General features: G+C 42.2%; 3 protein-coding genes across 4 annotated transcripts; 2 read left to right on the top strand and 1 right to left on the bottom strand.

The window, feature by feature from the left end:
• The first annotated feature begins 21563 nt into the window (after positions 1 to 21563).
• On the top strand, positions 21564 to 72140 carry pde5ab (phosphodiesterase 5A, cGMP-specific, b). 2 transcript variants are annotated; one of them, XM_070854891.1, is made up of 22 exons: positions 21564 to 21768; positions 25085 to 25610; positions 26900 to 27073; positions 32823 to 32912; positions 33765 to 33836; positions 34007 to 34096; positions 34220 to 34357; positions 43358 to 43425; positions 48853 to 48961; positions 49040 to 49124; positions 50596 to 50771; positions 53135 to 53194; positions 55622 to 55768; positions 59384 to 59509; positions 60582 to 60676; positions 60790 to 60877; positions 64044 to 64144; positions 65367 to 65444; positions 65962 to 66025; positions 69382 to 69456; positions 69998 to 70081; positions 70296 to 72140. In XM_070854891.1, exons 1-22 carry the CDS (start codon positions 21671 to 21673, stop codon positions 70413 to 70415), a joined length of 2664 nt encoding a protein of 887 aa, XP_070710992.1. In that variant the 5' UTR covers positions 21564 to 21670; the 3' UTR covers positions 70416 to 72140. The 2 variants fall into 2 exon arrangements, with proteins under 2 accessions (XP_070710992.1, XP_070710993.1); XM_070854892.1 differs by having other exon boundaries at positions 53135 to 53185.
• A 1294-nt stretch (positions 72141 to 73434) lies between these two features.
• On the bottom strand, positions 73435 to 76561 carry mad2l1 (MAD2 mitotic arrest deficient-like 1 (yeast)). Its single transcript, XM_070854813.1, has 5 exons — positions 76419 to 76561; positions 75422 to 75568; positions 74911 to 75031; positions 74095 to 74198; positions 73435 to 73989 (listed from the first exon to the last, which is right to left on the bottom strand). Exons 1-5 carry the CDS (start codon positions 76480 to 76482, stop codon positions 73817 to 73819), a joined length of 609 nt encoding a protein of 202 aa, XP_070710914.1. The 5' UTR covers positions 76483 to 76561; the 3' UTR covers positions 73435 to 73816.
• Positions 76562 to 104331: 27770 nt separating this feature from the next.
• On the top strand, positions 104332 to 118089 carry arsj (arylsulfatase family, member J). The gene is made up of 2 exons (XM_070854763.1): positions 104332 to 104642; positions 116190 to 118089. The coding sequence occupies exons 1-2, from the start codon at positions 104332 to 104334 to the stop codon at positions 117586 to 117588; spliced, it is 1710 nt and encodes a 569-aa protein (XP_070710864.1). The 3' UTR covers positions 117589 to 118089.
• The last annotated feature ends 459 nt before the right edge of the window (positions 118090 to 118548 follow it).

Genomic DNA, 118548 nt, shown 5'->3' on the forward strand with positions numbered 1-118548 from the left:
TAAACCAAGAGAGGGAGGGTGGGGGTAAAAAACACAGAGGGGAGAAACCAGAGAGGGAAAACCCCTTGATAGACTCCATCAGTGCATGTGCATGAGTGTGTGTGTTGGAGCCACAGTGGTTGCCCAGCAGAGCCAGAGGGACTTCTTTCCACCGTCATGGGGTGAGTACGACGCTCGAGCGAGGACAAGGGCTGCCGATTAGACAGACCACAACCACAACTATCTGTGATAGATTTTCCCATGTGAGTGTGTGTGTGTGTGTGTGTTTAAGTTGTAGAGTCTTGTGCTTTTTTCGTGGATGAGGAAAAGTTTGTGTGTGATACTAGCCTGTAATGCGGTGCCCAGACTGTGTGTGTGTTATTTGAGCAGACCTGTTACTATAATTGACTACATAATGGAACAATCTGAGTGTAATTCCTTCTGAATGAGACTTTTACACTGCACTAAAAGAAAAGTGGTGCTGGCATATAAAAAGACAACTTAAGAGGACTGCATCTCAGCGCTGCTATTGGAAATTGAAGTCCTGGCAAGAAAGTCCATATCAGCCTTGTTTTCCCTCCATTTGTGCCTGAGCTATTTATCCTCCAGTGACACGGCTTCATTAGTGCCAGACAGAGCGTGTCAACTCTCACACTTTGACAGCGCCTCCTCTCAGATGACTTTTCACAAGTCACTGTTGCCGCCCACAGAGGCTAACATAAATAAACACATGCCGTCACTTGAAAAAAAAAAAAAAAAAAGTCGGCGTAGATCCCACAGTCCAGCATCGTGCAGCACCAGTCCCAACGAGGTCATGGGACTTGTGGCTTGAATCTGAACTGGTTCCAGGAACTGGAGGATGGAGCTTGAAAGCTAGAAAGCAAAAGACAGCCGCCTTTGACCTCCTTTTTTGAGAGTGGACAATTGTGATTGGCCGGATCAGCTAAGGAGAGTGGAGGATTTAGCTCGTTGACTGGTCAGTGTGTGTGTGTTTGTATCTATTCTGTCTTCTGTCCCCTGTGCTTTTGTTTTTCCCTCTCTCTCTCTCTTACATAAGTTTGCACATTTAAACACCAGGATGCTTCAGTTTTTCCATGTGTTTTTCTCCACTGAGCTCCTGAGAGGTTTTATCTTCTGAAACAGCTCATAAGTACTGGTGGCTTATCGCTGAGCTTTAGAGAGGTCAGCATCCTGAGGCCATTGGCTACCTGAGCCTGAGGATGAGTTTGTTCTGACTATATAAGGCCTCTGAATTCTCTCCTCTGGTCTCGCTCCTTACTCTGCAATCTGGCCCGCTTAACGGTGGAAATATCTCAAGGGGCCTTTTTGCTTTGTTTTCACCACATAGGATCACAGATGTTTATTTGCAGAGTTCTTTTTTAAATGATGTGGGAAATGGATGGGATGTAGCACGTGGGGCTGGTTTAGCTCTGAGTCTTGAAGCGTGCATGGTGGGGGAATTATAGGTTTGGTGGGAAATGAAGCAAAGTGGAGACTGTCTTTGCTGCTAAAGCTCTGGAACGTATTATTATTAGTATATCCTCATTAGGACATCAAAAGATCAGACAGCTCAGTTCGAATTTTTGCTTCATTCTAGGTGGACTGAAAGCTCTGCAATTACCAGCTTAGAGTGACAAAAGCAACTTGAGCTCCCTGCTTATGGTTTAAAGCTGCACTAATCAATATTTTACATGTTATCAATGGATGAAATCACAATGGATAATGTGATTTGTTGTTCTCTACACTGCTGGAATAAAACTCTAGCAGAGAAATACTGAATCCTTCATGTAGTTATTTTGCTATTTATGTCTTTACTTAGTTAGCCAGTTAGTTAGTTAGTAAGTTTTGTTGGCTTTAAAGTGTATATAACTATATACTGGAATCTGCCCATGAAATACCAACCATGTATACGTTTTAATTGTACAACGTGAACCCCCCCTAGGTTCCTGCACTCACCAAAATCCTGTAAAAAAAACCAAAAAAAATACTGAGGAACTGTTGTCAGTGTTGGCACTTTCTGAATGTGTAGATAGGTAACTGTTTGCTAACATGACGGCTTGTTGAATGAATATTTTCAAGATGTTTTACTGCCCCCTTGTGGCTAAAAATAAGACAATACAGCTTTAAACTGGCTGCAAGTTTTTTGGTTACTGATAAAAACGTCATTTCAAACATCCGTTTCTCGCACCGATCTGCTGATCTGCTCCTGCTGCTACACTTCTAACCCCTGATTGGATATAAACACTGCAGACAGTCACGTCTGTTTATACAGAGATATATTTGCTCTTTCTCCAGCGGGAGAGAAAACCCTTTTGGGTGTAACGGTTTGATTAATGGCCCCGCTCTTCGGCTAGATTTGGATTAGGCCCGCGAGTACTGCTTGGAAGTTATTACTTTATAATGGGAACATGTAAGCAAAGGCCATGTGCTTTTCATCACTCTGGAACGTCAATTGCATAATGAAAAATGAAAAAAAAGAGGGTAAGATCAAAGATGTACATACGCTGTGTGACTGTGTGATGTTTGGAGATGGGCAAGTGTCGGTATAAATCTGCGTTGTAGTTGTTTGGTTTTTATTTCCTCTGTTCTCTTTCTCTCACCCACCCTCCTCCTTCACTCCCTCTTCTTTTGGTGTGGCTGCAGTCATTTCTGTTGAGGATACATGAGTCACTTATTCCCTCTGGGGGTGACAGTGATGGAGCCAAGTTCCCATTGTGTTCATCCCAAATTTCCATTTCAGGATGCGAGCTATTCCAAGCCATACTTGGTTAAAAATAAACCTCACAAAATGAGATGAGATGTAGAAGAAAATTTGTGATCGGGACGGGGGTGGGGGTGGGGGGGGGTGAACACATGTGGAAAAGCTGTTCTATGCTTCGTTTAGCTCATCTAGATGTCTGCCAGATGTAGCAGACTGAGCTTCAAACTACGAGAGAGAGTTGGTCGTCATCTGCGTTGTGAGATTAAGTCTCGGGAGGGTTTTCACGCCCCTGTTACACACCTTAACACCTCCAGAGAGCTTATGTCTAAAATGTGATTTACACTGAACAGACTGTGTTCTCCTATCAGAGGATACAATAGCAGGACAGAAGCTGACCAGCTGGCTAATGTGTAAATTCTAGGACACGTTTCCGCTACGGAGGTGAAGTGTAAGACCAGTCAGCGCCTCAGCATTTATGTGAGCTAGGAAATTGATTCAATAAATCGGTGAATGGGAGAGAATAAACAGAATCGGGCCTGCGGGAGGAAGGTGACTGATTTGACTGCTAATTATGGCCACGGTCCCCTGAGTGTTGGAGACTAAGATTTACAGTCACACCTGCTGTGTATCACTGATGATAAGAGTGCTGCAGATGTGTTCTCAGAAGTCCAAAAACATAATTATTTTAAGTTATTCCATCTCTCGGTATGTCCTCAGACATCGTCAGGTTTCTGCCCGTCAGATATTCAGCAATGAAAAGTTTGAAATATAGATTAAAACAAGCAAATCTGCCTTTACCTGCCTGGCTGAGACAAATCTTAATAAGTTCATGGTACACATCATAGTGGTGTCACAATAGTTGCAGTTACATGACAATATTGAACAAAAAACACCTTTGTCACGTTGTTTTGTTCTGACAGGGCACATAAGCCGACACCCCTCCATGCCATGAGAGGACGCTTATCTTTGCACCTCCTCAGCAATGCTCTCCTCTCAGACTTACAAACAATAATTAAAACACATTTTCTCCAGTAATGAAACATCCCATCACCTGCTGCAGGGCAGAAACATCACCAGTAGTCAATATGGACTTGTGCGCTGTGCCTGGCGCTGTTGAAAGCGGAGAATAATAATGAAATGGAGGGAGAACAAAACGTCTCGCCTTAAAGCTGCTTCGTCTCCCCGTACCAGAGAATAGCCCTAACCCTTGCCAACCCTGAAACCACCCACACAACAAATCCCAAATCAACCCCTGATTGTAGCATAAAAGAAGAATTCCATTCTTTGGTTTGATTGACTTACTATTTGTTATTTGATGGTTCCCCAAAGTTCAAATTAAAACAAAAATCCAGCCTGATGTCAGACAGCATTGTGAACTCTCTTACACTGTCTTACACTGTCTCCATGCTAACCCATTTCCATGGGGGCAGGGGATTAGATTTTCCCTAACTAATGAGTCTAGTATCCACCCTAGTCTAATGTCATTGTAAGTCAACACTGATGCGTATCCATGCCAACGTACATGGTTCAGTCAGAGCTTTAAGAGCAGAGAAGGGAAGTAAAATTAAACTATGATGTCGGCACACAGCTGCTTGACAGGCGTTAGTCTCTCCTATGGCACTGATCGGCCGATCTTTAGGTCCCCTACGATGCTCACTGGACATTAGACAGCTTATTGCACAGCTGCCTTTCAACAGGGACACCGCTGTGTCGTGTCATGATGCCAGACCAGAAGTCAGAGTCGACTCTGTGGACTAGCCAGACTCGAAGGTCTGGACAGAGGCAGCCTACACATCCACCTCTAGGTGTGTGTAAGTTTGGCAGTAGAGCTGCTAGGAGGCCCTTCATCAATCTTTTAATCTGCTTGTGCCTCAGCAACAAACTGCAGGACAGCTTTTCAAATCTTTGACGTTTGAATGAAAAACTGCACAGCCACGTTCTTCCTGTTCTTCGACCCAATCATCTACATGGGACAAACTCTACGCAAATTGCTGTGTGTATATTTGTGTTTGTGGAGCTCGAGGCAGCATGTGATGAAGCTGCCATGCGTATTCTGCTCCGTGCTCTTCATAATGGATACACAGCCCAGTATCCTGTGAAATGACATCCACAGTGGACGATTACACACCTCATTATTTACGTCCAGTGGTAATGTTCAGTGGCAGTGCAGAAAGTAATGTGTCCTTTATGCAGCCGAGTGAAAAAGTTCAAGCATGGGGAGCAATTATGTCCGCAACAATTAAGTGTACATAGCCGTGCCAGTCGATAAACGCCACTCTCGATACGGTCAATTCAAACGGGGAATCATTTGAATTCTTTTTTTTTTATCAGTGCATATGAATAATAGAACACATGGTCACAGGGGTAGTTTCTGCCAGGCCGCCCCCCCCACAGCAGAGTGCCACCCGGCTCAGCGTCAGCATCCAGAGCAGACCTCCCCGGGTGCTGATGATTATGATGGATGCCCAGCACCCGCTCTCCCCCAGCACGTTACCTAACACCTACTGCTGGCTATTCATCAGCAGGCTGCCGCACCGGGGCTAATCCAGTTAGCAGGGCAGACGTGGAGAACAGAAGCCCACTGAGGGAATAGAGTGCATGGGTGTTTATTTTCATCTAATAAAACGCCACAGAAATGTGGCTGCACTGATAAACTATCTTTGTTAAACATCCCCAACAAAGCAACACGTGTCTTATTCTCGTAAAGAGGGAACAATAGAACTGGTGACAAACGATTGAATTAAATATGCAGTTTCATTTCAAAATGAATCCATTAATCCATCATATAAAGGCAGAATGAGGAAGTTTAACACTTGTTGCCCAAATAGAGCAGTACCGTAATTCCTTAACTGTTGTTTTGATCTGTCCTCTAATCTTCTCCCCCACTGTTCTTCAGTGGAGGATGATGACTAAATAAATGTAGGTGGGATCTATTGTTCTTTTAATATCGACACTACACAAGTAAGAACGTAACTAGAACATCTTCTGTATCTGTAATAAGAAAACAGTCCAGTCCTGATTAGTAATCAGTGGCCATGTCAAAGGTCCGTTCTTGCTCTTTGACTGAAGTTCAGTTCTCAGACTGAACCGACAGATTATCTGCTTGTTTCAGTAGATAAAATTCATTTTAGACCTTCCCTTGATATCCAGACTATCATTAGGAACTGGACGTGCAAGCAAAGAGTTTACACACATCGTGAGGGATCAATATGAGTTCATGTTTAATGTGCTTTATGACGTGGAGATATTCCAGGTATGTGTGTGGAGAGGACTGATTTACTGTCATCTGCGCTGTGGTACTGTGACTTCACACTGATTCCACTTTTCCTGTTTCAACTAACTTTGATCTAGCAGCATCTTAGACACTTTTCGGAGTGTTTTTGATATGAAGTCACTCTGATGAAGACGGGCCCTGCTCACTCCTTCCCCTGTTTCCAAGCAACTAATGATCCTCTGATGGTTTTTTAGTCCACCTTGCACAGAGTAAATGAATTTCTGCGTATCAGTGTAGATCATTAAAAGCTGATTGGAGGACTGACACACTTGACACACAGGAATATGTCAGTACAGATGACTGCCATGCAGCAGGCCTAAAATGATGATGATTATTATTATTATTATGACAACTGGTTAATGAGTGGAAGGGTAATGATGTTGTTTGTACAATTTTTCCACCAGCGAACACGGCACTCTGACAGATCATTTGCTCGACCTGAAACTCTGAACTGACTCAAAACGTGATGAGCAGGAATTCATGAATGTTAAAGCCTGATGTTAAAGTTTATATATCTCCTCTACATACAGTGATTTAGCTGTTGGACTAATCAGTGGAGCAGTATCTTGAATTATTACTATCCAGGGCCGTGAAGATGTAGCTGGTGTTAATGTTTCTCTCTGGAAGAGGATTGTGTAGGCGGTAACTTCCCCCAGATGTTCACAATTACTGTGTGTGCTAATGTGGAGCATATTCAAAAACAAATGTTGATGATTTCATGAGGGGTGTTTGTCGGGTTATGGGTTTGAGATTTCCATTTTTTTAACACAAAGTGTGTGTTAAAGCTTGGGGCAGGAAGTTTGAGAGATACGGGCAGGGGAGACAGTATTGAGTTGCATTGTGGGAAGGGAAAGTTTTCTAAGATGCACGATCCATTCTGCTTTGATTTTGACCATTCCCTTTTTAATTTGTCTTTTTGTGAGTGCGCCGACTTAAAAGCTCAATGCTATATCGCAGGAGTGTCCCTTTAGGTTGTGCCTGGTGTTACGACTTGAAGCGGTCGCCATTAGAAACAGATGAAAGTCCCCATAAATCTAACGCCTTTAAAACCCTGGGCCTCGGTTCTGAACATTACCCTCTGGGTGTTACTGTTGCTGTTTACGTGACGCAGTAAATGTATCAACCGTGAGCTTCAGGTACCTGAAGTGTTTACACATTCCTGCAGGAAGAAAAGGAAGATTGAATTAGTGACTGCAGAGACACGCAGCTGATGAAAATACAAAAGAAAAACTTTAGAAGAAGAAAGAAGTAAGTAAGGACAAAATGTATTTTCAAATAAGGCAGCAACAGCCTTGAAACGGGGAAATGTGTTCTTCATTTCACCAGCAGCATTAAGGCGACACCATCAGAGGGCACAACAATACTAATGAAATTCTTCAAGGTTAAGGCGGGGACGAGGCAGGTTTCAGTGCAGGTTAAGATGACACCTAGCAGTGAAAGGGTTCTCATTAAATGGTAGACAACAAGCTGAGTAGAGAGAAATAACAGGTTTTAAAGTCCCAGGCTGTACATTTCTCAGAAACCTGAGCACTCGCAGCAAGTTTAAAGTCACTCACGTCACTCCACCTCCAAAAAAGCATCCAGTACAAGAGTAACTGGATCCCCTGATTTCTGCATGTCCCTCCCCAATGCAAGCTGCATTAGTGATTAGAGACACTGACCCATATGTAAGATATCAGATGTTTTATTGCTGCGGCGTGTCGTGTTTTTCACTCATTCTCTACATACTTGACCTTAAGAATCAACTAAATTCTTGTCGATGATGAGGACAGCTGTATATCCCCGTGTACATGGTCTCTGTTCAGACCCATCACAGCCTGGACACAACCTGTTCCAACTCCTCCTCCCCCCCGCACACCAAAACAACCCGACACAAAAACAGCTTTCATCCACAGGCCATCGCTCTACTCAACACTTAAATCTGCTAAACTGAATTCACCCATATCCTATAGAATGGACACCAGTACATAGTCATTCCATATTTATTCCAACATCTTTGCACTCTGCATTTTTTGCTTAAGTTAAATGTGTGTTTACTTTACTCTTGTCTCCCTTTTGTCTGGTTATGTGTAAGTACACGAGAGCAGAGAGTGGAAAACCCAAAGTCATATTCCTTGTGTGTTCACATACTTGGCCAATAAAGCTGATTCTGATTCTGATACTGATTTGACATATGCCACGTGTTGCTGCCGAGCCTCTGTTATTACTGCTGAGGAGGGGGGCAGACTGCCGCAGGCTGATGTGGACTGATAGAATAGAGAAGAGAAAATCTTGCTGTTACATATTGAGTAATGTAGTGGTTGTACTTAACATAAAAAGAGATGTGACACGAAATCAATGGATTACATTCTGTGACTATTTCACGAACTTCTATTGGTTGTTGTTGTTCACACATAGCAAAGAAACTCTGACCCACCATATTCTTATCGGTTTCTCTGTGACATTTGCACGTAGGATGACTCGTGTCACTGTGTCGACACAAATGTGTTGTGATAATACACAAAATGAGTTAAAGGGTGGCATGTTGTTCACACACCATCTGGTCTGTCAGACTCCACAAAGCTGACGTAGGCTGTAGAGTGTGTTTGTCATGAACGACACCTTTCATATCATTTGATATAAAACTGTCCGTTACTTCACATCTGAGCATGTATATGTGTATTAAAGTGAACAAATCAATTCTTATATATAATTACAGTATATACTACGGTGGCCGGGAGGTGCAAAACAATTTTACAATACGAGAAACACTTTTACAAAGCTGGAGACAAATTTACATTTAGAAAACATTTTTACAAATCAGAAAACAAAATGACATTGCCATAACACATTTACAAGTCTTGAGACAAATTTACATTTGAGAAAACTAATTTACAAGACGTGAAACACTTTTACAAACGCCGAGACAAATTTACAAGTAACTTTTTCAACCAGAAAGGGAATGTACCAACTGTCGAGTAGAACTGGAAGTGATAAGGAGTTCATGGCGACCCACGATAGACGGCAGTCAAGCGGTCTTTTGCCCGTTTTGTGGCGAACATATAAGCCGATTAACGCGGTACATTCCCTTTCCGGTTGAAAAAGTTACTTGTAAAAGTGTTTCGTCACTTGTAAATTTGTCTCGGCGTTTGTAAAAGTGTTTCACGTCTTGTAAATTTGTTTTCTCAAATGTAAATTTGTCTCAGGACTTGTAAATGTGTTATGGCAATGTCATTTTGTTTTCTGATTTGTAAAAATGTTTTCTAAAATGTAAATTTGTCTCCAGCTTTGTAAAAATGTTTCTCGTATTGTAAAATTGTTTTGCACCTCCCGGCCACCGTAATATACAGTGCAACTACAGTACACTACTCACCATGTGCACAATCTTAAGATTAGATGCAATTTTTGGATTGTTAAAAAATAAGACTTGCCCAGTAAAATGTCCTTTTAAAAAAAACCATCTTTCTTGATGGTTCTACTGGGGGGTGCCATATTAAATTCCCCACATAGTGGTCTTACATGTAGCTTTTCACCATTCAGGATCACCAGAAGGTCATCTATCAAAATAACTACTCTGGAATCACACTGTTTCTTGTCCTGACTTAAACCAGGTAACTGCTACCTGCACTGTTTACCAGGACTCATGCACTGTAATTATTGACCAGGAAGCATGTGGATGCAGGTTGTAATTATCAGGCCTGCGTGGACATAAGTGCATCATGGGACAGACACTGTATGTGTGTGTGTGTGCAGAGTACGTGTGTGTAGGTTAGTAACCAAACACCATCTGAGCTTAACCCTGGGGCATCACTCAAACATGTTCACACACACACAGATACACACACACACACACACACACAGCTTTAATGAGTGCGTTTCCACTCAACACTGATTTTTTTCCCCACAGTGTTTCCACAGGGTGATTTTTCCATAAACACACACACAAACACACCTGAAATAGGTGGACAGGTAAAAAGAAAAATGCCAAACAAATCTTTTCTTTTTTATATATCATTAAAACTATTGTTTAAATCCTCATTTGTTTTAACTATGGAACTCTTCCTTAGCGAGTTTGTTATTCAGAAACACACACATAGGTTTGTTGAGAGATGGTTCTGCCAGCATCTGTATCCCCATAAGCCTTTTAAGTGTCTTTTGTTGCTCTGCATGAGTGTTTTTTGGGTGACTCAGGTTCGGTGTCACACTCCGGTTAGAATGAATCAGCACTTGTTTTAGGTCAGTATACTAGGACAAATCTTTCCATTGCTTATTCTGATGGTTTCTGCTTCCGATTGCTGTGCACACTTCTTTTCAACAAGTCCTCAAAGCTTGGAATTACACTTCCATGCCAACTGAGCGAGTGCCATCTGCTGATGAAGACTGTATGTAATCACTGTGTGAATTCTAATGATTCTAATGATCCGCTGGCTTTTCTTCCAGCACCACCAGCGGGTTGACATTTTTGGTTTTTAGTGAAATGTCTGTTGGATGACGTTCATGCCCCCTCAGGTCGAATTGTAATAACGTCGGTAACTTTTCATGTGGCTACATAATCAAGCCAAATTTTTAATTTGTCATTAGTTTGGTTTATAACCAAATACCTTCATAATTAATACTTTCTGAGTTATAGAGGCCAGTATGACAGTCACGGACATAAAGCAAAAAAGCACCACCACCACTACATACAGCCTCGCAGTGCCACTAACACAGAAACTCCAAGTTAAAGTGTTGGCACATTTCCAAGATGAAGCTTTCATCATCCATGCCGTTAAAAATCAGTCTGACTGGTTGACACCTGGCCTGCTGCTACTGGCTGCGACCGATGGGTGTGCATGGGACGTTTTATTTTGAAAAACTGACCGGATTCCTGATGCTGATTCTGTGTCTGACTTCCTTCCCAGCTAGACGTTGCTGTCAAAGTAGACTACAAACTGATTTTTTTGCTTCTGGGACGCCTCTGAAGCACGCCGGGTCACTGTAGAATAACAAGCAGGCCACCATCAGGTTTGGCAGCTGCGGTGCAGTCAGTATGTGACACAGCCCTGCCACAACATGGCTGTTTTTTTTTTTTTATTATGCCAAGAAACATCATTAAAGTGGAATTTTGCCACGTTTTAAGTGAACATTTCTGTGTTGACAGAGACAAAGTGAGCTTTGGCAACAACTGCAGGCATTTTTCACACGAACTTTGGACAAATAGAGATAAGGTTGAAAAGCAGCAAAAAAAAGTTCCCTTCAACAAGCACAAAAGTGGAAAAGAACAAATCTTCAAGAAGATTTATTCGCTGTGTGTTTCCAAGGACTACAGCCATAGAATACCTCAACCTCTTAGTGCTCATGCTAACCCTAATAACCGCAGCTGCCAAGATGAATCATGGGTCCTGGTTCATACCCTCGTTTTTCTTCCAGGACGTTACATCGCTGCATTATCCCCAGAAAACAGCACTATCATGCGATTATCCTCCAGCCAGATTAGGGCAGCAATCAGTGTGACAGCTCCTCTTGACAACTACCGAACAAAATACAAAGTCAGAGTGAGGCCACCGACAAACAATGCAGTGAAATAGGTGAAATCTATACGAGTTACCGTACAACCTGACAGATGCATTCCAGATGGGAACATCTACTGTAGGGCTTTCTGTCTAGGGCTATTTTCTGAGTTATAGAGGCCAGTATGACAGTGGAAACTGCCATAAATCTGAACGTAACTGAGAGCAGGACAAGTATCCATCATAATGACATAGATTAACAGGGAACTGAAAGCCGTCACAGACATAAAGCAAAAATCCAAAGTCCTCTGGGAGACAAATGATAGAAAGCAGGCCATTGTTACTCCACATATTTGTGGTACAAATTCAAATATGTATCATTTGTGGCTCAAAGTGTATAATACGCTTATAGCCCAGGAATCCAAAAGGAAAATAATGGCTCGCATCAACTTAGAATTGAATGGTTCAAGCCAAGATGTGTCTAAAGAGACAGAAGTGCACATTTGCCTAAAAAGCATTAAGGTTTGAGGCTAAAAAGGTTTTGAAAATGGAATAATGCTGGTCATAAAAATAGAATCAGCTGCCTCAGCAAGGCTGACCTCTCCAAGCTTCCACCCGTGATGACCAAAACGTTTGTTCTCCCTTTCACTTGGCGAACACGTAGACCTTTTTACCTGATTTCAAAGGAATGAAAAGTGCCGTGTGTTCCCGAGCCGGGATCTCACGCCATTACCAAGGTGACGCAAACTTTCTTTCCAGCTGGAGTGTAGAATTCGTTTTTTTCATTGCCTTGTCTGACTTTCCAGAAAGGACATTGGCAATGTGGTGTTTCTTAAACAATGTGCCAGGCTGTGGGTTTTTTCCTCACATGGTCTTGCTTTACTTTTCGGTTACTGAGAGTCTGAATGCGAGACGATGCCTACAACGAAGGTGATCGACATTTTGGATCAATCTGATGATAAATCAGCAGTGTCTTAGCTGTCTTAACACTCACTGCTCACTTCTCAGTTCACTCCTTAAAGCTCCAAGAGGGTTGTACTGGTATAGATTTATCTTTGGTAACATATTCCGCCGCTGAGACGTGTGTGAAACTTACAATATGAGCAGGGAGATGGCAAATCCTAAGACGCCATGCAAATGGGTAATGTTCCATATAGCTTGTGCATCAGTTTGTACACCTCCTAATATCCGGTTTATTTATACATATTTGTTATCTTTGGAAATTTTGGAGTTTGTTTGGGTCTGGACAAGGTTAGAAAATCTAAATACTGTGACCATGACAGCTGTGATATAGAAATGATGTGAGCATAGGCTCCTTTCATATGTCTGAATCTGAATAAGGAGGCAATGTCTTATTTCGGGATATTTGGGATTTGAAAATTTTGCATTTTCCATGTTTTAATTCCAGTAACACTCTGTCTTGGCTTGCTGTCTTACAAGCACTTGGATGAGCTGCGTTAAATACAGAAGATCTGACATGTGGGTGAGACGGTTTTGCACAGTAACCAAACAAAACTATTGTAATGAGAAATGTAACAAATGATTTTTGCTTTGAGTTCATTCGTGAGGTAATTTCTCCTGCCCACTCGCGTCACTAGGTGGCTGGAGCCTATCCCAGCATGCACTGGACAAAAGGCGGAAAAGTTTCACAAGAGTTACGAAAAGTTTCCTTTCTCCCTTTTCACTGGTCCTTATTTCCCAATGTTACCAGTATGTCTGTTTAATTATCAGTTTCAGTCCAATGTGTGTGGGCGACCCCTGCTAGTAACTAGAAATCTTACACCAATGCGTTGGTTAATTATCGTGTTTGCTGTTAATGTTTGTACTCAGTTGATCTTACCCTGTACCTGACAGGTGGTGGGTTCCAGCTAGGTAACGCCAAGATGGTGAGAGACCCCTCACTGGAGCTGAGGGCAGGACAGAGTTGCTGTTCTTTCTTTGTCCTTTTTGAGTCAATATAATTAGTTGATTTTCCTGAGTTGCATTTCATCCTTGTTTCAGTAAGCTTTTTGTTAATGAATGTTACTTGTTTTGCACGTATTCCTTGCTTTCAACCTGCTTCATGAACATCCTAGATTTAAGTTTGAGGTGCCAAACATCATTAATTGCCCTGTATACACAGTGTAAGTCCAAAATTTCTTCCAAAGGTTATTGTTTGTACTGTAATAGATAGGTACGGTAGGACATACTGACCTCTGTTATTAATTACTACATCAATTTGTGCACAAAAACCAGCTGGAGCATATTTATAAGGGCAAGCAACTGAGGGTCACCCTCTTTCTCTATGACTATGACTTCCATCTATTTTCACTCCACATGCACGGCAGTGGGAAGAGGAAGGATTTATATTTCTACACAAACACATTTATTTTTACCTGCCTTCTTACAGCTGGGTGAGAAATTGTATTGTTGTTGCAGAACTCCTTCTTTCATCTTCCATGTTCACACTATCTCAGGCTGCTCTGTGTGTGTGTGTGTGTGTGTGTGTGTGTGTGTGTAAAAGAAGCCAAGACAGTGTTGTTTACCGGCACAGTAAGTTATTGTAGTTCAAATCAATAGCTTGGAGCAAATTCCTCTTCTGCCACACTATAAAGGCTTTAGGACAGATTATGTCAGTTTTTTCAGCTACTGTCACTTTCCTTATATGCTATCAAAGGCACTCCAGTTCTCTCAGAAAACATATTTCCATTTGAGCTGGAAGAGAACGTCTCTCTCGCTCTCCTGTTGTGAGATTTATTCCTGTTGTCCCCGCTCTGCGCTGACACTGTGCAGACACACGTCTGTGTTTTGTCAAACATTTGCTGGATGGAGCGAAGCCATTAAACATAGCTCCGCTCACAAACAGAACTGTTTTCAGGATCTGAGGTGATGCTGAAAAGAAGGCTTTTATCTACTCAACTGAAGATTTTTTTGAGGCATAATGACTCTGTGCTGTGTTGTGCTGCAGATTAGTCAGACTTTTAGCTCTCTGACTGCAGCTTGAATCTAAAAGGAAGGAAAGACACGTGCAGGTTTTCTAAAGGTTTCATCAGCAAGAGTGGTAGTTTTTTTTTGTCAACCCAGAGAGGACTCTTTCAGCCATGAGTTTAAAATCTAGAAATGCTTTTCTAAGACAACATCAGTATCCCAACACTGAGCAGAGTCTTGTTCAGGTATGGCTGACGGTCTTGTCCTTCCTTCCTTCCTTCCTCCGTGTTTCAGACTTGTTTAGTGAGCAGCTCCAGCTGGAGAAGCCTGAGGGCAAAGTCCACTGACACAGCAAAGAATGAGCAAAAAATATGCCCAATCTTTGTGTGTGTGTGTGTGTGTGTGTGTGTGTGTGTGTACTTGTGACTGTACTCCTGGTTCATATGTGTGTGCATGCCTGTTTGCATTAGATACAGTACCTTAGGCACATTATTATGTTACATAATGCATGAATGTGTGTGATATAGATGTGTATTTGCATTTGATTCTGTATTTTGTGACTGCACATGTGCGTGTTTCCTAACCTGTGTGTGTGTGTATTTGGTATATACTAAAATCATTTTGTGGATTTGAATAATGTAGAATATAATATATAAATGTATATATAATATATACATACAGAACCAGTCCGAATTTTGGACACACCCTCTCGTTTGACGGTATTTCTTTATTTTCGTTATTTTCTACATTGTAGATTAATATTGAAGACATTAAAACTATGTAGGAACACATATGGAATTATGCAGAAAACCAAAAAGTCCAGAATATGTTTTATATTTTACATTCTTCAAAGTAGCCACCTTCCATCTCGAATGGGTTTCCAGCAGCCTTGACGGAGCTCCCAGAGGTGCTGAGCACTCGTTGGCCGGTTTTCCTTCACTCTGCAGCTCAACTAATCCCAAACCATCCCAGTTGGGTTTAGGGTCAGGTGATTGTGGAGGCCAGGTCATTTGACGCAGCACTCCATCACTGTCCTCCTTGATCAAACCTTGGTACCATATGTATATAATGCAGTGATGTGGATGCTTATGTCATATAGTTTTGTCACAAGTGGGTGTGTGACAAAGGCACACAGTAAAATTATTACCCAAACTGGCATTATCGATCACAACTTGCACGCCCACATCCTGCTTCAACTTTTACCTCCCCTACTGGTCTGTTTTGAGGGATTATTACAGACAGTTTGGGTGCCTCATTTTTGAATTTTCTACAAAATAAGGTGATTTAGATAATCTGGCTAAATGTTTTACTTGTTGGTTCATCTACTTCTGTTTCATCTGATCTTGTAGTTGGAATGTCCTCTGGATGATGTCCAAAATTAAGCAGATAAGATCCAGTTGTAATAAGCTGGAATTGTCTTTTAAATGACAAGACTGAAGTTCTAAAGCCTTGATCGCAGTCCTTTACAAACAACATTGTTAAATTCAGCTGTTAGAGTGTTATCAGTACAAACTGTAAAACACGCAGCATCCTAAGTATGGGGCGGGAGAAAAACATGCTCATCAAATTTTATGGCAACCTGTCTCCAAGTATAAAGCTGACATTTTAGAAATTGCATAAGAAGAAAGTTCATCATCTGGGGAGTATGATCATCAGACCTCGAGATTTCATGAGTTGTTGTGTACAAGTGGTGTGACTACAGGAAAGGTCGAGAAAAACCTTAGGGACCATCCTCTGGGGACCATGGATGTCCACAGCATATGTTGTGGTAATCCAGCCATGAGTTGTCCAGATATCTTACCAAAGTGATAGTAAAGAGGGTTCTCAGACCCAGTGATGGTGCTACATGAACTGAACCAAACTGTTGAAGCCCAGATGAAGAAACCAACTGACTCACACTCTTTTAACCTGAACTAATATTAATTTTTGCATTAGATTTCAAAAAGAGATTTTTGATGCCCAGCGACACCAAAATTTGTTGGGCCTTTCAAATTTGGAGGTAGCCATTGATTGTAGCTAGTTTCTTTCAGTAAAACATACTGAAAGGAAGGCTATGTTGGTGTTGCTTCTCACATGGCAGAGCAGCACTGTATAAATACTTCTGCAGTATCCTCATTTTTCACTGTCAAGACAGTTTGCAATTAGTCACTGGCAGCAATTTTTGTGTCAATGTATAAAGTAGAACAGACTTTTTTCCATCGGGGACAACAAAAAAGTCAAACTGGCAAAAATGGCTGTTTGCTTCCTGGAGCTCTCAGGGTCCGACGTTCCTCAGTTCAACATCCTCTTAATATGACACATGGCTCGAACCTCCTCACCCTACTTTTTAGAACGTAGACTTTGCAGAGAGCAATGATAAGGAAAACATTTGGAAAGTCAGAGCAGTAAATGTGTCCAAAGAAAGTGTCCAACACTAACCACAGATGAAATGCAGAGAAAAGAACACCACAGGCTACTTGCAGACAAAAATAGATTGACATTGAAAACAGACAGAAGAAGAAGATTTTTTAATCAGTAATCGCAGATGTAGTTTGTCTTATGTGTTGTATTAAGAGATTATAGAGCCGTGAACCCTGTTTCCTACCAACAATCTGTGCTGCAGGTTTAACCACGAGCACGATCATTCCATTACCCAAGTTGTTGTTTCAACTCAAACCACAATCCTTCCCTAACCCTAGCCAAGCAATTGTTATGCCTAAACCTAACCAAACCTTAGCAGAGACTTGTCCATCAAAAGATCGCACACACTTCCATCACCACTGCTGATCCCAGTGGTTTTTCTGAAATTGAATTTATTTCAGTTCAGAATTTCTATGACTGACCCCTCAGTGTCCCATCGTGTTTTACGTCTTTCGTGGGCCTTCAACCCCCCAAAAAGGCCAACATTGTGAGGAAAATATTAACTGCCGGTGAAACTTAACTGCCGTTGACAAATTAACTCCACTTTCAATTCCAGAGATATCATTGCACCCTAGAGCACCTTCACACCAGTGCTCAAATATAAATCTAGACAACACCTCTCTCTACTGGGCTCCCTCTCTGTCTCATACACACACACTGCACCCCCCCCCCCCTCCCCCTGACCAGTCAGTCTGATGCGTCTGTTAGAGAAAGCCTTGTGGTTATGTCAGCCCCAATCTGACCACAGGGGATAGACAAACAGAAGTGGAGGGAAGTGTGGGATACGAGAGTCCGACATTTAACGAGTTTCCTTTTACATGCTGCATTCTGCTTTTTTGCAGCACCTGCAGGCACAACGTCTGATCCAATTCCAGTTCAGTATATTCACCACTTTTACTGGTCTACTGTCGTACTATAGATGTTTTCATCCTCTGAGCGTGTAGTTTCGACAGGGGTGGAGGTGCACAGTTATTAAGGGAAAAGCTGAGTGGTACAGACAAGTTGGGACCAGCTGGGCTCAGAAACACATTAGCAGGAGTCAACGAGCCTGAGGGACTTTCTTTGTGTATGTGGGGAGTACAGATACCTGACGTGACCTTTATCCACCTTTTTATTTGTAGGAAAGAGTTTTTGTGTCACATTCTAAAGCTGACGTAAATTCAGAATGAGCATCAGTCTTGCTCAGTCTAAGCTGATGATATGTAGGTAATTGGACATTACTGTCAAATACATTTTCTTATTATTAGACTTTTAGTTAAAAGGCTACTTCCACATTTTTTAACCTGGGCCACGTTAACATTCAGAACTCAGAATGAACATCCTGCTGCTCCTGTTTTACATTTGCATAGTCAAATCGCATGGAGACTTTTATCACGAAGGAACAGAAATGCATTGTGCACAACACTGCCATTATTCACGGCCAATATACAGTTCATGATATGTATTCCAGGTCCACAACTGTGGGTTCTAACCTGCTGGCAGGTGTAGAGTGTGGAGTTTGCATCTTCTTCCCTTGCTTGCGTGGGTTCTCTCGGACTCTCCAGCGTCCTCCCACAGTCCAAAGACGTGCAAGTTAGTTTTATCTGTGACTCTAAATTGCATATAGGTGTGAATGTGAGTGTGACAATTGTCTGTCTCTTTAGTGTGTATCAATCCTGTGGTTGACTGGCATGCAGTTCAGGGTGTAACCTGTTTCTTGCCCAATGTCAGCTGGGATTGGACCAGGCCTGCTCACTACCCTGTGAGGAATAGGTATAGGATGATGGAATAGGTATAGGATGATGGAATAGGTATAGGATGATGGAATAGGTTGGCAAACAGTGTATTAGATGGATCTTAATCCTTAATTATCTTTGGCACAGACATTTGTGGTTCCCAGAAGATGAATCCTGATGACTTTAGCAGTTGACTTGAATACTATGGATACCCTCAACTGTACTTTGTGTTTAGTGCTACTTAGCACTTAGCTGTGTTAATATTTTCAGTGTAGGAAGGTTAGCATTTCACTCAAAGCAACACTGTAATGTATTGTTTGGTCATTTAAACAACTGGAGGTTGGCTTTGGAAAGTTGAGAGAGCTTGCTAAACCTAAATTATGCATATCTTGTTGGCTGCACTGGCCACATTTTCTACTTCCTTTAGAACATACTTTGCATCTGTTTTCCATGAGCAGTTTCAAGAGTTGAAGGAGGTTATTTAGAGTGGACAGCATACATACTGGAAGGTACAACAGAAAAGAAATATTCACGACACATGGATGTCTTTAGCCGTTTGTAGAGGGTGCGTGGTGCAATTAAAAAGCTGCACAGTACACAAACAACCGGACGGCGTGTCCTCCCCAATGTCAAAGGAATACTGGGAACAAGTTTTATGTGGGAAGAGATAATGTGAAATGAAGAAACCACAGAGAAACCCCAAGACCATAAAAGAGAGCTGCTTGTGTGATGTGCCCGCTTGTGTGCCCCCCCCCCCCCCCTTCTTCTTCATCTCACCATTAGATTGACTGGAGGCTCTGTTGTCTCTGACTGGCTGTGCTGTATTGTTGCTAGGAGGCTCTGAGGGGGTAGGGATACTGATGGTGGGTTCCCCCCGGGAAGCCCAGCCACCATCTGCTGGTAAGGTAACACCGCTGGCGGGGGCCAAGCGTCCAGCTGAGGTGGGGGGGGGGGCGGTGGGGGGGGGTGGGGGGGGGACACTGGAGACCAGCGCAGCAAGGAGACTGAAAGCCATTAGACTTCATCAATAAAAGCCTGAGCTCCTCCAGCTATGCGATTCACAGGATAATTGAAAAGTTGATTACCGCTAGGGTTTCTTATGAATGGTTTATTTTGAATTACAGTGCACAGGCTAAATAAGGTCAACAGAGTTAAATGAAAAATGATTTGGGGTGGATTTGTCAAGAATTTGCCCTTGCTAAGAAACTCCTTCAATCTACTCTATTCACCCTGCCTCTCAATTTCAATTTTTGAACCAATTGTTTCCCCAAATACTCACACTTCATATCTGCTCAGTGTGTGTCTTTTCCTAATTGGACTGTGAGAAAATAGAGCCTTCTGCACCATTCTGGGGAATTCATTACAGCAGATGGGGCTAAAAGGTCGACTTTTCAGCTGCTGTTTTGTATAAACCAATATATCTATAAACAGAAAATGAATGGAAAAAACCTCTGTGTTGTTGTGTATTATCTGGAGATGAGAAATGTGCTCTGTGGTGTAAAAGCCAAGATTAATCACCATGCAAAAGCTGCGTCCGTGGTGCTCAGCAACGAGTGTGGCATGCATTAGAGCTGGCATGTCGATTCCTGATTAAAAGGCTTTTTGTTACATAGGATATGTGCATTATGTCCTTCAATGCTCTTGTTGTGACTGTAGTTTCCTGTAACGCCACACCATGGTCCAGGTGTCTCTGGTGGCTCAGTAGTGAGATCATACTCAATCTTTTTTTAAATCCCTTCATACGCATTCCCTTTTTCATCTCCACGTCGTGGTTAAACATGTAAAGAGGAGAGATGAGAAGACTGAATGTCAGTGTGTTAAATACATAGGAGGAGTCAGGCAGCCGAGCTTTAAGACTGGAAGCAGCTACCCTTAATGAACAGGTTGTACATCATAGGATTACTGAAGAGTAGAACACTTTAACCAATAATCTGCAATATTCCTATGGCAAATGTCTATTGTTGTTACTTGAAATCCAGTCTGCACATAATTTTACCGTAAGGATTCCCCAACGTCACCCCAAGCTAAGTCCTGGTTGTAGTTTCAGTTTTAGGTCAGTTTAAAAAAAAAAATCTACCCCAAGCTTTAAATGTGATGCTGTTCCAGAAATGTCCAACTTTCATTGGTCCCTAGAACATTCCCTGAAGGTCTGTACATAACCTTCAGTCATGGTTATGTAAACATTGTCAGGGAACTAATGTTTCCCTAAAATACCTCGGCAGAAGTTCAGAAAAGGTTCCTGTAACCCAACATTCTATTAAAAGAACAGAGGAGCTGTTGACAATTAATCTTTCCTCAGCTAATGTGTAAGAATGTAACTTTTTAAAAACTTTTTTAAAGACCTTCCTCCAAACCTTCCCAGAGCATTTCTCCAACATGTTTAATGGCTGTTTTATGGACACCATCCTAATGATGGCGTTAGATTAGAAACACTGCATTAGAAACTCAAGGAGTGGGGTTTAAAATACAGTGGCGCTGAGGATGGCGGGATGAAGATGCGCTAAGCTGCATGGTGGGAAAATAAAGGACTTTTGCGTTTTTGGAGCTTGACACAGACGAAAAAGTCAGGATTTTAACCATGTTATGTTTTTAATCTGCTTCCTTTGAGTTGTCCAGCTTTATGGAGGTGCAACACACAATGATGACTTTAATCATCATCGCTTCTCTCCTCTGTTTCACTGTTTTCCTTTATATGCTTTGGCAACACAAATGTATTTATAGGTCATTCCCATAAATTACATGAAATAACAAACAGGACCTATTCATCAGTATATTCCCATGAGGCCCAGGCCATGCGTCTTTTTTTTAGTTTTTAGTTTTAGAGTCCAAATATTTCAGTGACAAACCTGGTTTATTCTCTGTGGTGTTTCTTTATTTGTAGCGTCCATTATTGTAAGGGTGAGCCAGAGGAGGTAGTCTATTGCTGCTCTCTCTCTCTCCCTCTCTCTCTCTCTCTCTCTCTCTCTCCCTCTCTCCAATCCTCCAATAGACGCTTCACCAACTAGGAAGCGCACAGTCACCGCTTTATGATCCGCACGCACCGACTGTCCGACTGACCCCGGAGCAGCTCTCTCGTCGAGCCGCTCTCTCTCTCTCTCCCCCTCTCTTTCTTTCTTTCTTTCTCTCTCTCCCTATTTGTCCGTGCACATTACCGGCCGGGTCTTCCGCGTATAGATGTAGCCGGTAACCAGATCTCACAGTGGGAGACTGTTGTCGCTTGTGCGCCATGGAGGACTGCTGCTCCCCGGAAAGCCAGAGGATGGAAGCGTGGCTGGACGACCACTTGGAGTTCACCCACTCCTACTTTATCAGGAAGGCGTCAAGGTAAAAGGCACGGAGCATGCAGCGAGGGGGGGTGGGGGGGGTGTGCCACTCAGTGTGGACCTTAAACCTGATTGACTTTCCTTACATGCAGGCAGCTGAATCTCTGCAGATAAACTCAGTTTGCTGTTTGCCTGCAGCCTCCCGGCCAGCAGTGTGACCTCCTCTGTTAGTGTCCATTCTTTTTTTATTATAGGGATCACTTTACCTCTGTGGCTGTGTAACCCTGCACTGATCCACACAGTCCTCCCCCCAGTTGTCTGTCCATTCTGACCCCCCCCCCTCCTCTCAGGTGGTCTACCTGCCGAGCTGCCTGTGCCTCATGCAGTCAGTTCCTCTCACAGCTCGGCTCTATTTCATTACACCATCCTTCACAATCAGTAACAACTGAGAATTGCACAGAGGCCTCTAATCATTAACTTTTACTGCTGCCAGCGGTTCGGTTTAATTCTCAGCCTGTACTTGTAAATAGGTCCACGGTGATAATTATACAAGCTTCCACATACTAGGCGCCTGTGCCTTACATGAAATTACTTTTTCTCTTGACAGCGTGGTTTGGGGCAAATTAGCCGTTTAATTTCTTGCGCAAACACGTATTCTAAATCAGTCTTTCTCAGCCTGTGGCGGCTATATAAGGCGTTTTCTGGGTATTTCTGCAGCCACTTCATCAGGACACTCTAGGTCTGTCTTTGTTTTCGCGACGAACCCCTTTAGGCCCATTTATCCACTTAAACCACCTCGGCAACTTTACTCGGGCTCCCTTTTCATCCAGTAACTGAGACACTCACTATCTCAACCCCATCTCCAAAAATACTTTCCATAAACAGCATTGTCAGAGGACTTTTTTTCTTTTCTCTCTCTCTGTCTCTCCTGCTGTTTTCGACCGCATTACCAAAGCAGAAAAAAAGTTGATTGGCTCGGTGCAAGAGGTTTGCACACATCACCCATTCCGCCGTTCTGGTTGAGAGGCATTTCTTAGAGAGGTATTGATTCAGCCACACCTCCCCTGGATACATTATGGTTGGCTCTGTGGGGACGCAGGCAGGCAGCTCAATGGGAGCTGGAGTAAAGAGAGCTCAACCTGGCCGGTGATACTTGATATTTGGTGACCCGTCAGATTCTGTGACCTGCAGTGTTGGTTTGATTGGTTTCTCTGCGGCCCAGAGCCCAACATACCGTGGTTAACTTCATGGCCAGCGCCTTCTTGGGCCTGGAACAGTCTTCCCTTAGGTTTTGGCCTTCTGCTCAGGTGAACAGAAGCTTTCACTTCAAAACCAGAACTGAAGCTCATAAGAAAATGTGTGTGTGTGTGTGTGTGTGTGTGTGTGTGTGCTGTAGGAGCTGATTAGACAATGTGTTGGCTGACAGACCTTCTCTATTATCACATCCAATTTACTGCTCACACGCAAACATAGGTGTTGTCTCACGCGCACACACACACACACACACACACACACACACACACACACACACAGCTCACATAAAATGTGTTCTTGCAACTATCCACATGAGACACTTAAGGGGGCTCAGCACACACAGGCTAAATGAAAGCATTCATCATATGATATCCACTTTTATTATTTACTCATGATCATTCATATTGTATCTTCAAAAATAAAATGAGTTTCATCTTTACTTTTCATCGCCGTATTCTTGCTGATATCATATTGTTCTTTGCTGGATTAGAGCTCCCAGCGGACTGTTCTGTCGTCGGTAAAATCAGATGCATGCACTGAGCAGAAAAAGTGAACCGATAGGGAAATCTGTCCCTCCAGCCGGAACGGATCAGTTAGAGGAGGCATAACTAGCAAGTCCACCGTCCAGGGCTCATTTTCCAATTCAAGCTTGCAAATGTTTTAGCTGTGGCAACTTTTGAAACCATGAATAACACAATCTTTGTTGGATTCATAAGAAACAAATCGCACCTTTGATCATTTCGCTATGCTGCGTGGTTTTGTTGCTTCAGACTACAGGCAGTACAAGACTGACTGACTGACTGACTGACTGACTGCTGCTGCTGTTACGTAACAAGAAGTAAACACTCCATTGACCAGGAGACACGTATGTTGTTTTTTGTTTGATGCTTTTGACCACTTGGGGGCAGTACAATTAGCACTAATACAGTATAAACTCTCCTTTTAGCTCTGCTTCAGGCTCCACCAACTCCGAAGAAGAATTAGCTGCTAAACGCCGCTCTATATTCACCAGCTAGTTGCCAACGGTGTCCGTCTGCTGTTTTGTGCTGTACATTGGGCTTTTTAGCTGAAAACAGCTGCTGATGAGCTATGAAATGGAAATAATGAGCTGAAAGAGGTTATAAAGCTCGATAGAGCTCAGGAGAACTGCACAGGTGGGTGATCTGTGAGTTTGATACCTTTCGCATTCCACATAGTTCATTGTGAAAATATTAATTAATGCAGCTTTAAAGCAACATACTCAATAGATTTTTGGGGAAATGAAGGGAAATTCATGAGGCCGCAGTGACCGCTGGTCTGTAAATGACAGTTTTGCATTAAAACCTAAATCTGACCTCATTTAAACTAGTTTCAAACTCAAATCACATCAAAACCACTGGACAAGAAGAACTTTGGACATCTGAAGACAACCATTAGAGGTTTGAGACACAAACCATGCTACTCTCACATGATCCTTTTCATATCACACCAAGGCTGGGATACGCACTAGGATTGATGGGCTAATTGTAGTTAATAGTTGTTATAATGACTGCTTGGGCCAAGGCTATATTGTTTAAGGAGCCTTTTTAATATTAACTAAATTGTTATTAAAAGCATGTGACTTTTTTAAAAAAAATCAAATAGTAACAGCAGTTATTTTATAATCCAGTTGATCAGGTTTCAGTGCAGCGTCAGAGCTCTCTTAAGGTGATTCATCTCCATCTCATCCAAATGTGGCTTTTTTCCTGTGTCTTGTCTTTTTCCATTCAAACTGCAGAATGCATTAGCCAGACATGCTGGCTTTCATGGATGTCTGTTCATGTTTTGGTTCAGGAGCAGATGACAATTTGTGTTTTGCCGGTTGATTAGTGATGCAACTGATCACTCATAGTCTGCCTGTCAAGCAGTATTGTGCATTTACTCATTCCTTCAGTATGTGCTCTTTTGTAACTGCAAGGAATTAATCTGTGTATGTTATCATGTAAGGGGTGTCTGTCAGTCATGAACTACCTGCAATCTGTGTTTCAGGTGGTATTGTCATTCCTGGCCCTTTAACTTACTGTATATCTGTGGCAGTTACTGTAACAGCTGCACAGATGCACTCCTACAAAGCATCTGACGCGGCTTCCTCTCTGTTTCGACAGGGAGATGGTGAATGCCTGGTTTGCTGAGCGTGTCCACTCCATTCAGCCATCTGCCTCCAAAGAAAACCCTCCACTGCAGCGGGCCCACCAGTCCTCCACAGAACCCGGACCCCCCCCTGCCTCCACCATCCTCCCGCCCACCCTCAGCTTCCTGGACAACCGCTGCCCGTCCCCGGCCACAGTCTCCAGCCCCGCCCCTGGCACCCCAACTCGCAAAATCTCAGCGTCGGAGTTCGACCGCCCACTCAGACCCATTGTGGTTAAAGACTCTGAGGGCTCTCTGACGTTTCTGAGTGACGCCGACCGCGAGACTGTGCCTCTCCGGGGTTCAGTGATGGGTGAGGGTGGTGTCGGTGGGGGAGGCAATGGCGGTGGGGCAGGCGGTGGCAGTGGGGGTGACCGTTGCGCCAGGCTGCTGGAGCTGGTGAAGGACGTGTCGAGTCATCTGGATGTGACAGCACTCTGCCACAAGATCTTCCTCCACATCAACGAGCTGATTGCTGCAGACCGCTACTCACTGTTCCTGGTAGGGATGGAAAGGGCTGTGGGTCAAAGTGTGTCAGTGGTTTAACTGGTGCACTGGGGTCAGTCAGAGCAAGAGGAAGTGAGACAGGCCTCGACCGTCACTCTATCCAGGTGTTGGCGTAACATCTTTACAAACTCTTTAAATACAGCCATGTCATGTTAGTGCCAGTGGAGCATATATGAAGTGAGCTGTCAGTTATCTAGCAGACTCCTGTCATTTCCAGTAAATGATCTAATGATACTATAGTAATATTAATATGAAACGATTTGTCAAGACTATTAAAATTGCTTGAATTACAGAGGAATATTAACCTCTACTGGGGCTTAAAGTTATTCAAGTAACCCAACCTCATCAATGAGGAACGGATTGACCCATGCACTACGGCATTTACATTTTTTTTTTTACCTTTAGCCACATTGAGTATTTTTTTTAACCACTGCTTGCAAATGAATGAGCTAAAAATACAATCATGACAATTCAAACCTACTTTACGTGGCAGCAAACAGCTGCATAATCACACATCCAGCAGAAACAGAACACCATCAGCCTTCAGGTAGAGCTGTTTCTGTCCACCAGATGATTGTGAGACAAACACAGGTTTCGTCCTTAATAGTAGGCGACACTCAGATGTTACCAATATTAGCAACGGCTCTGTTCTGTTCTGTTCAAGTGTCCCAGAGAGCCAGCACGCACAGTATCAGGGCCCGGAAACTAAAGTAGCAAAATGGATTTCTGCCTCCGTTAATTTCATTTTAATTACTTACATCATGGCTTTTTCTACTGTTGTGTGCCAAAATACCTTCCATTATAGAGGCTAATATCCACTTCACCAGCTCTTGAGAAATATATGTGGTGCTTTAGCTGCTAAATGTTCCACTATGTTCACCAGCTAATTGATTATTGCAGCTTTAAAGTACATCCTCTGAAAACATTGTACAGTAAAGTAAAGTAAATTGTATATTTTATAACACACTGTGGGTTCTTTCTCGTACGAGTGATGCTAATTCTCTCCAGGGCTCTGTGGTTCTATGAATGACACCGTTCACATTACACATGGAAATTTGATCTACTGTTAATCAAAAGGTTATTGATAAGTTCAGCTTCAATAAACTGTTACTGTCACCTTTTTTACAGTCCAGTATCTGTCTCGCTTAAGAGAAAAACAATTTTTATTATGAGCATAATCATATAGTGCCTCACATTTCCAAGCTGTTGACTTTCCTGTTTTGAATCAGTCACGTCACCACATCCTACCGTGTGTGTGTGTGTGTGTGTGTGTGTGGTTGCAGGTGGGTGAGGACAGCTCCAACAGGAAGTTCTTGGTCAGCCGTCTGTTCGATGTGGCCGAGGGATCCACACTGGAGGAGTCCTCCAGTAACTCTATCCGACTGGAGTGGAACAAGGGCATTGTGGGACATGTAGCCGCCACGGGACAGCCGCTCAATATCAAGAATGCTTACCAGGTGAGGATTTCACACGCTTTTGTCTGCTTTTAGAAACACCAAAGGGAGCAGCGTGCATGCTGGTGGACCTGTGATGAGGTGGTTTGTTGTTTGTGTGGGGTACATTTGATGGGGGGGGGGGTCCTCTTTGACTTCCCCCTTTGATCAAACCAACCTGACATCAAAATCTGTCACCACTGATCTATACTCCTGTTTTGCGTGACACTATGTGCTGCAACTGTTTCATGGTGAACAGCTGGAAGTGTTCATCCAAAAACAGCTCCCCTGAAGCTATTTTGTCTTTTAACATTTCTATTTATGTAGATTTTAAACAAATGAGCTACCACATGTGAATCAACGGCATTGTTAGGTGTATTTTTGAACTTTGAACAGACATTAATATCTGACCACTGCTTCCAGTCTTTGTGCTAAGCTAGGCTAACGGCATCCAGATCCCACCTCCCATCAGAGACATAGTGAGACTGCTGAGGTAGGCAGCGCGTCCCCGGCCTGATGCGTGGCTGCAGATTGGATTTCAGCAGTGTGACCTCTGCAGATTGAGGAGCTGGCCTTTAACCCCTCCAGCTGCTCTCAACTTTCATTTGTGTTAGTTTTCGCCTTATTTGTCTCAGAAACAGTGTTCCCTGCTGAACTGATGAATATTTGATCGTCCGAAAGTGAAACACGTGTATTTGTAAGGACGGAATGGAAGTGACAGGAATAGGTGTGTATGCGTGTGTGCGTTTTTGGCTGCGTGCTGAGCGCGACCGGCCTTCGGAAGAGTTACAAATGTCTTCAAAAAGGAGCAGATGTTTGGGTATGTGGGTGGTTTTGCTAATATGTAAAGCACTTTGAGTTGCCTTGTTGCGGAAATGGGCTATACAAATAAACTTGCCTTGCCTTGGAAGAGAGAGAGAGAGGGAAGTAGAGAGAAAGCAATAAAATACATTATAGAGAGGGAGAAAGTACGTGGCTGTAATTAAGTGCATATGTTTTGTGTGTGGTCATATCTGCCCCCAGTGTGTGTGTGTGTGTGTGTGTGTGTGTGCTTGCATAATTAATATTTCCCTACAATGTCATTCAATGTGAAGGTCACATGTTGATTCTGCAGAGAATGCTGCTGAGAGTATAGACTCAGTCTACAACCTGTTAGATATAGACAGTTAAAATCCATCCATCCATCGTCTACACCGTTCATCCTTCAGGGTTGGACTGGTCGCCAGCCAACCACAGGGCCAACACATAGGGTTAAAATTGCAATCTGTATTATGTTATTTCAAACTAATTGTCAAGACTTTGGACCTCTTCCATTGTAAATCAACTCAGTGAAAGACATTTGAAGGCTTGTCTTTCATCAAGTGTCCTGTTCTTGTTTGAGGTTGTTGGCAGCTGCATTGAAGTTATGATTGGAAACAAGTGGAATTACCTCACTGCTACAGATTGATGATTTTTTTTATGTTTTTTATTGTTTCCTAAACTGGTAGCAGGTTATTAACTGGCTATGAACTTTACTGTGCAGAAGGGAATCAGTAACAGTTAAGAGTTTACAATGCAAGCTTGATGTTCAGAAGCGTCAGGACGTTGATAGTTAGATGAACATATTAAAGGGTACCTGGGCCATATTTGTACGCATTTTGGGTTTGAAATGACTCTTGGTTTTGCATGTTATTGTGTCTGAGAGCATGATGGAAAGCATCCCCACAGAGACAGACCATATTCATTAACCAGAAACAGTCGTTATATATCGCTCTCTTCAAAAACGCTGTGCTAAAAAACGATCACTCGCCATCACGATCACAACCGATGTGTTGCTACGTTACTTTTGGGTTCCTCCGTTTCCAGGAAGCGAGCTAAGTTAGATTCATGTAGCATTCTTGGCTAACAGGAGATATTAGATTGGCTTTGGTGGTTCACTTTGGTTGTCAAATGTGCATTATAAAAATCGAAAATGATTGATTTGAATCAGATTTTGCCGTTGGACAACTGTTTTTTCTCATAGCATTTTTTTCTTGTTAAATTAACAAAAAAATCGTGAAATGTCCCTTGTTATAACATGAAACTTCCATATATGGTTCTAATGAGATTGAGATCCCATCAGTGGCTAATCGTTGTTGGTGTTTGATGAAGGATTATTTCACAGTTTGGATGAGAGACGGTATAAATAACTGTGCCAGTGTCTGTGCTCCATGTCCATGTCAAGGTCACAAAAACACACCATTTATTGGAAACAAAATAATGTCATCAACATGACAATATGGCATGAAATAGTTAAACTGTCAAAATCGTTGGACAAATTGTATTTTGCTTTTTACTGATATTTTTTTGATGCTCTGGCAGCATTGTTTCTCAAACTGTCATGCCAGTGCAGCTTTGATTTGAACTGAGCTGACACTTAGGGGGACAGGGATACTGCGCTCCCAGTGCAACAAGAGAGAGTGTATGAACTATACTTCCTCACCTCATGCTCCAAATACCAGGCTTCAAGAAATGAACATTTCCTCAATATGATAGAATTACAACCTGGATTAGAAAACATAACAGACACAGAGGAACTCCCATATTTACTTGGGGAAATACCTAATTATGAGAGGATTTCAGGGAAATGAAGCACTTTCTGTTATAACCTGAGGACAGCTAGTGGAACCTGAGAAATACAATTCAGTAGTGACCTCTTTAACTGTTTCATTTTAAATCATTTAATTATTTCCTTTAATTTATCACTGGTACCTTTTTACACTAATCTCAATGAATTGAGAGAGAGAGAGAGAGACTGGATGAGAAAATGACAAATAAAAGGAAAAGAGTGGCAGATGGGAGTGTCCACCTATGTCCAATTAGCTCGCTGTGTGTTTCTGTGTGTGTGTGTGTGTGTGAGTGCCCTTAAGCGTTCAAGTGCTTTTGAGCGTGCATGTGTACAGTATGTCTTTGAATGCATGAATGCATGGAATTAATGCTGGCAATCACATTTGAATATACATAATGAAATAAAAAGTGTGTGTGTGTGTTTGCTTCCAGGTGAGTGCACGTTTTGGTTTTTGCGTGTGTGTGTGTGTGTCGTCTTTGTCATGACTCACCATGATGTGCGCGTGCACAATTTTAAGTTTGTGAGCACATAGTGTGTAAATCAATATCAGTGTGTGCTTGTCATGCTGTGCACTAACTGGCTCAGTTAATGCACAGTGTTACTCTAGATTATGTGTGTTTATATGCTTCAGGCTGTATTCGTGCAAGTGTATATTTGTGTGTGTGTGTGTGTGTGACTGTAGAACCCGATACTGCTTCCAGGAAGTCCATCTGCGTCATCTGAGGGACTCCCCGGCGCTCTGATTGGATCTTTACCTTCCCATTAGTGTGCTAAGGATTACATTGATTTCAGCAGCGCAATGAGAAATAACCCCCCCGCCCGCCTGTTTACTTTAGTTCAGCCCTCCATGGGCTGAACAGACTAAGTGTCTGGCAACACAGCGGGCCAAACCAATCTACAGAAAGGCTGGGGGTGATGTCCTTATCAATGCACGCACTGTGCTACATCCAAAATGAAATCTGTGGGGGAAAAAAACCTTCAGGATTTATCTGTCATTCACTTGGCTTTTGTTTTGATTTCAGTTGATCCCGTCGTGCATTTCTTGGATTTTGAAAGATAATCATGTCTAAACTTTGTGGCCAGATAGTTTTCATGCTCTGGAGTGAGGTTTGCTGTGGCTTGTGTCAGAGTCATGACGGTGAAGCAGGAAGTGCTTTTGTTTCCAGGTGTACCCTAGGTTGGCGTGCTGGTGGGGCTTTTTAGCTAGTAAAAGTTCCAAATAGATTTTTTTTATAGAATATTTTTCCTATTTTATGGCATACAGTAGAGCATGCAACGATAATCTGTGCATATCTGTTTACAAGTGGTCCTAGTTTTATGCAAATGAAACTCAATACTTGAGAAAAGTTAAGGATTATGTGTTTCACTGTGAGCAGCTTTGCAGCAATCAAAAATAGAAACAAATCATATTAGTATTTACTCAGTATTTGTGTCGGAAAGGGAAACTCAGTGTGACAGCGACTCTGGTGATGCACTGACTTCAAGTGTAAAAATTGATTTATACTGAATTTATCAAGGCAAACGGTCAACATGAAGAAAGTGTTGAGGTTTTTATTTTTCAATACAAACAAGAAGTGTGAAACACAATACATCTGTCCAAACGTTTTGGAGAGGTGGCACTTAATCGTTCCATCGTTTTGTCAGAGGCTTGTAACCCCTCAGTACAGCGTCTGGGGATTAGTCCACTCGCTGTCAAATGGTGAGTTTAAAGGAGAACTGGGCCCTTTTTATATGTATTTTTTTAGTTTGGAAGAGAGCTGCTATATTGCTCTTGTAACGACTGGGAAACCACAAGCGGGTGGACTCAATAGCACGACTAGAGACAACTGGCAGATAGTCTTTACTAGCAGATTTGGTACACAGGTAGGCAGTCAGAGTGAAGGCAAACAAATCCAGGAGGGGCAAGGGAAAAGCAGAGTCGAAAGCAAGAACAGGAATCAAAAACCAGGAATGTAACACACAAGAAAAACAGCTGGAACGCTTGTCACAGGGAACAAAGACAAACTGGCACAGAGGAGAGGGGAGACTCAGACTAAATAGACTGAGGCAGGCAGGTAACGAGGCACAGGTGGAAGGGATGGAGACACAATCAGTGGTGGCGGGAAAACACACAATGGGAGGAAGTGAATGTACCTGAAACGAGGGGGAAAGGGTAAGAAACGGAAATAAAACAGTAAATAATGAAGCATGAAGGACAAACAGCTAAAACCCAAAGACGGATCATGACTGCTCTCTTCAAAGAGATGCAACTCCATTGACAAAAACAGTTGCTGAACCAGGGACTTCCTGTGACTTTGGTGTTTTTAAATGGTCAGTTTGGATCTGATCTAACACTTTAAGCAGCAGTAGACCAGCAACTCCCTCATTCCAAGGTTGAATGACTGTTTTTGTCAATGGAGTCTTTAAGAAAATGTAGGAATGAAGGCCTGTGTCTAATATAAGCACGTCTGTTAGCTGCTGGGGTAAATATGGTAGTCCTGGAGTATGGACAAAAATGATACAAACATAAAGAGACATTTTTATCCCCCCATACCAAACCAGTTTAGCATAGAGTTTAATTGTCATGGTTTTATACACACACACACACAGTCCTCTTGAGTTTAGAGGATAATGGTCACGGACAGAGAGAGGCAGAGTGTTTAAAGGTCAGCCGGTCCATTAGGAGAACAGTCCTCTAAACAAAACATCTCTCCACCCACTGGCCCTTAACATGCCTTCAGAAGCCACTTCTCTCTCTCTTTGCCTCCTTGTGATTGATACCGCGCGCTCACAAAACTATTTGAGGCTTTTGTTTTGGAGAAGAGTGGAATTTAGAGTTGCATAATGCCGACAGCTGCATGATGGAGCTAGAGGAGAATATCGGTTTCTCTGTGCAAATGTTGCCTGCGTTTATCATCAGTGCATGTGGGGGAACTGTCGGTTAGAACTCACGAGGCTTTGAATACAGATGAGGTGTGGACTGAAGCTGCTGATTTAGAATCTAGAATCTAGAATGCCATTGATTCACATGTGGTAGCTCATTTCTTTAAAATCTACATAAATAGAAATGTTAAAAGACAAAAAATAGCTTCAGGGGAGCTGTTTTTGGATGAACACTTCCAGCTGTTCACCACGAATCTAGAATTAGAATCTAATAATATAATACTATATATACTATATAATAGTATGTATGTTTTGCTTCCCCAGGACTCCAGGTTCAATGCTGAGGTGGACCTGATCACTGGTTACAAAACCCACAGTATCCTTTGCCTTCCCATCAAGAACCACAGAGACGAGGTGAGATAATACACACAGGGGTAGAACACACTCCGTACAGCACAACTGGTGTTTAACTACGTACAGCAGATCGGACGTCCTGCAAGTTAACCAGAAACCAGATAGACAGTTAATTGGCAACCCTAACCCTAACCCACCTACTAGGGTTAGGGTTATCTTTCATCTACACCCCATAGTCTTCATGCGTTCTTGAGTTTGCTCGGTTGTGATAGAAGGTGGCTCTGTTTGTTGTCATCGTGCACGTACAAACTGTACGTGCACGGAATGGAATTTTGTGCGATGACAACTGCGCCATCTCCATGAGGAAGACCATAAGATGCAACAGAAAGCTCTGAGGGAAAAGGCCTTGAAGAGGTTTTTTTTTCTGAATTATATTTTTTTATATTAGGCTTTGCAGTTTGTGTGGAGCCAGTAATAGCCAGTTATTCATTCTGTACCCAGTGTTTGTACTCAAGATAAAAAACTAGAAAGAAGCATTCTGGCATTTTCCAGAGATAAAAAGATCAAACTAGAAATAAGTTGTACTGTTAGTTTGGCCAAATTAAGTCTTCAGATTCATTTAAACAAATGATTTGCATCCTTTTCAAACACACAGTCCTGTTAACAGCCATGTTCCATATCACGTTCGACAGGGTTTCTGGTCTTGTGCATCATGTCAAAGTGTTCAGCTCCATTTTCAAAGCACAAAGAATCGGACTTGACCTTCAATGTAGTTTCTGCAACGCTGATTTTCAAAACACAAGTCATCACAAGTTATGCTCCAAGTCGTTATTTTTACTAGATCTATGTACCCGGGAGCGAATCCTCCTTTTGATCATCCTCTCTGTGCTTTTTCCATCCTATCCGTCACAGGTAGTCGGTGTGGCTCAGGCCATCAATAAAAAATGTGGGGAGGATGGTACCTTCACTGACCAGGATGAAAAGGTTGGTGAAGTCCTAATAATACAGACATATAAAACTGTCTTCCTTTACCTCAGTCCATCTTTCTCCACCTGTATGTGTCCTTCCTCACGTCATCTGTCATCTTCCTTTCTCTTTCTGTTCCTTCTTCATTGATTTAACTTCCTTCACTGTTCTTCGTTCCTCTCCAACAGGACTTCTCGGCCTATTTGGCCTTTTCAGGCATCGTCCTGCACAACGCTCAGCTCTACGAGACGTCGCAGCTGGAAAACAGACGGAATCAGGTGGGTCCAAAAGTGTGTTCCTGCAGGTGTATGCGCCTTGACGCAAACGTCTGAACATGATATATTCCTCTGTGCGTGAATCTGTGTGTGTGTGTGTGTGTGTGTGTGTGTGTGTGGGTGCAGGTGCTGCTGGACCTGGCCAGTCTGATCTTTGAGGAACAGCAGTGTCTGGAGGTTTTACTGAGGAAGATCGCAGGAACTATCCTGTCCTTTATGCAGGCCCAGGCTTGTACCGTCTTCATCGCTGATGAGGACTCCATGGTCAGCACACACACACACACACACACACACACACACAAATACACATGCTGAAGTTCTTGAAATGTTAAAAAACAGAAGATATGCATCATTCCATCAAAACTGGAAACACATGATACTGAAAGAGAGGAATTTTGGCCAGTAAATGTGATAAACGAGGGGTTGTGGTTCACCGTCGGCCCAGTGCAGGTAGATCGCTCATCTTTCTGTATCAGCAAGCTACTCAGAATGTGATCCATGCAAACTCTACACAGAAAGGTTCATGGTTCAAACCTGCCGGCCAGCAGATCCGAACCCAGAACCGTCTTGCTGTGAGGCAGCAGTGCACCACCGTGCAGCCCCTAGAATGTGATCTGAAACATAGATTTCATGAAGTAAAAGGCTTGTGGCTCAAGATTAGAACTTTTATTCTAATTTGATTCCATTTGATGGCTGTATTTTCAACATATAACAGATTCTACAAGATCTACTGGACAGATCTCTTGGTCAAAGCGCTTAACAAGTGAAATCCTTGACATACATCACAGTGTTACACAAGGGATTACAAGTGAGGTGACATTGCTGTAATGGCGGTAATTAACTAACTTAATTGATTAATTAATTACCTTGGTTACTAATTAGTATCATCGTGTACTTACTGACTGCGTACTTGTAATTAGATCTTTTCCAAAAACATCTGAAGACATTACCGTTTAACTGTTTTCATATTGTGATCGATGAAACAGTTTTTAACAGTGTCTTAACTTTGCTCAGTTTGGAGGGTGCGACAGGTTAAAAGTCAGAATGAAAGACGAACAACAACAAAAGATTAAAGAGCTCTATCTGTTGCACCTACACATTGTCGAAGAAGACACACCACACTAAGTATTCTTCTGTATTCTGTGGCCAAAGGAATTTGTTCTAATTTCATTTGTCAAACCTGAACATCCAAGGGACATGTGTTTTCACGCTTTTTCCTCCTTTAGCAACAGACAAATGACACATTTAGGAAAGTCCATGTATTTAATGGCGAATAGAGAAAACATGAGCTGATGATGTAGCCTGTCTGTATGATAAGCCGTCAATAACGAGCGATGCAGTAGCACAAGGACAAAGCGTGAGGGGTGAACATCTCCCTGAGTCGCTGTGTGCATACATTATGTTACACAGAGCCAAAAAGAGAATAAGCTGTCAAGACAGAAATGAAAAAAGTGACAAATGCATCGAGCAGGAGAGGGAAGGAAAGTGAAAGGAGTGAGTGATAATGATGTGTAGGAGCTGAAGTTGAGTGACAGCGGATTGAGGTAAACAAAAGCTCGGGCTTTACTGCCGAGCAACAAACGCAGTGTGTGTTTCTCCTCCAGTTCGCTTGCTATCTCGTTTCATGAAGCTGTGGGAGTTGACATATCATCAAACATCAACATGGCGGCGGAGGAACTTTGTGTGAGCGCGTCAGTGACTCTAGAGGAGTTTAAGCTGGTGATTTACAGTTGGTGAAGCTTTAGTTTGTTGTTAATGAATTACAGTTATGATGGAGTGTCTGTGTACCATCTGTACTGCCTGTTACCGGCTGGTTTTATCAGGCAGCAGCCGCTCCAATCAGGTGTGGAAAAAGATATATTGAGGATTTACTGCTTTTTAAAAAAAAAATCTCACCTGCTTCAGTTGCAGTAGTTTATCACAACACTTGTGCACATGTGGACTGTTAATCTGCAGTCAGTGTTTTCCCAGTCTATTCCCCTCTTAGATGCGATCACTAGATTCACTGAAAAGATCCCTTTTTCTGCACATTGTAACAACTCGACTTTCGAAAAATATTGAATTTTTAAATATTGTGCAAAATCAAAAGTTCAGACATATCTAATTAGATTTCTATCAGCCTCACATGTACTGTTGGAAGTCCACTTTCCGCTGTGAAGATCGTTTAGGGAGAACAACCTGGCAACCAAAATAATATCGCCTTTAAAAAGCTTAGTTTCAATGTAATGGGCCAAAATTGCACATGAAAATGGCTAAAAAAACAAATATATCATGTTTTCTTAGCTTGTTCTATGCTTTCTAGTAAAGCATTTGGCCTGAAACAGTTAGCTTATGTCAAATTATGCAACTGCTCAGAGTGCTTAATATCAAACGGGCACAACAATGGGATAGTTGAAGTGAAATAAAATGCGGTTATCAGGAGGAAATGAAGGGCAGCTTTCAGCAGCGTAATGAGTTCTGTCAGTGGAAAGGCTGAGTTTCTGTTCTGCAGATCAAGAAGTTTTATATCCAGAGCAGACAGAACAGTAGCTGGCCATGTTTTAATGTAAATACAGTTTACACACACACACACACACACACACACACTGTGTCCTCTGTGGGCATTAACATTTGTTTTGGCTTGTCCTCCTCAGGGACGTCCAGTGCCTGAGAAACACTGACACACTTCTTACTCGCACACAGAAAACAAGCACACGGGAAAAGGAAGCTAATTAAATGTCACTCACAGAGGGAGATTGATAGAAGAGCTTGGTTACAGCGTTTCCACGACTGGATTCTGAAAATCCACTCCTGGCTGCACAAAAACTCCAATCTGCAATTTGTATTTAACCATAATTTTGATCCAAACATTAGGGGGTGGCTCCTGTCTTAATACATAGAATATACACAGAAAACAAATACCATGTTTTTATTGTTTTCAAAATCAGAATAGTGGCTTTGAGTGGGCTGGGATGTGTCTCACTGAATAGATGGTGATTTTAGGTCATGACTGCAGGCTCTTTCAACATCTGATGACTGTAAGCAGCAAATTATGACAACTGAACCGTTTCCAATGTTGGTTCAGTTGTTGGTGGAGTCGGATTAGTGCCCTCGCTCGCTGAAGAAGTCCTAGAGATGCGGTCAAAAGCTCTGGGAAAAAAATCTTAATTCAAGTTCACCTCTCCCAAACTCCACAGTTAATTCGCACAGTTTTCTTGTTTTTTCCTCGCTGATAAAGACTGTTAGAAGAGGTTTAAAGCTCAGAAACTGGGAGGAAGGGATTATTGGAGCATTCTTAGGGTTTTCACACTTGTTTTAACTTCAGAATTATGACGTTTTAATGTATTTTTAACGTAAAATGAAGATTTAAAAAATCTGCTTTTCCTCAACCAAAGGGAAGTGCCACTTTACAATCAAAGTCACAAAAGAGAAAACCTCCCCCGTCTCTCTCTCTCTCTCTCTCTCCGTGTGCTTGCTGTATTTACGGAGTAAGTGGAGTGGGAGTGTGCGGCGGTCAAGATGACGACAGCAAGTTAAGAGCTCTGCCATAGCTTTGGACCACAAACAGCAGTGCTTTGGAAGGAAGGTGGTGATTCAGGGTAATTTCGTGAGGAGAAAATGACAGAGCTAATATATGTGGGATGAGACCGTCCACCCAGTAAATGGTGGACTCTGTGCTTAGGGCAGAGCCAGGTAATCAAAGAACCCTCTGATTTTGTAGTAGAGAAAGAATCTCTTGGGGTTTAGCTGCTTTGGCTAAAGGTAGTGCTTGATACCAAAGAACAACCCTTTTCACTTCTCTCAAACCTTTCTTGGTCACGCTGCCATTGGTGGGTCCTTGGGACAAACACTCATCCAATTGAATTTCAATCGGTGATCATTATCTTATGCTTTGTGATGTGTGAGTCAGAAATTGTTGACCTTTATATCAGGAAAATTAACTGTACAAAGCCAGTTTAGCTGCTCTGGACAGCTGGTTAATTGAGTAAAAAAAAAAAAAACCCCGCAGAGGTTTCATCATGTCACTCACAGCCATAGGTGTATGATTATCTAAGCAGGTGGCTTTTACAGGCAGCTTAGTTATTTGTTGGTTTAATGAAATGATCAAAGCCTGTTATACTCAAATGGTGACGGGGAACTCCAATGGGCGTCTTTTTTTTTTTGCATTCGTATATTATCCTGATTTAGCCTGATATCCAGATTTGTATGGAACCAATTTAAAAGTGAAATTCATCAGTGAAATATAATCTAATCTAAAACAGAAGGAGTCTCTGTCTATATATCTATACGTCTCTGCGTATTTGTCTCTCTGTCCTTTGATTTTCGTCACAACCGTTCATCCAATCGACTCCACACTTGGCAGGTGTTTGCGTTACTACAACCAGAAGTACACACTGCGCGGTGTATTTAGAGGGGACCCCTATTAACTGCAACATCACCGAACAGCATGCTGGGTACCACTCGCTGTCGTCTGCTCACTAGAGTACGCTCAAGAACGGACGAAGAAAGAGAGACGGGAGACGTTACATTGTAGCACACGCAAACATTTCAAGCTTCAGTAATGTAACTCTCTATCATTTAGTGCTGTCTGTGAAATAGTAATATCGCAAATAAATTGTCATTGATGCAGAAAACTGGTTGCTGCTGCATGTGGTGAGAACACGCATGAAGTTCCCTACAAAAGCAACAGGAAAGGCACGTTTTAAGGACCTCGATGGGTTCAGTATTCCAAAGTCTTATTATATTATTATTATTCAAAGTCATTTTCAAAGTCTAATTGTTTTAGAATATGAATTATGTCATAATGAAGTGAAAGAATCAGACAGAAAGTCAAATAACCACTTCTCTACTCAAAGAACCTTCGAAGAACCTTCGAAGAACCTTTGTGAACTGCTTACTTCAGGCCTGACGTGTGTGTACATGTTCGTCTGCACACAGCACATGCTTCAACCTAGCAACAAGCTCTTCTTAATGATGGATTGACTAACACTTCAGTACATTTCTTGCCCACAACAATGAGCCTTTCAACAAGAAATGATGCATCTGACAGGTCTGGTATTTGGACTGTCAACATATTGTAAATACTTTTAGAGAATGGTGCGTTATTATAAGCACCGATGCCACAAAATGTCAACTTCAATGCACGTTTATTGCCCATCTTTTACTCAGAACGGTCCAAACATGCAGGTTCTTTTATTTCTCTGCCGTGAGTGATATTTTCCAATTTACAAGATTGAGTTGCAAGTTTACCTACACTTACCTACATCACTGCAGTTGGCTCACAGCGCTGATCTGAGTCATTTCCGACCTCACCACCGACCCCAACAATGAGATCTCAGCTTCCTAATTCATTCCTCTGGGCTGATGGCTGACTGTACTTAGCGTCAAGTTATTCTAAATATTGGCTTCACAACGTATCAACGCATCAGCTACATCGGAAATTCACCGTTCAGTATTCAGCACAGTGTTTAGGTCTGTGTTGACTTGAAGGGGAATTCAATGCTGTTGGAGTGGTTTGTATTAGGTTACAAAGCATTGGTGTTTAGCTTTGCCTGGTATTTATTATAACCAGGTTAGACCCATTGAGATGATGGCTCTTATTTTAAACACTGGCCCGACTATGAAAACAGCTTTCAGAAAAGTTCCAGAACAGCTTTTATTAACTTTAACTTAACCCCTACATCATACTGCTTTCACTCGTATCCAGACCTGCAGAGAGCTTTTGTTTAATGCGCCCAGGTTTTGAGGTATCTGTCTCTGAGTTTTCTGCCTCCGTCCCATGGTCCCCAGAGGGTGAATCATACAGAATTTGGTAAATTGCTGACAATTCCTCCAGTGCCATCATGAGTTTGGCATCTGAGATTGTAAATTAAGTATTGTCATGTCTTGTAAATGATGTCAAGGTGATTTATTTAGTTAGTCTTGTCTCGTGTCTATGTTGTCTTGTGACTTCCTGTTTTACTCTGTAGTTTGTTTCCCTCTCATGCGTTGGCTTCACTTCCTGCCTTCACTTCGTTAAGTTAAGTTAAATTAAGTTAAGTTAAGTTCCTGTGCTTTTCCTTTGTTCCATGTGCTTTTTAGATTCTTGTGTTTTAGTTAAATATTCCTCTTTAAGAGATTTTTTTGTAATTCGTGTTGTCTCCTCGCAAGAGAGTTTTTGTCCAATTAAGTGTTTGGATTCATGCCTCAGAGTCCGGTTGGGACAAATATATCGTCACCTAATGCATGATTGCCATGAAATTCAGTACAGACTCTCATGTTTCCTTCGGGATTAATTCAAATAACTCTTGTGATCCACTGACTTCACCTGGCATCATCACTGGCACAGCATTTCCAAAGTGTCCAACGCTTTGGTGTATGATCAAACACTCAAACTACTGAGATCTCCTTCATCAAATGAGTAACTTAAGCGGGTAAGCATTATACCTGCTGAGCATCAGTATGCTGTCATTAGTATTTAGGTACAGCCTCACATAACACAGACAGCAAACACAGACATCTCAAAACCTGGACAAATAAAACCAAAGCTATCTGCATGACTATACCACTAGAGGAAAATGTTTGTTTCAACCCACTTTATTATACTGTGTGTGTGTGTGTGTGTGTGTGTGTGCGTGCGTGCATGTGTGTGTGTGTGTGTGTCCCTCTCATGACCTCAGAGTTGCCAGACCAGCTGTCTCCCTCCCTCTTTGTCTCTCTTTTCTCCATTTCCTTACTAAACATTTACTCTGAGATTAAGGACTTTTACTGGCCTTATCTGGCGAACGGCACTCTGTATACAGGTGTCAACGTTAAACGTCTGTAGTTTCTCAAGCGGGACCCACAGGTTTGTGCATTTGAACTTAACCGTTCCTCTAGGAAAGGAGCTTTCCTGTAGGAAGTCTAGTAAATGACAGTGCTGGTCTTTACCACTCGACTGTACCAACAATAACACAGGGTTTTTTCAAGATCTTGGCCTGTGTTGGCTCAGTTCATTTTACTGCAGTACATGGCATCTGTTTAGAGACGTTGATGTGTGTGAGCTTGCATGTGTGTATGGGCTACTTGTCTACAATGTGAGTAATATAGACAGTATACTGTGTGTATGTGATATACATACATGTACACTGTACATGTATGAGCATAGCTGTACATGACATCATTTGGTTGTGTTTTGCTTGTATGCAAATGTGCGAACAATAATGTACCATGTCAGAGTTTGCTGGCGTTTGGATGGTGTACTGTACATGCACGAGTGCGTGTGTGCTGTTGGGTTTGCTTGTGTGAATGTTATGTGATGGGGTTTGACATCTGGCTCACCACTGGGAGTGTTTAGTTCTTCTGAGTTGTTTAACTCTCCCTGGTAGAAATAATTCAGGAAATGGCTACAGGTGTCCTATGTTTGAGTGTGTGTACATGCTGTACCGACCTCTAACGTCGCTAAACCACCTGCTGTTTTCTATTTTCAGTCTTCACGTGTTTCCAAACCCCACTCGGTCTGTCTTCCTTTCCTGTCAAACAATAGACATTTTTTTCATTGCCTTCCGAATTCACCCATATGATGACCCATTTTTTGTATTGAGGTTAATATTTCTTTAAGTTTAGTTAACTGGAAGTACTTGGTCATGATTAAAGCTAGAGTAAGGGGGGGTTAGGGGCTGTAGTTAGGCATAGTGGTGCTTTTACCTAAATGCTGATATCAGCATGGCAACATGCTCACAATGAAAACATTCAGATGTTTTAAATAAAAATAAAAAATGGCAGAAATATCCACTCTTCTTGTACTTTATGATGAGAGGCATTCACTGTGGAAGAACAGTAACACATCAATAGGACCTTGGTGAGGGCCACTAGCTAACTAACGTGTTGGTCTCATGATGAAGTTTGAACATTACCTTGTTAGAAACGTAACATTTGTTAAATTTAATGGGACTGATTCTACTGCAATTCATAAAAAATCATAAAAATAAAGTATTGGACAAATTAAAATTTTGAGCTTATCATAAAGCAGGGTTATCATAACTCACACACAAATGCCACCCATATCAGGGGACCACCAGAATGTGACTCATGAATGTCCGTACCAAATTTCTTCCAATTGATCTACAAGATGATATGTCACTGGAGGAGTAAAGACTTTGACCTGCTGGTAATGCAACATGAAAAGTCAGGGAATCGCAAAAGTCCCCCCCTGGGAACTGTGGTACTGCCTGTACCACAGTTCACTTAAAAGTTTCGGAGATATTTAGAAATAGTTGGACTGACCAACCAACCCACCAACACTGGTCTACAGTAATTCATGGTGTAGCAATGCTACTTCTACCTTAGTGAGGACCACACTACTGCAAGAGGTCACTTAGAACAATCAGTGCCAGTTTGCCAGTCAGATTTCTTTCTTTTTGTTTTTTAAATCTCGTAGTGTGTTGTATATCTTACAGATAGAGAAATGGCTGATGTATCTGCCAATCACGTTGATAGCTGCATGTGACACCCCTCACGAACATGACCAACGAGCCATTCCTTTGTCCTTGACATGTGAAACCTTGAGTGATGTTTCAGAAGAATATGAGAAGACGAGGCAGATTTATTTCAGTATTCCTACACAGGAAAAAAAAAATCCATTATCCCATGTCATCCTGTTATAAACCTTCCCGCTTGCCAGAGACCCCAATAAATGTCATAACATTGCCAGGTCCTTTTTCTGTTTAAAACAGCTTTATTGCCTCCACCTAGATGGATCAGGGTGAACTTATGCCACAGAGTAAAGGTGTGTGTATGTGCATGCGGGGGTAGGGGGCAAATCTTTCCAAAACGAAGAAGCTTCGTCCATCTTTAACATCCTGTCCCCACCTCTTAAAAATGGAAAAAGGATCCTTTGCAAGGGGTTGGGAGTGCAGGTTGAGAGAAAACAAGTCCCTATAAGGGGGGGAAAGGCGAAAAGGAGCACTGGAATGTCGAAATAAACTCTCCTTCTGGCAAGGCTTGATGGGTAATAGATCAACGTTCCTTTTTTTCATGCTTGGAGACGTGTTGTAGGCAGTACGGTACCACTGCTTAACTTACGATATTTGGATGTTGGGTGTAGCTGTAATGGCTTAATTGGAGGGAATGAGGAAGTTGATATGGCTTAAACATATACAAGGTGGACCTGCAGCAAACCACAGAAGAGCTTTTTTAACGTTAGAATCTAGACCAAACCAAGACCCTGTATGTATTCATATGTTGTCACCTCATCCTAATGCTGAGCACACATCACCCAGTCTGCAATATCTCAGACAAATAAACCTATTTCTATTCTCTTTGCAGAACTCATTCTCCAGTGTCTTTCACATGGAATACGAGGAGCTGGGTGAAGTCTTAGACGCCCCCAAAAGGTAAGGCGATTACCCTCAAATGAAACCTGTTATTACATTAAAGGTCCTGCAAATGGGCCTTGAGGCATAATCCGGTTGTTTCCACAAGTTATTAGGACTAATGTTTCCTTCAGTTTGCAAACTACCCTTTTCCTCAGAGGCAGATGACGTTTGCACTTGCACAAGAAATCATTGTTATCATATACGATAACAGAAGGAGAAGCAGGAAAAGAGGACTGTCAATGTTTGGCACAAGCGGTAGTGTTATAGTGCCCATTCAGTCACTTTGAATTGCAAGAGAAAAGACAAGGCAGCTAAGTCCAGTACTCATATGTTTGCAGAGCTGATTTGCAGCCTTGTGGGATCTTTTTGAGGTAATGCGCCTGCTTCACCTGCCAAATTCCTCGACATTTGATCGCTGGCTTTCAGCTCAAAGCTCACATTCTCATTAGCCAAGCTCTTTTGGCTCAACACGCAGTCTTTGGGGTCTATTTGACAGCTCCTCAATCACAACCATGTTTATCACAATGAAGTGGACCCTTTCACTGAGGCGGTCTGAGATCCAAGAGGGCCTAGCAATCGTCCGTCACGCACAGACACAGTTGTTTTGAGGTCAACACGTGTTCTTATTGCATGTGACAGTTATATTAGTTGCACATGTGGAGCAGCAGTTCTACTGCAGTGGATGGAACTTAGAAAATGTGCTTTCATGTTCCCTGTATGTATGTGTGTAATGTACACACATGTCGTCTAATCTGACAGTCCTGCAATAAGTCTTACTTTCATCAAGGTTATCATTTTTGATTCAGTTTGATGTTGAACTGTGTTATAGAGAGAGGTGTTTCTGTTATTTAGCTTACCCTCATTGATATAAATGGGTTGTATGTATATAATTGTCATTTAATATAATGGTCATCCATCATTTGGCTCCATCCATTTGGTTCCATCCCCGGCTCCTCTAAGTCTGCATGTCGAAGTGTCCTTGGGCAAGACACTGAACCCCAGCGAGCTCCTGAAGCTTACCTTCATTGTGTGAATGTGTATAAAGGAATAGTCTCCCACAACTTAGATTCCTCCTCTATGAATGTTGTGTGACTGAGTGAATGTGGATGTGATGTAAAATGCTTTGAGTAGTTGAGTTGACAAGAGAGGCACTATATAAATATAGACCATTTCCTATTTATCTGAAATCATCTTACAAAGCCAGTTAAGTTGTCATGTAAAGAATCGGTGAGCAGGATTTGTTCTCTTTGAGGTTTTCCTTTTCTGTCCTTTATACAACAGTGCAACCCCATTACTTCCTCTAAAGGAGACACTGCCTGAAAATGTCCCTGAAAATGTTTTATTTCATTTGAATGACTTTTTAGACTTTTTAGTCATGATCACGTTTTAATTGTAAGAAAGGATTTGTACCTAAAAACAAACATAAGAACAATAACATACATGTAATAACAATTTCAAACTGAGTAGCGTTCACGTTTTTTACTTTGCCTAAGTGTCTTAGCTGTGTGACGAACAGAACCGAACTCAGTATCTTCTATTTTCAAGGACAAGAATCAACTTTCCTGCAAAGTTCAAATTAGTTTTACAGGAACACAGTTCTGTAGGACACAGGGATGGCTGTCTGTCTTCACCAAACTGCATGTGTTGTGAGAAGGGAAAAAAAAGTAACTGCATTTCATAAATAGCACAATTACCACTTGTCACGCCCCACCCTTCGTTGGCCCCCCGGGGCAGCGTGGGGAGCTGCACTAGGGAGCACATGCAGCCGTAACACCGCTCCTTTTTCCTGTTTCTCCCCTAGAAATGATGACGGCTCAAACTAAATCATGTGTAAATGGGGAAAAAGGAAAAAGATTTTGTAAAGAGAGGGAGTCAAAAAATAGAAGAGGAGTGAAAATAGAGAACCAAATGATTGAAAAATGCACAAGCAGGATGAGTAGAGGGTCCGGATGAGAAGGGAAGGACTGGGGGAGGCTCCTACAGCTGCAGGCCTCCCAGACAATAACTTGTGCTCCAGCCCAGGAGGAGTGAATAAGCGCTAATCTGATTTAAGATGCAATGAGATAGAAATCCCTCACCCCTCCTCCCCTGCCCCCCTCGTCTCCAGGGTGGCCTGGCCTCCCCAGTTGCTACGCAGCATCTAAAACTCAATCTTAATCTCAGCCTAAGCAACAGAGCTAGGCTGTGTGTGTGTGCATCTGCTTCATTTGTTTGCTGTATACTGTATATGTGTTTTTACCACCCTACTGATAGAAGGGGCCTGTACTGGTCTCTCATCAGGTACTGACTAGCAACATGATTACATAGTTCTGGTAGAACTGATTGATGATACACCAGGTGTCTGAGCACCCTTCAACCAGATCTGACCAAGACTGAATAAGACGCTTGTCTTCTAAATGATATTTGACAGAAATAAATTCTCAAAAGTCAAATACTGGGACAAGATTTCGTTTTTTTAGTGCTGGTCTTCATAAAACCGATGTTGGTCAAAGCCAAAACTACATGTCAGACCACGAGCGCAAATTCCCACTTTACAGCTATGATTTCAATCCACTAAATTTTACTGCAACAAAACTAAAATACAAGGCAACAACTTTATTCTAGCAAAAATCTTCTAAAGTAATGTAGCATTTTGGTCTCGCTACCATGCTTCTTGGGTTTAAATAGCTTGCTAATGGGACTGTCACATTGAAAATTGCTACGGTACATCGGCTACTCCCCAACACTGCCATAAATACTTTATATATATATATACGTCTCTTTATTTATCTGCAACTGAAAGTAGTCAACAACAAATGCACAATTTTCCCCAGTCAATGTGAACTGACCAGCCGTTTTGGGAAATTGCTGATAATTTATGTTTATTCAAGACTTTTTTGGAATTTGGTATTTTGATGGGGTTTGTTGACAATAATGAAATATGATGAATATGGAATAATGCCAGGCTTAATCTTTAAATACAGTACGATAGGGCTGATACATACATACACATCTTTGTGTGATACCTTCTGCTGAGGAAAGGATCACCAGCAATGCTTTCTATCAGGTTCCATGGGTTCCGTTTTCACACCAACACCTGATCCCGGCTGAGATAAAGCAACGAGACATAAAATCAATAAAACTTGGGAGACAGCACAGTTTTGGTGAAGCAGATGGACATGTCAGATCTCATGAGTCTCCTGTTTTGACATGGATTGAACACGTTTTTCCAGCGTCTGAACTGACATTAAACCCACTGATGGATCTTTTCTAAATTAAAGCTGATTATATCTGTGTGTCCGAACAGATCTCAGCATGTAAGTGACCAAGCAAAATAAAGAAGGGGAAGACAGGCGGTTGCGACGGTCCCAGCACTGTCGGGGTTGACACAAGCCAGATGTCTTATCTTGTCTCGCCCTCCATAATGTCTCGTGTTTTTTACAGCCTGCGCTCATGGCTGCTTCTCCCCCTGTTTGGATGTAATAACTGTCTTTAAATACTGCTGTGTCTCTGTGCTGGATTTCCTCTGGGAGGGCTGCGATATGGCAAACGGGCCAGCTCCAACTGGGCCAATGCGGGAGGGGAGGGGCCCTGCAGGATGTTAGCTTTGACCGGCTGGAACCACAGGAGGCTTTTTATAGAGACATTAACCCTGGGTTGGGGCGTCCAAAACGACAAGGCGTCTGGTTTGCCGAAGCAGGAAGTTCAGTCGAGCTGAACCGAGGCAGATCTGGCTCGCGAGAGCGGCGGGAGGGGCGTTTCAAGTTGACAAAGTGGGGCAATTAACTTTTTTCTGGATCTGGAGTTTAATTGTGAATGTGAATTGAAAGCCAACACAGTGCTGTCATGGTTTTTAGTGATGCCGGTAGCTATTCTGTGGCCTCATTTAAGTCAATCACAGAGACGGGGAAAGGAAATGTGGATTTGTTTGGGTAATTACAAATGCATGTGCTGCAATCTGAAGTGTGTGTGTGTGTGTGTGTGTGTGTGTGTGTGTGTGTGTGTGTGTATGTGTGTGTCGAGGCCAGTCTGGACAGAGCAAATATAATTATCTATCTATCTATCTATCTATCTATCTATCTATCTATCTATCTATCTATCTATCTATCTATCTATCTATCTATCTATCTATCTATCTTAAATGTAGAAAAAATAAGTGTTTGTTCAAATGTGATGTGGTAAAAAGTACAATACTCTCTATATATTTCTACTTCATTAGAAATATATAGTATATAGTATAAAATGAAAATACTCAAATACTCCCCACTGCTTTTTGTCTCCCCCCTTCCTCCACACTAACACACTCTCCCACAAACACACACATTTTCTATTTGTCGTTCTGTCTGTCATCCACTGACACACTCTTTATTCCCTCCTTCTCGCTCACACACTCTCACATACCGTCCTGCCCGAGCACTACAGCCAAAATCCACTGGCTTTTGCCTTAACCTCATGTTATGTTTACATATCCATTTTCCATCATTTATCATGCAGTATTATAGCAGACTCCGTGGTCAGACTCGGAGCGACTAAAAATAATAAACACGCTTATTAAGCGCTGACAGATGTGAGTGACGGCTTCAGCCCTCAGACCTGAGCCAGGCTGCGGGTGGACTCAGGTGCAGCTTCCCGGCTGCAGTTCACTCATTAACCAGCAGTTTTCTGTTAGGCTGGAGTTTAAGGAAGCAGGTTATAGTTATAATGGTTGCTAGATTTAATCCAAGAAGCAGCTGAGCAAAGCTGTGTGAAGAAATGCTTCAAATATGTCTCTATGAAAGTTACTTAAGAAAAATGATGATGATAATTCCATTCATATTCAGCTCATTCTATTTTCAGTTTAAAACACCTGGTGTGTGGTTGTGTCCTCTATGTATCTCTTCTGTTTCACTCCAACAATATAACTTATTGAACTTGTTATATAAGCAATGGATAGAATTACTACTAAGAAATAAGTACATAAAAATAGAATAAAAGATTTAATGAAAAGGCCAAGAAACAGAAGTAGTAAAAATGGTTGTATAGAGATAAAAATGTACTAAACTAACAGAAACTAAATGTAACAAGATAGGCAGTCTTGGTGTGAAGCGGCTAAAAGCAGTTTTGTGGGCTACTTGAGGAACACTGAAATGTCAGAACGTGCTGTAATATTTCAACTTTTGTAAGTTTTACCTTAAAATCAATTCTAAAACAGATTTGGAGCGAGTGCTCTGTCCTCCTAGTCTTCGTTAATAGTCTGGCAGCAGAGGTTTGAACTGCCTGATGTCTCCTATCAACTCTTTTAGAAGGCCAGTGGAGAGGGATTCACTATAGTCCAGTAATGGAAGCATGAATCAGTTTCTCATCATACTTACTTGACCACTTGTCCAAAATGATGCCAATGCTTTTAGCTTTTGATTCGGACTGTTGAGCCAAGGCTCCGGAGCCCATTGTGTGATGAAGCTGTTGTCTTTCTGTGTGTCTCCTCAGGGACTGTGACGTCAGTCAGATTAACTACATGTACGCCCAGTATGTTAAAAACACCATGCAGCCACTCAACATCGGAGACGTCACCAAGGACCAGCGCTTCCCCTGGACAGTCAGTGCACGTTTGCTTCTCTTTTTCCTCTCTACTTTCTCTATACTGTGTAATGATATCCCTCCTGTCCTCTGACAGAGTGAAAACCCAGATCATACCAGCAACCAGATAAAGAGTTTGCTCTGCACTCCCATCAGGAATGGCAAGAAGGACAAAGTCATAGGTAGGATCTCTCTGCCCCCCCACCCCCCCCGTCTCTCTCTGTCTCCAGTGAAACACCCTTTTAAGTGCTCCGTCTGGGGTTAAACCACCTCAGATGCACATTGGGTGTGGATCACGAGTACAGACAGACAAGAGGTCTTCTACTACTGATGAAATGTTCTTTTTAAAATGTATTTTTCTTCTTGTGTTTGTCTCTTCATCACTTTAACAGTGGTAACAGTGGTCTCTGTGGTTTTCTAGTTACTTTTTGGAGACAGTGATCTGACATTAGCAGCAGGGCTCGGAGCCTTTAACAGTCAGTAACAGGCCTAAGAAGACATTGAACCTCTTAAGACCCGAGCTCTTGTTTGATATGTATTTTTTATTTCTCCTTGCTATTGATGATAAGTATAAAACCTCTTTTTCTTTTTACATGGTGTACTTTTAGAGAAACATTATGTCCACATATGTGGACAATCGGTCTTAATTTCCAGAAAACACAATAAAGTCACCTTTGTGCAAAACTCTGTATTTCCACCCTGAACATAGCAGTTTTTTTTCCTGACTGCTTCTGCATGTATTTATAACACAAACAAAACATATTTTGAACATGTTTTGAAAATCACGGTGCAAAAAACAATATGAAATATCAACAATTTTGCCCACATACATGTCCATACGGCCCCAGCTAAGCAGAATTAACTACTATGGTAATATAACCCAAAATGTGATGTCCACGCATGTGTAAGCCAGGTCTTTAGAGGTTAACCAGCATTGCATTACCACTTTTGTTATCAGCCCATGAATAGTCCTACCACTCCATCCATCACAGTGGTCATCATCAGCATAATTAGCCGATAGCAGCTCCATTAGTCGGCCGTGAGGATGACAAATGACCGTGGGTGTTCTTCAGTGATCAAACAAAGCAGGTCCTCTTGGCCTCTCCTCCAGCCTTTAAGCGTCTTGGTGATGAGCGAGATCAAAACAGCTGAGTCTATTTCAAAGAAACGTTCTGCATCCTTCTACTCGAACAGATGGATTCAAACTGGCTCAGTTTTTGCTTCATGAATGCATTATTAGCATTAGAGATGCAATATTATGCTTTGTGTCCTCATAAGGCAGGTCCAGGTGTAAGCAACAACCAATGTAAGGGCTTCTTATTAGGATAGTGCAACCATTCACTTACAGGAAAACTGCCAAGCGTAGGCACGTAGCAGTTAAGACAGCTTATCATTCAACTGTAGATGACCTTCTAGTTCTCACCTTTAACCTCTTAAAGTAGAGTTAGTGTTCCCATAAGGTGAGCCCTTGAGATCTGGAGTCTTATATATAAATGGTTGACGAGATGTAGAAGGTACGTGGTGATTTTAATAGTTCTTAATATGTTCTAGTGACGTCTGAACGAAGGAGGATGCAAAAAGTCCAACAGAGGATGGGTGTTAGTCCAGAATACAACCCATACAGTATGCCTGTCCCCGTGTGTGTCTGTGTAGGTGTGTGTCAGTTGGTGAACAAGATGGATGAAGCGTCAGGGGGTGTGAAGGCCTTCAACAGGAACGACGAGCAGTTCCTGGAGGCGTTTGCCATCTTCTGCGGCCTCGGCATCCAGAACACACAGATGTACGAGACGGTGGAGAGAGCCATGGCCAAGCAAGAGGTCACTCTGGAGGTCAGCCTGACACACACACACACACACACACACACACACACACACACACACACGCACACATTCATACTTAAATCAATCTTGAAACTTTGATTTGAGTACATCCTGTGACCAAAACTCAACTAATGAATGAAACCAAATGAATCATTCATGCTAAAAACAAGTTTGTCTACATTGTGATTAAAGTAAAAAGGTGTAAAAGGAGTGGATTGTGCAACATTTTACACAAAATGTTAACATCTCACTGAGTTAGCAGTTGAAAGCAGACGTGTATAATCTCATAGCATCCAATACAACACTCTTCTTGTTTCTTCACTTTTTATCTTTTCCTTCCTGTCTTGCACCCTCGATTCCTCCTTTCCTTTGCTCCTCTGCTCTTCACTCACCTCAATATGCCTGTTGCTCCTTCTTTGACATTTTATCGAGTAATAATGTGTGGCTTTGAGAGATCACGCGTATTTTATTCAGCAATCGTCGCAACCATTTGTTTTCTAATTATTATTATTTTATTTTACCCAGCAGGTTGTAATAAAACAGATTAAAGGCTTAGGCTGTGCTTAGGTGTGGCACTCTGCACTCTACTGAGTGCACAATTTATTTTACCATTTATTTGTTGAAGATATCATCTGTTAGACCTGTCTGTAGGCTAAGTACTTATCATGCTAGCCTATCTTTTGTGCTAGCCAGGGTAAAGCTGGCGGAAACATTCAGCTCTTTTTGTGCGTGTACTTGTAAAAAAATCTATTTCACAGGCTCTTATTACAGCTTTGTATTTCTCTGTAATGTAGCACAGTGTCCCCCATCAGCCCTGGAACCGTTTTTTGCTGCTCATATCCTCAAAAACCTGGTTTAAGATTTAGAATTAGGCACTTGGTTGTGATGTTGAAGCCTACTTACTCACCAGTTTAAACATATAGGAAGCACAGTGTGTGTAAGAGAGCATCTCTGATCGAGCTATATGTGGGTGTGTTAGTGACAGTGATGAGGCAATGCTTCTTGACACTTTCCTGCCTTCAGCCTCTTTGCACGACGGCCAGAAAAGCACAAAGTCGCTGTAACCAAGCCCACACACACACACACACACACACACACACACACACACACACACACACACACACACACACACACACAAATGACTATTACACCTTCTATTTGGTCTCATCTACTTCTCTCTCCAATTTTCAGCAGCACACACATACACACCACACACACTCGCTGTCCTCGGTGTGTCAGTGTCGTGGCGCTGTCAGCTTCAGGGTGTCAGAGGTCACGTCTCCTCTCGGCTGCAGCTGACGCCCACCTCCTCTGCCACCCAGCAGTGTCCACTTTACCCGGTTCAGCCAGGTTTCACGCCAACTGGTCTGGACTGATTTACCCCACTGCGTCTGAGTTCAGCTGCATGTTGCTGCTGTACCACCAAGAGATTGACTAATGAAAATGTTTCAAACTGAATAGCTGTTAAAGAGCGGTACAGGGTGATGAAAGTATATTAAAGCCAGTGAAGTCAACCAAGTGAGTCATTGAAGACCCCAATGATTGTGTTACCAGTCACTAGACATCAGTGTAGCTATGAAGAAACTGGGCTAGAAATATGTCTTTTTGACTAAAATGAAAAGAAAGCAGAGCTCATTGCCACTTTGGGGAGTCTTTGTTCACACACCTGTTACATGTGGAAATGTCCCGTGAAAAACACCTATTGATTCACAAATCATATAAAAACATTCCTAGCAATAATCTAATCCATCTAGGGATATCAAAGGGATAGATATGTTTTTGTGAGTAGGCTCGGTGCTAACCATCGCCACAAATTTGATTGGTAGCAAGCCGCACGCTTGTCTATATAATCACACGCTGCCGCTGCCTCCGATCCTGCTTGCACAAAAGACACAAAGCTCTCTTTGCAGATCGACAGTGAGCTCCAGAGCGTGATGGCCTCTTCGTACTTTAGATTTGACTGACATGTTCGGTTGATGAGCACCACCATGTTTCCTTTTCTTCTCTGTCAAAAGCCTGTTTTTGATTGTTTTGATGACTCGTCTTTTCCAAATGATCAGGTCCATGTGGTGTTTTTCAACAGACATTTTGACTTGTCGTAGCAGGAGATGTGTCAAAATATGTGCTCTGAGAAATTCTACTCTGCTTTAATTTAAGATTTACACATTTTGCAGATGAAAACATACTCATGTTGAGTCAAATGATCACAAACCAATGGTCACCAAAAGTCAAAAAAAGACCTAAAGAATTAGAAATGCATGTCAGAGAGCAGTTGTTTAGGCCCTCTATATGTGTGTGTTTTCGTGAGAAAACCTGATCTGACCCAAAGTCTGCATAGCTCATCTTCTCTTGTGTGTGTGTGTGTGTTCCAGGTTTTGTCATATCATGCAACCGCTGCAGAGGAAGAATTACGGGAACTCCAGGTAACCGTGGTAAATTCAAATTTCTTCATTTAATAATAATACACACTTACACGCCCACATGAACATTATTCCTGCCAAAGGATGGGTTGTTTAATAGACACACACACACACACACACACACACACACACACACACACAGGCAGATGTTGTCCTTGAAGGTCAGAGGAAGCAGAGTTTGTGGAGATGAGAAGCACTAATGTAACACAACACCACCCTGCTGAATCAACAAGACAGCGCCAGTATAGCAGTTCTGTATGGCTGCTCTCCTGGCTAACATGCACACACACACTTGTAGTAGAAATCAGTGGCCAGTATAATAATTAGAATTTAATTTAATAACTTAGAATGTGGATGCCTCATGTCAGCCAAAGTCCATTGTCAGTGTTCAGCCATGTATACACTGTTATTATTTCATGCCAAATATGGTACGTCTGAACCTTCAGGAAAATCTGTGTTATAGTTTGGACTCAGATGTCGATGTGAACAGAATTAGCAAGTAGAAAACTGGTCAGTAATGGCAGAACAAAGCATTAACATTGTGCATCTAAAGATCCAATTTGCAATATGCTGTAAAGTAAGAGTGCTTTCAAAAATATAAAATTTAAGCAGTTATTTTTTTTATCAATTTACAAAATGCAAAGTGAGCAAACAGAAGAAAAATCTAAATCAAATCATTATTTTGGTGTGACCACGCTTTACTTTCAAACAGCACCAGTTCTTCCAGGCACACTAACCCTAACCCTAACCAAGTCAGGGGGGTTGTAGGGTCATAGTCACGTGTGTGATAAACCAGTTATACCAAACAGGTGCTAATGATCATCAATTCATATCTGTGACAGTGTGACAGGAGCATAGTTTGCTGCTGTTACTTGTAGTTTAACAATCTCAGAGGCAGTTTGTATTGCAGTGGCAGAATGTAGATAAAATGACGCACGTCGCATATTTCACTGACGTATGCAAAGTTTAGTGGAGAGTCCGGTGTTGTGTTCAGAGTCCACTTGTTGTTTTTGGTTTCACTTTCGGCGCAAAAGCGAGGCGTTTCAAACACTTTAACGTGTAGTTATTTAAAAGATATACAACCGGCATGACCGCAGAATGAAACACTGAAGAGTTTGTAATATGTGTGTAACTTGGTGGCCGCGGCCCGTGGTGTTGCTGACGAGCAGACAGCCTCGTAGAGAAGTGGTTAATTGGCTATTTTAGGATTTATCCGAGCCGAGCCGCGTCTCAGTGAAAGCTTAATGATTTATTTATCATCTCAGTGTCCTTCGGTGTTGTCCTCATGACATTTCAGACCTCGTAGCAGCTTTGTTCTATGACTCCACTGAGGCTGTGTGATTGCTTTCCTTGCATACTCTCCTGTTCCGTCTGTCTCTTCTCAAAAACCGGATTGTCACACACGTACCTACAGTTCTATGAATTCAGCATAATGGCTGGATATTGTATGATGTTGTATGATGATTATACAGCATTAATAATGATGCAATGAATAGCAAAACATAGTCACAATCGTAGTCTCTTACATTGCAGCCCTATTTGGCTTATTACATTATTTACGCAATTACATTTTTTTTTTTATTGCATTTCTTTCAAATAAGGTAGACTAACCTATTAGTTTATAACCGCCTGTGTTCCTTGTCTCACTGGACCTATTTTTAGTGATTGGTACCCAACATGCACTAGACTGCAAGTGAAAATTATCATTACACTGTATTATCAAACTACAGACAGAAAATTGAGGGGAAGCCACAGACTCTCAGCAGAGCGTCTCTCATATAATTGGCACTCTTGACTTTGTACACAAATGACACAGAAACGAAAGGACTTCCCTGCAAGCAGACTGTCTTCTGATTAGGTTAATTAGCTCACTTGTAAGTGTCTAATTGGTTTTCTGACAGCACTCCGAGGCAGCTCTCTCCAAATACGTACTTATCAGTGCAGCCCAATCTTCTCGCCAGGAACAGCCTTCACAATGGAACCGCACAAAAGTCTCAAAAGGTCCTGTTATGTACTCGGCTCGTGGCGAAGTGGCTGAACTAACAGCATAACCTGATTAAGTGGCCCCCCTTGGGTGCTAGAGAGGATGTGTTGCTCTGTATCTAGGACACAGGCTTGATTTTTTTTTTGGGTACAATTTGCCCAAGAGACCGCTGCATACTGTATGTGTGATACATAGGAGGAAAAGCTTTCATAATTGTGTAGTCAAAGCTGCTACTGTCACTGCAGCGACATGTTTGTGTCACTTGCATCATGTAAAACAAATGAGAATTGAGATTATGAATGTGGAGAATGATTACCAGCAGTGACTGATCCAACAACACAAGGCAGACCATACACTTTTTTTATTCATGTGGGTTTGTCATTGAAATCACAGCCTTCTGAATTCACTAATGTTTGCCTGCTTGTGTGTGTGTGTGTGTGTGTGTGTGTTTGAAGTTAGGCACAGTACCATCAGCCCAGTCTCTGCGTCTCCTGGACTTCAGCTTCAGTGACTTTGACTTGTCAGACACTGAAACCACGCTGGCTACTATTCGCATGTTTGTTGACCTCAACTTGGTCCAGAACTTCCAGATGAAGTACACGGTAAGAACTGACCCGGGATGTTTGGAATTTAAAATGCATTTTTAGATTGCTCTGTCCATTACTGGAGTGGCTTTTATGACATTTACTCTGCATATTCTTGGTCCCCAGAGAATGATTCTAGTGATTTTGGGTTACTTCATGACTTCCAATTTCCACTTGAACACAAGAGACATTTAAATAGTAAACAAGACCACTGAAGATATACAAGATACTTAATAATTAACACATGATGAGCAGGCTCCTTAGTGAATAATTCAATATAGCATGTACCAAGACAAGAAGTATCATTCATTTGGAATCCATCCATCCAATGATAAGCATAAGTTTTCATTTCAGTCCCTCTTGCAATTTTGAGGAAAATCTTCGTCTCCCTGAGTCGCATGTGTTCGATGTGACCACTGGGGGTGCCAGATTGAACAAATGGGGGGGCCTTAAAGGCACCCTGCACAAAGCAATGTGTCAGCACAAGGCAGGGGTGAGGAAGACTGGTCACTGGCGAACATGGTGGTCAGTTATGGGTTAAAAGTATTTTCAAAAAGTGGCTTCTCAAAAGTAATGTCATGATTACATATTTTGTCTATCCATGCAACACTTTTTTAAAAATAATATTTGAAATTCAGCTGTTTCCCAGCTCGTGTCCTTCTTTTCTGGGTTCTTACAGTACAAATTCATAAGAACAGTATGATGGTAGTGTCGGTCAAAACTCCTTTTACATTTACGTAACAGATACCTGTTAAGGGAGAACTCTGGTATTGAAAGTGAAGCTATGGCTATAAATATACGCTGGAATTATTCTACACTTAGTTGCCAGTTTATTAGGCACACCTAGCTGTACTAATATAGCATGGTAATACAGTCCCCCCTTTGTGAAGGTTATAATGTCCCCATTTGTGTTGGAACTGTTGTAGAGAGGTGTTGATCCAACTGTAGGATGGTGTTGGAGGATGGAGTCTGTGCTGCTGTTGAACTGCTGTTGCATCATACAGAGAAACATTTTAGCTTGCACTCACTGATATAAATGGATTGAATGAATGAATTGAACTGAATTATAGCGATCAACTTTGTGATCCTAGAAAACTTTAAGAGTTAAGAACAAAGACAACTTTGCAACCCGCTATTCTCATTTTGTACAGCAGGTCCATGGACTGTGCACGCTCTCTAAAGAAAAATAAGAGCTTAAAGGTGCAGTGTGCACAATTCAGTGGCATCTAGTGGTGAGGCTGCAGATTTCAACCAACTTAACACCCCTCTGAGCATGTAGGAGAAGCTACGGTGGCTGACGAGGATTCACACTCACCTGCTTTTAGTTGTGGTAAATAGTGAGCTGTTTCCTCACTGATCAAAAAGCCCTTGTTTGTCCATTCTGGGATGCTGTAGAAACATCAATGGACTCCATGGAAGAACACTCTCTCTCCATGGAGATATGAAGGGCTCATAGTAATTCATTGAAAGCACAGGTGACTATACACTGCTGACAACATAATTATGAATATTATATTCCATTTCCCCCCTAAGTCCTACACCCTGCACCCTAAACTACATATAGGAATTGTATTAAAATGTTGCACACTGAAACGTGAGCACAGGTAATATTTCCAAAGACACATGCAAACAAAGTATTTATGGTTTTTCGAGACAAAGCCTGCGCTACAGCATTCACAAGGCTTCATTATCATGTTGAGTGTCGTGGGAACACAGGAACCACAAAAGTTAGAACAACAAATAACACACATTATCCTGACATGACTTTTTTTGGACTTGTTTTTCTCAGTGCATCTCAACCAGAGCAGCTTCCTGTTTTATTAATAGCAGAAAACAATCTGCTTCTCATTGTCAGCAGCATTAGACCATTAGAACGTGAGTGTGTGTGTGTGTGTGTGTGTGTGTGTGTTCGTCGGATGATGAGTGAATGCATTTACAAGTAAGTTAATATTTGTGTATTTGCCTGCATCCTTAACTCAGAGACCACACACACAGAGAGAGAGAGAGAGAGCACCATCATACATCTAAAATACTTCCTCTTCAAAAAAAAAATCCCTCACACACTCTGCCTCCATTACCACCGTGTGTCAGAGCCAGCACTCTCCCGGTCCGGCTCCCCCATCCGGGCGCCGGCACCGCCCGGTTGTTGGTGCAGTTTGGCTCCCGTCCTCAGTGCGCTCTCCACGTGAAGAGGTCCTTGTATGTTAGTGGCTGACCTCCGGAGTGCCTGCGGAGAGAGGCCTCATAAAGAGAGCCTTTGATTGGAGGAGATTAGGACTCTCCAGCAGTGCGGGCTGTCAGTGTGATGCTGACACACTGACCACCCCAGAGCATCCCAGCCTGGGGGTTAAACTGTACAACATGTTGTTTTTTAACTGCTTTTCTAACATGTTTAATGCTGCAGAATGTAATATGAGTGTAATTACTCCTGTAGAGAAAATGAGCCCATTGCTTTTCTCTTTCTACCATTGTGATTTTACACTCCACTCAGAATGTATGTTTTAGTTTTTAGGTGTCTCCTGTCTTTTGTCATGCAGCCAAAAAAAGGATGTATTCATCCATTGTCACTTCCTTCATGGAAGCCAAGTAATGTACCGCTGTGAATGCTGGGGACATCAGCAAAATGTATTTTAGCCTCCTAAAAAAAGGCCCACTTAGAACCATCAGTGTAAGCCTAAGAGTAGGCTATGTTTAGAATCCTCTCTGATAGCTCTTCTGCGCAATCTTCTAATACACCAGACTCTATTGTTGTTTTTCCCCGAGGAACACAGGAGTCGCCGACTTATCGCCCCCTTGGTCGGTTAGGCTGGGATAGTTTGAATCCTAATTAATGTATTAAAACACCAAAATCGAGCAGCTTCACAGACAGCTCCTGTGTTCTGCAAAGTAAAGATACTGTTTTTGTCAGTGGAGTCTGATGGCTTTGAAGAGAGTGATTTGGTGTAATGCCAGTAAAGGGCCGTCTGATGGAAAAGTGGAGCGGTGAACATATTGGAAACACACAGCACATCTAAACTGATAAAGATTTTTTTTTAGGTGGTTAAAATATGCTTGCAACTGCCACCTACTGTAGTTAACACACTGACGATGGATAAGTATCTCTTACAAATCCACTCCAAAAAATCGATCCTTTTAGGTTCAACACTTCCTGCACAGATGTTTCACATTAAAAGCCATCGTGCTCCTGGTACGCTTTTAGCCTAAAACATCTGCATAAATTGTTCAGTTCGTATTGACGGTGAAGTCAAAGCAACTGGAAATAAGTGAAATAAGCAGAGTGGTGAATTAGATGTGATGAATTGCTCAAAGCTGTGGAAGTGATTACATTATTGCTGTTGCAGTAGAGGTTATTCAACCCCTTCTCAATGTTTTTACCTTCAGTGACAAGCCTTTATTTGCTCATGCTAGCCATTATGTTAGATTGCCTTTATCTGAATGCAATAGACGGGCCCTGAAGGCAACACCTGCATTGTTAGCTAATCTCAAGGCTTCATCTTGTACATCAGGTGCATCGAGTTCAAGTGGAGTTACAAGGCCTTTATTATATCAGTGTATTTTGTTCCCACGTGGTGCACTTCCGCTCCAGGAAACGCAATAATGAATACATCTTTTGCTGCTCCTTCTGTCGTGCAGAGTTTATGCCAGTGGATTCTGAGTGTGAAGAAGAACTACAGGAAGAACGTGGCTTATCACAACTGGAGACACGCCTTCAACACGGCCCAGAGCATGTTCGCCCTCCTCAAGTCGGGACGCTTACAGGTCAGAGCGGCCAATCGCTGGTTAAATCCAGGCTTCCCTGAACGAAATCCATACAAGCATGCAATGGTTACATTTATTATCTACACATCTAACATGCTTTACTGCAACTCATTTCAAAGCACATCATTGATTTCCTGCCTTGCAGACAGTCAGCTTTCAGTTCATCTCATGACACTTACGACAAAAAATACATGGCAGTAAAACCATTTATCGCCTTTTTGTCAAAGTCTCCTTGATGGTGCGTTCAAGCTCACTCCGACATCTGAGAATTAATAGTCTGCTGTTGTGAAAAGCATTGAATTATTGTTGAATCCTGTTGGACAATCAAACCCTGGAGAGCACCAAGAAAAACAGAACTTGGCTGTGGTGAAGATGACTGTCAATGTATGAATTTCTTTGATTTATTTTTCTGAAATTAGTGTTCGGTGACGTTAGTGTTAAACACCAACACGCTGACGATCGTAAGACTTAGACTTTTTCTTTATTAAGCTGTTTCTCAAATTCCAAATGGCTTTTAGCACAGTTCCTAAATGCTCACATCTGCATTACCATGAAACAATAACACACCTTTAAACAAAAAATAAAAGTTAGTGCATAAAGTCATGTTTACTCAGCGTGGTGACTTTCATAGTGGAGTAAAATGAATTGGATCAAGCTACGTTCTACCGTTAATGGATGGTTTCAAAGGATCTCCTGCACCACCAAAAATAAAAGTAAACACTGGATCCTCATCCTCATTTGAAATGAAAACATTTGATTTCTGCAAAACATACTGGATACGAGCAGCTGCAGTGTGGAATGATCAGTATCTGCTTTTGGCTGTTGTGTAAAAGCTGTTGTGCCGTATGCAGAAACAGCCTTGCTGTCCACTTCAGGCTGCTTCCTGAACGCCCACGCTGCCAACGATGTGTGGAGGGTTACGGCAGCACCGTGTGTACACAGCTATTAGGCTCTTGTTTGGTTTGATTGTAGTAACAGATTGTCATCGGTGAGCCAGCTGCTGTTATGTGGATGTGGTTTGTGTTGTGTTTTTTTCTGTCCTCACGCCAACCGCCCGTCCATCTTCTGACAGAACAACCTGAGTGATCTGGAGGTGTTGGCGCTGATGATCGCAACTCTCAGCCACGACCTGGACCACAGAGGAGTCAACAACTCCTACATACAGAGGTAGAGCAGGAGAGCATGAGTGATATAAGTGTATGAATGACTGTATATGCATGTGTGGGAGCACACTGTATCCGCTTGTGTGTTTTACTTCTTATTTGTGTGTGTGTGTCCAGGAGCGACCACCCACTGGCCCAGCTCTACTGCCACTCCACCATGGAGCATCACCACTTCGACCACTGCCTCATGATCCTCAACAGCCCCGTAGGTGCACTCACTCGCACACAAGCGTAGGAAGCCTTCCAGTCATCCCATCTTCTTCCTCTCCACCTACCAGCTTCCAAAGTAGAGGAGACATTAGTCCGTTCCCACTTTGTTTAACTGGCCTTAGATTTTACTTGGTGCTCGATGATAACGGCGGCATGAACGCAGATAGATTTTGTTGCTGTCTGTGTAGATCAGTGGGCAATCTAGCGATTTTCGTTCCCATTTCAGCATGAAGTCACAGTGTAGGGGTGTATGTCGGCTAAAAGCGATCCAGAAACTCCATTCAGAAAACAGTGCCACCATTACATAGTGACAGTTATGTTTCCACTTTAAAATGTATCCAGTGTCACATCCAGCAGACTTGGAGCAATATTAGCATTCATTATTGTGTCCGCCTGATTAATATTCACTCTCCTTCGGCTCTGTTTTGGTCTCCTGAGAAAGGTTTCAGGCTCCCGAGCTGCTAAATGCTCCCCTTTGTTCAGCAGATAGTTGCTAACTTAAGCAAAGTACCTGAAACTTTTGGTCCAAGGAACTCTAGCATTGTTTGTCTGCGTTTCCGCTGCAGTCCCACAAAGACGGCGCCTCTTCCCTGCCTCATTAAGCAGTGATGGTCAAGTGAGCTAGAGAGTCAATGAGGAGAGGAAGCAACGCCAGCAAGAAACAAAGCAGTGAATCAGAAATAAAACATTATTTTCTGATTGTTCCAAAGCACAGATCAACACTGCCACACCTCCACACAACCAGGCAGGAAGGTAGCAGATTGCCCGCTTTTATGTGAATGCAGCTGTGGTGTCTAATGGGGCACTCTTTGCTCCAAAATCACAAGAATTACTACCTAACTCTGCAGCTCTGAGCTTTTTAGCTTCCTCTGGTGCATTGTTTTGGTTTTACAGCCCATTTATGGTGTCACTGGGTCAGAAACACACTTATCAACCCCCACAGGCAGTTGTTTCCAGTAAAAAACACAAATTTGATCACAAGCACCACACATTTACTGTGCTCAGAGATGACATGGCCACACAGAGCTGCTGTCAGCACTGCTGTTACAGTTCTATGTGAGCCATCGTTTGGGATATGGGCGCAGCAGCAGGAAAACAGAGGAAACTAAAACATCAGGCAGTTTGCGTCTTTGCACCCGGATTTTATCACTATCACAGCTATGCAAAGCGTGACATTCGCCGCCCTTTCACAGCTGCAGCTGATTCAGTATGCAGCAGCTGAGATCTTGGCAGGCGTCATCAACGGGCCGCATCTCCCTCCTAGCCGGGCTCCTTCACATGCCCTGCCAATTTTGGAAATTGCACCGTGTTGTCTCACTTGTCTGCTGTGCTCCTACAACAGCAGCTATTAGATGTCCATGTTCAGTTGCTTTTGTTCCAGATTCCAGTTAAACAATAGCCATGCTAGACTCCACTGCCAATGCCAAAAAAATCACTGTTGAAAAATAACTATTTAATAACTGCTTAGAATGTAATAAAAATTCTAATAAAAACTGGTAATATGATAGGACGCCCGTAATGTCGTAAAAATGCTAAACACAGAAATCTAATAAGAATTATGTGTATCCTGACTTTATGGGTTGGGAACCTCTCCGTTCCATCTCCTCGTGGCTCATTCCCCAAACTACCTCTACGATAGAGGAATATTGATTGCACTGACGTGTAGGTCAACATAAACATGCAACTGGATCGTATTTCAAATCATTATAAGCTAAGGTTTCCAAGCTCTCTTCATAGGAAAACAATGGCTAGATGGCTGTCGATGAATGAGTCAGGTCATACATGTGATAAAAAAAAAAACGGCCATGCAAATGGTTCTGGTTTATTTGCTTAGGCCGTGTCAGCGGATCAGCTGACAGAGACAGATATCAAAACCTAAGTAAATTCATGCAAATCTTTACCATCAAGTTCCTCTTTGGTGAACTCGGACACGCAAATTCACGTGCAGACTTATAGTCCAGTTAGCTTAGCAGGGTAGTGACACTGCTTAGTGTGTGCAACTTCCATTCACCACTGATGTTTTGTGTTGGAGGCAGAAATGTCAGATATCGTCAAACCTAGTCAGATAAACCGGTCTTTGTACAGATCTTTGTCAACAGAGTTAATGTTCTGATATAGTAAGCATTTAACTCACACGGCAGATCACCTGTTTTTGCTGTCGGCATCTTTGTGGACACACCTAAAACACTGCACTGTCTTCGTCTCTGTCCTGGACAGCATTAAACATGTGTACCACTTAAAAACAAGTTCCTGAAGACCTCTCACCATTTTTCCATTGACAAAGCACTTGGTTCTGTTCACGAGTCTACTTCTTCTCCTCTGTTTATTACAGCCATGCGAAACGAAGCCTTTACCGCCGACTTCTGACAAAACTGTGTTTTGCTTAGCCTAGTTTATACACAGTTGATGGAAACAAGCCTAATTTACATTTTCTTATTGTGACATTTCAAAAGTTTGGTTGCACTTCAAGTCATTTCAACCTTGTGTTAATAGCAGTTCACAGTCCTTCACGTGTTTGGATCCTAAATCTTTGTCATTCTGTCCACTCTGATCTATTTACTCTGCTAATTCTGCTCGTTCGTCCAGCAGCAGACGTATCACAGACCTCTCTGATGGCCCAATAAAACACGGCAACTTACAGCCTGCTCTCGTCTTTATGGCCTCAAAACAAACTCTGAATACACTCCTGACTCCACAGCACCACTTAACCCTGGTGCTGCTGGACGCATCCAGACATGTTAACACAGATGGGCACACACACACACACACACACACACACACACACACACCCTGTTGCAGTCTTGAAAGGCATACAATGCAAATACACACTCTCTAAAGCACTTGAAATTGAAGTAAGATGGAATAATTTTTCAACTCACATGCTAATAAACACTCAAGACTTGTGGACTGGAATCAGTGGCTTGATTAATTTGCGTGTGTGTGCTTTTGCAGTCTCGCGTTGTCACGGCAACCCCTCGGTGGTCCATAACAGTGGAAACGCAGTCAATCAGTGCTTAGTATCTATTCCTCAGAGGGTCGCTGTCTCACTCTGGGTTCACGCTGTCAAACGCTCATGTATTACTGTTACTGCATGTGTGTGTAGGCGTGAAAAACCATTAAATAAAATGCAGTTCTGTCGCCTCGCTCTGTTTTCTCTCCAGGGGAACCAGATCCTGAGCGGTCTCTCCCTGGATGAGTACAAGGCCACTCTGAAGATGATCGAGAGGGCTATTCTGGCCACTGACCTGGCCTTGTACATGAAGTAGGTACCAAATGTCAAGCCCAGATGGCAATCTGACTGGAGAGTGCCAGAGAGGGAGACTGAAAGAGAAAAGTCAGTTAGAGCAGAGAGGGAATAGAAGAGAGGCTGTGGGTGATTACATTCAGTCAGTGCTTCATGAAACTGCTGCAATCTCCCTTTTTTTACTCCAAAATGCAGCAACAATCACACCGATTCCGGGATGCTGATGATGTCTTTATCGCTTAGATCACATTACAGCAATTTTCTTTCTACTTCTAATATTTTCATTTTCACTTCAGCTTAATCAAAGTGTATTTTTGGTAAGTGCACAGTTGGCAAGGTTATCACAAGCATACCAGAGTTAGCATGCAGCCCCTTGGCAGCTCACAACTTAAACATATACAATCAAACTAACAAAACTGGCACCTTAATTCTGATGCACAGCAGTTCATCAACTACATATGACTAAGAAATGTACAGTTTGTAGAACTTGTATGTACCAAAGCAATAAAATGCAGAATCAAGGCTTTTAGAGTTTGGCAACTTTTAGTAAAAGTTTTGATTTGATTTTAAAGCTGCTGATTGAACTTTAGTGGCTTTGATTGACAGTACTGACCTCCCAGTGCAGTATGATGGTTGTCATTCTTGGAAGATATTTTAAATCTGGCACATGCGATCTAAATATGCCAATTAGCTAAATATCCCGAATCGTTCCCCCGAATAAATGGATGCTTCTTTAAAGGTGTCCAAGGTCACCTGTCTTCCTACACAACAAAATTGTGAAGAGCAAAACTCCATCGGACTTCTCTCAAAAACATTTTTTGCCTAAAAATGTTATATTCTTACATTATTTAATCTGTAATCATGATGTTTTATTTCAGTTTTGTGCGTCGAATTGTTTTGAAAGAAAATCAGTTCAATGATAAGATGATGATACGACATAACAAATATTTTGGTGTTAAAATGTTATGCAATATGATATTCACAGCAGATGTCTACATGTTTACCTCCTCCTTCCTTCTTTCCTTCCTTCTATCCTGCATCTTTATTTATTTCGCTTTCTTTTCATTATCTACCTTAGCGAATTCAGCTCTCATCTCATCCTTCTTTCAGTCTAGACAGTGGGTGGTGGAAGAGATAAGTAAGTTATAAATGAGGATAATTATCTGCTGTGTCACTGTGTGTGTGTGTGTGTGTGTGTGTGTGTGTGTGTGTGTGTGTGTGTGTGTGTGTGTGCGGTCAGGAGGCGCGGGGAGTTCTTTGAGCTCACCAAGAACAGCCAGTTTGTTTGGGAGGATGAACATCACAAAGACTTATTGAGGTGAGTGCCAACTCTCCACAGAGTCTGTATATATATGAATGTGAAACACTAACATGCACCGTGCAAGTATATTACACAACACTTCTTTTAAAGAAATAGTTCAACATTTTGGGAAATATGTTCATTTGCTTTCGTTCCATGATAAAAAGGTCGATACCAATCTCATGTGTGTGCGTTGATTACAGAGCAGGAGCTAGAACAGGTTTGCTGAGATTAGAATAAAGACTGGAAGCAGCTGCCCAAGTTCAAAGATATGCTGTTAATTAGCTCACTAATTAACATGTTGTATCTCATAATTCATGCAAATACACAGGCGTGGAAATGATCATTTGTAGTTTTATGTGGAGCTGGAGCTATTTCTTGACAGTTAGTGATATTTAAACACACACAACGTACAAAGTCTGACTCTTTGAATACCATGAATTCGTTTATTATGGTTGGATGTGACCTTGTGCTACGAGGAGAAACAATTATCTGCAGGGTGTGTCTCTGAAGATCAATGTGTCTCCACATTCAGGTCAATGCTGATGACCGCATGTGACATCTCAGCCATCACCAAGCCGTGGCCGGTGCAAAAACGGGTAAATATATCCCCATAATTTATCTGTTTCTGTTGGTTGCCTTCTCCGTTGTAAGCTGGGTAATTTCTATGGGACATATGACAACTTGTTTCTCCTTCACCATAAGCCATAGCATGGTATTTATCCTTATACAGCACGAAAAACCAAAGTAGCCACTGTCTTCTGCTTGGGCTGTTCGATTTTAAAATGACAAAAACAACAGAAACACTTGCTTATTTACTCATCGAGAGGACAAAGAGCAACATTTGCATTAGCGTTTAAGTCCAATATTCACTCTGTGTTCAGCTGTTTTGGTCCCCACCAACTCCTGCTAAAATATCTGTCTCTTCAGCTGTTAACTTGTGTTCACTAGCTAGCCGCTCAGTGTTCAGTGGGGTTATCCAAGCTTTTTGTCTGAAAACCAAGACAATGAGCATAAAGAGGCTAAACTGTTATGCTGTACATAAGTGAGGAGGACTGAAGAGTGCGGGGGGGGGGGGGGGGGGTTGTCACTATAAGCGACCCCTTTCTTATTGCACACAATTACCTGATCCATTGTTAATAATGTAATTATTCATTGCTGCAGCTTAGAATTAAAGCAGTAGTCATTCATGGGCTAATTCTCCCAGTCCTGATCTTGGGGGCCCACTACCCTGCATGGGTCAGATGGTCCACTGCTCTAACTCACCTGATTCAAACGATTAGATGAGGTGATCTGAATCAGGTGTTCTGGAGCAGGGAAACATCGAAAACACGAATAATTAACAGCCTGCTGACCTGCTCACTGTCGGCCACACTTTAATGTCACAGGTGTTCTGCTTTTAGAGTAATAAGAAACGCCTACTGTGACATCACTGATGAGGGTGTGGCCTGATTTTTTTTTACCTGTTAAGAGCAGTGCAGCACCTGTGTTCCATTTCTTTGTCTCCCTTTCATCCCAGATTCTGCAAGTCTCACTCTGTTTATATATTAACACTGCCTCTCCCATTCTCTCCCTCTCTCTCTCTCACACACACACAGAAACTGTTCTCCTCACCTATCTCAGAGCTGTGTTCCCATTGTTTCATGTCCTACCGACTTTGGTTAGTCTGCACCTCATTAGGGACCACAGGCGCAGTAAAGAGGGCTTCAGACAGGCACACTCTATGTGGTTGCATGTGTTGACAAGTGAGTGCTCATTAATAAGAACAGCTGTGGCCCCGTCCTCAGATGACACATCCAAAAACATTCAGGGCTGTTAGCATGCACACACATGCAAATATGTTCTAGCACTAAAACACACACACAGAAGCACCTCATCCAGATGTCATTATCAGACTGTGCTTCTCATCTGCCAGAACGAAAGGGAAGGTCATTTCCTCTTTGTCATCCTGTCCTCCGCATAGATTAAGTGTTTTTACTTTTACTTTCAGAATTGTTTAACTCGATCTTAATCATTTTGAGCCTTGTAACTTTTTTTTAAAGTTTGGTCCTGGATATGCACACGAAGTGACAGACGGACTGTCACCAAAAAGTCTCTGGTGCATAGTTCTGATCAGTCTGCATGCTAACACTCGCCTAGTGCTAGCAGAATGAGCGTAGTATTATCACCTTGTAGAGTCGTTGTGGCGAACAAGGAACAACATGAGAACATGTTTGTGTCCACCTGATGAATCTATGACTCACATGGCATCAGCACCAATATTGTTGCGTAGCCTTCTGCATTACTGCCACCTACTGGGCTGGAACGAAGCAGTTTGGCTGCCGTTTTTTAATACATCAGCAGACTAATTTGCGTAATCTTCACAGGTCTTAAGGCCGCAGTTGAAATGGAAACCTTTATGAAAGAGAGAATTATTGTAAGAAATTCTTGGGACTAAAGGTTCTTTGTAGTTGGGTGGAAACGCAGCTATAGACAGGAAATGTTGGGAGACAGAGGGGTATGAGATGCATGTGAGACTAAGGATGGAAGCTGAAGGCTAGCAGGATACCCCTTAATTTGTTTTCCCTCATGATCAAACCATTCATATACTACTAAGGCGTGGCTTTGTGCTACATGTCTCTGTTGATGATGTCAGGAGCTTACAGGTGCTTCCTTTCTTGATTACCTGGTCTTGGACCAAACATGACTATAGAGTTCTTACATTCAAAGAAGCTCAGAAAAGTGTCTTGACCTGTTTCATCCTTGGATGCACTCTTTCACGGGGATGTCTTAAGGCTCTCAGCCCCCCCTTCATCTTGATTTTGGCTAAAGTCCTTAAATGACCAGTGACCGCAGCTGTTTTACGTGCTTGACCATAGTGATCATGAACATTTTGGCTTAAGTGTGCGCAAGTATCTTCCAAAATCAACAATTTGAAATGCTCTCATAAATGCACTAGTAGGTCTTTCTTGCTGTTGTTGGAAGTCTAATGAAGCAGTTCCTGACCACTGAAGTTATTTTGACATGGAACAAACTCGGTCTGCTGTGCAGACAAGAAAATGTTGGTGTTTTGACTGACATGAGGCTAAGTAAATATTAAGACAAAGTTACTTAGCCTCATCGGTTAACATTTGCCTCATGCTTAGTGTTGGTTTTAGTCAGCTATAATAAGCTCTCTCACTGGCTGAGTCCCCCTGCAGCTCCATAGCGCTGAGCCTTGATTACAGACTCAATCAGTGAGCTGCAGATGGCTTCAACACACACATACACACAGAGTGATGCTGATTGGAGCCCGAGGCTACAGTCAGATCTCATTTACCTCTCGGCAAACAGACGGAGACCATTAGCTGAGAGTGACTACCACTCCTTTGGCAGACCTCTCCCTCTTTCTTACTCAATTTTACTTTGTTTTCGTCTTGACTCTATACATACCTACTTCCTCTCACTTACTATCATTCTTTCTTGCTGTTTTCACAATGTGACAATTTTACAATGTTGATGCTGGCAGCAGGAAGCATTATGTCTTCTCCATGGCAACATGTTCCTGCCTTACTAAAATCAGATTCATTGGAAGTTCATTAAAATGCCCCCAACTGAAATTCTGAAAATTGTCACAGACATGCCAGAGTTTCCGAGGTTAAATACAACAATGCAGGCGTATTGGGATTTGTACAGCTAAAGATTGACTGACTGAAGATTTGATATCTGATAGCGTACCTTTGAAAGGTGGAATATGTGCTACATTAACAGACTGTGTTTGTCTTGTTGTGATACATTAGCAGTTTGCTTCTATCCTAAGGCTCACGTGTGGATATAAGAAGAACATCATTCTTGCCAGGTTTTGCTTGTAGTAAAATGTGTTTGAAGCCTAAAAGTTTAATATTATAGAAGTCCTTCACATGCTCTCATGTTGTCATGTTCTTGGTGTCAGCTTTAGGTTCTACATGAAGTCACCTCTGTCTTCTCTCTGACTTAGATTGCAGAGCTGGTAGCCACTGAGTTCTTCGAACAGGGGGATAAGGAGAGACGCGAGCTAAACATTGAGCCCAGTGTAAGTACAGTGTGTCAATTCAGGGGTTATTCTGTGTAAAAAATGTGGCACAGGTTGAGCTGTGGTGTGCCTCAGGGAATCGTTTTGGGTCCTTTTTTTAATCTTCATGTGCTTTCTTCTGGTTGTGGTCATCAAAACAAATGACACTCCAGAGCTTTTCTAATTTTTTGAATATTTTTTTCATAGTTTTTGCTCCAAGATATGTCTGTTTAGAGCTGTAACGGCGGAGAAAATAATCAGCAGATTAATTAGTGATGAAAACAATCATCAGGTGCAGCCCTATCTACAAGATTGTAAATGACAAGATGACAAGCCCCATCTACAAGTTTAGTAGATCTGCGATCAAGTGTCCTACTAAGCTTGTTTAGTAACTTTGAAAAGCTGTTTTCAAATGCTTTGAAACAGCCTAGCGAAGAAACTTAATATACTGCAAAAGAAACTGAAGAAAAGGGGAAAATCTGTCATGCAGGCATTTGAATGTTAACATTTTTCCACTCTTCATTTGGTTTACATGCCACTTTTCTTTATCCTGTCACTTTAGGACCTGATGAATCGTGAGAAGAGAGATAAGATTCCCAGCATGCAGGTGTCCTTCATTGACACCATTTGCACTCAGTTATATGAGGTACGTGGTGACTACTGTTTCTGTCTCTGGAGACCACTATACCAATTGTGTAGCTAGAAAAACCATGTTGCCAATAGCAATGGTGGACATTCATCCTATGATTTCCCATTTGCCATCGGCCTCTCACATTGTGAAGAAATGTGTATTCTGTATTCACAAACAATGCTCAATGAATAGTCTCTTGTTAAATAAGTTGTCTTTGTTGCTATCACAGACCTTGGCTGGCATGTCGGAGTATTGCTCCCCGTTGCTGGAAGGATGTCAGAAAAACCGGCAGCATTGGAAGTGTTTGGCTGAGGAGTGTGAGAAGGGACCGGTCAATGGCTTGGTGTAATTCCAACACCACTTTGATTTTCAACCAACACAGATTTCCAGGGTCCACTGTGTCCCACCTGGTCTCACAAAATTTCATGAAATGAGCATGATACCTAAAAGGACAAATAACATGCTTTGTGCAGAAAGTGGCCAAAAAAACAAAAAACAAACAATAGATTTGTTGACATCAGTAAAGGGGCCGATACACGTCTGTAACTCTTTTAAAGCAGGTTCAGGTCCCAATGATTCAGGTCCCATGCATTAAAGGAGAACTCTGCCTGTGTAGGTTTGTCCATCTGCAACAATAAGATAGTACTCACCAAGTGAAGCGCTCAAATCAAAAAGAATGTTGGTTTGAGCTAAACGCTAACATAAGCATGGACAAGGACAATGCTAGTATGCAGCGGATTAGGGCATGGTGATGAGGTAGCGTATAATACTCTTAGTTTAGTGTGTTAGCACGCTAACATCTCGTAATTTGCACTAAACACAAAGAACAGCTGATAAAAATGGGAACATCAGTTTTGCAAGCATTTTGTCATTAGCCAAAGTGTCACTACAGGAACCATGAAGGTCATTAGAATGAGTCCTCTGGGAACCATGAATATTGGTTCCCAGAGGACACTGACATTGCCACCCACAGAGCCATGCCGTTAGCATTGCTTGAAAATTTCCCTTAGGGGCACAGAAGCAAAAACATTCATCACAGTTCACAAAACTAGAACAAAGTTGTCATTTCCCTTAAACATAAACCCTTAAAGGACAAACTGTTTCCTTATCTGTATTAAACTCTTAGCTAACCACCACGACAAACAGGTGGGAATGACGTGCAAATTTGTGTGCATAACACCCAATCTTTGTTTCGGAGGTCATGCTCATTTCACTGAACTTTGTGATACTGGTCCTCCTGTCGTCACCATTCTTTCATGGCTTTCACTCACCAGAGAAAAATAACAGAGTCAGCACTAAGCTATATTTATTACCATAGCCATTTTTATTTTTGCACAGAGTGGCTTTCATCTTGAAGTCTCACCTACACTGTTTCCCACAGGTAGTGAACTTAAGGGGACCACTGAATGGTGTGATAGATCCCTGGGAACCAGCACCATTCCAGTGAGATACAGATATTGTACTTATATACTTTACAGTGTCACAATAATCTGATAAGCTTGTTAAATATGTCTTTGCTCACAGCACACACACTACGAGGGTTTGAGTCTTTTGTAACATTTTTTCACTCATTGTCTTAACTATTGCATATTTATTTTTGTTTTATATATTTATTAGAGTTTCTATATTGTAAGGTCATCCTTTTATCGAGAGCACACAATTCTTTATAAAGGAAATGTAGTTTTCATACTTAAAAAAAAAAAATCCCATCTCCGCTTTTTTGAAGGACCTTTCCTAGGCACGACTCTTTTAGATGACATTTGGAAATGTATTGTATTGTGTTATTTGTTGTTTTGTTTTTTTTTTTCAAAATGTACAAGAGCCAAAGACTAGGCCTGCAATTTCAAAAAGAAATGGGTCTAGATTTTTCCACTGCCTTGTTGTGATAAGATAGGACCAACTCACAATTAAAAGTTTAAACTTTTTCATTTGTCCACATGCTTTGCCCCTACAAGAGGCTGGTTTTGACGGAGTAATGTTTGAGGTTCCATTGTGGGCTGGCCTGACCAGACTGTTATCATTTACTACTTTGACATCACTTACATTTCAGCCAACAACAGAACACAAGTGAACTGAAACTCAGCTGAAAACTAAACAGTACGATGGCACATCGGTGTCTTTTAAGGGTCAAATCAGAAACCAGTGCAGTAAAAGCCGTTATAAAACTTTGCCAATATTAAATAGCTGAAGTCTTTGACTATTAGAAATCTGACCAGACATCAACACCAGCTTTGGATACTTGACCATTTTTGATAACTTGATCATTTCAATAACGTTGGTATTTTGATAATTGATGACTCAGTTTGAGTCATTTTTCCAGTAAAAAGACAAAATGCTTAGATTACTGCCTTTTAATTCTGAATATCTTCTGGTGACAGTAAACTGAATGTCTTTTTATGTGTCTTTTTATAGACCAAACAAACAACTAATAGATTAATATATAGAAAAATAGATTTACTGGCAATGAAAATAATTGTTAGTTGCAGCCTTGCTAGACAGGCTCCACTGTCAGACCACAACCTACGACGAGGGGGGGGGGTCCCACAGGATGACATCGCTTTATTTGAAGGGGTCACAAACCAAAAAGCGTTGGGAGGCACTGCCATGCAGAAGAGTGCACCAGTGTTTTCCTGCACCTGCATGCTAACTTACCCAGCAATCACTTTCAATACAGGTCAAACTAAACCGCATGAACTGGTGGAACTGCTCAGTGGAAGCAAAGGGTTTCTTCTGGATACCCACCAGTGGATATTAGTGTAAGACCATGGCTGTCTACTAAAACACAGGATTTCACCCTTTTCTCATTAGCAGTTTTCAGTTAGTGCACAACAAGAACTGGAGGTTTGTGATAATAAAGATGTTGGTCTTTACTCTACACTGTAATAAAGAGCTTCAGTCCTCAGTATGCACGGTGCCACATAGGTGCATTTTAATAGCAGCAGCCTTGTCTTAACTAAAGCACTTTTGTAGACGCACTTGCTCAGAAGGCTCATTTCTATCTGTGGTCATGTTTTGTATGTTGACTAAGTCTCCAGGACTGTTGCCTGTTGCCTAACCTCTGTGTTAAATCTAAATATCTATTATTTCCTCACTGTCCGTGTCTGGGTTGTTTCTCTTTTTGCCTTGTTGCATGTACATGAGTGGGCATTACACCAGTGAGAGAGTTTTTATAGGTGAAACATGTAATCTGCAGATATGGTTCCATTACGAAGGCGTTCCACATCTGCAATAAGTAAACGGTATAATCCACTTAAGGAAGATGCTTTGTTTTCCATACACACAGCAAACCCTCACAGTTATCTGGAGCCAACCTGTGACTATGTTGCATTGCCGCCCGCTGGGCAAAAGCAGTAAGAGCCCAAAAAGAAACCTTTGTGAAAGACATTTATTTATGATGTTTTATAAAAGTTTTAACATATAAACCACTAGCTTCTAAAACAGAGGTTGACAACTTGACGAGGAGGGGCACAGAGAAAAGAGACATTTGTTTCTAATAGACAAATCACTGCTTAAGAGAAATATTTACATCAGCGTAGACAGAGCAAGTTGCTGCCATGTCCTTCTCAAAAAAAGGCGGGTGAAGATCAGAAAAGAAAGAGAGGAGAACACTGAGCTCTCGGCATGCAGAGTGTTGGACAGACGCAGACGGTGAGGTAGGACAGGGCAGTGTAAAATCTTCTGTTTTCTCGAAGGGGCAGTGGCTGGTGGTATTTACAGCTCATGGAGCAAAGGGGATCAGGGTGCAGAGCTTCAAACTGAGTCGGTCCTCTTGTATGCCACCATGCTGTTCACCTTGTGGATGGAGGTGGTGAAGGAGCGCAGGCGCACCTCCTCCGACTGATCGATGATCTGCGGCCCGGACTCTTCCCACTTTTCAGGAACCACCAGGTCTTTGTCCGTGTAGACGAGCAGGTCAAACGCACCTGGAGGAGAGGGGGGGGCAAAGGTCAAAGGGTTGTCTGCATGTAAATAGTGTTGGCAGAAGAGGGTCTGGGGGAAAAAGGAAGAAAAGGTGTCTCGTTACTCACATGGCGTCTCCAGCAGAGGGAGGAAAGTCACTGTGGCTGTTATCTGTCTGATAACAGAGCGGATCTCATCCTGAATGGTCTTAATGGACTTCTCTCTGGGAGCACTGGGGGACACGTGACAACCGAGTTAACATGCATGATCTGAAGTTCTGTGTACGCGCTTCCAGGTGCGCACACACACTTGTGGGACGCGGTGTTTAAGTGACAGCCGTCTGGTCAGAATGGCTGCTAAGGACATGTGTAACTGTACCACTGTCACTAGTCAGCTGTGCATAAACTAATATAGCTGATCAGCTGATGTAAGTTATAAGTAAAAGACTCGGTCTGAACTCCGCCAGCAGTCAAATGTTGCTCAAATAGTTTGAATAGTGCATGTGTTGGGGACTATTTTCTGCTGCGGATTAATCCACATTTAACGCTCTAGTGAGTATTTGGGGCAGCAGGATGGTGTATGAGGCCTTGAGTCAAAATAAGCTACAGGGTGTTTGTCACCTAGTGTGTGGCTCACTGATGTGCTTAGTAGTTTTTGCTCTATAGAACAGAGGAATAAGATATATTAGGCTTTGACACACACACTCTACTAGATAGATACAATGTTAGTGAGGGTCAGTACATAAAATGTGTTGTCAAGGAGAAAAATGCACCGACAGTGTGAGTGGCTCACGCAGATGGGTAATAACTGCCATCTGCTGGAACCTGATTGTACTGCAACTCAGAGACAGACCCAACACAGAAACACTGCCTTCATTCATCAGCCAACGTCCGCTGTTAACTTCTCAGACTTGTCAATAACAAGAGGAAAGTAGAGGAGCTGACCTGCTGTCCTTGGCCGACTTGTCACACTCGATGTCAAACTGCCATCTCTCCAGCACCTCGTTGGTTTCCAGACATGTGATCACCAGCACCAGCTTCTGCACCGTACAGTCAAACAGCCACTCTGCAACACATACAGCACACACACACACTCACTGACCTGTAGCCACACAATGAATAGACCTAGATAGGCGTAGACAAATGAAAAACAAGTCGTCTGATGTGAAATGTATGGTGAGATTACAGCTGATAATCGTGAGAAGAGCTAAAACAATAAGTTGATTTGTTGAGCAACAGAAAATTAAATAATTGGTTAATTGTTTAAGTGAAGATTTGTTGTTTTTCCTGGTCTTATTTTCTAAAAAAATATTTTTGGATTTGGACTGTTGGTCAAACAAAACATGATAACATCAGCAGGCAATGAATATTCTGATGAGCATTTTTCACTTTATAGACCAAATGATTAATGAAGAAAATGAGAGCCCGTATGTCAGGGTAGAATGCAGCAATCTACCTTTGAGCTGAGACACCACATTGGTCAGGTAGTTCTTCAGCTTGGGATCAGTGGTTAGTTGAAGGCTCATGTCATAGTGGGTGACTCTGGTGAAGGTCTCTGGAGGATAGATGCCCCGCTGGTACAGGATGCTGTTGATGCCAAATGCTGCAGCAGAGAGAGAGAGAGAGTGATATCAGTGAATAAGATGAGATGACAACTGAGTGATCATCACAGGCGAAGTGAATCAGTTAGCCATCACATTCGATCATCAAAGTACGGCAGACAAATATAAAGGCATGTGGGAACAGGGTTTAATAAAAAAAAAAAAAAATCAAATTAAAATGATTTGGAATGAAGACATACTGTACAACAAGTTTACAACTAATCAAAAGCAAACTTAATTATAAAGGTCTAACTAGAAGAGTAGTTGTAATATAAAGATTAATGTTAATCAAAAAACATGGGTTTGCTGCATGTCTCCTTTTCTAAGTAGCATCTGAAACCATACCTCGTCCATAAAACGATTATGTAGAAATGTTGTCATGCTCACTAGACAGAAACGACTCGTAGACATTGACCAACACCTCCCCGGGTACATTACAGTCTTGTGATGAATTCGGCATATACAATACACCGGACAGCACTTAACAAATGCGATTTTAATTATCAACTGCACTCTTTTTCCTGACACGTTTATTACGCTCCACTGTGTCAGCAGCAAAGTCGGGAGTGGGCGGTGCGTTTCACTGAGAACAAGATCAAAAGTTACACTTTAACAAATCAAAGTGAGTTTGGTTAGTGTGTGTGTGCCCAACTTAAGAGTGGAGCAAACAAAGTTTGGACCAAAAGGCCCAAATTTTCAGATTCTACATAGAGCTGCTACTTGCCATGCCGAGTCTGCTAAAGCTGCCCCGCACAGGCCCGGTAGCATATTAGCATTTCACCCCTGCGTGTGGAAAACGCTCAAAGACAGCAGCTGATAAAAAAAACACGACCACAGTTTAAATATACTCACAGAAGAACTCGGCCACTAGCTCCGCGCTCCCCTTGAGTGTAATTCCTTTCAACGTGCTAGTCATTTTCTCACACTTTTCGGTAAATCCTCGACAATGAACCTTTGTTGTGTTTTTTTTTGCGTTTAGGCTTCAACTACCCGCCGCCCAGTTTGAAATCCTCAGTCTTGCGCATGCGCAGAAGATTTCGGCGCACAGTTGATGACGTTGAAAAGTGCGCTTCGGTTTTCTGACACTAGAGGGCAGTGCACAATAACTGAACGTTATGCTTTATAGTACTGAGAGAATGAGAATATATTCTAATATCAACTTTTCATAACTTTATAGACTGTAAAATCTCTGGTAACACTCACCGGCTCAACAGCATTAAATTCAGCGTGCATATTTAATAGTTATAGGCTTGATTTCAATTTTAGGAGTTTTAGTTTGTTCCATGAAGATTCATTCTTTCAGCACAGTGTCACCTCAGAAAAGCTACATTCATTAATTCCAAGCAGCACAAAGCGTCCAGTGACAGAATCCTATTCAACTGTGCTACACAAATATTTTGTAGCTGAGTTAAGGAACATGAGGATTTAAAAAGTAAAATCTGAACAGTGGGATTTTTAATTATGAGCTGTTTGTGCTGTGCTCATGTGGGAAAATTGACTTTGAGTGATGTCACAGCATCATTCATTACTAACCAGCAAAGCACTCAAGTGAAAAAAAAGAGGAACAAAATAAGATGACACAGGCTGGTGTGATCAAGGATCTGTTTCTGTGGTACTTGTCCTCTTTCACACACATACACACATTATATATATCGAGGTTGTGGAGTTGGCAAAATACACAAGTGAGTGAGCATCAGGAAGTGAATATTCAATAGTGTTTCTTTTTTCCCGGCAATGTTTCTTCACTGTGTGTGTAGGGTATGCTGAAGTTTGAAATTAATCATAGAAAGCATTGATTTTCTCAGCAAATACAACAAAAAGTATTGGTGTCAACTGATTCCAGCGTAGGCTTCAAGCAGCCTTCTTGGCTTCAAGCATAGGCTTTAAGTAGCTTACTCTGGAATCAGCCCTCCAGGATGAGTATTTGCCTCTAAAAGTGAAATAAAAGCTGAGTGTGTTTTTCTTCTCTGCAGCTCATCTTAGGAGAAAGAGGGTTTGTGATGCAGGCAGTAAGAAAACAAACAGGAAAGAGGCTGCAGTCGGTCTGGACCGGGGTCAACAAAGAGAGCTCAGCTGCGGACGTCACATCTGAGTCCGGTCTGTGAGCCGATGGAAAGAGTGTCAGACGGTCTCAGATTATAAGAAGTTTGCTCTTCGCTCACAGCGAGGTGGGGTGCAGAGCACAGTGCAGGCAAAGCCATCCATGGATGTATCACAAGACCTCAGTCCAATAAGAATTGCCTCGCATATACACCAAAAAAAAGTTTTTCGCTGTTTCTTCTTGGAGGATACAGCCCACTGGCTTTGGCTTAGTGTAGGCCAGGTGTCTCATACCACAGCGGTGACATCAGACAAAGAAAGACTTTCCTGAGCATTGGAAAAGTTTTACAAATAATAAACCCCAATTACCTAAAAATATACTGCACAAAGTTCACTAATCAACCATATTTGTATATAGATATCGAGTTTTACTGACATTTCTTTTACAATGGTGGTCTGCGGAGGAACGACTTTTTTGGCCACAGTGGATTTTTCATTGCAATGCCCCAAGTAGCCACTTGGAAAAATTCAATATCCAGTTCTTATAACATATTCACGGGTAAAGCGCCGCACACGTATACATCACCACCTCCGGCTACATCACATGTACCACCCTAAGAGTAGCACCTCTGCCACCACCCTGTCCACAGGGACACACGGCACAGAGCAGTTGTGGGTGGTTTAAGGACAAGAAGGTAACACCACAGATAATATCATCATATACAATCTCATTAAAACAACAATTAAAGGTATATAATAGTTTGTTGGCTGCAATTACTAACACTATTTAAGTCATAACTCTCCTGTATCCCTTAACGTCAAGAATGACACCACACTAAATGATGTAATCTGCTATTTCCCACAGAAGCTGACGCAATGAGCACAACACCATAAATGTCCCTGAGGGTAGGACTTCCCTTCCCAGACCTTTAACCACTCTACCCAGTTGTTGAATCCACCAAGTTGATTCCTACAGGCAGCATGCCTTCTATATATTGCTCTGCTCTACTCTCCAGCAAACTCTAGCAAAAGCGATATGACTGAAATATGTTACACTTAGGCAGAAATGTTAGTCTCCGGGGATCGGTGAGGGAAAGTCAGATCCCCCTTTCCTCTGATGAAATCAGTTGGAGTGGAGGTAATGTCTGACTGAGGTGTAATGAGTTAACATGTCTGTCAGATATCGGGCAACAATTTTTCATTTTATCGGTTTAAATGTGGAAAAGGAGAACCCCGCTGAGGGACGTTAGCTGTCACACCTGGAGATATTTTAAAGCTCAGCCTGCTCTCTCTCCTCTGTGGAAACCCCGCCGCTTCCTGCCAGCTGAAGGAAGTGATGACTGTATAAACCCACAGGAGTGAAGTCATCGTACAGAACATATTTCGCAGCCTGCCTCTGCTCATTGACAGGTCTTTTTCCCTACCGCAGACATCTCCCCCGTTCTTCACTGGCCTTTCCAAAAGCCCTGTGAACCGAGGAAACATCCGAAGCCCCCGTCGTGGAAATCCAGAAGGCACAGAGCTGAGATTTGCTCTGCGGTAGCTACGGTCCAACCGAGGTTACCTGGCATGTCTAGTTCCAAAAACAGATTTACATGAATCTAAATGAATTAGATAAATAAGAAATAAACATCTTTGATTCATTTCATACTACTTTCTAAGTTTTAGCCGTCTTTTCTAAATGACAATGTGTGTTTTGAATCAAACATGCTTAGATGTTAATGCTTACAGCCAACACATTTACAGGCATGCAAACAGTAATCGAGTAAATTCACACAAAATCGTGCAAACTGTAATCCCTCCAGCAGAGCCGGGTGGTTTGTGGTCATTTCTGACTTCGGCCCAGCCTTTTCGGCCTCCAGAGCCAGTTGTTGCAACACTGACTCCAATCCCAGCGTGAAACCCAACTGGTGTCACTTTTACAAGTCTCCGCTGGTCTAAACTAACACTTTTATGGTGAGACCTCGGCACCACAGTCATGTTTCATAACGGAGACTGTGGGTACTGGCGTGGAGCACTTCTCAAAGAAAGGTCTCTCTATCTGTCTGGCATCATGAACATGATATATTCTTCCCTCGCTTGTTCTCTGTGCTTGGAAATGATTTGCTGAATATTTTGTTATTCATGGAGCAAACCTCAAGTCTGGCTGTTCGGCTGCATAGGAGACGCGAGGAATTTAGGAGACACACCAACAGATACTGGCCTTTCATTAAATGTCAGGAAGCCTGTCAGTTGTCCACCTCTGATATGATGGTGGCTGCCACCAAAACACAGCTACGAAAAAAGGTATTTTGGCAAATTAGTAACTAACAAGGAGTCATTCAGATTTCTCTTTTTGCAGTGACTGTGCCATGTACATGATGTTCTCCAGGGGACATACATTTTTGGCACTGGATCATGTTGGTACTGTGTGCAGTGTTTGTGTGCACTAAAATAATTCATGATATCTGACTAAACTGGAAGGAGGCCCTTTATGTCCTTTAATTTTCTCAGCACCATTCATACGATGGACTTCACACTTGGAGGGTGTTTTGCTGAGGATCCAAGGTAATCGAGTGTCAAGTGTGAGCTCTGGAGATCTATGGGACATATTCATTAGTAGTGTGTGTTACTACTGCCTGAAGTTCACACTATGAACCCGTTAGCATGCTGGGTACAGCAAGGAGAAAGAGAGGCCGTAGAGACCGGAGATGTTTCACTGTGGCAAACTCAAACATTTCAAGCATCAGCAATGCAACTGAATTTTGTTCTCAGAAGCTGGGTCCCCAATAGCTAGCTGTTAGCAGTGAATAAAAAAAGCAATGGTTAAGAAAAAATTTGGATGAGAGAAAAGCTCCACTGGAGCCGTTCTGGATGTTTTAAATGGCCTCAGCATTAGTCACTTCAAATCCAGTAGCCACATAAGCAGCTTGTTAGCTGCTGCTGTTGTTGTTTATGTGGTCTGAGAACTCCCTACGTTACTCCATGACTGTGCACCTTAGTTAGTCTGTGTCATGATTTGTAAAGCACGTGCTGAGGTTACAGGACTACCCTCACATCTGGCAAAGCTAGACACTCCAACAACTGTAAAAACACGGTCGGCCCTCCTAAATGTTGAATAAATGTTGAATAGATTCCAATCGACCATAGGTGACCATGGGCTCCATTGATTGTGTTTCATCCATGTTGGATTACTCGTGATGGGATGCTTGTGTAGTAAAAACAAGGTGCAGATTTGGCTTCTCATGACATGACAAGTGTGTTTAAGAAGCTCTGCCATCACTGACTTTTATTAGTGGTGACATTTTATTAGTGGTGACTGGACTGTCGGTCTAATATCAGCAGAACTGTGCTGCTTATGTGGCTACTCCAATACGCTGAATGTGTGCAGACTTGTCACAGACCGACTTTTGCTTCATGTGCATATTTGGCTCAACTCTGACGCCATAACGTGCAAAACACTCCTTTAGTCCTTGCTCACGGTCCAGGAAGGTGCATCAGCCTCGTTGCTAATTACACATCGACAGTGCAGAATGTGATCAAATGCTTGTCCCTGCACAGTGTAATGAGGTATTCGCCGTGCATTCCTGTGCTGCAGGTTCTGTATTTGTCCTACTTGGAGCTGACTGGCTGCAGCTATGGGCGTGCAGCGCTCAGCCGGCTGGACCCATGCCTCGTGTTCCCTGGCGCTCCATCCGCAACAGCTGGAGCTCTGCAAATGACATGTCTCATTCACACGCAAGCACGCACGCATTCCTGCATTCTCGGAGATACACAAACCACATGTGAGCATATTATATTTACGCACACAAACATAAACTGCATTCAGGGTGTTGTAGTTTAAGATATGACCTTTTTTTGTGTGTGTGTGTGTGTGTGTGTGTGTCTCTTTGCACCAGTTTGTTCAAAATGAATAAACTCTTAGTTGTCTTTCAGTAAAAACCCGCCTGCTAAAGCGGAGCCATGGCTTTCAGCAAGTGGACTCATTGTAAGCACCTAAAGTTCATCAGTTTGAACCAATAAAAGGCTCTCCTTGTAAAGTCCTTGCTTGTGTTTGTCTCATAAAGATACAGAGTTCCTTCCTTTTACGAGTGAGTTTATATGATGGCCCACAGCCCCATTAGAGACTATCTAAACATGCAGGCCCCCAGCCCTGTAGAGTAAACAAGGTCTAATTGATGGTGAGTGGGATGAGGGTATGTACAGTTACTCAGTCATTGTCAAGCCACCTGCACGATATCCACATGCAATAACTCCTCACTGCATACGTGTAGGTCTCTCCAAGGAGTCCAGAAATGTCTGCAAGCTATAGCGTTAACAAACAGCACACACACCAGATGGGAAAACGGTTTTTGATGCTTTCTGTAATGTGATGCGGTCTCACAACTACACTATGCACGTTTTTTTTAAATCAAAACGTCAAGAAACTGCATTAAGTGGCATCAAGAAACTGCACAGCGTGCTTATGTTTGCCATCCTTGAGGGTGAGTGGTTCCCCAGTCGACGGTAGCCCCATTTGTGACCTTAATACTCCATATGCTACTCTGTCTAGAATAATAAAATGTTTGCCCGAGGTGAAACCAACATTCAGCTTCCACATTTCGCAGACAGCATCACTCTGTTGTGCTGTAATAGTTATGGCAGGCCAGAGCAATTTCCATAACAGTGTGTGGAAATGCCCCAGGCAAACATTTTATTATTCTGGACAGACAGACAGTAGACATCTGTGGGATTATGAAAATACTTTTGATCTAAGCTGCTCTTTGATACGGGGTGAAAAAAAACAATAAGTCTTGATTTTCACTTCAGAGTTTGCATCAGGAGGGATATGTGAGCACATTACATGCTGAGGTAACAAAGGTGGCTAAAGTGAAAGAAGTTTTACTCTCCAAGAGAGAACGGAGACAAAGAATGAGTTTTCAGTTCTGACACGCATCAATGGAAAATCTATTCAAACCCACGGAGCATCAATTCACAACGAGAAAAGGAGACATGATCACAAAGGGACCAGAGGACAATTGGACCTATTCCGAATAAGCCGAAGGGTAATTAGAACTGATCTGAAATCAGGCCAGTCTCATGGAAATGTATGAAATAAACCATGACCTCTTAACAACGTATTATGTGGTGGTTGCACGTAATTTGTTAAAATTATGTGCCGGCACCATGAAAAGTCTGAAATGAATTAGGGCCTCTTGTCATTGTGGACACACAGATTCCTTGGTTCAATGAGTGCTGGTTTTCAAGTGTGCTGTAAAGGGAAAAAACACAGGACGCTCATCCAGGAGACGCTGTTTGTGTCCCAGAGGTCAACATTGACTTAATTAAACATAATGTTCTTAACTTGACCTGACATTATGCACTAAAACTTAAGTCACTTAAGCAATGTACCTTAACTTAAGTACCTAATGTACTAATTTGAATCCAAACCATCATCTTTTCCTAAACCTAACCTTGGTAGTTTTGGCACCTAAACCCAACCAAACTGCAACAGCTTTAACCCCTTACTGCCTGAATTTATTTACAATCATATAAAAAAATTTATCATTTGTGTTTTTGCATTCAAGCAGATACTAAATGAGGTGGAGATTGTTCATTTGAATATAACATAGCATAGACTAGTACAATATAATAATAGTATAATATAATATATATGTATATACGCATAGAATATATATATTTATTTATGTATGTATGCATCTATGTATATATAATGTATACATAGAATATGCATCAACCGGCATTAGTGGGATACAGAGGCCACCTCAGCTGCATCAAGACCAGAAGAGGTTTGAGGCGAATTCGCGACAACAGGCAACAAGAGGTTAACCACATGTTTATTATTGTTGCCATAACAACAAAGATTCAGTACACCTGTTGCTGATAATGGTCATGTATAACATATCATCCGTAATGGTTATCTTAACACATTACGTGCCACCACTATGTAACATGTTGTTACAGGGTCGTGGTCACATCACATCTCGCTGTGAAATCAGCTTTTCCAAAATGCAGTGCACCCAAACAGACCTTGATAAAGAGAGACCACCAATGCTGGCAGAACAACCTAATCACATTAATTACATTCAGATTCCATTAATACAAACATTATGTTTTCTCTCTTTTAGAGTCTTCCTTCCCTACAATATCTACATATTGCTACAACTGCAGGGTTAGGAATTAGGGAAAGATTGTGGCTATGGAAAATAAATTGTAGTTAAGGTAACTACAACATGTCTAACTTCATGGAAAGATTGAGCTCATGCTTGAAAAAAAAAAACATAAATTGCACATCTGTGATGGGATGTATACTGAGCTGAGATTCATCTGATCCAACTGTGAGTCTAGGAGACTGGCCAGTGAAAGAGCAGCCATGTATGACCAGAGAAGCAATAAATGACATTTTTCTTGCACTTGATGAATATGATGCACCATGTGACTTGGAAAACAGCCTGACTTGGTCTTCGGTGGGATCTCAGTTAGTGGGAATCAAGTGGACCCACAAACACCTAGTAGCCAATAGATTACTGATTATCAGTGATATCAAGTGATTGAGCTGGTTGTATTTTATATTTCCCTACTTTTGGGATAATTCTTATAGCCTTTTATAATTCATTAGCATGGAGGGTCAGAGTCAATGTACCACCAGGGTCCACAAACACAGTGAGTGACTTCTCCGCCTGCTCTGCTCTCTTTTGGCAACAGAAAACCAAGTCCATGCAGATTCATCAGACAGCTGTCATTTAATCTATATGTGTGTATGGGAGTGTGTGCGCACTGCTCTTCCATCCAAAGACCACATGAGCCTGAAAGAACTGAAAGTCAAGAAAGAATTTCCAAAAACAAGACAATTCTGCCTGTTCTTGCTTCATCTGGAAGCTAATTTAATTTAATTCAATCTATTATTTTTCAGCGTATATATATATATACATATATATATATATATATATATGTGTGTAAAAGTTTGACATTAGATGAAAATATGTAGTTCTCATGGTTAAGAATAGAAAGAGCATTGTTTCAGATTAGGTTAAAGGTTAAGGTGAGGTATTTACTGGTAAGGGTTGGGGGCGAGGGTTCACTATACGCTTACATGCTTACACATCAAAAAGTGGTTCGCAAATGTTCCAAACGGCCAAACTCAGGAGCGGCGTGACAAGTCCGGAGTTAAAGCAGTCTCATGAGTATTCACAAACAAATGTAAAGTCACATAGTTCTTAAAACTTGATGTACAAGTAAATGCAGAGTGATTTGTGTATTTAAATGTGGTTTAGTATCAAGTATATCAACCTAATATATAAAAGAAACATAGATGCCATATACTAAATGGTGCACCATTCAGTTGTAAATGAGCAAAGTGATGAAAGTGAAAGTGGAAGCTGCTTGTCGGTTTTAGAAAGTCACAAAAATTGTGGATGAAGCTAGAAAAGGTTCTCACAAGTACACCGGTATCAATGTATGAGTCTGTGTGTAGGTGTGCTCCTGCATTAACAGGCAATGCAACAGTCTCCAGAGCACACACAGCTGTTATTTGCCTTTCAGACAGCAGCAGTGATTTTATACTTTCTAAAAGTTTCCAAGGTGTATTATCACGGGGCCGCGTGGACAACTGCTGTGAGAATGTGATATTTCACTTACTGTTTTCTTACTTGCTCATCTCTCTTTCATAGAGTCTCATTCTATCGTTTTCTACAGTTTGTCTTAATTTGCACAAGAAGCTGCTTCGATAAACATTCACTTTTTTTTTTCTTTTTTGTTGTAGGAATGCTTTTCTTCTGATCCCCTTCTCCCCCCTCTCCAAACTGAGCTGTTCATTTGCAAATCTTGGCCTTGGAAGACTTTTCCACCAAGCCCTGGTAGTCATATTTCCCATGCATGCTCATACTTTTATATCTGTTCGCTTCCTGGGGCTAACAAAACTGATTTATACATGTAGCCTTCGGTTCTGTTGATGACCGCGGTAAATGTTTTCACGATAAACACATCTGTTGAGCTCTGATGGTATGGATGGACCGACGGAGGGGGACTGACGGACAGGCAGCAGGAGGGAGGAACATGAGGAGGAGGCAGGCTTTGGGACTGAGGAGAGTGGAGTTTCTCAGCTCTTCTGGCACATCTGTCTTTCTTCCGTCCCTGCAGCGCTGACGCAATCGTGAGGGCACACAAACACACACTCACTCAGGCACATTCAGCTGTCTCTGTTTAGCCACGCTGCCTGCATGTGGATTACTGGATCTCCCATTGTGCTGCCATTATTTGATAGCAGCTTTGGGGCAACGTGGAGTTTATGTGGCCAAGCTTTCAGACAGCCAAATGTGCCCATAATAGCAGCTGATGAAATCATGCATTGAAAAAAAGTAGTTTAATAGATTTGGTTTGGTGCTCTTAAAGAATGTCCAAAGCTTGTTACAGCAGAGCACTTTGTCCATAATCATTTTAGAACACCGACATTTGAGTTTTACCTCGTCATCATCACATGGACAACATCTGGCTCCACAATAAAACTCTTTTTTAGCATTAGAGGAACTGAACCACTAACTGTTAGACCATTAAAGTCATCAGAGCTTCCACTATGACTCTGTCTCCATGTAAATAAAGTCGTATGTAGCATTTTAGCATCAATAAACTACCACATTCACTTTGAGGCAATGGGTAAAATTACTGGCAGCCTTTAATGGCCTGCATGCTGCATGTATACTTGAGCCACTGGTTTAAATTCGGTGGCTAATTTGCCTCCCATGCATATTTTACCGCATTTTCCGGTACAATGCGACATGTTTAGTGGCATTTTACCACACAAAATCAAATTAATATATTTGTATTGTGAGTCAGAAGCTGCTGAGTAGAAACTACTACATCCCTCATAATAAAAAGTATTAAAAAATGTCATCAGGAACTTGTTAATCAGTACATATACTGAAACAAATGAAGGACTGGTGTTGATTAAACAGCTACTTCCATCCACTGTCTGTACCTGCTTATCCTGCTCAGGGCTGCAGAGGCTAGTGCACCCTACCAGTCACAGTACTTTTTAACATTTACTTAAAGGAACATTCCTGTATATTTTAACCTGGCATATGTCCCATAAATGTGGCCATTGTGACTCTTTGGGTCAAGCTAACTTTGCGCTCATCACCTCCAGCCCGAAAGCAAACACAGAAAGTAGCCCCTCGGAAAAAAGCCGTTATGGAAAACTGCATAAGGATCCGCTCTGTTTGTGGATCACTGTCCGCTGAGCGTGTGCTCGTGGTGGAGAGGTAGCAGCAAACAAAATAAAATGGTAAATATAGAACAAACAGACTTTTAGATTCCTCAATACTAATCAGATCAAATATTATGTAAAGGGGTCTACTGTATAATTATTTTGAACTATTTATATTTACAGTTTGACCTGCATAAAAAGATAAATATGATTTAGAGATTTATTTTTGGCAAATGAACCACCAGAAACAACATTTCAGGGGCATTAAAAGTCTTCAGAGAAACACAGGACAATGTGGTTTTATTATTGATATGAAGCAAACTGGCTGTAGGTCTAAATCTAGCGCAGGATAAAGTTGACCTGTATTAATGCTGGGCCAAAAAGCTGCGTGTGTGTGTGTGTATGTGTGTGTGTTTACATGTGTTCTCAGTGATAAGTCAGACTAATGTCTGACCAATGTTTCAACCACATATCCATAGATCCATCATACCCTGAGGCACACTCACACACACACACACACACATGCTGGACTATGTTGTGTACCCAGTGAGAGCAAGCGTACAGCAGTGAAAAAGCTCTTTTCAACACAGTTCATGTATGGTGAAAGAAAGTCAGTGTGCGGCGCAGAAACACTGCTCATTTATTTGTGTCACAGCAACCTGGCTGACACAGACACACACAATCACCACACACACACACACACACACACACACACACGTTCATACACACACTGACTGCAGCCCAAAGCCCACCTCACGCACCTCCAACCTGGACCACTATGCACTGCACTAAAAATAGCTCAGCGGGTCCACTGTGAGCTTCCTTTGTGTGAGGTTGGGACGTTATTTAAACATTAGGTGTAATTACCCCCCCCAGCCACGCACCGCCCACAACACCACGACTGTCAGTCAGCCACGCGACAGCATCACCGGGGATTTACTGACCCACTTTTTTTCACATATACAAATCAACAGATAGCATTAGGGGTTATGCTTCAATAACAGTCTGAAAAAGCTAAATTGAAACATGTTTTTCATTCCAATGCTCAATTTTAAAACATCATAACAAGTATGATAACTTGAAGAAACAGACACACTTTAGAAGTACTGGGATAGACTCTATAAAACCCAACACAACATGCCGTCTAGCAGGTCACTTCTCCTCTATAGGTTCAGCAGCAATCAGATATGTGAAATCATCCAAAGAAATATATATATTTGAATGTGCAGGTCTAATTGTGCTGTTCTGAGCATCATGTAGCCTATTAGCATCATTACAAATGTTTTCCCCCAACTGACCTTTGGACTGTATTCAAAAATCAGCTGGCCCTTGATGCCTCTGATGCTGCTCTGGTTAAAGCAAACTTTTCACTTGTTAGAGAAAGAGTGCAGCATTTATTCTTTCAAAAGTAACACAGACTGGCTTTAAACGATGTTCGCAGCAGACTAATCTTGACTTGTTTCTGTCCTCTGCCCTCTCTCCATCGTTAGAGCTGCAGGTCTTGTTTTGGTGCGACACAACAGACTCTCTGTGCAGCTTTGGCAGGAGTGGAGGAGGTGGGAGGAGGTGAAAGTGGATGCCTCCCGAGGGGGGGGGGGGCAAGCCACTGTTGTGGACAGCGATGATCAGCGCTGGTCGGGCCTGATCAGCACTGAATAAGGCAATTAAACTGTTTTTGGCAACAGATGCTGTGAAGTAAGCGTGGTTATGATGAGCTTTAAACTGTAAACCTCTCTGATCTGTTCTCAGAGAAGCACAGTTTAGTGGCATGGTAGCAGAATCTGAACTAGAGCACAAAGGGACTGGTTTTTTTAGGGTATTTCAGGTATTGTAAAGGATGGTAACATGTCTCATGTTCAAGCAAAATACTCCCTATAGATCCCGTCTCTAGAGGTAAGAAGCACACAAAAACTCATTTGTGCAATAAATGTTTCAGCTTTGGCATAAAATATCAAGCTGTGAATCATGTGTTGAGTCATTGCACTTCATTTAGCTTTGTTTGATGAAGGCTTCCAGTACAGAAGCAAACAGGAGAGTGGTAGAAAATAAGTGACACAACTGAGTATGAGCTGTTTCCTACACATAGATCTGCAGCGTTAGTTTAGGACTCACTGTTTGTTGCTAATTAAGCTGGTCTGCCAAACCACTCGTCTGGTTGTAAGATAATAGTTTTTCTGTGTGCTGATCAGTGTTGAGGCAAGTTTACAGCTTCCCTGATTGTATTCACACTAATTGCTGCAACACACTCAATCACCTACACACATATCTGACATATCAGCTTATATGGCTCTTATGGTAACACGGAGCAACATTAACATTTACCTGGATTTATCGCTCTAATCACCCAACAAATGCAAGTCATGTATTTCAATCTATTTTAGCTCTGTTTTTGGGCTCCACCAACTCCAAGAAAAATATCCGACTTTTAGCTGCTAAATTCTCCACTATGTTCACCAGTTAGTCTCTGTCACTGTGTCTGTCTGCTGTTTGGTGCTGGGCAAGGAGTGTACAGTGGTTTTATCAGAGCTTTTTTGCTGACAGGAGATGGAAAACCAAAATGAGCTAAGTTAATAAAAAGTAGTGATTACGGCAACTTTAATTTTATTGGTGAATAATGATGAAGTCTTCACGTATGTTCTCCGTGTGCAGGTGCCTTCTTGATATTGTGAACTGAATAGCAAAACAAACTAATGACTATAGCACAAGATGGTTCACCCACTCACTCTGGCTGTCTCTACTTTCATGCCCACTCGCTCACCATGTGGTGGCCATTGTTTTTGCAACTGTGTAAGCTAATCTATGACCAAAAAAATATTTAAAGTTTACACATGACAGAATGCACCCATACAATGTTTGTGCTGCAATTTGTGGTCCTGACTGTGGTCGACAAAATATATTTTCACAAGTAAATATTTTAGTTACAGCTAGATTGAGCAAGCAAAGCAGTTTTTTTTTTTCCCAACAGGTCAATTGAGTCTGAGATGTTTATTCAACATTTTGGTTGAAAAAATGTGATACTGAAAGGCAGTTAAGCTACTGGATCATAACTGTATAGTAATGTTTTTCATTCAGTCCCAAAGAACTTTTTTGGTTTGGTCTTTTTGTCTTCTACCACCGTTGCTCTCCATCTGAAACATGATTTGATCCCCTGATGTGAGACCAAGAGAAACTGACAGAGGATGAGTTGTATGCGGAAGTGCAGAATGGATTTGTGTGTGTGCAGAAGGTTTACTGATCTGTCCAGCGATGTGGCCTTTAACCCTCAGAGGGCATTGTGGGTCACTGACAGGAAGTGTGGAGGTCAACGGTACGAATGGTGGAAACTGCAACACAGTTACAGCTTCCTGTGTTATTGAGCATGAAAAACGGAGATATTCGTGTCAGCCACAGCAAAGTAAGCAGGCTGAAAATCATAAAAGTACAAAAAAGACGTAGAAGAAGTGTGGGGGGGGGGGGACCTTTCAAACGAAATAGAGGAAAGAGGGGAAGATGACGAGATGCAAAAAAAAAAAAAAGAAGTTTTTAAAGTTGCCTCCACATCTCCTTCATCTCATCAGTAAGATTGACATCCGATGACAGCATCAAAGTATCGTTTGCAGCCGTGCATCACAGTCGAGCTGCATACGGCATAGCGACTTCATGCCGGACCGCAGGAATGATGAAAATTTACAATGTGGTAACAGCGTTTACACAAGCCAACACCAATGGGCCTCTGTTTTTGCAAGGCTGACGACGAGGGCCCCCTCAGCAGATCGGAGTTTTGGTCACACAAACATTTCTCTGAGGAAGAGTAGAAATAATGTAATGAATAAAGCTCCAGTGAGCAGAGCCAGAGGACTCATGTTTTGTACTGATACAGTATCACAATCAATGATATGATAAATAGGGTTTTGAAATGAAAAATGATAAAAGTTGTTCTGATGGATCATTATTCCAAAACTCCAGTCGTCCAAAAATGCCCATTACCCCAAAGGCCCATTGCTCTAAAAGTAAACCCTCTCCCTTAGAAGAGTGACAGCCAGCCTGTCCATGGTGCTCGATCAGTGGGGTTAACTGGTGCAGATAAATTTCCAATGTCGGGGGGAAAAAATCATGTGAGTTTTACCTCAGCTGATGTATGCTCTGTCACATGAGTCATTAGATGTAGCCTGCAAGGTAAGGCTGTATGTTTCTGTTGGTGGCTGGGTTTCTGTGGGCATTTTTTAGTCCAATGGGACTACTGAGGTTTCGGAATAATGGGCCATTGGACCAACGGCGTGACAAACAACATGCAAAAAACTGAAGTTATTGTGCTTGGCCCTGGGGTGAGAACTTTCTGTCGGGGTTCAGGTGTATGCTCTCCTGGAGGAAAATATAGTCATTAAAATTAACATATTTATGAATGTAAATGTTTAAAAAAGTCATCAAAACTAAAAAAACAAAGCAGTGGGGTTTAGATTGTGTGTTATTCTTTATTTATTGGATCTATTTTTGAGCCGGTAATACACCAAATCTGATAGGTCACCACATACCAACCCAGTCTCAAGACTACCGCAGTTTGAATTATTTCCTCCTTATTACTATGATACTATTACTATTACTCACATTACTGAATCAAATCATAAATAATCTATATATAGTGTCATTACTAATTCGGCTGTACTAGATATTTGATATATTCCATAGATTTATCTTTTTACAGCCCTACTTACTATAGCTAGAAGAACCACCATCCCAAAACCTCAGTTTCTACAATAATAGCTTGATAATAGCTTGCGGCTCTCACGACACTATGACTCCATCCAACATTCTCATGCAGCATTTCTAACATTGGGCCAGAATTCCCTTGATTGTGGAATGTAACCAGTATGCAAAAAGGCGGCAGTCGGCTCAAATACTCGTGTGATCGAGCCTTTATGCAATAACTGTACAGGTCTTAAGTGCTGAAGCATAGCTGAAAACAGGCTGAGCTTGTGAAAAGTCGACTTTACTCATTCTGATAGGACACACATATGATGATCTCAAATTCACATTAGCACAACTTCAAGGAAGCAGTTTATGTTTTGGAATTCTCTCTCACAGAGATCCAAACAGCATTCTCACGTTTTTACAGTTTATCTTCATCGAAACATCAAATTCATTTCTTTTACTTTGGATTTTTACTTATTTTTTAATCTAATCATTTTAAATCATCAACCTTTTCTTTTTTGTTCTGCCATAGTTCCCATTGACTTCCAACATTAGCCTGGAGAGACTGGACAAAGCAGCATGCCACTTCCACTTACCCTCTCTGGTGGACCAGTCGCTGACGCCACTGATTTCTCTGGACACATCGCAACTGACACCCACTCTGTAATCCTAAGGGATACTGCAAATGAAAGGGCTTTCATCGGTGGACCATGAGCTCAGTCACCACTCATGATTATTAATCCAAAAACATCATATTGGATATTATAGTAAAGCAGTGGCACAGAAAGACAACTTACTTAAAGTATATTTTACTGACAATACTAGTTGTTAAGGAAGGACTTTTACTTAGTGGGGTGGAGTAATAGAGTGTTTGCAGTGCAGCGTTGCTACTTTTAGTTAAGTAAAGGATCTGAACACTTCTTCTGCCTCTGCCCATTGTGTCTGTAGGAAACATAGAACAATAATCGCCCATAGTTGTGTAACAGCCCAGCTAGTATTGCAAACAACACACAAAAGGGACTTTTTTTTTCCTGATCACGACCTCAAACGCAGTGAACACATGTCTTTAATGAGCAAAGGCTTCAGCTCATTTTCTCACATCCACATAAGAGATGTACTGTATGTAATTGTGTTTCTGTCTTTTCTCTCTCCGGTACGATGTGCACGCAAAACAGATGGAAAAAGGTGATGTCATGTACTTTCATGCACCAGTCACAATTTAGCAGCATTTGAATACCAACAGGATTCTAGTTGTGGAGTTGTTGTGTTGCTAACACCACACAGTCCTGATGAAACAGGTCAGTGTGTGTTATAAACCCATGATCAATAACACCTAAAGATGTTTCTCTGAACGCTAACTGTGATTGTTGCTTATTTAGTCATGAATATTTACTTTTAGAGAAAAATACTTAACTGTCTCACTTATTCTAAATGGTTCTTCACAATAAAAGCCCTACAGATAAGGGAAGAGATTTTGCCCCCTCAACTGCTGGAAGGCAGAAAAAAGGGCGTCTTGCTAAAATATAATCTTCTTAAAGATGAAATAAAAGTCTGGTTTCCTCTTGAGTCGTAAGTAAGTAAAGATCATAGCCATTATTTGTTCAAGTTCATGATAACTGTGGACACACATGAACCAACGCCTCACTATTTCTTACATACTGATCCTGATGACCATGTTTTATCGTTCTTTTATTGAGTCTGTGCTAACCTTTTCCTTTATTTGTTGGTTCACATCACTGAAGGTAAAACAGAAAAAGATCGTCAACAAGGTGGTCAACCTCTGCAGCAAAATAACTGGCACTACCCAAGAAACCTTACAGGACATTTATAACAAACAGCTGTACAAGAAAGCAAAATCCATTCTGTCCGACTGTTCCCATCCACTACATCATCAGTTTCAGTTTCTTCCATCCGGTTCACTACTCAGACTTCCACTAGCAAAAACAAACAGATACAAACACTCTTTTGTTCCATCTGCCATCACCATACTTAACTCCAAGAGGAAAAGGTAGCCTGACTGTAGTGTTTTGTTTTTGTTTGTTTGATGTGATTTTCTATCTATTTTATTGTTTCAAGTGTGCATGTATTTTATGTTCTTTTATGCTTCCACTGCTGCACAATCAATTGCCCCATCGGGGACAAATAAAGTCATTGAATTGAATTGAACATAGTCTGTTTGCTAAATGCCTGCAGAGCTAAACTACCCTCTGCCATGAATGTACAACAGCTTATATTGCAGTCAAGGGCAACACAACAACACACCTACAGAACTGTGGCTGAAAAACTGCAGATGTGCAATGATGGGTTTATTGGGTAGGTAGTGCCAAGCTCTGTGCTCTGGCCTCACCAGCTTGGCAGAGACTGAACCCTTCATTTCCTACTGCTCCCACACCCTGCAACTAAGATCAGTGTTGTGGATCAACATGTGGAGACAATATCTCCTGCAGTGCTGAACACTCTTTCCATACATATGAATGATAATAACACGACTAACATTAGTAAAAAGTGGCCGACGATCCGCAGCAGTGATTCATGGAACCTGAGAGATGAGAAAAGAAGTCCAGGTTGTTATTGCCACTCGTTCTGCATTGGAAAGTTCTGATTTAGCTTTCTTTCTTAATTATGGTATAAATTAAGATCTTATTCAGAGCTTTGTTCTTAATTATGGTATAAAACTCAGGCTACTGTCTACTTGACATCTTGTACCTTGGCTCTAGCATATTTATCATGTTGCTACACTCTACACTCAAAGGTCTGAAGTCCTTCACGGTAAAACAGGCTACAAACAAAACGACATTAGTCTCCTAAACATCACCAGACTCCTTTTAGCTCACAGAACACAGGTAGTCTAGTTGCTGTGACTTGGAAGTTTTACCACAAACTTTCCCTTTTAGCACCAAAGTCACACAAGAACACAAACTAACTAACTAACTGAGGCAGCAATAGACCAGAAATCCTGTGTTCTGTGAGATAAAATCACTATTTCAGTTTCTGGAAAAACAAAAAGGATCTTCCAGGTCTATCTCTGCAGGGATCCTTTCCGTAATATTGTCAGACACGTCCAATAACAATATGAGCTTGTCAGTTGCAAAAACAAGCACACAAAGCATCCAAAAAAGATTACATTACAGCCATTGTAGCTTATTCAAAGCCCCAAAAGAGGACCCAGGTTTACAGGTTATCCTTTAACCAGTAATATATTTGAAAAATGTGTAGAATTCTCCAATACTGACATTGTTAGCTGGCAATAATATTGGGAATTTCCTGCTCTGTGCGTTCTAAAGCTTCCCTGCAGGTTCAAAATGACTCACTGCACGCTCAAAACTGAGACACAAATATGATGCAGTACATACTGTATATGGCATACCACCTCCAGCAGTGGAACTGTAAAGGTTATAAAGGTTATGATTCAGTGCTTGTCTGGATAATAACAACAGGCAAATACATCAATCAATCAAAAGTGATTCATTCATTTAAAATGACCCGTCAGATGCTCAGACACAAATACAACTCCATACTTGTCCACCATGCAGGAGTTCTTTTGGGACCTCCAGACCCGCCTGGAGCTGGAGGTGGCAGGTTTCCCAACTCTAGAATGAACCCAGTGTCCTGTTTCTGTTTGGTCCTTTAGCAATCACTCTGTTTACTTGTGCTTTAATGCCAGCAGGGAGGGTCGGGATCAAAAGAGACAACGTTTTCGGATCTGCTGAAGAGGCCACCAGGATTTGGCTTTAAAACCAAAGGAAAACACCGACCTGATGCCAGAATCATCACTCAAGCCTCGAGAGTGAGAATTTCACCTGTCAAATCAAGTCATGCTTTTATTCTAGTGGTGGATGTTAACATTTTATAATGCCGTAAGGACATCAACTATCCACCAAGGTTGACTTCAGGCCCTGGTCTGGGACCCTCTCTGATGGCTTTCCCGTGTGCTGGAGGGACCTGTTTTGGTGAAAGGAGGTTGGGGGGTGGCGGGCATGCTAACTGAAAGTGCACTGAACAAAAACAGGTCTTGTTGATACAGTCATATGAGCCAACTGGATAACACATTAAGCAGTCGCTACGCTAGCTGGGGCTGCACTGGGGACCAGCTGTGCACGTGGCCAACAGACACCACAGTGGAATAACAACAGAAGCTAACACTAATAGATATTACATTGCCTTAGTGGAAGTGATTTATCTGAGTGAAGCACTAACTTATTCATTAGCCAGTCATCTTAGTTTAAAATGAATAGTGCCGTGCTGCTAGGTCACTGGTTCAGACTGGGGGTGAGTTGCAGCTGCTAGGTTATGACATAATGTAGCCGTGAAAAGGTTTCAAGTACGAGTGTTAGCTCACCTGTGTTTTTCTTTGACACAAGAAGACTATTCTCTGTGAATGTCTGGCCAGACATACTGGGGTCAAAGGTCAGATTTAGGTCAGTTCCTGAATTAGACCCCTGTGGGATTCTCACCCACAAGGCTCTGCATCTTGCTTTCAATCTTTCTTGCACACTCCTCTTCTGGCCATCCTTCTTTCATTCACATTAAGGCTATAAGGTTGGTTCACCCACGTTACAATCAAAGCATTTCGCCTCTGATGTAGACGTAGATGTAATATTTGGTTTGATTTGCCCAGAACATAGTTGAGCATTTAGGTCAGCTAAAGACCAGATATGTTTCCAGCTGTTGGTGGAGACTATCATCCATCCATCCATCCATCCATCCACTGTCCATACTGCTTATCCCTAAGGGTCCCATACAACACATATAGGCAGACAACCTTTTACGCTCACACTCAAACTTATGGGCAGTTTAGAGTCCCCAATTAAAATAACACAAGATCGGCTCCTCCAGTCTGCATGTCGAAGTGTCTTTGGGGCGAGAAATGAATCTACAGCATAGCTTCAGTGGGTGAATGTGTGCGAGGGAACTTAGAGCTCCAACTTAAATTCCTCCTGTAGAAATGATGTGTGACTGGGTGAATGTGGGTATATTGTAAAAGTGCTGTCAAAATGACTAGAAAGGCATGGAAGAAAAAAGTGTATCTAATCTGTATTTTTAAAAACGTGCTTGCTCAGTACTATGTACATCTCCATTGTGTCGCTTGATAGCTGAGGCTCTGTTTTGTCTGCGTTTGCCTTTGGTCCTTTCGGCCCGTGTTGCAGCCTCTCACACACCAGCTGTGTTGTGTAGTGGGAAGTCAAGAATGAAACAAGCGTGTCCACTTTGCACGCATACCTTTGCTTCAACACTTGCTACCTGAGGGGGACCGGTTCGTCTGGGGGACTTTGCTTTTCTCAACACTCCTACGGTCCTTATCTTCCCCTCATCTGCATTCACTCAGGGTGTCAACGTGCCATCACAGCTATCACCATGCTCATCTCGGCTGCTTCTGTGGCTTGGAATTTCTCTTTAGTTTTACGTTTTTCCAAAAAGGGGGGCGCAGGTTGTCAAGACCACAGATCTTTAGCCTTTTTCTGATGGTTCTAATTTGATTTAAGGACTAAATGAAAATGATTGGCATGGGGAGGAGCCAACCTCGGCATTACATATCATTAAAAAAAACTAAGAAAAGAAAAGCAAGGCCCCAACAATCCTGTCAAAAACAACAAAATGGTTGCTCTTCTTACTTAATATTAGTTATTTCACTTTCTTTTTTAACTAAACGAATGCTTATTATCCTTCCCTGAATGAGCAAAGGAGGCGCTGACATCATCTCTGACGCTGCTGAGGGGCAAGTTTTTCTACCCCACATGTGTGGGGTGAAGAAATGAACAATATATACGGTCACACATTACATTTGCATACATTTATATACCCGGGAAAAAATTCAGCAGTGCACCGAGGTGAAGAAAACGGGTCTTCATATTCACATTAAAGGATTCTGGGAAACATTGTCCATGTACTGAGCACCAGTACCTCCCTGCTGCTGCCCTGCTGCGTTACGTCGGCTCAGATCACTCCACCTGATGGGTGCACTTTAGCTTGGTGCAGGTTGTTGGGATGAAGCCAGGTGTCTGGAAGGATCTGGGCACAAACGGTCTCTGATTTCCCGTGGGCTGAGTCCCATTTCGTCCATCCGACCTCCCTGTGACCAGACATTAGCCCAGAGCAGCTAGATTGGCTGATAGAGGTGCTGTTAATCCAAACACGCCTCATATTCAATGCCTACGAGTGTCTTGCTGTCATTGGTAATACTTGTTTCCAACAATAAGGTCTTCCCCCTTAATACTTTTTCATGCTGTTTCTAATTTTTCCTGTTTGCTCCATGACAACCTTTAAACTGTCTCTGCACACAGTGAGGCAGCCCAAACCCTTGCTTTTTTGTTAAGCATGAACCCCGTGGTGACAGGTGAGAATGCTTGCTCTTGTTCACCTCAGCAGCATAATCAAAGCCAAACAGGCAGTGATTCTATCTGGAAAGAATAGCATGCTTGAACTCAGCTGCGCAGGAACAAACAAGGCCTATTCTCTCAGCCCAGAGACGGTTCTGTGCCGGGGCATGTCTGACATGCAGACAAAGCAGTCCGTGGTCGGTTAGGATTGCGGGCCAGTGATGGGAATGATAAAGTATATCATTTTAAGATTGTGTTTCAAGCATCCGCATCAAGATCAGCCTCTGACTTGCGGATATTTCACTGTCAAGTTAATGAAAATATCATATCCAAGGCGTGCTGAGAAGAGGTACTTTAAAAACAACGCCTTGCTTTGTCTGAAAAAGCGCAAGTTATTGTTGAACTAAAATGACTGGTAGACATGAAACGTTACCAAAACAGCTTGTTCCTGCCCAGTCAGGCCTATAAAACCCAGGAGTTGGAGCTGGCTGCTAATTTGTTATCAAGCTCTCTGCTGTTGTTTTTCCTAATCGCTCTTCATTGGAGCGCCTGCTGGTCATTAAAACTTTTAACACCCACCAGACATTTTATTTGGAGTGGATCTGCTGAAAGGTCAAAAGATCACATAGCCCTCAGTTGGGGGGGGGGATCAACTGACTCAGTAGATTAGTAATAAGTGGGGAATAAGTTGTTTCCAGATGGTCTGCTCAAATGGATGTGTTTCTGGTTGAGATGGTGTTCTGGAGGAAAGAAACAGAGAAGCAAAACTGAGCCACAAATTAGACTAAACAGAGTTTGGATGAATCCATCTTCCCTCGGTACATGTAGATTCTTCAGACTTTGCGAGATGAAATTCTTATGTTGGGTGTAGGGAGAGTTCTTCTCCACCCACAGAGAGAGAAGCATCAAAAAATCCCAAAGTGTCTCATAAATGGGTTGAAGAGTTGACGTGAGTTGATGAGTTGGTGGTGCTTAGCAGAGACAGCTGCGACAACTCCCAAGCAATAGATCATATATATTTTTTCTAATTCCTGGGGTATAATACCTTTTAATGTACGCAAAGGAGCTTTTTTCGTAAATGAAAAATTAAAAAATTAATTCATTTGCAACAGGCTGCTTAACTAGCCTGTAAAATGAACCTGTCTGTAACATTGTCAATATTTTTATATGAATTCTAAAAATATTACTATGTCTAATGTGAAAGGAGGCAAATTATCAACCAACTTCAGCTGCTTTTTTTAGCGTCACTGTTCTGATCCCGTCTCAGAGCTCCTATTAAACCCAATTCCAGCAGCAGGCAGCTGTTTTCAGTGAAAATCTCTCATAAACCCTCCTAATTCTACCTGCCCAGCGCCATATTCAGTTGGTGGTGGTGGAGACTAAAACAGGAGCGTGAATAGTGGACTTAAGGGAGCCAGAGACATGTCTAAATAGATGCAGATTGTGCTACATGTCTGCTGAATACACCTTCGCCGTATCAGCTTTATGACATGACAAAACGTCAGTAATGCCGTAACAGCTCGTGCTGCTGCCACAAAGTTTCACAAAATCCTGTCGATGAAGCATTTAGAACTGCTTTTCTTGAAGGCTGCATCCAATCTTTGTAACTTTCTGAAACGGACAATTATGCTCACGTTATGCTGCAAAAGGCTCAAGCTCTCTTTTTTTGTTCTTCACATGATTCCCATCACTTTCATAATTGCAGCACCATGAATGCATTTGATGATGCAGGTTGTCAAGGCCACAGCTCTCTCACCCATACTTGAACCCTTTGGTGCTCCCTGCCATGCCGTGTAGCAGTACCAGCAAACTCCATGAACCAAATGGTTAGTTTTATGTGTTGGGTTAAAGATAGTCCACGGATTCGTCAGACTTTATGTGCGGAGATTAAAAGGTAACTTTGATATTTTTAAAGCTGGGCCCTCTTCAAAGCCACCAGACTCCACTGACAAAAACAGTAATTTAACCTTGCAGAACGTGAGAGTTGCTGATCTACCACTGCTTCTATCAGTAAGTTAGTTCAAGGGCAGGTTGGTATTTTCTAACCAACATCTGTGTAACAATGCCTACAATGCTCCACTGGGTCTAATGCATCTCAACAATCAAATCTCAACATTACTGACACTCTCCCTCTATCTGATCAAGGTTAATCTACACAGAGAGACAAGGGACCTCCGCTGCTACGGAGGCTCCACCTGCCCCGCCATCAACTCACTCAGGAATGTGTGAGACAATAACACGGCCCGGGTGGGTTCTGCACATCATGTGGGTAATCTATAATCTCCATGTCAACACAGCCAGCAATGCCTCTTCTTACACTCTGGGGTCATTCCACCGTATTGGTTTAAACTTTAGGAGTGCAAGGAAATGTTGACATGCTCAAGCAAAGGCAGCCAGAAGAGCTACAGCTTTTACACTGGCAGGAAGGTTGTTTTTTTTTTTTTTGTATGAGTGGAAATGTTGCTGCTGTTCATGCTTGGCACAGATAAATTGTAGCTCCCAAACTGAAGGAAGACTGTTGCTGTTGATGAACGCTGATAACATCAAACTGTTTTTTGTGTGAAGGCATATGTGAACTGTAAAGATGCTGCACTTATTGTACACATTTTCAATATTTCATAAGAGGATAAAACAGTTTTGGACATGCGTGTGACAATAGTGTTAAAGGGATAACTTCTGTATTCTTAAACCTGGTCTGTATTTTACACATATTTTAGTTTGAAATGACAAAAAGATATGGATTTTGTCCACGAGATCACCCGCTGTCTTGACACAGGCTGCAATGGCTTCAGTGTAATCCTTTGGGCAACATTACAGAAGAGATGATAGACACAGAGAGAGAGACCTGTGAGATACTTGACTATAAAGTACAACTTAAAACCGTCTTCCCCTCTCAGTAACTGGTAATCCTGTAACTTTGGCACAAGTGAGGGAATATATAGCGCTTAAGTAACAGACGGAGCTAACAACGCCATTATAACCAACTGCTGGTTATATAAGTGATATTACAAAATAGTTTACATACATTTATACATAGTTTCTGCAGAGTGATTAAAAAAAAAAATCCCTGGAGAACTTAGAAAGTCTTTGTAGACACTGAGCTTGTCCTCCCACCGCAGTAACCTAAGACAGTGTCACCGAACATAAAAGAGATTCCTTCTAAGCCATTATGTCTGGAATTTAATTAGACTATCCATAAGCAATTTTGGGTATCCCTCACAGCCCGCCCTCCTGCGCTGCAACAATAAAGCATTTACAGTGGAGGATAACTATCAGGTATGCCCAAAAGAGACCAGAGCATTACCTCTCAAGAACATCCTGCCAGTGAGCGTGGGTGGAGGGGGTTTGGCAGCAGCCCGTGCGGGCACTTTCCCGCTGTTTTATGCAACCATACAAAAAAACAAAAAGGATTTCTTGGAAACAGGAGGGGGTCCTGGCATCCGTCGAGTCCGAGCGCCTCTGGGGTTTTTATGCTTAATGGCACACATTCACACAAACCCCAGCCGGGCTCCTCATATCCTCTGCCACTGCATCTTAATAGCGGTCTGTGGTGATGAGTGGAGACTTAAGATGACATCACACAGCTCCCTAAAAATGTCAGAGAGATTGAGGTCATGCCCCCCCCCCCCCCCCCCCCCGATACTATGACTAAAGAATTATACCTCTCCTACAATGTGGGATTCATTTTGTGAATTAGATTAGAATCACTTAGTGTCTCAGAAACATGCAGCGAAGTGATTCATAAATTTATGCTCGCTCACTCTGGTAGCATGTGTGGACATGCTTGCTGTTTGCTCTGGATGCTCCTGATCCGTCAACTCTGTTTTCCAACCAGAAAATGTGTGCATGTCTCAGTCTCCACTGGGCGTCTGGGTGTGTTTGTGCGTGTGTGCTGTGGACGCATGCTTTCGCAGGAACCTTGAGAGTTACAGCATGTGAGGGTCTTTCACAGGCGCACTGTACGGGACCCCCGACACCTCCCGACCAATTCAGTGGCTCACAGGCACTCTTTATATAGCAGCCCGGCATCATACTGACATGTGCAGTTTTAGAGCAGCACCAGGTGGAGGCTGCTATTGCATCACCTGTAAGTCAACAAACACATTGAATGATACAGAGTTCGCTCTAGTTGTTTGGCTAAATTCAAATTTAACTTAAAAAATGTTCCAATATATGCACACGGATCGCATGCATACCTGCAAATCCGTCACCTTTTGGGGCTTTTTGGGGGGCAGCCTATCAATAGGTACTGCCTGTGTGTTTTTCTATCCTGGTCCTGGTTCCAGTGGAAGATAGACGTGCAAGGTATCATGCAGGTTTCCTCCATCACATTCTGGATCTATCTGAGGTTCATGTTGGGAATAATCCATCTCTATTGTAGCTGCTCAGCCCACCTCAACTGGATCCTTTTAAATGTGAAGGAGCGGCAGTTTTAATCCGTGCTCCTCCTGCGTGCCTGAACCACCGTTATATTCAGTGGGTGACACCCACGACCATGGCTGCACGGTCAAGTCAAGTCATGTCAAAGTTCACAAGGTATGTCTCAAAGGGCTGCACACGATATAAAAACAATAAGTAACAAAAGCGAAGTTAAAAAAATGTATAAAAGAGGGATAAATGGTACAAATACAATCTGTGAACTATATGAATTCATATTGTCCTGCCAAACCTAACCAACAAAGGGTTTGACAGGTAGAAGAAATTAGTCACTGCATCACCAATCATCATTTTCAGTGGCTTTTGTAAATCAAACTTTTGCTTGCTTAGCGCTCCTGCAAATATGACCTCAATATACACAATCATCTTATTTTGAACCAATCAAGCTTCTAAAATGTTCGGGAAAAGGTGAAGACTCTACAGATCAGTGGGGTGCATCCAAACCATTTGGAAATGATCACGTGCTCACAAAGTCGGAGACATGATCAAGATATTTTATGAATAGGTCAGCATTTGATGGTTCCCTGTGCCATTCACTTCAAGTTTATCTGAAAAGAGGAAGAGAAAATGTCTCAAAAACGATGTTTGCAGAGTGGCTGTCCTTGCAACCTCAGCTTTGCTTCACTCATCACCTGTGTGCTTGTATTTCAACAAGGACAAGGATGTGAAATATATATCTCGTGCTCTGTTTTTGTAATTTATGTGGCTTTTCTCTGGGGGCCGACGCATAAATCAGAGTGTAAACCCAGAAAAGAAAAACAAATTGTTGTACTCACTAAGGACCAACATGTGACAGGTTGATTCTGTGGAGAGACAGCAGTCAGTAGCAGACAGTAGTAACAAAATCTATAACCTATAACGACGATCATTGACAGAGACATTAGCAGTCTGCTGATGTAGTAAGGCAAACTCCATCTTCTGCTACCTTCAAGTCAAGTTGGAAAGATGACTTTTACCTTTTAACTGCACATTCAAATCGAACGAAATTGTAAATGGAGCTGTGAGTGGCATCAACAATTCACAGCTTGTAGTTCGGTATATGGACTAACATGTATTTGAAATAAAATGATAAATATCTCTCCCACCCAGGGCTTTAAATATTAAGAGGGGAACATGAATTTTCTAGACTTCTAGAACTTTGGCTACTGATCAATTACAATTACCCAAGTACTAATTGGTCTAAGTGGTGTTTACTTGTACAGCACCTTTCACACACACCTGCTCATCAGCGCGAGGATATTTAAGAAATGCAGACAGTGCCCAGATTAGTGCTGATTTTTCACCTGTTGTCCAGCAGCTGACTGCATGTTCAACAGTATTTTCATGATCTTGCAGCTGTCCATCTGGAAGCCTTAAATGTGTCTGAGGAATCTGGACTGCTGACAGGGGGAAAATAAAATTAGATTTTATTGTAGAATCATTTTATTGAATGATTAAACAAAACATGACAGAAACTCTGCTGAGCAACAGCATCCAAACATTACACAATGAGCTGACAGCTGTGTGCTGAAACCCTTGGACGTTGAGGTTTTCGAGGTGCTCGTGAACGCGTCGTGGCACGCTGGAGCGCAAGGGGAGCTGCAGAGAGCGGAGGACGGACACATGGACCTGCCTCCCCCAGAAAGACACCTCCAAGTGCGCGCCTCCAGCCCTCAGAGAGCTCTGGGCCGCCTGACAGGATGGAGGACAGCCGCTGGGAACTGTGCGCACCGCCTGCTTCAGGCTCCGTGGGTACTTTTGAAGTTCTGCGCGTCTTATGACAGGAACTATACAGCTGGCGGGGGGGTTGATAATAGAGGGGAGGGGTTGGATGCAGAGGCAAACCTCCCTGTGCTCCAACGACCATCTGATGTTTAAGCTTGAGAATGTTTTGCAGCACGCAGTGTGTGTTGTAAAAGGATTAGGATTCCACGTGGATTCCCCCACGGTGTTGTCGCCTCTGATTTTTTTCCCCACAAGCTGTGAGTGGACTGTGCGGCAGGAGAAACGGGCTGAACACGATGCGAACCTGATTCCCAAGTGCTGCTGGTCCCCCTGAACATGTGCACCGCGCCACCGCGCGCACACACCGGCCCCGCCGACGCACAGCAGCCGCGCCCGCAGCTCTGAATCCGGCTGAAACATGATGATCTTGTGGGTCCCGCTGAGTTTGTTCCTCAGCTTCATCGTCTCTCGGACGTGGAGCGTTCAGTTGTCGTGGGAGAACTGGAAGGCCGAGCAGCGCAACCGAGGGAACGAGTTCGACAAGCCGAGCTCTCAGCCGCACATCGTTTTTATCCTGGTGGATGATCAAGGCTTCCGGGATGTTGGGTACCACGGCTCCGAAATCAAAACCCCGACTCTGGACCGGCTGGCAGCGCAGGGAGTCAAGCTGGAGAATTACTACGTGCAGCCGCTCTGCAGCCCGTCCAGGAGCCAGCTCATGACCGGCAGGTACGGTGCACCGGCCCCCTAACTGTGGTCCTCCTGCAGCACAGAGTTTACTGGAGGAAACATCCTCCAGAGGAAGTCCAGGCTGTCTGACATGTAAAGAATATCTACCTAATATATACGAAAGACCTTAAAGTGTTCAGGTCATCATCCAGGACAAGTGCAAGAGCGCTGCATGGATGGGTTTACCATGTAATCTTTTCCAAAATTAACAACATAAGTTAGTATCAGGGGGATGATGTCATCAGCTGGGTGCAAATATATTAAAATAAGATCAGTGTTAAATAATGAGACAATAAGGCTTCGAGGGTATAAGCAGTTATTTCTGTGGTGTGCAGATAGACTCTACCCACATCACTGCTGGGAAAAGGACAATGATGGTTTATTACAACCTGCTGTCTCCACTTCTCTTTACTCTAGTTGGCCTCTAACAGTGTCTCTGAGGCGGCAGTAGATGGAGGTGTTTGTCTGAAGTAATCATTTGGACACAAAAAATGTGACTTCCTACAATTCCATTAACAACTGAGCACTTGACACCTGCTGATGAAGATGATGCGAAATGATCGAAATGTCCCAAATGTCCGCATGTCCCAAAGACGCAGGAAGAGGAGGCTGGCATCAAAGCCCAAAAAGTTGTATCCACGACACCAAACATCTTCTGTCCTATGTGGACAAGATGTCTGTAAAGTTATCATTGAGCCCAGAAAACAGGCTTTTCTGAGTCATAACTGAATGTGAGCACATATTTTTAAACTCAGCTTGACTCCACTTTGCAAGGAAGTCGTTGTCGTCAAGTCAAGTTGAGATGGAGAGAACTTGGCAGTGAAGCTGCTAACTTGTATAACATTGGTATTCAAGCATGTTATGGTTGGTTCTTTTTAGGTTTGTGTCTGTAGATTTACCACGAAAGCAGATGATGAGCAGCTATGTTGAATTTTACTGATAGCTAATCCCTCCGCTAACCGTATCCAAAGGTTCACGGCTAATTCCAGGTCATGGTTATCTAGCTAGTTAACATTAGAGCCTCGAGTCACTGTGTATCATCTCAAAGGGCTTAACAGGTCATCAAGTTTGCAAAAGAGAAAAGCTGCAGGAGGAGAGCTGTATTTTTCACATTTTTTCTTGGCTTTGTCAGAGAACTGCCTGCCCCAGCTCCTCATCAAACTCCTTTTTAAATGTTTCCAAATCAGGAAGCAGCCACTTAATGTTTCAGCGGGCAGCAGGAAGCAGTAAAGAGATATTAGAGGGCGAGGCTGGTTAAGGTATACAGTATCATGGGGGGTCAGCTGTGGTCTGGCTTTGTAGTTTGCTTACAGTGTGTTTCACATCAGCCGTTTCGCCCTTTGTACATGCAGCTCTGTGGGGCTTCTCCTCCACCATCTGTTCCACTCCTCAGCTGAAAAAGGAGGAGGCTTGCCGGGCACCACAGTGTTTTTGGCAGCCGTCCGAGAAAATAATGGGAAAAGTGCAGCCACCTCGTTGCTCCTCGGCGCTCTGTAAGCTGCTCCTCGGCTGAAACGTAGGTGTAGATTCAATCATGTTTCCGGGCTTGTTTTCTTGAATGGATGCTTGCAGTTTGATGTTTTGAGCGTGCGCGTGGTTGAGTATGAGTGAAAGCGCTCTATCCATCAGTGTGTTCACGCTAACACATCAGCTGTCAGCTGGTCAGCTGGACGCTCACTAAAGCTGTGCGAGCTTTCTGGCACACTTGCTTCGACTTGTCAAGGCAAATATTAGACGGAGCAAAGGATTGAATCCAAAACAAAGTGCTTCATAAGAACCAGATGAAGTTTTTGCAGGCTGTTTAAATTGGTTACCACGGCAACCACCCGTATCACCTGAAATCAGCTGCTTTCTAACTGGATATAATTAGATTTCACAACAACTCTACTTCTTTTTCTCCGCTATGGACAGTTTGTCTTGCTTCATAAATGACATAAAGGGTCAAAATTAACAAATGAGACCAAATGATCCCACCCACACATCATCACTCCAGTTAGTCGCTCTGCCATCAGAGCGTGAGTTATTCAGCCTGGCTGTCGCATCACACCTCATGCTCAGCCTGTGATTCACAGAGCGAACACAGCCCACTATAAGGGCTTTTTTTCCCCATATTTATCAATATTAATATTTATTGATTGTGGAACCAGGGCTAACCGTCTCTCAGCAATGATTTGGTGATTTGCCTTGTGATGCAAGCATGTGTGCCTACTTGCTACCTGTTGGCCTTGTCACAGCTCAATCAACCAATTGTTGTTACCTTCACGCATTGGTGTGATTGGACAGTATATACTGTGATTGGACAGTATATACAGTTATATACTTCGGATGTAATGACATATTGAATTATGCAGTATTGCTTTTAAAAATTGTCTTGATGCCGTCATAGGACAGTGAAAGCCTTCACAGTATTACTAGAGACAGTTGGTCTTTAGTATTACACACCTGGGAATGTGCAGAATAGAAATGCTTCTGCATGACTTTAACCTTGAAAGTTTGTCAGTGCTTAGCCCGGGTAGTTAACGAGAATGATTACTGTTACCATCTCTGTGGAAACACTTCAAACATGTAATTCACGACAACATCACCCGATGTGTTGAAAAGCAGAATGAGGCTGGGCCTTCCCCACAGCATTACAGCAGCCTGTCAATGCAGATTCACATGGTGCCAAAGTAATAACTAATGCTATGAAAGTGTTTAGCGCTGCCAATATGTAATCATACATGGTGATAGAGAATACAGCTCAGCTACAATGCGCCTTCGTGTTTGCATTTCATTCAGTCCATTGTGCCTGCCCTGCACGCTGCAGTTCTGGCCTTTGTCGTGGCTCCAAGACCAACGTCCACAGAAAAGTTTGGTCTCGTTTTGAAGCGGGGCATCTCCAGATTAGTTGCATTTATTCCCAATATGTTATGATCCACTAGGGTTACACACTATACAACATGAATAAATCCCTGTTTCTATTATCTTTGCTGACATCTTGACTGTGAGTTTGTTACATTAGCAACAAGTATTAGACGCCTTGTGTATACTGCTTGAGTCCACAATTACAAGCATGCCATGAGGACTGGTAATTGTTAAATAAATAAATAAATTAAAAAAAAATCTTTGAAATTAAGTAATTTACCAACCATAGTTAGTAGTAGTAGATATATGTGTGTGTACACATACCGATGGATGCTTCAAAAAATGATTGACATATATATCAGACATTAATATCATTAATAGAGTGTGCTGATTTGGAGCACTCATTGGTTTAAAGGGTGCGTTAGGTACCTATTAAGCCCATGCCAGGACTTTTATACATTTTGACAAATTAAATAAATGAATTAGGCATTCATTTTAACTAAAATGTCCTCACTTAGATAGATAGATAGATAGATAGATAGATAGATAGATAGATAGATAGATAGATAGATAGATAGAAGTACTTTATTGATCCCCGGGGGGAAATTCTGGAAAAGTGAGGCAGTATATATTAAACATGTCTTAAAAGCAGATTTGGTGAGTTTAATAAGGACGTTTACCCATGCAGGAGCATGCTTAAAATATGTGAGTTGTTATCTGAGACTTATTACTCGGCTTGTTAAATACTCTGTTTTTACTCTCAGCTCAATTATGGCATTCTAAAGTCTCTTATTTTTGTATACCAAATTGCTGTGGGGGCAGCACTGTTGTGCGGTGGTTAGCACTGTTGCCTCACAGCAAAACGGTTCCAGGTTCGAATGGGGTCTTTCTGTGTGGGGTTTGCATGTTCTCCTTGTGCTTGCGTGGGTTTTGTTCGGGTACTCTGGTTTCCTCCCACAGTCCAATGACATGCAGGTTAGGTTAAGTAAGGACTCAAGTTAATTGGTGACTCTAAATTGCCCATAGTTGTGAGTGTGAGTGGTTGTCTGTTTCTGTGTTGGCCCTGTGATTGCCTGGCGACCAGTTCAGGGTGTACCAAGCCTCTCGCCCCAAATCAGCAGGGATTGGCTCCAGCTCTTACCCTGACGGATAAGCGGTATAGATAATGGATGGATGGATGGTAATTGGTGTGGGTGCAGTTCTGATACCGCATATTCTTCAGGATCGTGCAGGGGCTGGAGCCAGTCTCAGCTGACTTTGGAGGAGGGTACACCCTGGACTGGTGGCTAGTCAATTGCAGGACAGACAACCATGCACTCTCATACTTACACCTATGGGCAATTTAGAGTCACCATTTAACCTAACTGTGGCCTGGAGAAAACCCACGCAAGCACAGGGAAGAACATGCAAACTCCACAAACCTGAAGGTCAACGGATTCGTACCTGGAACTTTCTTGATGTGAGGCAACAGCGCTAACCACCGCACCACTAACAAAGTAATTTTTCAATCAATTAAACCGTTTTTAAGTATATTAGTATATTGTGTCGAATTGTTGATTTCCTTGGCACAAGGCCGTGTAATAAGCAGGATCATTTAGAGTGAGTGGTGGTCATTACTGCAAAACAAACCCTGACAGGGTGATGAAGGTTTTGAATTAACCTGAAGGGACTCACTGTACATTACCCCTTTACATGTAGCTCCATATACTGTATACTGTATTCAAAATATATTATTACACAGCTTTGTTGAATCCTTCCTGTAGATTCTAACGGCATTTTACAGTCTGTTATTTCTAAATATCAGAACGTTGATGTTGCCTGTTACTCAGGCTGTTGCCATGGATGTAGTTCTCATCCAATCATATGACTCTGCAGAATGAAGTCTGGTGAAGTCCTAGCAAGAAAGAAACGTGGATGATAAATGAGGACAGAAACGTCAACGCCAGTATTCCCAAAAATGTCCCCTTTCACTTTGCCTCACTTCACCATCAATGGAAACATCAGGTTCATTGTTAATTATAACACTAAGTAGGCTAATCTGAAGAGTTTATGTTGCCATAGACACAGTTTCAACCATAGAATCCAATAGAGTATTGTTTAGCAGTTTAAATCAATGCTTTAAATCAATTTTGTGACAAATTACTGATTTCTAGAGTAAGTAACTGTGTAATAATGGGATAATGTACAGCAAGCTGGTCATTACTGTGAAAGAAAGCCGTTCAGGGTGATTCAAATCTGCTTCATGTCTGGCTGCCGCACCACCATGACGGTCCATTCTCCCTTACAAAATAACAAGCAAGCAATCGCTTAATTCTTGCTTACTTCTATTAACTGAAATGTTGATTTTAGGGGGTTTACCAGCTGTGACTTCACATGCTCGGAAGCAGCAGTAGGACATATTGTTCAGTCCTTATGTGGGAAAATATGGCCCATGATAAAAATGGCCAAATTTCCTCTAGTCTTTGAAAACTTGTTGAGCTGTATGAATTGATAAGGTTACCAAAACTAAGAGAATGAAGATAAAGCAGACTTGGCATAGCAGTTGTTTGCAGCTGCTGTTGGAACTGTAGCAAAGTGCTTTAACCTTCCAGTAACAGGATCTTGAAAAAAGGTTTCCATGCTTTCCCCCCCCTGGGAAACTCATGGCATCACAAAAATTTCAACCTGTCTGGTTTTCTTTAAGCTGCACTGATGAGATTAGAGGCTTAAAGTTGAGCTTTCCTTCAAGTTCAGAGCTTTGCTCTGCAACCCCATCACACTCCCACTGATCTTGACTGATCAAGCGAGGTGGATTACCAAAGGCAAGGGAAGAGCTCGCTCCTCAGGGCAAGCCCTAAAATTGAATAATGTTAGAAATGTTTAAGGAATGTATGTCCGACATGGTGAACCAATATATCCTACACCTGTCCGCTTGTTTTGTTTTGTAATTAAGTGAACACGCTTATACACTGTCACAGACGAGTGTTCCAGAGCTTGAGAACCATGTCAACTTACCTGTCCAGACAAATCCAGTATGTGGACTTTCTGCCACGTTCCATTCATCATGAACGCACCTTCCAGCTCTGACATTAGTAGCTCAACCTCTAACCCTTGTTAGAGTTGTTTCTTTTTTACGTTTCAGACAACGGTTTCGGTACTGTACAAATGGTCGTAATCTTGCCTTTATGACAACCCTGCACATCTTTCCATTGGTCAGAGGTGCTTAAGCTGCAGTCGCTCCTGTCAAGCAAGGGGTTGCTTATATGCTCAAAGTTCTTTTTCACTGTGCTCCTCACCCACTGCAACTCTGTCTCCTAGTTATTCACACACTTCCCATCTGTCCACACTTATCTCAAACTCGCCTTACCCTCTCAGTCACCCTTTTCTTGTTGTTTCAGTAATCTGTCACTCATTCAACTCCCATCCTCACCCCACGCTTGTCTGTCCTAGAATGCTAGGTTGCAAAGTGAGGAACTGAGCGAGTGATTGTTTAGGGTAACAAATAAGCAAGGTCTGAGGACAAGCTAGTGTTTGCATTAGTTGGAAATGAAGTCTTGAGGAAGAAAAAGAATCTTCAGATCGTCATTAGCTGTGAAATAGAGAACATAAAGCCAAGGAAGAAGCAAAACTGAAGAGCAATATTCAGAGATAGCAAAAAAGTAATTGAAGAGCCTGGAGAAAGGCAGAGTTAAGTAAGATGAACTACTATGAGGCTGACTTTGATTAAATGCAGAGCTCTTAGTTGAGGCTGCTTATTTGAACCATATGCGAGGAGGACGTGGAACACGAATACAAGAGAAGGCCCCAGCCTGGGCAGCAGGGCTGCTCAGGAACCTCCACAACCTCAGTGGCTGGAGTAGTGGCCAATGCACTTGTCTTGTGTGACTTGAGCGATTGCCAGTGTTTGATGATTAGAATTTAATAGTGTGTGTGATTTGTTGGCCTTGTGGCTCAGCGGTTGTGTAAATAAACCAGAGAGATAGCATGATTATAGCTGCACTTAAGACCATAACTCTGTATTTTACTAGAGGAATGCAGCAGCCCCTTGTGGCATGATAAGATGGTGAATTGAGTCGCTGTCTGCTAGAAGTGTTTCCCTGCCTGCATGGCTTGAATCCATGCTGGATAAGGGATGCAGACATGCCTGACCTGGGGTCAGGGGCTTTGACCCCTGTGCTGCGGCTGCCTATTCATGTCCTGTTTGATTTTAAAAGAACCATAAATCAGTCACACTGGACATATGGAAGGAGAGATGATCTCCAGAGGGCAGTAGTTACTGCTGTCATTATTTTAAAGCCTCATAAATACTAAAGACCTAGAACTGTCCTTCAGGTGCCCCAAAACCTGCAAAATTCCCCTGTGAACCCTCGCATATGTCAAAGAGAAATAACTTTGAAAGTCTTTGCAGTCCACCTTGTACCGTTTTCCGTCAAGACCTCGGGCTTGTTTGACTGATTTGTGGAGGGATCACAGCCTGCACTTAGCATGACATTCTCATTACACGGCTGTAACCTTTTGGTATGTGAATACCACCAAACCTGCAGGAGTTGCAAAAGCAGGGGTTGGGGCTCTTAAGGGGTTCAATCTTAAACACACACTCACACACGTCTTAATAAATTCGCATGTGCATGTGGTTTCCATTCTTTTCACCCTCTGTGTCGCATCATCCATTCTTTTAACTTCATGTTGTACAAGGCTCTTTTCTTTCAGTCCCATTGTTCTCTTGGTGTTGATGTAAAAGTGCTTGACAAATAAAAATAAATGAAGAGAAGGGCAGAAAAGGAAAATGATCCTTGTATAAATAGAAAGAATACAAAAGGACATAGAAGATCATTCCAAAAGTCATTTTATAGACATTTATTGGCTAGTAACAAGACTAAATTCACCATGGAATATGCTAGTGAAAAGTGTGGAGAGATTATAGAGAACAAGGCTTTGCAAGTGCTAACTCCTCATCCAGTTAATCATATATGTGGATTTTTGGTGGAGTAAACATGCTGTTCAAGAAACAAACCCCCATGCCAGGCTCGGTTGATTTCTTGTTGATGTTGATGTCTTACCCACAAACACATGTTGCCTTTACTACATTCCTTCATTCCCATGCCTTTTTTGGTGTATTGCATTCAAATCTTGTCGCGTAATGACAGACCAACAATGCCTTATCTATCCCCCAGTGTCTATGGTTGTGGTTGGGTTTCACATCTCCCCCTGCTTAGACCACCAAGTGACAAGAAATTCTTCTCATCGCCATATGAAACCAACACACTCTCTTGGCTCCCACCAGGACCAGTGTGGTATCATTTAGAATTCACTGACCTAACCTCAAAGGCTTGCAATGAATAGAGGTATCAAATTCAGAATTGTGCTGTATTATTATCCGGAGGAGTTAAACATTTTAAAGGTCGTGGGAACCACCTTTGAAATCCATGGGAATCCTTGTTGCCAACTTGTAAACGCAACAGTTTCTTAACTTGATTTCCAAAGTTTTGGAGGCATTAAACCCAGTTGGCATTTTATTTTAGTTAGCTCAGCACATGAAAGAAAATTCTTCCCAGAGAATAAACAACTCCGGCTCATCCAGAATGTCTTCAACAACTGCAACTGGTAGTTGAAAAACACTGGTGAAATAGTGCGTGAGTTGACAGGGTGTCCCCCAGGTAGTTGGTTAGTGGAGGTGGGAGACACACTCCACACATGCACAAGTCAGTACGTACACTGCTTCTACTCTGCCAGGTACAGAGATGGCCTGCTGTGATTACCTATAAAATATGGCAGTGGCTATTTATAACATCCATAGTCTCATGAATTCACCTGACATCCAGGTATGATCCACCATCAATTGTATGAAAGATAGCACCCATAATTTGCAGTTTACAGAGTTCAAAAAGTTTAAAGTCAAGAGACTAGAACAGTTTCTGCTGATTTTTTGGCAATCCATCCCAAAGTTCAGATATTCCACTAAAAACAAACAAATGTTGTGGTGGTGCTGGAGCAAAGGTCAGGGATTGATAGAACTGGCATTGTCATCCCCATACACTCAGTAAAACTGGACAATAACCTAAACAAATGTAATATTAGATTCTATCACTTATCACGCTTATTAATTTCCTCTTTATCAAATCACTTGTGCAACAAAACTTTGTACAAGCTAAAGTATATTTGAGATGCCCACATTTCCATAAAACCTGCTTTTGTGTCAAAAAAGTGGACATCTGGGTCCAACAGTCTCATAATCACTGTTTTTTTTAGGAAGAGATAAGCAACTGCTCAAGGATACATGCGGACAGACAACACAGTAATACAGCTGTGGTCAGTGTGCAGACTTGTGTAGACACATTTGTGTGCATAGTTAACCTGATGCAACTGAATGGAACGTTTTCACCGTCCTCCTGACAGACTAGCGCTGTGTCAACTTCTAATTCTAAGCTAACAAGCTAACTATTAAAAACATCCTGAACATTATGTTCTTATTTACATTATGAGCTTTATATTACATTTCAGTGGTGCCATTAAAATTATAACTGATATAAAATTATATAATAATGTAAAAAAATATACCAAATTTCAATTATTTGATCATGACACCAAAACCAGGGGTGTTGCCATGAAGTCTTCCCACCTAAAACATTTAAAAAAAACTTCTGTCTGCAGTGGAATAAGTGTGAAAAAGTACATTTTTATGATATACATATAATTTCACCTCGGATCTCCCTACGTCATGGTTGAGGAAACAATCATCTCTAACCCTGGTGAAATACAAGCCGATGGCCTCGCCAGCTGTGCTACATGCAGGGTGGTTCATATGTGTTTGCAGTTGTCCGTGATTTTATGGCAATATTTGAAGTGTTTATTGTTTTCTTGAATAGGATTTGATGAGTTGTAAATCACTGAGTTTATTACCATGTTTGGAATACTGCACGTACCACACGGTGGTGTAACCCCTGAAGGACTTTAGTGTTCTCAAGGGGCGGTGGAGGTTTCGTAGGCTTCTGGTTCTCCTCCAGCTCTTTGGAAACCTAACCCAGACACTTATTTTCACTCCCTTACACTGGTGACAGCTTGACTGCACACCACTAACCTCAGGAGAAAGCGAGGGTCAGAAGAGAAGAGAAGGGAAGAGGCATCTAGCCACATCAGTTCCTTGTCTCCTGGGTGTTTTTCTTTCACCCAAAGCAGATCTGGGTTTTCAGACAGAAATTAAGTTTAAGAGCTCACAGTCCTCATCTTCTCAGAGCAGCTTCCAAAGTCCCAACTGGGTTGCAGTCGCAATCAGTCACAGTCTCAATCAGGATTAATAAGGTTTCTCTTATGTTATCTTATCTTGTCTTAACAATAAAACAGAACCCTACCCAGGCCAAAAAAGACATTAGGAAGAATATTTGAGTCTTTCCAGCTTAGCTTATGTTAGCTTAGCCAGTACGTGACTTGAAGAGCCTGCCTGGCTCTGTTGGAGGGTACTAATCAACACATTATGTCACACTTTTTAAATCTGAACAAAGACTGGCCAAGAAATAGCACAGCATATAACCACTCCTCCAGTCTTATATATTGGATGATGTAGCATCAATCATTTAACTCCTGGCAAGAAAGTGAAGAGAAAGCATATTTAGAACAATTCCTTTGGTCCTGTTAAGTTCCTGGTTGGGTCTCAATTACAAGTGACTAGTGTAGATGTGTGAAAACCTGTATGTGCCAGTATTTCAGTACTGTCATCAAACAATTAAATGGTAAATAGTCTGTATTTGTCTAGAGTTCGACTACTCAAAGTGCTTTTACATCCCATCCTCATTCACCCATTCACACATCGTTCACACAGGAGGAATCTAAGTTTGCAGAAACTATTCTTTCACACACTGAAGCTACTTCAGGAGCAAGTATCTATTTTCCTATCTATAGGAATCTAGTGGACATATCTACTTATAATATACAAAACTGTGATAACAGTATCGTTTTTTTTTAAATTGCCTTTTTATGTTTTTGGAAATTTTCACTTCGAAGCTAGTCATTGGTGATGTTCACAATGGTTGAATAATTGATGCTGTGGTGGTGTGGGAATAGGAGAGTCTTGAAACCCACAGTTACTGCATAGTGTAATATAGTCACTTTGTGCTTAGTGGCAATAAATGCAGATCATTTATCCCAAATTTTGGATTCATTTAATTCTTCCTTTACTGCCAGAAGCACAGGAACTAGAAAAATGACGTAATATCAAAATTCTTTAATACGTTGTGTCTATCCTTCACACATCAATAGTGCTGCGTTAGCTTTCTGCCAACTGCATCATTAGCTCCAGGTCACAACTTTGTTTCCTGTCTGGCCTTGAGTGACAGGTCTTCTGGTTTTTCCGACCCGTCTAGCTACCATTACCCATACACGTCCTTTCACTGCAATGTTAGCCATCAGCTGAACATTATCCTGCACTTGGTTTGCCAGTCCATTAGAAGCATCTGTCAGCTCAAATGTGTTTGCCTTGGACTGGCTCCATTGTAATTCAGATTGAATCGAATAATGTAATTTCCAGTACAAAGATTCTCTATGTGACTGGGTGAGCTATTGCCTCCAAATGGTCTGCGAGAGAGAAACACAGTAGCATGTTAACATTATGTGAAGAAACTCATGCAGTAGAGCATATCATCCTGAATGTGACCAGCTTTCATCAAAGTTGCATATTTGTTTATAACTATCAGTGTCTCTGACGGGTCCATTACTGTTTTTATTTTGTAGGTATCAGATCCACACAGGCCTTCAGCACTCCATCATCCGAGCTACCCAGCCCAACTGCCTGCCCCTGGAAAATGTGACCCTGCCCCAGAAGCTCAAGCAAGCGGGCTATTCCACCCACATGGTGGGAAAATGGCACCTGGGCTTCTACAAGCGTGGCTGCCTGCCCACTCAGCGTGGCTTCGACACTTTCTTTGGCTCCCTGCTGGGAAGTGGGGACTACTACAGTCACTATAAATGTGAAGGGCCTGGTATGTGTGGGTATGATTTATATGAAGGCGAAGAGGCGGCTTGGGAACAAGACCGCGGCTTGTACTCAACCGTCATGTTAACTCGAAAGGCTATTAGCATCTTAGCTAATCACAACCCTCGTAGACAACCCTTATTTCTCTACTTGGCCTATCAGGCAGTTCATTCCCCACTGCAGGTTCCTGCCCGCTACCTCGAGCGCTACAAGGGCATTCCAAACTTGCATCGCCGTAAATATGCCGCTATGGTGTCCTGCCTTGACGAAGCTATCCACAACCTCACGATAGCTCTAAAACGCTACGGTTATTATGATAACACAGTTATAGTGTACTCCTCGGATAACGGGGGCCAGCCATTAGCAGGTGGAAGCAACTGGCCCTTGAGGGGGAGTAAAGCCACCTACTGGGAAGGGGGGATTAGGGCGGTGGGATTTGTTCACAGCCCCCTGTTGGTAAATAAAGGAGCAAAGTGTCGATCTTTGATCCACATTACTGACTGGTTCCCCACACTGGTGACCCTGGGTGAAGGAACTTTAGATGAAGATCTAAATTTGGATGGGTACGATGTCTGGGAGGCTATCAGTGAAGGCCGCCCATCTCCCCGCCAGGACATTCTTCACAACATTGACCCAATCTACATCAAAGCTAAGAATGGTTCATGGAAGGCCGGGTACGGTATATGGAACACAGCCATCCAGGCTGCACTCCGGGTGGGCCACTGGAAGCTCCTGACGGGTGTCCCTGGCTATAGCGACTGGGTGCCCCCGCAGACCTTCTCCAGCCAGCGGCTAACCACTCGCTGGCATAATGAGCATGTCCGTTGGGACCGGGGCAAGTCCATCTGGCTGTTCAACATCACAGCTGACCCCTATGAGAGAGTGGACTTGTCTCAGCGCTACCCTCATATAGTGAAGAAGATGCTCATGCGGCTAGCACAGTACAATAAGACAGCAGTGCCTGCACGCTACCCTGCTAAAGACCTGCGCTCTAACCCACAGTACAATGGGGGCGTGTGGGGACCTTGGTACAAAGACGAGAAGGAGCAGCAAGAGGTCGATGAGAGATACACTAACTTCTTCACCAACCATCTCGGAAGAAGAGGGTGGAAAAAGAAATCGAAGAACAGAAAATTGAAAAGGAAGGTAGAAGAGTAGCCTGTCCTATTTGTGAAAGAATTTGGTTGCCTTTTCTCAGGGACTGACATTTCCTGTTTTAGGATTGTCCTCTTCAGATGTTCTAACTCCATCTAGTTTTTAACTTGACTCCAGTACATACTGTATGAAAAACAATGTGGATGGACCTTTTGAAATGCCTCAAGACAATTAGAAAAAGATCCACTCATTCAAACACTACTGTCATGCCCAGACAAATGAGACCTCATGTTAATGTCAGGGGCGTTTATAGAATGTTTATTTTTCTAGATTGTGTTGCATGCTTGAACTCACCTTTGGATTGTTCTGTAGATTCACGTTTCACTTAGAGTAGAAAATAAATCTTTCTAGACAGTTGCCATAAATTTTGGCGACAGAGAAATACAGTAAGACATAGTTCTATTATGTTGTTGATTGCAGCAATACGGTATTGTGGAAACAGATGTAGGATTCTTGTGATGTGTGAGTTGATGTACGTTGGCTTTATAAGCACAGTCTGTCTGAACCGGAGAATAAAAGATTTGGTTCCTTTTTTTCAGATGATGTCTGGTCTGGCACCAGGCCAACCTGAATGTAAGAATGTAAGACAAACTAACAAAATAAACTCCCCCGAAAGTTTTTTGTCTCTGTCTTTGTCTTTCAGGCTCTGTCTGGTTTGCATTTTATCACAGCCGCATTTTCTTTATTCTGATGACAATTAGTACTCTTGTAACTGGAAAAGTTTCATCGTCTATTTCTGTTTAGGAGCTGACATGTGGCCACTAAGTACAGTTATTCGTGGAAAATACGGTAAAGTGGGATCTGACTGGTGATAAAGACCTAATTGCTTTCTTGCAGTTCTTAGAAACTCCCTGCCTCATCGGTCATAGTGTGCAGTACAAGCTGGGTTTAAGGACAGCAGACAAATGGAGCTAATATCATGGAGTGAGCATAACTTACAATCTGGAAAACAATATTTTTCTT

The sequence above is a fragment of the Pempheris klunzingeri genome, chromosome 23, assembly GCF_042242105.1.
Source record: "Pempheris klunzingeri isolate RE-2024b chromosome 23, fPemKlu1.hap1, whole genome shotgun sequence".
Lineage (NCBI taxonomy): Eukaryota > Metazoa > Chordata > Actinopteri > Acropomatiformes > Pempheridae > Pempheris > Pempheris klunzingeri.

What these genes read in the sequence shown, in the direction of transcription:
- pde5ab (XM_070854891.1), top strand. Translation starts at nt 21,671, where the DNA reads ATGGAGGACTGCTGCTCCCCGGAAAGCCAGAGGATGGAAGCGTGGCTG. An exon ending in ACCGCTACTCACTGTTCCTG is followed by an intron (nt 25,611 to 26,899) that starts GTAGGGATGGAA and finishes GTGTGGTTGCAG; the next exon opens with GTGGGTGAGGACAGCTCCAA. An exon ending in CGTGGCCGGTGCAAAAACGG is followed by an intron (nt 66,026 to 69,381) that starts GTAAATATATCC and finishes TCTCTGACTTAG; the next exon opens with ATTGCAGAGCTGGTAGCCAC.
- mad2l1 (XM_070854813.1), bottom strand. Translation starts at nt 76,482, where the DNA reads ATGACTAGCACGTTGAAAGGAATTACACTCAAGGGGAGCGCGGAGCTA. An exon ending in GCTAGTGGCCGAGTTCTTCT is followed by an intron (nt 75,569 to 76,418) that starts GTGAGTATATTT and finishes TCTCTGCTGCAG; the next exon opens with CATTTGGCATCAACAGCATC. An exon ending in CCCTCTGCTGGAGACGCCAT is followed by an intron (nt 73,990 to 74,094) that starts GTGAGTAACGAG and finishes CCTCTCCTCCAG; the next exon opens with GTGCGTTTGACCTGCTCGTC.
- arsj (XM_070854763.1), top strand. Translation starts at nt 104,332, where the DNA reads ATGATGATCTTGTGGGTCCCGCTGAGTTTGTTCCTCAGCTTCATCGTC. An exon ending in AGCCAGCTCATGACCGGCAG is followed by an intron (nt 104,643 to 116,189) that starts GTACGGTGCACC and finishes TTTATTTTGTAG; the next exon opens with GTATCAGATCCACACAGGCC.